At 38.1% G+C, this 144,179-nt stretch overlaps 2 protein-coding genes and 1 long non-coding RNA gene across 3 annotated transcripts; all 3 read right to left on the bottom strand.

The window, feature by feature from the left end:
* Positions 1–19,226: 19,226 nt before the first annotated feature.
* On the bottom strand, positions 19,227–20,600 carry LOC145999208 (uncharacterized). The gene has a single exon (XM_083136141.1). It carries the CDS (start codon positions 20,598–20,600, stop codon positions 19,227–19,229), a length of 1,374 nt encoding a protein of 457 aa, XP_082992267.1.
* Positions 20,601–26,902: 6,302 nt separating this feature from the next.
* LOC145999459 (uncharacterized) lies at positions 26,903–117,083 on the bottom strand. The gene is made up of 3 exons (XM_083136421.1): positions 116,842–117,083; positions 114,106–114,782; positions 26,903–30,727 (listed from the first exon to the last, which is right to left on the bottom strand). Exons 1-3 carry the CDS (start codon positions 116,920–116,922, stop codon positions 28,912–28,914), a joined length of 2,574 nt encoding a protein of 857 aa, XP_082992547.1. The 5' UTR covers positions 116,923–117,083; the 3' UTR covers positions 26,903–28,911.
* Positions 117,084–137,580: 20,497 nt separating this feature from the next.
* Positions 137,581–143,397, bottom strand: LOC145999528 (uncharacterized). Its single transcript, XR_014443415.1, has 3 exons — positions 143,288–143,397; positions 139,916–140,023; positions 137,581–137,641 (listed from the first exon to the last, which is right to left on the bottom strand). It is a non-coding gene; the product is annotated as an uncharacterized LOC145999528 (long non-coding RNA).
* Between the last annotated feature and the right edge of the window lie 782 nt (positions 143,398–144,179).

Here is a 144,179-nt window from a genome sequence, read left to right as displayed (position 1 = left end):
GACCATCTTTACCCCCCAGGGTTTCCCCCAGGTACCCATGTTATTCGACGCTGGGTGGGCGTGGGGGCCGCTTCCACCGTTAGAAAAGTTCCCGGATTTGAACCGGCCCGGGATCGAACCCGGGACCTTTAGCATGGTAGTCAGACGCATTACCGACTGAGCCACCGCGGCCACTTTATTATAAAAAGTGTAAAAGAGTATAAAATAACGTAAAAAATAGAAGAAAAAATTAAAGGTAATGTCTATTAGTGAAAATAAAAATAAAATAACAGAAACATAGAAGAAAAAATCAAAGGTCATGTCTATTAATGAAAAATATGATCTACGAGGTGTTCACCAAAAGTACGTGCCGTTTCGTTCTAATTTTCAAGAAAAATGAAATACAATGAAATAACCTGTGTTTATTTTTCAACAAACTCTCCCTCTTTATTGATACATAGTTGCCATCGCTCAGTCCATTTTGTGTAGGATGTGCCATAGTCATATTTGGAGGTATGTTTTAGATACTGGAAAACAGCACTTCCCAGGGATGATCTATTGGCAAAATGGCGTCCACGAAGAGAATTCTTGAGGTTTGGGAACAACCAGAAGTCACTCGGGGCTAAATCTAGTGAGTATGGTGGATGTGTCAGAAGTTCAATACCGTGGTCAGCCAAGAATGAGGTCACAACATTAGCACGATGTGGCGGTGCATTGTCCATGTGGAGAATGAAATTGCCATTAGCCATTTGTGGTCGTTTCATAGTCAATTTCGGCAAAAATTCTGTAGCCAAAAGTTTACGAAAATACTCGCCCGTAATTGTATGACCTTTGGGAACTGGATGAGACAATATCACTCCCTGGGAATCCCAGAAGATTACGTATAGCACTTTGTCCAGACCTCTGCTCGTCTTTCACACTCGTTCGTCCATCTTTGAACTCACTCACCCACTTCCTAACAGTGTTTTCTGCAAGAGCACTATCACCACACACGGCCTCCAGTTGGCGATGAATATCGGCTGCACAACGTCCAGCTGCGGTAAGGAATTTCACAATTACCCGTTGCTCTTCAAGTGGAAATTCCATTTCCCCAGGCAGTATCAGAAACACGTCTTACTCCTTCAGGCACTGTCACTCAACTACTGCCACCTAGCACACAAAACTGACACTGCTTGAAGACGAAGGATGGAAGTCTCCGATGCCATAGTTATTTCCCTGAAAAGACAAGAAATGTTGACTTCAGAACAAAACGGCACGTACTTTTGGTGTGTACCACGTAAGTACTCCTCTGTGCTATAAAACAAATACTTCATTAGCAAGCTCTTTACTGTCATTTTAAATTATTTAGTTGGATTATGATTCTTGAATTTCTCTGGTAGTTTGTTATTGAGTTTTATACCCTGAAATCCTAGACCACTATGTGTTTTGGATGTGCCGACAGTAGAAAGGTGGAGGGAGTTATGCATAGGAGTGCTATACTTGTGTATGTCCAGAATTTTTGAGAAGACTGTAAAATTTGTATGAATAAAGTACAATGTTTCTAATATGTACAAAAATGGAAGAGGTAATATTTGAAATTCATTGAAAATTTGTTTTGTTGGGTTTAAGAGGGATAAATTCTTCATAATTTTTAATATCCATTTTTGTCAAATAAAAATTTTCTGCATTTTGGGTGAACTGCCTCAGAAAGAGATACCATATGTGAGTACAGGTTGAATCTGTCCAAAATATACTGTCCTTAAATCATTCAAAGTTAAAACATTTCTCAAAATTCTCATCATGTAACACAGCCTGCTTAACTCTTGAGTTAAATTAGTAATTTGCATGTCCCAAGATAGGTTTGTGTGTATCCCTACTCCTAAGAATTTTATTGCATTGCATTCTTTGATGACTTCATTGTTAATAATTACGTCTAAGTTTTCATTTGTTTTACTAGATTAATATTTATTAGAACTGTTTTATTTACATTCAGGGAAAGCTTGTAATTGTTTAGCCAGGTGTTTAGTTGTGTCATTGTTGAAACGGAATTCTTTTAAAGTTGCTCATATTCCATGCTTTTTATTATGATATTTGTATCATCCACAAAAAGTACTGTTTGAGACTCTGATAAGGTTTCTGGAAGATCATTTATGTAGAGTAAAAATAGAACTGGTCTTAGAATTGAACCTTGTGGTACACCTGTTTTGAGGAGCAATTTGTCTGATTTTATTTTGTTAATATCTACATACTGACATCTGTCTTTTAAATAAGAAGTGAACCATTTTTTTGCTGAACCTCTGATTCCATAATGGTCCATTTTATCTAGTAAAATGTCATGCTGTACCAAATCAAATGCTTTGGTAAAATCTAAAAATAATCCATACACATGCATTTTTTTGTCTGTCGATTTTAGTAAGTTATTTGTAAATTCGAAAATAGCTTCTGATATTGATTTACTTTTTTGGTATCCAAATTGATGTTTGGAAAAAAAATGTATTTTTCTAAGAAAGTTACTAATCTATTTAGCATAATTTTCTCTATTACTTTAGAGAAGACAGACAAAAGAGAAATTTGCCTATAGTGTCAGCATTCTTCTTTGCTGCCTTTCTTGAATAATGGTCTCACCTTTGCTATTTTGTACTTGCTAGGAAAAATACCTGTTTCTAAAGATGTGTTGCAAACACTTACTAGTGGTTGCAAAATACTATTAGCACATTTTTTGAGTAGAGAACTTGAAAATTCATCTGACCCTGATGAATACTTATTTTTTAAATTTATAATTACTTTCTTGACTTCTCCCTCAGTTACTGGGGTGAGAAACAAAGTGTTTGTGTTTCGGGGACTGTTTAAATATGTTCTTAATGTAGGTGTAGAGATTACTGCATTTTATTTACAGTATTGGGAATGTTCACAAAGTATGTGTTAAAAAAATGTGCCACATCAAGCGGATTGCTTATTTTCTCTCCATCAGACATTATTTCTATTTTTTCATTCACATTCTTTTTTCTTACCAGTTTCATCATTAACAATTTCCCATTCACATTCTTTTTTTCTTACCAGTTTCATCATTAACAATTTCCCATAGTTTCTTTGATTTATTTGCACCTGTTGAATGCAAATTTTGTTCTTATAAAAAAAATCATTATTTTCATGTTTAATTTTGAGTTCACCAAGCTCACATATTTTAAGAAACATGTCTTAAATTTATAGTAAATTTGTGCATGTAGTCAATGTACAGTCACGGACACTTCTGGGTTGTATACGACCCTATTGAAGAAGCACTGAAGCAAGCCATCCATGTCTGACCACCAAGCGCCTTGTGACTAGACAACCCAACCAACAGTGCAATTCTGCGGCTTGTATACCAGTCACGGGTATACATCTCTGTAAATTGAGTAGTGATGCCAAAGAGATATACGAGATGAAGATTGTCAATCGTAATGTCTTGTGTTCTCGACATGGAATAATACTCGGTCCATGTTACGTTCCATTATTTAATGTTGTTTGGGAACGAACCTGACGAACTGGGTTTATATTTTCACTCCTTGCATTACAGTAAATTCCATATTTTACAATTATATTAATGCTTTGAACGAAAATAATACCCAGAAAAACATCGAACACACGTGCACACCACTCTTCTCACACACATGCACGTGAAAACAAACACACAAAGCTAAGTTTTAACTTCCAAGTGAATGTCCAAATAACAGTAAATGGAGAAGCACGATGTGCGAAACATGGGATTTTTCACAGAAAGAATGTGTCTATTTGTGACATACGTGGTTTCTATTAATAGACAATGAAACAATTATGAGAGAAATTAACACACATTTTCGTCTTCAGGTGTTGAGGAAGGAAACAGACTGACTGGAAAAAAGAAAACATGGTGCTATTGATAGAGTGTTGGTTAGCGTACAAAGCTTTCACCAGTGAGATCTAGGTTCGATCCCCACCAAGGACATTTTTTTAAAATTCTTTTCTATTAGTGAAGAAGTATGTACTATTGTTTTCTAGGCATTTTGACGAAAGGATACACATCAAATTTGTTCATTTAATCTGTATTTTCATTCTTCTAATAAGTTCTCTATGACAATGGGATATAGAGATTCTCTATCTAGGCAATGGATATCTTCTCAATGGTTACGTAGCTACGATTCTCCAGTCCCTTCCACCCACTTGTCTTATTCATTTACTTCATTTCATATCAACTCACGAAATACCATGAATCTTAACGAAAACACACAGATATAGTTAGAACAAGAAACACACCTCGCGTCAAAGGTTCCAGACTCGAGTTCTGGCTTTTTTGAGAGGGTGATTATTCCTGTGTGTGTGTTTATCATCTTTGTCTAAAAAATATTCCTCATTAATGCCGTGATTAACCTAGGGAGAGACCAAAGCGACTGAAATAACAAAAGTACAGAAAATGCAAGACACATCTGCCTAGGCATGTTATACCTTGGGAATTAGCAATCTGAAAATAAACTTGCGTTTCAGTCGGCTACTTGCGAAAGAGTATCGTGTTGTCTCGTTTGGAGTGTTAGTTATCGTGTCGGACTAGCATGCGCGCAACCCGAGTTCGAGCCCAGCGGAAGTTGTTTTTTTTTGTTTGTTTTTTTCAATCTTATTTATAAAACTGAGGTTTCTGCAAAACCTTTTGAATTGCATGCCACTTCGTATGTTGGTAATCTGAAAGCAGTAAAGATGAAAATTTGATGTTCCGAAGCGACGATGTATTTGTGTATGTGTTGAAAAAACGCAGTTATTAATTAGTGAAAAGCATGCAGCCACGTGATCATTGAGAATGCTTCCTAGTTGTCAGTGCTAATATGGCAGTAGCTACAGTCTGTCAACACACACCAACTTTCACGTTCGCCGTAAAATGATTACCTTTCCACGTTTAAAAATCATGAGTGTAGTCTAAAGCAATACTTTGATACTTGCGTTTGCATGTTCGAATCTAAAGTAATACCAAAATATTTTCCCAGCAAATGACATTGAAACCATTAATAACTGTTTGCAATGTCATATTGATATCATATATGGAAAGAATAAAAATGGAGAATATCGCTTAAAACAACTTATAAATATATTAAATTATGTGGATACCCGATCTGAAACGTACGATGCACGATCAGAGCGCCTGAATGTTGCATTGAAAACTGCAGAGAACAATGACTGACTTATGAACAGTGAAAGGTTTTTACATGCTCCAATGGGATTTTATTTATAACTATAAATAAACAAGGCAGAAGGACACAGGTTGGTATGATGAACTAAATTGTAAACTAAAAGTTTTAATTGAAGAAACAAAACATGTTCACGGTTAAAAATAGGGCATTCAATTTCAGACACATTACACTAACTGAAAGACTATTTTCAAAATTAATAGTATCACCCGTTTTTCACCTTTTTCTCAGTTGTCACACATGTCAATTTCCTCTATATTCTCTGTATTCTCATTGGGACAAACACACACATCCATGCTCGAACCGAATATTGGTAAGTTTGATACGCGGTTTAGGCACAAGTGATTGGAATCCCACTTTAAACTATAGATCCAGTTTTCTTACTGTGAATAAAATGGACTTAAAAAGAAAAAAATGGAGGAAAAGCGCTGGAACGTTTCGATGAGTTCCAAGTGCCTTGATGAGGCGAAGCTATAACATGATTTTCAAGTGGTCAAGTGGCCGGCCCCATGGTAGCGGAAAGTAGACTTTGGGTTCGAATCCAGTTTTATTGCCCTATTTTCTTTTTAAATAACTCGAGCAACTAATTATTGCATTTTATTTAATAAATTATTGGAGTAAAGGTTAAATACATTTTTACTTTATTTTTGGGTTGAAATCTTTACCGTTTTAAATTTTACTTGTGAAAATTATTTTTTACGATAGTTTTTTCACATGTCTCATCATTTTACAAACATACTCAATAAAATGTTATGCCTTTGGTAACAGTATATATTTCTTTCGAGAAAATAATCCAGAAATACATATAATACTATTCACAAGAAATTATCGTAATCGTTTGAAAAACAAAATTCAATTCAAAATTCAACAATTCGCACAGCTAATAAAATAAGAATGTTCGCAATAAATAAATTGAAATATATAGTCGCTCCAGCTAAGAAAAATATTTGAGGCAATCAAACGGGAATCGAACCCAATATCTCCTGCATGTCAAACTAACATGCTACCACCACACCACCTGGTCTTCTGTCAGTCGGAAAATATAATCGTCTTGTGAGTAACGCTTGCTAAGTTTCTAATCTTTGAAGCTCTTGTAATTTTTGTTGTGTGTCACGGAGTTATGTTTACTTCAACATTTGAGCACACAATCCAAACATACGTAAATTTTGTACACAGAAAACATGGGTTCTCTGCACATAATTACGGAGCATGCGCTCTGTCAAGGACAAGAAGGAACCTCGCAAAAGTTACCGAAGCTTCTCTGCGGTGCTGACAGTTGGCCCCGGAGTCACATGGTATCAGTGCTTATCAGTCGACATGACCTTGTGCCTGCAGAACCAGCACACTGAAATGAACGAAGGTATTTTACGTGATTTGTAAGCTGGAACAAAACACGCCACGCATTACAACAGACAGAGGTTTGCCTTCAGCTTTCGGACAGACAAACCACACTACTCATACAGACAGAGTATAATGTAAGATAAAAGGAAATTATTTCTCCGTCTCCTCAAACTGACAATTTTATTGCCTTTTTTTGAGTTATTTGACCACAGAAACGGATTATATTATAATAATAATCCTATAGTGCAACAGTCCAATATTGGGCCAAGGCTTACCTACCGACTGCTGGCCTCCCTCCCAAGCGGGCCACCAGGGAAGCGTGGAGATCTGCAGCCAGACTAGGGGGACGGGTGGTTGGCCCGACCAACCCCCAGCCATTTTGTAGGACTTCGCGACCGGAAGCAACAAAGGCTATCCTTTTTAAAAATTATACTGAATAATTGTTATTTGATTAGGAAACTAAAAATGACTTCAGTATTCCTATGCAGTACACAAGAGATTCTAAACACACTCTAAAACATACTACTGTTCGTTTCAACGTATTATTTCAACAACCAAGACACAAAATAAAGGGCATGCGTAAGAAAAAAATATGTTTCTGTGATTATCAAGTGCATTACGTGGTTAACATCAAGTTTGGATTTGCCCTATAATAATATAATAACCCATAGCGCGACAGCCCGTGAGAGCCTTGGCTTACCTACCGACTGATGGTCTCCCTCCCACACTCTTCCTCCATCACCTGTTATAGCGTGGAGATCTTAGACCAGTATTGGGGTGACGGGTGGTCAGCCTGTCGAACCCCCAGCCGCTCAATCATTAGAGCTCACCAATTTCCTCACGATGGTGGGTTGCCACCGGCCCTATACGTAGGCCGAATAAATTCCGACCAGAGCCGGATTCGAACCTACGCCGTCCCGCAGCGAACGATCTCAAGACGAGTGAACGCCTTAACCTGCTTTTTTTTATTTTTTATTTGAAACTATTACATATTATTGTGCATGTTATACATTTTAGGTCATTTTTAAAGTGAACATTACATTTAGGAAATTTGCATATAACATATATATTTTACAACGAGGGATCATTTGGTATTCCTGGTGCAGGTGATTGATAAATTGGGTGTGAAAATCTTGTTGCCTATATATGGATACAAAAAGGGCATATTGGCCTAAGAGCCATTGTACACTGTGGCGTTTTGTTCTTGGATAATATGCAAAGGAAGGATACAAAAGAATATCTACTGAAATGTTACGTTCTGATGTACGACAAATTGTACTCACAAGTTTTCTGATATATAACCATGATTTTTGGATTATTTGACATTCACTAAGCTTATGCACTAAATTATCTTGTACATTACATGTAGCACATATTGGAGTATTTCCTAATTTTATATCATAAAGTTTAACTCCAGTAATGAATATTTGGTGTACAATTATATACCACGCTGATCTGACTCTTAACGTAAGGTGGCGGGCCTGTATATTATTCCATACTTCCCGCCAATTGACTCTTGGATTCCGATCTACAATTTTACACTGTTTTTGTGATAGTGAACACATTCTTCTATATATTTTTGACGTCTCTTGCGTTGGAAGGATATGAGATTGTATTAAAGCGTAACTGATATCCACTATGGTATTCTTAAAATACCATAATCTGTCTGGAAGTCTTGTAACATCAATGGGAGCCTCCAATTGAATGTTGTCCAAGGCGTGTCTCAGAACTTTACTAGTGAGGCTGTTTGGTTGTTGAATCAGTGTCGTTACATCAGCTTGAATACGTAGAGCCTAACTTTTATATTCCATGTTTACAAGGTTCATTCCCCCTTCTTCATAGGGTAAACAAAGCGTTGCGTGATTTACACGCAAGATTTGACCGTTCCAGACAAACCAGTTCACAGCACTCTTGAGCTTAAAAATATCCAGTTGCCGCAACGGGAGGATTTTTGCTACATACCACACCTTGGAGAGAGCGTACACCTGTACAAACGTCACTCTTGACTGTATACTAAGTATTCGAAATTTATTCATTTGTAGAACTGCTTTAACACCATTTATCACTCTGTCATAGTTTAACTGGATCATTCGTTAAAGGGAGCGCGCGAAAATTATTCCAAGTATTTTTATCGATGGAACAACATGAAATTCTCCGCTCTGAGGGTAAGTTATATCCGGGTTTAAATGCATAAGAGTTGATTTTTTCTGATTTACTGTGAGCCCTGAAAGGGGACCAAATTCCTTTAATACTTTAGACGTTGCAGCAATATCAGACTGCGTATTTATTAATACATTTACATCATCAGCATAGGCCAACACCTTTGTGTTTACATATTGTATGGTGATGCCTTGTACTTGCTTTTCTAATGCAGAAAGGAGGGGTCTCAATGAGATACAGAAAGCTATCATCGATAATGGGTCACCTTGTCTTATTCCCTTGTGAATAGGAAGTTCTCTTGTCATAAATCCATTTATTTGTATTTTGGATGTTGCGTTACTATAAAGGCTTTTAAAAGCTGACAAAAAATGTCCACGTATACCGTACTTTTGAAACACATTAAATATGTAATCATGGTGTACCGAGTCAAATGCTCGTTCAAAATCTATTGCTAATATAGCATTATCATGGTTATTGCTATTGACTCTATAACAGGTAAGCACTTCACGAAGCGTTTGTAAGACATTTGTAATTATCTTGTTCATACCAAAAACATATTGTGTATCTCCAACTAGTTTTTCTACATAGGGCATAAGTCTGCCTAGCATACAGCGAGAGAATATTTTATAATCAGTACATAAGAGGGTAATGGGTCTATATTGACCAACTTCAGTGGGTTTCACACATTTTGGTATTAAAACTATAATCCCAGTATTTGAGGATTTTCCCATTTTATACCTTCGGAACACTGCATTTATCCATTCAGTTAGCGTTTTTCCCATCAACGTCCAAAATGTTTGGTAGAGTTTGTTTGGTATCCCATCCAGACCAGGTGCAGAAAACGGCTTCCCCGACTTAACCGCACGGAATACTTCTTCGCTTGTGTAGTCGTTATTTAATTGCTCATGTTCCTCATCGTCAACGACCTCGGACAAGGATTCCAAGTTATACGTCAAATCTACATTATGTGTTATTGGTTGGGAAAACTGATTCTCAAAATAGTTGTAAAATCTGTTACGTATTTCCGGGGCTGTTTTTATTTTAATTTCAGAATTATCGTTTATTTCGCTAATAAATTGTCTTTTCGCATTGTGTCTTTCTTGCAGCACATGGCTTATAGATGCAACCTCTTCTTTATCAAAGTGGAGAAGTCTGCTGCGAATTTTTACACCTTGTCGTCTTTCAGCTGTCATCCTCAGCAGTACAGCTTGTACACGTTTTACCTCTGTTTGCACTTGTTTCCCTTCAGTGGCTTCATGAATAAGTTCACGCAGCACACAGTAATAAAAATTATATTTATTATTCCAGTCATTAGAACATTCCTTACAATAACTAAGACAAAACCGTTTTATGCCCGGTTTAAGAATTTCATCCCACCAGCGAATTATATCACTTTGTCTGGTACGGTGTGCTTCCCATACATTCCATTGGTCCTGAAAGGCTCGTTGGAAATTTGCATCTGTACGGATAGAAGCATTTAATTTCCAGTAGCCATACCCTCTAGGTACTATTGGTATATCCACATTTATCGCCATGATTACGGCACTATGGTCTGAAAAACAAGTGGGTGTTATACTAACTAAGTGACTTGATTTGTTGGCGTAAATGTGGTGTTACATAAAATCGATCTAAACGGGAAGCACAATTATTACAAATGTACGTGTACCCTTTCTGTCCAAAATATTTTTCATTCCATACATCTGTAAAATTAAACCCATTTACTAATTTTTGCAAAGAATTGGAGGTATTAAAGCCAGGTCTTTGGTCCTGCGGATGCAGGACACAATTGAGATCGCCCGCGCAAATTATATGTTCTCTTGTACCCTGCATTTCAGTAGTGACATCCGTCGCAAAAAACGCATCCCTCTGTTTCCTAAATTGTGTCCCGGAAGGTGCATATAAATTATATACCCAAACATTAGCTATTTTTGCTGCGATAATTCTACCATTGGGATGGCACATCACATTTGTAATCGGTACGGTGTTACGTACTAACAGGGCTATTCCTGTCGCTTGAAAGGTCGCATTATTATAGACTAACATGTTTGGGGGAAGGTTAAATGCTGTTATTCCACATTCTTGAAGAAGTGCTATATCTAAGGATGATTGTAGGAAAAAACCTCCTAGCGCCTCCTGTTTAGTAAAAGATCGCATTTTGTTAATATTGATCGTAGCTAAACGGAGAGTAGTCATCATATATACAATTAACAGCAATTTAAGAACTAGGGTTACCCAACACTTTGAATTATACATTTTGCCCAGAGGACACTAATATTCGTACACTGTTTTTCCACTCACTTCCATGCACACGAAACGTAAACCTTGCATATGTGCACGGTACCTCGTGCAAACACGTGACCAAGCATCATCATATACTTTTACTCATTTTACACATGCTATTTCTGACTTTCATTTTTACTTGCACCCACACATTCACTAGACACACTAGGGGAAACACTGAATTTGGATCCGATCACAGGTTGTAAATAAACACTCGGGGCCAAATTTGTCACGCTTTGGGATCTGGTTATACGCACTAGGGAGGGGGCTATTGACTGCTGCTTCACGTTCTTCTTGTGGTGGGGGTTAGTTGCCACATTTTGTTGTACTTTTTTCTTCTTCAACTGCTTCTGTTCCTGGAGTCTCTTCACATTTGATTTTCTTTTGGCATTGTCCTTAGTTCCTGTTGTGGTTTCACCAAGCTGAACCTTGTTTTGTTGATCTTCCAGTGTATGGGATCCTCCTGCTTCGTACATGTCAGTCTCCATTTGAAGATTACTCGTAGTGTCAGACTCGCGCATCGCTTGATCAGTTGTTTCCAGACTGTCAGTCACCAACACGTTATCCCATACGTCACTGTGGAGGTTGTCTAAAGATGCCACATCTTCCGTCCACGATGTGCTGTGGATAGACGCAGATAAAGGTGTTTCCTTCGTAGGATCCATTTTGTGTTCTAAAACATCAGCTCTTTTCGGCTCTGTTTTCAGATTTTTATCGCGTTCATTGTTCACATTTTTTTTCTTGCAACTGCATTGGAATTGGCAACACTGTAAATTGTGTGTCAGCCTTTATATCCGTCTCGTACGCTGAACGTTGGTTAGGTGGTCCATATACCCTTGCTGCATATGACTGCTTAGGCTGGATTTCTACAGGAGTAGCACATGCTCCAGTATTATCTTGCATCACTCGCTCACCCATAGCACCACGTCGTTGTGGACAAAACCGTGCTGTGTGTTGAGTGTCTTCACATATTTTACAGGTAGGTTTCTGTCCATAATATGTTACCCAATATTGCTTGCCCTGTATTGATACATAGGACGGGAATGGCTTATTCAGAACCATTCTCACCAACTTAATGCCTGTACAAGTTTTATAAATATGCTCATCCGAATATCGTTCGTCCACCGGAGGGGTCTTAATTTCACCATACTGCGCAAGCACGGAGGAGGACATTTGTCCTATAATCTAAATATTATTTATTTTGAAAATAGTCTTTCAGTTAGTGTAATGTGTCTGAAATTAAATGCCCTATTTTTAACCGTGAACGTGTTTTGTTTCTTCAATTAAAACTTTTAGTTTACAATTTAGTTCATCATACCAACCTGTGTCCTTCTGCCTTGTTTATTTATAGTTATAAATAAAATCCCATTGGAGCATGTAAAAACCTTTCACTGTTCATAAGTCAGTCATTGTTCTCTGCAGTTTTCAATGCAACATTCAGGCTCTCTGATCGTGCATCGTACGTTTCAGATCAGGTATCCACATAATTTAATATATTTATAAGTTGTTTTAAGCGATATTCTCCATTTTTATTCTTTCCATATATGATATCAATATGACATTGCAAACAGTTATTAATGGTTTCAATGTCATTTGCTGGGAAAATATTTTGGTATTACTTTAGATTCGAACATGCAAAAACGAAAGTATCAAAGTATTGCTTTAGACTACACTCATGATTTTTAAACGTGGAAAGGTAATCATTTTACGGGGAACGTGAAAGTTGGTGTGTGTTGACAGACTGTAGCTACTGCCATATTAGCACTGACAACTAGGAAGCATTCTCAATGATCACGTGGCTGCATGCTTTTCACTAATTAATAACTGCGTTTTTTCAACACATACACAAATACATCGTCGCTTCGGAACATCAAATTTTCATCTTTGCTGCTTTCAGATTACCAACATACGAAGTGGCATGCAATTCAAAAGGTTTTGCAGAAACCTCAGTTTTATAAATAAGATTGGAAGAAAAAAAAATTAAAAAAAAAACCTTCCGCTGGGCTCGAACTCGGGTTGCGCGCATGCTAGTCCGACACGATAACCAAAACTCCAAACGAGACAGCACGAAACTCTTTCGCAAGTAGCCCACTGAAACGCAAGTTAATTTTCAGATTGCTAATTCCCAAGGTATAACATGACTAGGCAGATGTGTCTTGCATTTTCTGTACTTTTGTTATTTCAGTCGCTTTGGTCTCTCCCTAGGTTAATCACGGTAATAATGAGGAATATTTTTTAGACAAAGATGATAAACACACACACAGGAATAATCACCCTCTCAAAAAAGCCAGAACTCGAGTCTGGAACCTTTGACGCGAGGTGTGTTTCTTGTTCTAACTATATCTGTGTGTTTTCGTTAAGATTCATGGTATTTCGTGAGTTGATATGAAATGAAGTAAATGAATAAGACAAGTGGGTGGAAGGGACTGGAGAATCGTAGCTACGTAACCATTGAGAAGATATCCATTGCCTAGATAGAGAATCTCTATATCCCATTGTCATAGAGAACTTATTAGAAGAATGAAAATACAGATTAAATGAACAAATTTGATGTGTATCCTTTCGTCAAAATGCCTAGAAAACAATAGTACATACTTCTTCACTAATAGAAAATTTTTTTAAAAAAATGTCCTTGGTGGGGATCGAACCTAGATCTCACTGGTGAAAGCTCTGTACGCTAACCAACACTCTATCAATAGCACCATGTTTTCTTTTTTCCAGTCAGTCTGTTTCCTTCCTCAACACCTGAAGACGAAAATGCGTGTTAATTTCTCTCATAATTGTTTCATTGTCTATTAATAGAAACCACGTACGTCACAAATAGACGCATTCTTTCTGTGAAAAATCCCATGTTTCGCACATCGTGCTTCTCCATTTACTGTTATCTGGACATTAACTTGGAAGTTAAAACTTAGCTTTGTGTGTTTGTTTTCACGTGCATGTGTGTGAGAAGAGTGGTGTAAACGTGTGTTCGGTGTTTTTCTGGGTATTATTTTCGTTCAAAGCATTAATATAATTGTAAAATATGGAATTTACTGTAATGCAAGGAGTGAAAATATAAACCCAGTTCGTCAGGTTCGTTCCCAAACAACATTAAATAATGGAACGTAACGTGGACCGAGTATTATTCCATGTCGAGAACACGAGACATTACGATCGACAATCTTCATCTCGTATTTCTCTTTGGCATCACTACTCAATTTACAGAGATGTATACCTGTGACTGGTATACAAGCAGCAGAATTGCACTGTTGGTGGGGTTGTCTAGTCACAAGGCGCTTGGTGGTCAGACATGGATGGCTTGCTTCAGTGATTCTTCAATAGGGTCGTTACAACCCAGAAGTGTCTGTGACTGTACAGGCCTATGAATAACTTTTACCAGCGTTCAATTAGTATGTTTAGTATACTGTAAGTCGTATATGCTTTATCCACATCCTATTATTACTCGAAGACCAATAAATTGAAAATTCTCTCATCATTCTGTTCATGCTAGATTACATAATCCAGGTATTCACACAATATTTTATCCATATGTTGTAATTAATAATGGTATCACTTTATGTGCAAAAGTTCGACAATTTTTTTTTTAATTAATGTTTGTGTGTCAGATGTGGTTCATGGTAAAATCTTTTTTTATATATATATGACACCATCCAATATCTGTGTTATACCAGGTTCGTTTTTATGGAAATTTAATTTGCTAATTTCATATCAAGTTTATTTTATGCAACTATTGTTCTGTCTTACAGAGTGCAATACTACTTTGACATATACGAATCAATTGATTTCTTAAGATGTGCTAAATACACAGTGGCATGAGATAGCCCTGTTGGGTGCCAGTATAACGATACCGTCAAGTGTACGTTATATGTGGATAAGATTTTACAACATTTAATTTTTAAATCTACATTTTTGTGAAATGTGATCTATGTCATTGTTCGACCGGTTAGATTTCTTCATTTTATTTCAAATTTCATGAAAATCGATACATTAAATAAAAAATTATCAAACTCAGAAAATTAACAAATTAATCACCATACTTCCTTGCCGTTATGCATGCTTTGCACAGAACTAAATGTTGCATATTAATAAACTTCGTATTTACCTGGTTTTGCACAATGAATAGAGTTTGATCTCGCTTTCTTGATTATCTAACTAACTAACTAACTCCCTAGCCTTCTTAAACCCAAAGGTTCATGGCTGCAGCAACACAGGCCTTCCATCTTTCCCTATCTTGAGCAAGTTCTATATACTCTTTTCCATCCCTACCAATTTCCCTTAGGTCCATCTCAACATTGTCCTTCCATCTTCGTCTTGGCCTTCCTACAGGTCTCTTACCATCAGGTTTCCCAACAAGAATCCTGTAAACTCCTCTTTCCTCTCCCATTCGTGCCACATGGCCTGCCCACCTAAGTCTTCTTGATTTAATTATTCTAATAATATCTGGACATGAATACAAATTATTTAGTTCTAAATTATGTAACCTTCTCCACTCACCTGTCTCCTCATCCCTTTTAGGTCCAAAGATTTTCCTAAGGATCTCATTATTTTCAAATACTCTCAATTTATGTTCCTCTTTCAATGTAAGGGACCAAGTTTCACATCCATATAATACTACAGGCAAAATTACTGTTTTGTATATTTTAACTTTTAGTTTCTTAGATATTAAAATTGTGAAGAGAGAAGTAACATGCATTTTCTGAATTAAGCCTACTTTTTATTTCCTCTTTAATATAATTTTCATTTGTTAATATTACTCCTAAGTATTTGAATTTCGAAACTGGTTCAAACGAGTTGTTATCAATAATTACATTTTGATTATTACATAACACTTGGTTTCGGCCTGTAAGCATATATTTAGTTTTCTCTTTGTTAACTTCCAAACCTATCTCTTTAGCAGTTTTGAAAAATATTTTAGCATTATTCTTAATTGTATTCACATCATCCCCCAGTAAGTCTACATCATCTGCATATGCTAACAACTGAGTCACACCATTTAATTTTAGTCCTTCTTTAGTTTCTTTTACCTTCCTAACAGCATATTCTAAGGCAAAATTAAAGAGCAATGGAGATAATGCATCTCCTTGTTTTAACCCATCATGAATTGTAAATTTGTCAGACATATTAATACCCACACGAATTTTACTTTCTGTTTCACTGGTGCATATTTTTATCATACTAACAAGCTTCTTAGGTATTCCAAACTCGACTAATATATTATATAATTTCTCTCTTTTGACCGAATCATATGCTTTTTTGAAATCAATGAATAGCTGATGGACATTTTGATTATATTCCCACTTTTATTCAAGTGTCTGTCTGATGTGAAAAATTTGATCTGTACTTGATCTGTTACGTTTAAATCCACATTGATAATCACCTATAATTTCATTAGCATATGGGGTTAGTCTTGTTAAAATAATGTTAGATAATATTTTATATGTAGTTGAGAGTAGAGAAATTCCACAGTAATTATTGCAGTTCATTTTATCACCTTTTTTAAACACAGGAACAATTATGGATTCTTTCCACTGTTGAGGGATTTCTTCTTTATTCCATATTAAACAAATTAATTTATGAATTTGACATATTAATGAATTTCCACCATATTTAATTAACTCAGCTGGTATTAAATCAATGCCAGGTGCTTTGTTATTCTTTAGCCTTTTAATAGCATCTTTAACTTCAGTCAAGTTAGGTTCTGGAACTAACGGTTCTGCTGTGTGGACTTCATTTACTTCTGATTTATCTCCTACATGGACATTTAAAAGGTCATTAAAGTAGTTCTTCCATCTTTTTAGAATATCGCTTGGGTCAGCTAGAAAATCACTGTCTTTATCTTTTATCAAGTTTACTTTAGGTTGCCACCCCTTTCTAAACTCATTTACACCTTTATATAAATCTCTGATATTTTTATTTTTGCTGTTTGTTTCAATTTCGTTAATTTTGCTTTTCAAGTAATCTCTTTTTTTACTTCTAAATGTGCGGTTAACTTCTCGCTTCATTCTATTATAATTGCTTAGATTTGTATCATCCGAGTTATTTAACCACCTAAGTCTAGCCTGATTTCTTATTTCTATTACATTATGATATTCATTATCAAACCATGGCTTACTTTTTCTCGGTTTATGGTATCCTATACTTTCTTTAGCTGCTGATTCTATTGCACTACGTATGTGCTCCCAATTCTTATTTACGTCTGTTTCATTTATATTTTCATCATCATTTAAATCCTGCAAAACATCAAATCTATTTGACAGTTTAATTTGGTAATCTTTCTTAATTCTTTCATCAGTAAACTTTCCTGTATCAAATTTTAGAACTTTTAGATTTTGTTGCTTCTGATTTATCACTGAAAGTCTTTCTCTTAATTTAGCAATTACTAAATAATGGTCACTGGCACAGTCAGCAGCTCTATGTGTACGAACGTCAATTATACTAGTATGCCTTCTCTTATCAATGAGAATATGATCTATCTGATTATGAGTTTTACCATCTGGAGAAGACCAGGTATATTTATGGATATCTTTATGTTTAAAAGTGGTACTTTTCACAATTAAATTCTTTGAGGTTGCAAAAGTAATCTTATACCATTATCATTACTTAATTCATGAAGACTTTCTTTACCAATCGTGGGTTTAAATGTCTCTTCTTTGCCAATCTGTGCATTACAGTCACCTAACAGAATTTTCATGTCATACTGAGAAAATTTATCAAAGACCTGTTCTAACTCTGTATAAAAATCATCTTTAGTATTATCATCTTTATCTTCCGTTGGTGCATGTATGTTTATTAAAATAATTTTACACCACCCACCCTGTAAAACTGCATATGATATCCTATCATTAATAAATTCTACTGTTTAAAGAGTTGAGATAATTCTATTATTTATGAAAAAGCCTGTTCCAAAATTATGATTTTCAGTACCACCATAGAAAAAAGTATAATTTTTAGTTTTACAATTCCCTTCTCCTGGCCACCTAACTTCCTGGCCAGCTACTACATCTAATTTATACTTAACTATCTCATTAACTGTACACTGAAATGCCCCAGGCCGGTAAAGGCTCAGAACATTCCAGGTGCCTAATTTAATATCCTTATTCCAAATGTAGATCTTATCCTTAGTCCAGGGACCTCCCAAAGTAGTCCCCACCCGGAGATCCGAACGGGGGACTATTTTACCTTGGGAACATCCATGGCCTTATATTGCTGTTTCTTGACATTTTTTTACAGTGCAGAGTTGTCAGCTCTGCGCCTACCCCCCAATATGAATGGAGGAACTACTACACAAGACAAACACAAACATATTAGACAGCACAATTACTACACAAGACGAACACAAACACATTAGACAGCACAACTACTACACAAGATACACACAAACACATCACAACTATAACACAGTATAAACACAAACACACCACAACTACTACACAATATAAACATAAACAAACTACACACCACAACTACTACACAAGACAAACACAAACAAATTAGACAACACAACTAATACGCAAGCCAAAATAAACATACTAGACAGCACAACTACTACACAAACATACTAGACAGCACAATTACAACACAAGACACATACATACACACCACCGATACTACACAAGACAAACAGAAATACATTAGACAGCATAACTACTACACAAGATAAACACAAACACACTAGACAGCATAACTACTACACAAGACAATCCCAACCACACTAAACAGCACACCTACTACACAAGACAAACCCACATACAAGCACACCACAACTACTACACAAGATAAACACAAACACACTAGACAGCACAACTACTACACAAGACAATCCCAACCACACTAGACAGCACACCTACTACACAAGACAAACCCACATACAAGCACACCACAACTACTACACAAGATAAACACAAACACACTAGACAGCACAACTACTACACAAGACAATCCCAACCACACTAGACAGCACAACTACTACACAAGACAAACACAAACACACTAGACACCACAGCTAGACTAGAGAGCAACTGGGAAGGCGGTCGTCTGCTACCTTCGCGCAGAGCGTTGCCACATCCGCGGCCGAGTGGATATGCGATGTATTTCGCACGCACCGCAATGAAACGATGAACAAGATCTTTGAGCCAAAATTAAAAAAAAAAAAGAAATTTCGTTTGACATTAAGCGAACAAATCGAAGCATTTTTGTCTCCATAGATACTACAATTATAAACATACAAATGAAATCGCAAAACAGAAATGAATAGGATAAGAATGCGGCAACTGAACATACATACCGGCAATTTTACTCAGATTCAGAAGATTCATTTTCACCCTCAGTGTCTTCGGAGTCGGAGTCCTGGAGGTTGATAACGAAGGGCTCCATGATGCTGTCTCGAGAGATTTCACGGTGATAATCCTCTTCTTGCAGACGTTCTGCATGTTGCACACATTTATCCCAAGCAGAGACCGACACGTTCGCTACAGCCTCGTGCGTCAACTTTTCGACATCAGCCATTTTAAAAGTGCTGTTCTTTTCTGCAACGTAAGATTTCACTTGCGCCCAGATTAATTCGATGGGGTTGTATTGGCAATGGTACGGGGGCAGACGCACAACTTGGTGGCCGAATCCTCTTGCAAGTGTATCCACTTCGTATGATTTCGACGTCGGCTTGTGATTCCTGACCAAAAGTAACAGCTCTGCTCTGGTTTGCGAAGATGCGTGGGGAATATTGTGTTTTTCCAGCCACGATATTATTTCTGCTTTCCTGGTATTTGTTGTTGGGGCCTTATTTAACTCTACAGAGTGTACGCTGGCATTATCCATAACTATAGTGAAATTTGGAGGAAGGTTCGGAATTAATTTTTCTTCAAACCACTGCTTAAAAACAGCACCAGTCATTTCGTTGTGGTAATCGGTAGATGTGCTTTTCGATTTTGCTCTGAAAATCAATTTGCAATCGGGAAGGAAGCCGGTGTTTGCAGAGCCAACGTGGCAAACAATCAGGAACTTTCCTACAGGAACTTTTAGGCCACCCGTACCATCGTTCATTTGCCAACATGTTTTTCGTGTGTGGTTCTGGTTAACCCACGTTTCATCGAGGTAGAAAACAGGTGATTTTCCTTCTTGTTTGATGCAATGAATCTTTCGCAAGAATGCAGCTCTCGCAGCTACGATGTCCGTCCTTTCCATTAACATCTTCCATCCATCATTGCATTTTCTATATTTAAACCCCATGCTCTTTAGAATACGCAGCATAGACCATCGGCTGCCAACAAATTTACATTCCGCCTTCATTTTATTTGCAAGTTTCAATGATGTAGGAAATTCACCATTTCTGTACATGTTCAAAACTTCCCTGCGTAATATGCTCTTATCGAAATCATCAATATCGGTAACAGGCTTTTCGCGGCGAGGATTTTTGCCTGGTGATCGAAATACAGCACTCCCACTTGCACGAACAGATTTTTTCCCCTCGCTCACAATTCTCTGCACTGAACGCAAACTTACCCCGCACGCCGCGGCAGTCCTTTCTTGAGGTCTGGCAACATGGCACTCAGCTTCGCCCTCCACAATCGTTTTCTGCTCGGCCTCGATTTTAAAGTAATTGTACACGTTGTACACGATCTCACGTGCTTGCTTGTGTAAAACACAACGCTTCCTATTCTCAGCTTCCATTGTGCACACGGATATACCAAATATTGCTACTCCAATAGCCACAACCAAAACAGTAAATCACAGCGTTCAAAACTCCGCGCGCGGAAAAGACAGTTGCAGATTCGACCGTACTGGCTCCAAGTCAGCGTTGCCAGCCTCGCACGGGAAACAAACGCTGCTCACTGAATTTATTCTGTAGGCTACTGGAAAGGGTAGTAGAATTTCACGCTTATCTGACATTTTATTATTTGTGTTTGTAATAATAATAATAATAACAAAATAAGGAATAATAACACCAAACACTTATTTTGCTGTTATGGTTCTGTTTACCAGAAAATATTTAGGTCGAAATGAATTCTTGGACTGTTACACGTATATTATTTTCTAGTAAGTGCTGTAACTTTCCAGTTCTTCGTTGTACGGTTGTACTTTCCATTTTTAATTCAATACATTACAGAATTACTGGGAACGATTTCTTTGGTTAGCGTTCTTATTACGCGTATGGATGACTATGGCAATAGGTATGGCAATAACACTAATATAATACAGATACATTGTTATTGTTACCCGTATTGATATAGCAATTTTACATATATAATAATACGTACAACAATAACTCAAACATAACTGTATGACATGATGGTTGCCGTTATAAAACATTGCATAATAAGGGCCTCCCCCATGGCGCAGTGGTAGCGTCTTTGCCTTGTAATCAAGGGGTCCCGGGTTCGATACCCGGTGGAGGCACAAGTGGTTTGGATCCCACTTTAAACTGTAGGTCCAGTCCCGATTAGCCTTACTGTGCATAAAGTGGACTTAAAACAGCAACTCAAACTAAACCAAAAACATTGCATAAGATCGTGGTGGCTTTAACCCAATCTATTCAGTATCAACTTTAAATATTTTGTTTTTTGATTTTATGTTTTCAGTCCACTTTATGCACAGTAAGGCTAATCGGGACTGGACCTACAGTTTAAAGTGGGTTCCGAACCACTGTGTCATGAACCTCAACCGGGTATCGAACCCGGGACCACTTGATTGCAAGGCAACGACGCTACCACTCCGCCATGGGCGAGGCCCTTTAGATATCGTGTTTGCCTCACGGACCAGATAAAAGGCAAAACGTTCTCTGCAATTATCTCTGCAGGTTTTCACGCGTTTTACTTTCCGTTCCAATTACCCACACCTTTTCCTATTTCGATACAAACAGCTGTCCCTTGCCTCACCGACAATGAAGACTTTGAATTCGCACTATTTATTTGTTTGTAATGGGTTGCAAGGGAATAGGTACATAATGCTTGGAATGCTGTCCCTAGTTGTGGTGGTTACATTTTACGGATGGTTTCAGTACTTATAGCTAGGGTTGGCAACGCTGCCATTTCTTGCTACTGCGCACCCACTTTCCACCCGCCTTCCCAGATGCTCTCAAGTCTAATACACAAGACAAACCCAAACACACTACACAACACAACTACTGCACAAGACACTCAAACACATAACAACCACTACACAAGAAAAAAACATAAACGCACAACTACTACTACTACACAAAAATATCACAAGGGGAAAATTGTTTATCATTTCATTTATTCATTTTTCATTATCAACAGTGTATTTTAAACTTATTTTTTGTATTTTACATGGTAAAAATGCTCAAACATAATTGCAAACAATCTCTCGTTGAATACATTGATTTAAGTGTGGCAAATTACCTGTGTATGGAAAAAACTGTAGTAGTACAAAAATAACTTTTTCCCCTCTATAATTGCACAAACATGTATAGCATTTTTTCTCTTGTAAAAGGTAAGAAATAATGAAGTGTATTCAAATCTGTTGCAGAGTCACCTTTGATTAGGTTTAGAAGGAATTACAATTTAAATATCTCAACAATACTGTTACAAAATTGTTTTTCTATTCATGTAAATTCGATAGTGAGTAATTTGTGAATACAGAAAAGGAATGGGGGATTGGAAACACTGAAAATGGATGGCGTGATGGAGGAAAAGGGATAGAGTTAAGCGTACAAAACAAAGCATATGTTTCTCATCCAAGAAGACTTCATTTTTAATATTTTAAGTCTGAATGTAATGCACGATGATTATTTGATTTTGATTTATTTTATAAGTGAAGTGCATGTTCTTGGATGTATTCGGATGTGATACATATGGTTGACGTGGACATAATCAGGAAGTACAAAAGATATCAGCATAACTATCAATTTTCCGCGTCTCCTATTAGTGAAAGTCCATCATTCCTCCATGATTTATGAAAGTTAACTTAGATGATTGCAACCAAAGTAATTACTAACACCAAACATCTGCACAAGGCAACATAATATCGGGCGTAAGGATTGCCAATGTGGTGAAAATAAGGATTTCTTTATGTTGAGAATCTTGTAAAGAAATCGTTTGCTATGATTATTTTACCTAAAAAGGAAAGATTGTACATTATTATTTTGTTATTGACTCTTCACACAGGTTATTCAGACATTGTTAACCCATGTTAAGCTAAACCACCTTGTACTGTATTACGACATTTAGTACTTGGCCAAGATTTAAATACATAATTGTTTATTTCTACATTGAATAATACATCTATGTTAATTCTATGATTATGTTTTATTAAGAAAAATTTTAAAAAAGGGGGTTTCGGTGAAAATTCATTTAGAACCACTTCTCATATTTGATGGTTCACCTTGTTGTCTATGTTCCAATGGTGATGGAGTGAGTATATATGTATGTATACCAAATATGAGGTATACGTGTAAGATATTGTTGAGTTCATACCAGTGACTTAATTTAATGGATGCTTAACCACTTAGCTCACACTTCAGCAATGTTTCTCCTGCACGCTTTTTTTTTTATTAAGGTTCCAAACCTTAATCTATCATTTCATATCTGAGGCTGGTGCCCAAGATCAAACAGTTGGTTAATATTACTAATTGTTTGGAATCCTCATACTCTGTACTACTTCTTCCCTGTTTCTCCATATTACTAAGTCATCAGCAAACAACAGGTCCTTCATCTCTTACCCTCCTATCTTCTTCCCCACCTCTTCGTTAACTACATGCATTGTAATTATTAAGAGCAGTGGGGAAAGAGCACTTCCCTGTTTTAGTCCATTAGATATACTGAACCACTCTGTTCTTCCCACTGGTGTCTTCACACAGCTCTGCTTGGCCTTGCACGTGCTCTCCACTCTACACACTATCTCTTCCTCAACACCTTTTTCTCTCTTACAGCTTTCCAAATCTTTGTTCTGTCCCTGCAATCATATGCCTTTTCTATATCCAGGAATGTGATAATCAAATCATTTCTATACTCGTAGTGCCATTCCTGCATTTGCCTTATGGTAAATATCAGATATACTGTTGATCTGCCTCTTCTAAATCCATACTGATCCTCTCTCATGTTCAGCTCTGTTACTCCCCTTATTCTTTCATCTAATATTTTCTCATACACCTTTGCTGACTGGCACATAAGTGTTATTCCTCTGTAGTTTTTACATTCCTTTCTGTCACACATCTTGAATATGGGAACTACTAGTCCTTTTGACCAATTTCTTGGCACAGCTCTCTCTTGCCACACTGTTTTCAATGCCCTGTACAGCCACTGCACACCAATCACTCCTGCTCCTAGTATCATTTTCACGGTCACTTCATCTACTACAGGTGCTCTACCTCTCTTAATTCTATTCAGAGTTTCCTCCACTTCTTTCCATGTGAGATTCACTTTTTCCACCATTTGTCCTCTTCTGTTTACCTCCTCATCTATACAGTAAGAAAAAAATATGCATCTAATATGGGACTCCCCCTTCATATAGGCAGAATTAAACTCCTATTAATTATTACTAATCATACACTTCAAAGCTTATGTAGTACTAACAATATTTATCTCTGTACAATATCTGAGTAAAAGTAAATTCCGATAGGTACAGTGCAGCTTGGGATTGGTAGCAGATCTCGGTTCAAAAGTGATAAAAGAGGAACTATACTAGATCGACATACAGGTGGCCATTCTAGGATCATGATAAAATTCAAAATAATTCCTGACTTTCCAGGCAAACTTTCAAAAAATTCAAATGTACAAGCAGATGCTTTCTCTATTTCAACCTTAAATATTACCACTTTTAACCACCCACACACATATATTAACAAAATAAAGGACCTGCATAATTCCATTGAATCCAAAAATTCTAATTTAATTCAATGAAAGGGTATGTATGCTAATATATACTAATTATTTAATATATTCAATTTAAGGTGTGGAGTTTACATTTGCAATTTCACATATTCAGGCTTGAAATACATATACAAACAGAAATCATCAATGTTACAGAATATACTATTCTACGAAAAATCGTTAATTGTATAAGAATTTCAAACTCAAATTTACACAATCAACTTCATGATATCTTGCAATAATCTGTCTTCAGATAGATTGTTCTGCAAAGGACACTAATAAAGTAAACGGATCGAGAGAGAATTCTGTAATATTTTTGATGCAGGTTTCTTTTCTTTCCTTCCTCGATAAAACTAAAAGCTAAACTGTGAAAAACTTACCTCGTGGCAGATTTAAATATATGAATTCATTAGGATTTACAAAAGTTGTAATTTTTAATGTAGAATTCACACAATATTCCTGGATAATTTTTAGAATTTTTGCTCAGTAGTATAGTTGCTACAGAAAACATATATTTCAGTATGTATAAATGTTCTGAACGTGTACAGTCACGATCAAGAGCAGGGGAGGGGGGAGAATATATGATTATTGAAAGTAGTCTCAACTCTGTCCTAATTATCATATTCGATAAATATGAGGTTCAAGTAAAGTATTCATTCATTTCATTGAAACTTCTTTACAGAAACTACACATGAATGCTATAGGAAGATAAAATTGATAATTTTGGTATCATGCTGTCCCTTCTTCTTGTGTGCAGGTCATATTTTTACCATTTGCATTGTCTTTTGCTATGAATTCTATGTCTCTTCCTGGGTAAAATCTATGTTCAAAATTAAACAATTAAAAGGGTTCTCCTTGATGTGAAACCTAATATGCACATAATATGTGAAACTTTAATGTGCGGGATTCAAAAGGGTTCTCATTATGATGAATACTTAGAACTGTGTTTTGACACCAATCTTCTGAAGTATTCACAATAAAATAAATAATACAGTCATATATAGTGTTTTATTATAAAATAATTAGGATATTACATACAAAGTGCAAAATAAAAAAACAACAACATATTTTTAAGATTTTGCCAGTTCATATGAACCAGTGAAATTATATGCTGATTTCTCAACAATGGAAATTTTTTAAATATATTACATGTTATAACTTACAGATTTCTTAAATGTGCATAAAATAATATATTCATTCTGATTCACTCGGAGTAACTCTAAAACAAACCCAAACTAGATCACAAATTCAGAGTAATTCAAAAGTGTGGAACCACTTATATAATTTCTTCAGATACATGAATGAAACCATATAAAGTAACTGGAAGACCAATTGCTTCATCCCAGATGTACAAGGGTCACTATTTATATTTTGAGCCTTGGCAACACTGATTGAAGTTAGGTGCGATTTGACCTTTGCACGGAATCGTCTGGCATTATTGACCATAACGTACTTCAAATGTTTTGTCAATAGCTTCATTTGTGTTGTTTATGTTGCCTTGGAGATTGCACGACAACAATAAAATGGAATTAACTCGTGAACATTTTTGTGCGATGATTTTTTACGATTTTTGACGTGGATTATCAAGACAAGAGTGCATCGATCAACTTACTTCCACATTTGGCGATGAAGCCCCATCCTTTGCCACTGTGAAACGCTGGTATAACTAATTTAATCGTGGCCACCATTCGCTCGCCGACGAGATTCGCGAAGGTCATCCAAAATCAGTTGTTGTTCAAGAAAACATTGATGCTGTGCAAAACCTAATACTGGAAGATCGTCATGTGACATACTGTGAGATTGAGGCAACCATAGGCATTAGTTCCACCAGCATATATAAAATATTACATGATCATTTAGCTGTGAGAAAGGTATGTTCTCCTTGGATCCCACACAATTTGACAAAAACTCAAAAAGACGCTCGCGTCAATTGGTGCAAACAAATGCTCAACAAATACAATCGTGGTGCTTCAAAAGACGTATATAAGATTGTAACAGGTGACGAATCATGGATATATGCATATGAGCCAGAACGTAAACAGCAGTCGACTGTATGGGTGTTTCAAGATGAACCCAATCCAACAAAAGTTGTTCGCGCTCGAAGCACATCGAAACAAATGGTCGCCTGTTTTTTCAGGAAAACTGGTCATGTGGCAACTGTGCCTTTAGAGGAACGTAGAACGGTCAACTCTGAATGGTCCACAACAATTTGTTTGCCAGAGGTCTTCGGTCAAATACGGAAAACAAACAAACGCCGTCGGATCATTCTTCATCAAGACAATGCCAGCTGTCACACATCTCATCTAACAACCGACTTTATGAACAGTCAAAAAATCGAATTGATGGCTCATCCACCGTACAGTCCTGATTTGGCACCCAATGACTTCTTCTTGTTCCCGAATGTCAAGAATAAATTGTGTGGACAACGATTTTCGTCGGCGGAAGACGCTGTTGATGCGTTCAAAAACCATATTATGGAGGTGTCTCAAGAAGATTGGAAAAACTGCTTTGACAAATGGTTCGAACGACTGCAAAAGTGTATTGACCATAAAGGAGAATACTTCGAAAAGCAATAAAGCAGTTTTCAATGCCAAATTCTTGTTTTTTCATTGTTAGGCTCAAAATATAAATAGTGACCCTCGTATGTTACAACCTCAATTCAACATCTTGAATTCAACTTAAACTCTTCAAATCATGTTAGATTTTCTGCCAAATAGAATTGTCCAATCTATTTAACAATCTCTTTAATCATTTTCAATTTACTTAATGTTAAGGATAAAGACTGCCATTGTTACGTGCATGCTATTCATCAATGTTTGTTCCTTGTTATGGAGTGAACCAAGATCTCATTGATCAAATATCACATTGACACTAGCTTACATTGTGGTGGACAGAGTGCAACGAAAGTCGCAGATCTCTTCAACAGCAGACACACTGAGAGGTGGCCGGCAAATTGTTCGTAGCGCAGTGGTGAAACTCATCCAGAAATTGATGCAAAGGGAAAGTGTGTGTGGTCACTACGAAGCAGCAACCATGGTCTTTTTGATATGATTGTGAAAAAAATTGTGTAGTAATGCTGATATTGTTGATATTTAGAGGCACATCTGGGGAAAAGTCAAAAGACGAAAATTAAATTCATCAATTTTAAGTTCAAATTAAATGTTACAAGATTAATTTTTCTCAGTGCATCACCAGCTGGTGAGAGAAACACCATTACAAGCTACATCAGTGGTTTTTAAATATCATCTTAACATGTTGTATTATGAAATCTGCTGAAATATGACCATGGGTACATAGGAGACAATGTGCACAGCTCAGGCCCATAAAATCCCAATCCACAATGATCACAATGTACAGGTGAAAGTGCCTGTTATGACAGCATCCTTCTCTGTTTGGTATCTTGGATAAAGAATAGGCATAAGAAATGGTTTGCTCTGTTAAAAATCAAGTATCTGTATTATCTTTCAACTACTGGTGACATGTTTGAAAGCATACGAGATGTGCACAAAATCAAGAGATTTCTATTTAGAAACACTGATGGTATGTAGATTAGGTACACACAGGAGATGTACTACGTAGAAATTTTAAGCGAGCCTGTATTTTTCGCTGAATATTTCTACTGATGGTATGATTTCTAAAAATTACACACATCACTTATTGCCAAATCAATACTTCCAGCATGCATCAAGCCACAATGTCTTCTGTTTGGTGTGTAATCTCCTCACATGCATAATAACTTTATGTTTGCAAATAAAATATTTGATTCAAATTAAACAATTAAAAGATTTCTGTTTCATGTGTGTGTCCCCATATGTACTCCTGAAGTTGTCTTCACAGGAAAACCTTGTCACAAATTTAGTTTCTCGTTGAGATGAAACCTCATCATATATCTTATTAAAGTTATCTCTCAAGCCAAAACAATTGTTACAAATTGAACAATTGAAAGGGTTCTCTCCAGCATGAATGCACCATGTTTAATAAATTGAATATTTTCATTGATTATTTTTTTAGTGCTTCGCACATATGCAAATTAAGATGTCTCTTATTTTCAAAACCTTTGTTGCAAATTGAACATCTGAAGTATTACTCTTGACTCTCAAGCTTCATGTGAGTATTAAGTGTACACTTTCAGACAAAACATCTTAGCAAATTCAACAACGGAAAAGTTTCTCCGTTGTGTGTATGCTCACATGCGCATTAAGTTGGCCCTTACGGGCAAAACCTTTGTTACAATTTGAACAATGGAAAGGCTTCTCCTTAGTGTGAATGAACAAATGTGCATTAAGTTTAAACTTATGAATAAAACCTTTGTTGCAAATGGAACAATTAAAAGGCCTTTCTTTTGAGTGAACACTCACATGTACCGCAAGACTTGCTTTACGGGCAAAATATTTATTGCAAATTGAACAATTGAAAGGCTTCTCTTTAGTGTGAACCCTCATATGCTCATAAAGATGAAATTTACGAGCAAAATCTTTGTTGCAAATTGAACAATTGAAAGGCTTCTGTTTAGTGTGAACCCTCATATGCTCACTAATATGATCTTTACGGGCAAAATCTTTGTTGCAAATTGAACAATTGAAAGGCTTCTCTTTTAAGTGAACATTCATATGTACAGTAAGCTCTCCTTTACGGGCAAAATTTCTATTGCAAATTGAACAATTGAAAGGCTTCTCTTTACTGTGAACCCTCATATGCTTATTAAGATTAATTTTACGGGCAAAATCTTTGTTGCAAATTGAACAATTGAAAGGCTTCTCTCCAGTGTGAACCGTCATATGCTTATTAAGATTAATTTTACAGGCAAAATCTTTGTTGCAAATTGAACAATTGAAAGGCTTCTCTCCAGTGTGAACCGTCACATGTGCACTAAGACCTGCTTTACGGGCAAAATCTTTGTTGCAAATTGAACAATTGAAAGGCTTCTCTCCAGTGTGACCCCTCACATGTACAGTAAGATGTTTTTTATGGGCAAAACCTTTGTTGCATATTGAACAATGGAAAGGCTTCTCCTTAGTGTGAATGCTCAAATGTGCATTAAGTCGATACTTACGGACAAAACCTTTGTTGCAAATTGAACAATAAAAAGGTTTCTCTTTAGTGTGATTGTACACATGTTCTTTAAGACCTTCTTTACTGGCAAAATCTTTGTTGCAAATTGAACAATTGAAAGGCTTTTCTCCAGTGTGACCCCTCACATGTACAGTAAGATGTTTTTTATGGGTTAAACCTTTGTTGCATATTGAACAATGGAAAGGCTTCTCCTTAGTGTGAATTCTCAAATGTGCATTAAGTCGACCCTTACAGGCAAAACCTTTGTTGCAAATTGAACAATTAAATGGCTCTTCTCTTGAGTGAATACTCATATGTACACCAAGATCATCTTTACGAGCAAAACCTTTGTTATAAATTGAACAATGGAAAGACTTCTCCTTAGTGTGCATGCTCAAATGTTCATTAAGTTGATCCTTACGGACAAAACCTTTGTTGCAAATTGAACAATAAAAAGGTTTCTCTTTGGTGTGATTGTACACATGTGCTTTAAGACCTTCTTTACGGGCAAAATCTCTGTTGCAAATTGAACAATTAAAAGGTTTCTCTTTGATGCGAGCACTCATAACAATATTACGGTCAGCTTCATAGACAAAAACTTTCTTGGTAACTGAACAATTAAGAAGCATCTCTGGTGTATGGGCTACGTAATGTCCTTTGTCAGAGAAAATTTTATTACCGATGGAACCTACATATTGCTTGCACCTGTTATTAGCCTTGGCACTATCAATGTACACCTTGCTTGCAAGGATTTTTGGTGAAGGTTCAGCCTCAAATTTTTCTTCTCTACTGATACATTCTGTAACTTCTTTTGGCTGCTCTTGATCTGTTAACTTTCCTGCAGACATTGGTAAATCTTTAACTGGCCATGGGACATCTTGCACCTGCTCTTCCACATGGATCTTGATCCGGTAGCTGAAAAAAAAATGATACAAATGTAGTTTCACTTTCTGAGTAAATAATGAAAATGTCTGACATGTACAAATCAATGAAAAGAAAGGAGAGTAGAATAGACTGTTGATGGGGATGTACTCATGAAAAGGTAAATACATGTATATATACATATACATATATAAATATTAATATTTTTCTTCTTTACCATTTAGTCAAAAAATATTCATATTTTTGCTGTAATTTTCATTAGATTGGCCATAAAGCTTTGTGCATATCAATATTGTGATAATACAGGGTCAGGCAGAAACAATGTACCAGTTTATTATAGTTCCTACAGTAACGCTACATAGGGAATGTAATGGACGAGAGTGGTAATTGATAAATAACATAATGCCATTTTATGACAATAATTATTTTTTGAAAATCACATCTGGTAGATAACCACCGTCCTTTGTGATACACTGACGGAGTCGACAAACGAAACTGTCCATTACTTTCACAAACATTTCACGTGGAATTGCCTTGACCTCTTCACTGATGCGACGCTTCAGAATCTCTAAGTTGGGGACACGTGATGCAAACACTCGGCTCTTGAGGTACCCCCACGGAAAGCACTCAGATCTGGGGATTTCGCTGGTCATGGTATGTTCCCAAAACGTGAGATGATTCTGCCCGCGAACACCGTACGTAAGTTGTCATCGTGTCTCCAGCGGTATGCGCAGTTGCACCATCTTACTGGAAATAAACTGATGACAAATCAACGCTCTGTCTCTGTAATTCAGGAATCAGGAAAGTCGTCAGTAGGCCTCTGTAACGTTCCGAATTGACTGTGACTGCGTTTCCGTTATGATCCTCAAAAAAGTAGGGTCCAATAATCCTGGAAGCCGAAACACCGCACCAAACCATGACCTTTTCGCTATGGAGTGGTTTTTCGTGGAGTTCCTGTGGATTTACATTACTCCAGTATCGCATGTTTTGTTTCTTGACATGGCCTGTCAGTTCAAAGTGTGCCTCATCTGACAATCAGATTGGGAAGAATGTCCCTATTCTCATCCAATAGGTCAATAAGGTCTGTACTTAATTGTTTCCGGGAGGCATAGTCACGCTCGGATAACTTATGGGTCACCTGTATTTTGTACGGATGATAACTTAAATCGCTGTGGAGAATGCAGCGCACACTTGTGTCTGACAAGTGTAAAACTGCAGCATGTTTGTTTACTGAACGCCTAGGACTCCTGTCAATAGCATTCCGTACCCTCTCAATGTTTTCTGGTGTCCGCACTGTCCTCGGCTTTCCCGGTGGCTTCTTATTCGTGGCACTTGCGGTAGCACGAAACTGATCAACCCACCTCCGAATTGTGTGCCATTCTGGTACTCTTCCATGTTTCCCAATGTTGAATTGCTGTCAAAACTTCCGCTGCGTAGCTACCACACTGACACCACTTTTGAAATACGATTCAATCACAAAAGCGCGATGCATATTAGTCCAACGCTCCATTGTAACTAAAATGGCATCCTTCCTGCTACACTCTACCCTGCTCGGTTTTATGCTCACTGCGGGGCCTTACAAGCTACCAACCGTTGAAAGCGGTAGATTGTTTCTGCCAGACCCTTTATGTTGTCATTCCCTCTCACATTTACATCCATTCATCCTTCTTTTCCTTTCTTTCTGCTGCAGTGTAAAAAAGAGTTACTACAACCATATCTACTTGTGAGCAGAAATGTCCATTTGAATTAGGGTTGCCACTTGTAATGAAATGTATTGCTAAAATATACATTTCGTCACATACGTAAAACAAGTGAAGACTCTCTCCCGTAACTTGCGTGGTTATAGCTTTTACCACTAGAGTGCAGGTTATGATGTAAAAAAAAAAAAATAATAATAATAATGGGCATGAATGAAAGTATGGTTATGAAAAAAAGATAGAACATCCCCAGACATAATTTAGGCTAAATATAGAAACTATTAGCACCATAAGATATATATACAGTTACAATGACATACTCAGAACACTCAGCAAACATGCATCATATAGTATAATCGTAATATCAAAAATTTTGCTTTTGCGCATCAATACATAAAAAAACACCTTAAAACATGCATAAATTCTTATACTGCATAAGCAAGATGCGTATAATTAATTTGGAAAATCCAAATTTTAAATGCCAAAGCATGAAAGATTTTTGTTGATCAAAATTCCTACAAGATTGAGCTACACCATGGGAGTGATAGCTATTATACATCCTAGTATCAAATACCAGGAATAAAAAAAAAATCATAAACCAACACACTTTACAGTGCGAAATGTTACAATCCAGATAAATCAACCACAATCTCTATCATACAAATCGTTTGCCATGCCGGTCAAACATATAGAGAAGATATCGGTGAAACAGGTACATAAAAAAAATTGTCGCACTCAAAAAAAAAACAACCACCTAGCTGTAATCCACCGTAGATTCCATATGAAGATAAAAGGGGAGGGTGAAGGAAATATATATATATATATTGAAGTCGCTGGCGATAGAAGTATCCAGACTTGGTTACAATTCCATTCCAAATTGTAAGTAGAGTGTACATCCTCACGAAGAAAAATATGAAACAAAAAAAAAACTCGAAATCAATAATAGGTTACGTAAAGATGGAAAGAAGAAAAGAAATCAGAAAGAAGGGGGAGGACACTACTGAAGAAAGGAGGTAGCATCATTACAATATACATATGACAAATTAATACACCGCAAGATGTCAGCATACAGAATATACAGCCAGAAAAACAACTTTTATGAAATGCATTAACATGACAGATTATATTACATATATATAAGTCAATTAGACAACCAGATTGAACCTTAATGCAAAAATTATGACTTAACTTTAACTAAATTTGAAAATAAACTTTTACTCTAAATTTAGAGGTTCTATACTATCCAAAGGCAAGGGTAGAAACATGAAATGATCAATAAATGCGCTAATATCATGTAAGAAAAATATATATAATAAGGTTTATGATGGGTTTTGTAGGACATGACTCATCTGTGAATTTGCCAGATCTACCATCACAGGAGAAGGTATAGGATCACGAAGAGTATAAGGTTTAACATGCGAAACATGAGCCTTCTTAACTATCTGTTTTGTATCAGGATCAACCAAAAGGACCGTAACAGGACCAAGCATCTTATAAACCTCGGCAGGACCTGTCCAACGTTCCTAAAGTTTAGCTGAAATATTCTGCAAAGCATTACTTTGGGGAAAAGTGCGAAACACCAAATCACCCAGCTTATAAGAAACAGATGTACGAGTTGCATCATATTTACGCTGGCGAGAATGTCAGGATTTCAGCAGGTGTTTATAGGCCTCAACCCAATGGTGAGCACGATCAGGCGAAGGAGGAGCAGCCAGTTCCGCATCAGTTTGCAGTTCCCAAAAGAAATTCATTGGCCCGTCAATATCAAGACCAAATATGATTTTGGCCGGACTAGTGTAAGTACTGTCATGATGGGCAGTATTAAAAGCAAAGGCAATACTACTTACCTGTGTATCCCATTTTGAATGGTCCTGAGAATGATAACAAATCAAGGATGCCTTCAAGTTTCTAATAAACCTTTCCGCCAATGAAGGATTAGGGTAATAAGCACTGGTGTATATGTGTCTAATATTAGATTCAAACAAAAAGTTGTTAAAGAGATGGGAACGGAAATATGAAGCATTGTCTGAAACCAATTCGCACGGAGCACCAAAAAGGAGAAACAAGGACCTCAATTTGTCAATAATCAAACGAGACGCAGCTGAACGAATCGGATATAATGAGACCCATTTTGAAAAAGCATCTACAACTACCAGAATAAAAGTATTACCTTTCGAAGAACGAACCAAGGGACCCACCAAATCAATAAACAAACGTCGCCATGGATGACGAATGACTTCAGAAGACAGTAAAACCTGAGGTCTACGTATGACAAGCTTGGCCCGCTAACAAATATCACAAGAGCAAACATACTGTCGAATATCACTAAGATAGTTGGGCCACCAAAAAAGGGACGCAATCTTCTTAATGGTCTTATTAACACCCAGATATAAACTAAAGGTTAAAAGATTAAAAATCAGCAACTTACGTGTGTGAGTATGAGATTTTTCGTACTACGTTTCGGAGGTTACACTACCTCCTTCTTCAGGTTGAAACGATGTATTTCAGACACCTGACATGGTGCCTCGTCGTGAAAGTGATGGTTGAGGATTTAGGTTAAAATGTTGCAGGAAGGACACTTTCTAAAAAAGAATGTAAATTACACATCTAAAACCGCGCAATACTCATAAAAAACAAAAGAACGTCCAAGGCTGACGTCGGCGAACTGTCGACCAGTGCTCGGGATAGGCGAATGCACGGTGTCAGCTCATACCTGGAGAAAGAAAACTTCTCCTCCTCAATCTTTCCAAACTGGGGCTCGGGAGTCACCAATCCAAGGTGAAATCAACTTCCACCTCGGCGGCTTTCCTAACCTCAGGGGTAACATGGAAGCCCATCTCGTCCCTATCCCCTGCGGCTTTATCCCATTTTTTAAAAAAGTTAACCCAGCCGTCTTCCAAATTCCCATCGTCCCTATTAAGTTTGTTCCAATTTTTTGCGCATATATAGGCAGCTTCATATACATTTCTGTCCAATTTGTTGTTAACCTTCCTAATAACTTCCCTTTTAGCAATCTTATGTCGGTTAACTAATATGTGTTCAGACAATCCCGTTTTGGGTATACCCTCCTTTACATCCTTATCATGCTCCCCCCACCTAATTTGCATACTTCTCCCGGTCTGTCCCACATATTCCTTCCCGCATTCACATACTATCCTGTACACTCCCTTCTGCTCTTCAGGGTTATTGCGCCTATCCCCCCTCCCTTTCTTATAAGACGTGAAGTGTTTTTCAATGCTCCGGGGTGCTCTTACCCCACATTTTATCCCGTAACCCCTCACGGACTTTTCAATTTTCTCGGAAACACCCTTAAAATACGGAATCCCGACAAAATATGTGTTCTTTTCACCGTTTCCTACCTCAGTTTTTTTCTCCTCTTTGTCATTTTGCGATGTTTCTTGTCTAACAATCTTTTTTGCTTTCCTAGCTACTTTTTCCAGGTCGCGGATAGTATACCCATTCTTTATCCCCACCTTCCTTATCCATTCTTCTTCTTTCTCTTTCTCTTTTTCGTCATTGCACAGTCTTTCGGCGCGAATGAAAAAGTTAAGAAAAACATTTAATTTAGTCCTATTCGAATGTTGGGATCTCTTATGGAGGTACAGCTCGCCAGCCAACGGTTTATGAAAGACCCCGGTTACGATCCGTTGTCCGGTTTTAGTAAGGCACAAGTCAAGAAAGTGGATCTTTCCGTTGGCCAGATCTTCTCTAGTAAACCCAATTCTGGGATCCTGCTTCCCCAATTGGTCGAAAATGCCATCAAGTTTGATTTCATTCCCTATGATGAGGATGTCATCCACGTATCTCCCATAATATTTTACCCCCCCCCCCTACATGCTCCATGGCGGCTTTTTCGACGTAGTGCATGAAGATGTTGGCCACAAGGCCAGAGATGGGATTGCCCATGGCCAACCCTTCTTTTTGTCGGAAGATTTTATCGTTAACGTAGAAGTAATTGTACCCCGTAATGAGAAAAAACCACCGGACATACTCCCAGGCGACCAAGATTTCAACGTTTTGGTCAATCAACCATCTATACAAACAATCTCCAGCTTTGTCCCGGGGGACACTGGGGTACAGATTAATAACATCGAAACTACAGATTACGTCCCGTTCTTCTATGGTGAGTTTCTCAATGGTTTCTTTGACCATAAGAGAGTTTTTGATGCTATACGGAGTGTCCATATTCATTTTTCCCATCCTCTTAATCATTTCTTTAGCTAAACCATATCCCGGATGTGCATACATGGGGATGATGGGTCTGAGGGGTATCCCTTCCTTATGGGTCTTAGGTATCCCAAAGGCCGTGGGAATATTCCCTTCCTTAACACCCTTAAGTAATTTCTTTTTTTCCGCGCTTCCCAAGGTGAAACTGGTTTCAATGCCTTTTCTGAATTCTCGTTTGATTTTACTGATGGGGTTAACTTTGATTTCTTCGTAGTCATTACTTCTAAAGCTATCTTCCAACTTACTATGGTATTCCTCTTTCCCGATAATAACCATTTTGTTTTCTTTATCCGATCTAACCAAATACACGTCACTTTGTTTAACCCATTTTTTCACATTATGAAGACTCCCCCTAAGCTTACTTTCCATTTTCCCCTTTGGTGCCCTATGATTGGTTGCGGGTGGGCCATGTTCCCTTATGCTTAGGTGCATTTGTTCATCTATGATGTCACGAATTTTTACCCTGACATTGGATTTATCTTCTTTTTCGTCTAATTTTCCTACTATTTTCTCCGCCGCTATGACGAATTCCTCTTTTTCGAAGTTTTCATCCCTAATGGCAAACTTATGCCCCATTTTCATAATCTCCGCTAAGGCTTTAGGGGGTTGAAGTTTTGTTAAATTTAAAATATTGGCTTTATTTTCATCCCCTTTTCTGTGCCTATTCTCTCCCTCCTTAATTCTCTCGTTAATTCCCAATTTAATTAATTTCCTCCTAATTGTTCCAATATCTCTAACTTTCGCCTGTTCGACCGTCCTAGAATGACGTTCCTCAATGCGCCCCCATGTTACCTGGTCTAATCGTCCTCCTATTTCCAAATGTAACCTGTAACATTCAGAATTGAGCCTATCCACCTGTGCATAAGCCTCCCTTATGCATTTCCCCAGCATTTTAAACTGTATTTCTCTCTTTTGATCCAGCCCTTTAAAACTAAGGGGTTGGAACCCCCACTTTAAAAAACTCGGTAAAAAACCCTTCTTCCTACAATGCTTAAGGAAACCTATCCTAATTAGGGTCTTATTAAGCTTAATCCTCAACTTTTCAAATTTGCGCACTTTCCTCCCCGTATCGGAGACCGATAACATACTGATAATGTGCGAATTACTCACAATTAAATATAAACTAAAGGTTAAAAGATTAAAAATCAGCAACTTACGTGTGTGAGTATGAGATTTTTCGTACTACGTTTCGGAGGTTACACTACCTCCTTCTTCAGGTTGAAACGATGTATTTCAGACACCTGACATGGTGCCTCGTCGTGAAAGTGATGGTTGAGGATTTAGGTTAAAATGTTGCAGGAAGGACACTTTCTAAAAAAGAATGTAAATTACACATCTAAAACCGCGCAATACTCATAAAAAACAAAAGAACGTCCAAGGCTGACGTCGGCGAACTGTCGACCAGTGCTCGGGATAGGCGAATGCACGGTGTCAGCTCATACCTGGAGAAAGAAAACTTCTCCTCCTCAATCTTTCCAAACTGGGGCTCGGGAGTCACCAATCCAAGGTGAAATCAACTTCCACCTCGGCGGCTTTCCTAACCTCAGGGGTAACATGGAAGCCCATCTCGTCCCTATCCCCTGCGGCTTTATCCCATTTTTTAAAAAAGTTAACCCAGCCGTCTTCCAAATTCCCATCGTCCCTATTAAGTTTGTTCCAATTTTTTGCGCATATATAGGCAGCTTCATATACATTTCTGTCCAATTTGTTGTTAACCTTCCTAATAACTTCCCTTTTAGCAATCTTATGTCGGTTAACTAATATGTGTTCAGACAATCCCGTTTTGGGTATACCCTCCTTTACATCCTTATCATGCTCCCCCCACCTAATTTGCATACTTCTCCCGGTCTGTCCCACATATTCCTTCCCGCATTCACATACTATCCTGTACACTCCCTTCTGCTCTTCAGGGTTATTGCGCCTATAGATGGTTGATTGACCAAAACGTTGAAATCTTGGTCGCCTGGGAGTATGTCCGGTGGTTTTTTCTCATTACGGGGTACAATTACTTCTACGTTAACGATAAAATCTTCCGACAAAAAGAAGGGTTGGCCATGGGCAATCCCATCTCTGGCCTTGTGGCCAACATCTTCATGCACTACGTCGAAAAAGCCGCCATGGAGCATGTAAGGGGGGGGGGGGGGTAAAATATTATGGGAGATACGTGGATGACATCCTCATCATAGGGAATGAAATCAAACTTGATGGCATTTTCGACCAATTGGGGAAGCAGGATCCCAGAATTGGGTTTACTAGAGAAGATCTGGCCAACGGAAAGATCCACTTTCTTGACTTGTGCCTTACTAAAACCGGACAACGGATCGTAACCGGGGTCTTTCATAAACCGTTGGCTGGCGAGCTGTACCTCCATAAGAGATCCCAACATTCGAATAGGACTAAATTAAATGTTTTTCTTAACTTTTTCATTCGCGCCGAAAGACTGTGCAATGACGAAAAAGAGAAAGAGAAAGAAGAAGAATGGATAAGGAAGGTGGGGATAAAGAATGGGTATACTATCCGCGACCTGGAAAAAGTAGCTAGGAAAGCAAAAAAGATTGTTAGACAAGAAACATCGCAAAATGACAAAGAGGAGAAAAAAACTGAGGTAGGAAACGGTGAAAAGAACACATATTTTGTCGGGATTCCGTATTTTAAGGGTGTTTCCGAGAAAATTGAAAAGTCCGTGAGGGGTTACGGGATAAAATGTGGGGTAAGAGCACCCCGGAGCATTGAAAAACACTTCACGTCTTATAAGAAAGGGAGGGGGGATAGGCGCAATAACCCTGAAGAGCAGAAGGGAGTGTACAGGATAGTATGTGAATGCGGGAAGGAATATGTGGGACAGACCGGGAGAAGTATGCAAATTAGGTGGGGGGAGCATGATAAGGATGTAAAGGAGGGTATACCCAAAACGGGATTGTCTGAACACATATTAGTTAACCGACATAAGATTGCTAAAAGGGAAGTTATTAGGAAGGTTAACAACAAATTGGACAGAAATGTATATGAAGCTGCCTATATATGCGCAAAAAATTGGAACAAACTTAATAGGGACGATGGGAATTTGGAAGACGGCTGGGTTAACTTTTTTAAAAAATGGGATAAAGCCGCAGGGGATAGGGACGAGATGGGCTTCCATGTTACCCCTGAGGTTAGGAAAGCCGCCGAGGTGGAAGTTGATTTCACCTTGGATTGGTGACTCCCGAGCCCCAGTTTGGAAAGATTGAGGAGGAGAAGTTTTCTTTCTCCAGGTATGAGCTGACACCGTGCATTCGCCTATCCCGAGCACTGGTCGACAGTTCGCCGACGTCAGCCTTGGACGTTCTTTTGTTTTTTATGAGTATTGCGCGGTTTTAGATGTGTAATTTACATTCTTTTTTAGAAAGTGTCCTTCCTGCAACATTTTAACCTAAATCCTCAACCATCACTTTCACGACGAGGCACCATGTCAGGTGTCTGAAATACATCGTTTCAACCTGAAGAAGGAGGTAGTGTAACCTCCGAAACGTAGTACGAAAAATCTCATACTCACACACGTAAGTTGCTGATTTTTAATCTTTTAACCTTTAGTTTATATTTAATTGTGAGTAATTCGCACATTATCAGTATGTTAACACCCAGATGTGAACCACCTACAGGGGTATCATGGTAGTACCGACAAATTAAATGATGTAGTACTTGTGGTAAAACAATTTGAGAAGATACAGCACGAGGAAGCTGCCAAACTAAAAGATCTTGAAACGAGTGGTAATGCTTAACAGATTGACTCTCTTGTAATTGTTTCATAATGGGTTGCAAAGCAGTATCCTGTGCCTGAAGTGCAGCAATATCTGCCTTATTGAAAGAAATAATATTAAATTTAGGAGCTGCACATGCTATGCTCGTAAAAGATGGAGCTATAGAAAAATCCTCAGGAGAATGTATTCGAGAAAGACAATCTGCAACAGGATTTTTAGCTGAATAAATATGTTCAACGCTGTAAGAGAAACGTGAAAGATATAACAACCAACGTCCAAACTTGCCAAATTGCTCGGGATGTTTAAGCAACCATGACAAGGCCTGGTTGTCGGTTTGCAAGGTAAAATGTTTGGAAGTCAAGTAGGTTTCAAATTTCTTGAAACCGAAGACAATAGCGCAACATTCAGCCTCATATATAGATTGTTTGCGCTCCTGAATGGTACGCTTCCTTGATGCAAAAGCAATGGGGCGTAGGGAACCATCAGATTCACGCTGATTCAAGGTACCCCCAATAGCCAAACTGGAAGCATCAGTCTGTAAAACAAACTCCTTCGAAAAATCAGGTAATGCGAGTACCGTATGTTGAACAAAAGCAGTTTTCAATTTATCAAATTTTATTTGGTCATCCTTGGTCTACACAAAGGGATGATCCTTCTTACGTTTATCGGTAAGAAAACTAGTCTTTTCCGCAAAATGAGGCAAAAAGCGGGAATAGTAAGAAAGCAAACCCATGACCTGAGAAACACCTTTCTGACTTTTAGGAGGAGGGATATCCTGTATAGCAGAGATGCGATCAGGATCCATGACCATCTCTCCATGACGTAAGATTTAGCCGAGGTATTTGATTTCAGGAGCCATCCAAGTAGACTTTGAGGGATTAACCGTGAGACCATGTTCACGAAGTGCTTGAAGAACTTCAGCGAGGTGTTGTAAATGAGTGGCCATATCAGGAGAATATATCAACAAGTCATCTGCATAATTTAACAAGAATTTATATTTAAATTTTCCCAAGATCTCGTCAAGAGCCCTAGTCAAGATTTGCGTTTATAAATTTATGCCAAAAGGTACACGGGTGTACCGATATTGACCAAACGAAGTGACAAAAGCAGCCAGATCTTTACTCTTGTCATCCAATCTAATTTGATGGAAGGACTGGCATAAATCCAAGCATGAAAAAACTGAGGCAGTTTGAAGATGTTGAAATAATAAATTATACGGGGTTGTGGGAATTGATCATAGGCAATCAAACGATTAAGATTCTTATACGAGCATACTAAACGATGGGTACCATTCTTTTTGGGAACCAGAAACGCCGGGCTGGAATAAGGAGACCGACAGGGTTCTATAATGTTCTGAGCCTGTAATTCCTGTATTTGATGTCTTAAAATGTCTGTTTGCACCGGGTTTAGCTGAAAAGGTTTGCAACGAAATGTAATATCAGACACCAAAGGAATGGAAACAGGGGGTAAGATACAAGAGCCAACCTTTTCCGTAACCACATCACTGAAGGTTTCCAAAAGATATTGAAGATTGAGAGGAAAGGAAGAAGGCAATATAGGTTCTAAAAATTGATCATTTTGTAGAGAAACATGCGGAGAAGAAGGGGGTACCTGCGAAGTTGATGGTGAGGGATGTAAGTCAAACTCCAATGGAATACCCTCCAAAAAAAATTGAAAGGATATGACCTTGCTTTCCAAAGAGATAGTAGCACCCGTATGACAAAGAAAATCTGTTCCCAAAAGCAAAGGAAAAGGTAATGAGTCAGATATCCAAAATCGCCATTTCCAAGATAAGTGACCCACACGTAATGATATGGAACTATAAGATGACAAGGCAAAAGTATTATTAGTAACATCTTTCAAAGCTATAGACTGATCTTTAAAAATTGTACAAGGCAATTTAATGCATTGTAAAAGAGAAGAAGCAATAATAGAAATAGATGAAGCAGTATCTATTGAAGCTAAACAAGGATGGTCATTCACAAGAACCCGGATAGTTGGAGTTGGATAACCTTCCGACAAAAATGGGTACTCAGCATGTAACGAAGACACAAGTGGAACGGGAGTGGAAATGGCAGAATGGGAGGAAAATTCTCCAACATGAGGAGAAGAAAGGGAAGTCTGCATAGCTGTCATACATGAAGAAACTTGATCAGGTTCAGGTGACGTCTGAGATGAAACTGTTCACCTGTACAGGCTCTAATCCTTCCCCCAAATTTACAGATTGCAAATGCAAGGTCCACTTTAATTCAGGTTGTAAAATATCTTGTGCTAAAGCGAAAAAATCCTTCATACTCTGAGGACGAGCGTGCCCGAGGAGGAGTGAACGAGCAGGAAAACAAATACCCTCAATTATAACATCAATCAATTGTTTATCGGACAAATCCACTACAAGGACCTGGCTAGAGTCATAAATGTCTCTAAGATAAGAATATAAAGACTCTGTTGGATGTTGCACCCGTTGGAGGATGGAGCTTCGAAAAGGTTGTAACCTAGAAACAGGAATTAGTCTATTCCAGATCATTGATTTAAATAGATGCCAGGGTATCTACGAAGTGGAAGTAGGCAAAGCCTTCCTTTCGTGGCACGTTCACAATTATGTAGTGATTAGTCAAATGTGGAAAAATCAGACACGCGGACAACGGCTTAACTATAGTGCAGCCATTTGCAAATTGATCAGAGCATGCTTCTAGCAGTCAAAAACACGCATGTTCGTTCCAATTAGACATGGTTCAGAAGTTTCACTTCCCGTGTTATGGTTTGTTCAAAAAGGATGATTGAATTCGTGCTTCGTAATTTAGAGAGTGGCAAAAAGGTCCGAAAATAAGATGGGTACCGCGTGCTGCATAAAGTTCAAAAAATTTTAGGTTAAGTTCACTATAAGTCTTTTGCGTCGCAATTTACCAGATCTTCCGATTCTACGAACCTTAAAACTAGGTGTGTTTTACACAACCAGTCTTCAGTAACATGGCGAGTTATATCCACTGTCCGGAAACTTTAGGTGTTCAAATGCATGCTCTTGGTGCTCGTCATGCAACTCCCAGTTCTATCGCAAGGTACGAGAGGGTCGGCCTGATAAAGCGACTGCAGCTGTCTGGCGGTTGAACGTCTTTTCACGGTGCCATCGAAGCACGAAGTGAAAAGTATTGGAGGCACAGGTTGGAGGCTTTGGTTGGAGGACCAGCAATTTCAGCGTATTTGGAGGAGTACCACATAGCGCCACCAGGAGGCAGCACGTCTATATGCAGCTGACAGAGGAAGCTACCCTCTGGCGGCGGACATGAGAACTTCGTTTTTAAACGAAAGTTCCTTTTGTGGACTGTGACGCTGCGAGTTTTTATATTATAAAATCGCATCGTCACACATGAGATTTCAGCCAGTGCATGGGACCATGGCCACCCACCATAGTGAGAAAATTGGGGAGCTATGAATGAGTAGCATAACCCAGTCATGGAGACCTACAACCATGACTTGGGGTTTGTTGTGCTGACCACACAATTTGAATGATTGCCCACTTCTGCTGAGGCATGTGGGAGTGAGGCAGGCAGTCATTAGGTAGGCCCTGAACCTTACGGGATGTTGCACCACAGATGGAGAAAAAAATGCAACTCTATTCAAAGCAATTATTTTGTATAAAAAAGCCAAAAGTAAATCATTTTTGAAGATATTATCAATGCACATTAATATTTCTATTTGGTGTCTGTTGCCATTGAGAGCCTCATATTAATAATAACGGAACCTATTATCTAGAAAGTACAAGTGCTAAGCGATTATTTTGAATATCCATATGGTTGGTTTATTTCTTATTCAAAAGTAGTGAAGCGGCCAGTATCACATAGAACAAAGTGTATTTTTGGTAAATGTAGATGTAGCTGTAAGGAAGCTACATTTTTGGAAGATTAGCTGTAGCTGTAGAGAAGCTACTTTTAAAGTGTAGCCTTCTGATTACTGCTAATATATTTGCTCAATACTGGTGAAGTACCAAAGCAAAAATAGTGACATGATAAAATTAAATGCTGTCTACTGTAAGTTTTATATTAATTTCATACAAATAAATTATATAAAAATTCATAAAAATGAAAAGTGTGCTGTATTTGATGAAAGGATGAACCTAGATTTATAGCCCAGTGTAGGTGCCAGAAGATAAGAGCTCTAGATCTGACAGTCAAAATTGGACAGGCCAGACTCCAGACTTATTACTGAACGTGAATGCTGAAACGAAAAAGCCTAGGAATCTTGCCACTTTCTGGGTGGGGATACTCAACTTTGAAGTAAAGGAGTCGCTTGGTGGGGTTTATTGCCTCTGTGTTCTGTAAAAAATTATCTTAATATGCTGAACAGTGACATATGGTAAATTCACCAGTAAAAGCAGAGAAAGAAATGATGACAAATAAACTGGGAACTTTTTATCAAACGATAATTTTATAAGTCTTTATTGCTTAAGTCAAGAAACAAAAGATTCAGAAAACGACAAAATCTTTACGGATTACCATGAGGATATGCATCTGTAATCACAGAATGCCAGTGTTCTACACCGTCCAGAAGGAACTCCACTGGAAGAAGTGTTCATTCACTTTTGGTTCTTGGCCTCAACAAAAGAACTTAAGAGTGTCCATGGACTCATACTCCTTGGTTGACAGGCTGTCAGTCAGTGACTGTGAAAACATGCCGAACTCTTGAACACTATTGTACTGACTCAAACCTGACTCACTCCCCAACCCCATTCCATTAGCAATTTTCTTGTTTGAAAAGGAAACTCACTCATTTGTCTGCATTCAAGAACAGATCGTTTTGCCTTTGAAAACCCACGTTTGGGGTACAGAATTGAAGAACAGGAGTGATATTCAGAAATACTTTATGTAAAAGTATAGATCTAATATGGGACTCCTCCCTTCACAATATAGGCAGAATGAAATAATATTGATTAATACTAATGATACACTTCAAAGCTCATGTAGCATTAAGAATGTTTATCTCTGAACAATACCTGTGTAATAGAAAATTCCAATATGTACAGTGCAGCTGGGTATTGGCAAAAAATAAAATCTACTGGTGCAGATCTTGGTTCAAAAGTGATAAAGAGGAACTCTACTAGATCGAAATACAGGGTGGCCACTCTAGGATCATGATAAAATTCAAGTATAATTCCCACTTTTCAAGACAAACTTTCCAAAAATTCAAGGGCACAAGCAGATGCTTTCTCTATTTCAACCTTATGTATTACCGCTTTTCACCACCCACACACAAACACACTCTCACATATATTAACAAAATAATGAGTCTGTGTGATTCCATTGAATCCAAAAATTCTAATTTAATTCAATGAAATGGTATGGTGTATATATACTATTTAAGATATTCAATTTAAGGTGTGAAGTTTACATTTGCCATTTCATGTACTCAGGCTTGAAAAACTTCTACAAACAGAAGTTACAAATGTTACGAAATATACTATTCTACAAAAAATTGTTAATTGTATAAGAATTTCAAGCTCAAATTTACACAATCAACTTCATGATATCTTGATTGATTGATTTGGTGTTTTAAGTGCACTTTATGGACAGTAAGGATAATCAGGACTGGACCTACAGTTTAATGTGGTCACGATATCTTGCAATAATCTGCCTGTCAGATAGATTGTTCTGCAAAGGGCACTAACAAAATAAATGTATTGAGAGAGGATTCTGTTATATTTTCGATGCAGGTTTCTTTTCTTTCCTTCCACAATAAAAATAAAAGCTGAACTGTGAAAAAGTTACCTTGGGGCATTTGTAGATAAGTATATGAATTGATTTGGATTTGCAAAAGATGCAATTTTTTATGTAGAACTCACACATAATTCCTGGATAATTCTCAGAATTCCTGGTGAGTAGCCACACAGATTTAGTATAGTTGCTGCAGAAAACGTATATTTCACATTGTAGAAATTTTCAGAACGTGTATAATTGTTAGTGTTGTACCACCACGATCAAGGTGAAACTATAAGATTATTGGAAGTAGTCTCAACTTTGTCGTAATTATGATATCCAAGAAATCTGAGGTTCAAGTAAAGTATTCATTTGATTTGATTTGATTTCGTTTATTTTACTTCGCGTTTTGTGCCTCTTGGCTAATTTGCGAAGATGGGGATGAGTGATGAAATGATGAAATTGATGAAAGGACATTCACAAACAACCAAGCCCGACCGGGATTCAAACCCGGGACCCTTGGCGTCGCAGCGCGATGTGCTAACCACTCGGCCACAGGGTCGGACAAGTAAAGTATTCACTCATTTCGTTGAAACTTTTTTACAGATTACAGAAACTACACATGATTGCGATAGGAAGATAAAATTGATAATTTTGGTATCATGCTGTCCTTTCTTCTAGTGACGGGCACCATCGACTAATTTCCACCATCGACTAATTAGTCATTAGTCGAAACAAAATATCAACTAATTAGTCGAAAAAAATTGTCTACTACTTTTTTGACTAATATTAGTCAAATTTGTCGACAAGACTAATACGTGGTCTGTTAGGAAAGTAATGAGACTAGCAACACTGTGCACGAACCGGCAACGCTGCTGCCCCCACCTTCACACGGCAGGTAGGGGAACGTTGACTCAGTACAAGTTTCAACTTGCTACAGTAGCTACATGATTGTTGAGAGCTTCTGAAGTGAAGTTGTCTTTGTGAGGTGTGTTACGAAAATGGACTGGCAAAAGTTTGAACAACGTTGTGCCATCAAATTTGGTGTTATGGTTGGCGAATCCGCTATTGTGACTTATGAAAAGTTACAAAGGCTTATGGAGAACATGCACTATCTAGGGCACAAGTATTCAGATGGCACAAGTCCTTTTTAGAAGGCCGAGAACAAGTGGAAGACGAACCTCATGCGGGAAGATTTTCAACCTCAAAAACGGATGACAATGTGGAAAGAGTGAGGTCTCTTGTGAGGTCAGATTGTCGATTGACGGTGAGAATGATCAGTAGTGAGTTAAATTTGAACGTGTTTACCGTCCATTAAATTTTAACACAAATTTTAACCGCCTTGAGACAGGTGACGAATCATGGATGCTGCACCACGACAATGCAGCATGTCACACGGCAGTCTCCATCAATTAATTTTTGGCAAAAAAAAAGCATTCCTGTGATTCCTCAGCCCTCTTATTCGGCGGATCTCAGTCCCTGTGACTTTCTTTATTCCCCTTGCTCAAAAACCACTTGAAAGGACGCCATTTTGATACTTTGGGTAATATCCAGAAGAGCGTAACCGACGAGCTAAAAGGTATTCCAGCAGAAGCCTTCCAGCAGTGCTACGAACAATGGAATCAACGCCTCCATCGCTGTGTAGCTGCCCAAGGGAACTATTTTGAAGGGGATAACCTTGATTTGTAAAAATAATAAAATTCATCGTTTATAGAAAATCAGTCTCATTACTATCCTAACAGACCACGTATTAGCCGAAGTAGTCCTTTTATTAATATTAATCGAACATTTAATTGAATTCTTTTCCGACTAATTTAAGTCAAACTACGTATTTTTTCATCATTTTGAAATTTCTCAGCTCTAAGTTATGCTGAGACAGGCTAAATGGGAATGAGTCTACAGTTCTAAGATACAAACTACTGTAGAACATAATATACAGGGTGATACATAATTCCTATTTCACACTTCTAGGTGTTGTAGAGGGGACTTAGTGGATCAAGTTTTGATAAGAAACCCATGTCTGGAAATGTACCGTTTTGGTACTACACAGATGACACAATCACATAATTTCACATCTCCCACTTTACCTTCGTCACTACAAGAGCTGCTCGATGTGGCGACCTTAAGTTCATTTCAAACAGTGTACCTCTGAAGGATGTTTACATACACACACTTAAAAATACCTGGTGTGTGCGGAATCGTGTCTGCTGCAGCCAGAACTCATGCAACCAGGTCTTCCTCCCACACTACAGGAGTCTCATAAACAAGACTCTTCAAAGAGGAGTTAGATTCGGCGATCGTGGTGGCCAAGAAGTTGGTTCTCCACGACCTATCCACCTGCCCCCGTATGTTTGATTGAGATGTTGTTGGACGTCATGGGAAAAGTGTGCTGGTGCGTCATCATGTTGGAACCACATGTGCTGGCGAATTTGCAGCGGCACATCGTCCTAGAACTGCGCCAATACTTCTTGCAGGACCCGTTAGGTGGCCTGGAAGAAGGTACGGCCTAATCAGACGACATCGATGATACCAGCCCATACATTGATACCAAACCGTTGCTGAAATCGATGAGAATGTATGGCACAAGGATTTTCGTCATCCCAAATGTTGCTGTTCCGACTGTTGAAAACACCTTCACTGGTGAAATGCGCCTCATCCATAAAAAGAACAAGATGAAGACACTCGGGAACTTCCACACAATGGTGTAGAAACCATGCACTTTAATTGACACATGGTACAAAAGCTGCTGGACCCATTGCCTGTACCCTCTGGGGATGGTACGGGTGAAGCTGCTGATCATGAAGAATATGCCAGACCCTGCTCTGAGACACATTCATGTGAAGTGCAATGGTGCGAGTACTCGTCGATGGGTTTTCGTTAGTTCGATGAAGGACAAAGACTCTTCAACGTCGAGAGTGTGGTATGTTCGTGGAGCACCACAGTCGGCCCTGTTAACTGAAGTTAACAGTTTCTCGCAGCCGTTGTTCTAGTCGGGCAAAAATGGTATGTGATGGAGTGATATGATGTGGAAAATGCTCTGCATGCAGACGTTGCGCAGCTCTACCATTACGTTCAGCTTCGCCTTCTGCAACGACTGAATAGCAACTGACGTGAAGGTAGAAGCACACCGGATTGGAAACAGCAAACTATCTGCAGCCATGACTGAATAGCAACTGATGTGAAGGTCGAAGAACACCGGATTGGAAACAGAGGATGTTGGAAGCAGCACACATGGCATTAGGTGACTGAAGACATCGCCCTTTGTCAATGTGGGTTGCCTACTGTGAAGCAGGAGATGTGAAATTATGTGATCTTGTCATATGTGTAGTACCAAAAAGGTACGTTTCTGGACATGGATTCATTATCAAAACTTGATCTACTAAGTCCCCACTGCAACCCCTAGAAGTGTGTAATAGGAATTTTGAATCTCACTGTATATGTAGGCCACAGAGAATAAAACCCAGGAACTCTTGATTACAAGGTGATGCATGAGAGCCGTTTCAGTGGCCGACACTAAGTTTTGGACTCACTATGTCATGTCGCCACCAAAGGTTCAGGCTCCAAATTCCAGACTAGACATAGGCATTCCCGTACACTAGTTTGTGTGTGTGTGTGTGTGTGTGTGTGGTGTGTGTGGGTGAGTACGCAGATATATTCTTGTTGGGACTGGCGTATGTTTAAACACCTTTCTTAATGGGAACAAAAAAAATGTTGGGACTTTTTGCCGGTCCCAACAACGAAAAGACCATTGCAAGACTCCTGAGACCCCTTTCGACATGTACGTGAAGTATTTCGAAGGTACCAAAAAGTCCCTATTTGTTCGATTTGTGTGTTAACGTGTGTGTTACACTCTGTCAGCTCTGGAAGCTTCATGTCTGTGTAAAAGTGTGGTGTTTAATCGCATCTCTTGGGACCAGGAAGTGTGGGTGTGTAAAATCTTGGATCTATTTCGCATGTATTGGTACCGAACATCCCAGGGGGTTGAAGGGCAAGGAAAGGTATGTGCGGCGGCCGACGGGGTTCCCCTCTCACCTGGCCATCTTGTTGCTCCCGAGCTGTCAATGTTGCCAACTTAAAACTTTGGAACCAGATCTGTTTTTCTATTATCTTCTAACCCTCCAAGTGTAATTGTAATTGATTTGTTTTATTTTACTTCACTTTTTGTGCCACTTTAGGCTAATTTGCGAAGATGGGGATGAGTGATGATATCATGAAATTGATGAATCGACTCCCACAACATCCATGCCCAGACCGGGATTCGAACTCGGGAATCATGGTGTCGTAGTGCGATGCGATAACCACTCCACCACGGGGGGTCGGCTTTAATCCTGCCATCAAACAAAATGCTACAATAGAATTTATTCCTCCAAATGTGACCCTTCTTTATGTGCCTATAACAAATTATTAGTTGGGTTTTATTATAATACTGGTAAATACAGACAAATCCATTTGTAAAGCTCATTTTATTCCATTACCAGGGAACAAAGAGTAGAGTTATCAGATGTTATCAGTAAAAACTCGTTACTTGTGTCCTTTGGGCCATGATGAGGATAAGAATGGAGATTTCTGACCAAAGCGACAAGCGATCCGGCAAAAGGGAGGGGGTGTTCATATCGAAGTGACAAGTAACACGATACCTCTGGCTAAAGGCAAGCCTTTTTCTCAAATGCGCAAACAGACCAAGGCGACACGCTGCATGACATTCATGACTTTCAGAAGCGGAAGCCGACAAGCGACAAGTTTCGTTTAGAAACAATGATGGAACATTTCGAAACGAAGAAGCACGTCTCGCCTGTTGCTTCCGTTTGTCAATATCCTGAATTGGGTCGCCTAGGTCTGGTGTTCGGGCTTTAACAATGAATGCTTACTTGAAGACTGAAGTGGCTTGTCTTTCTTTTCGCTTGTCACTTCGGTATGAACTTCAGTGTCACTTGCAGCCGTCGTTTTCTACTTGTTGCCTGTCGTTTCGGCTTAAAATCTCTCTGCAAGAAAGCATTCAATGTGTAGACATGACCACCAGACCGAAGCAACACGATAATGTCCCCAGTGCGTGAAACATGCAAGTGGCACGTGTAGTTTGTCGTATCACATTTGTTTGAAAATTTTATTTACCTAGGTATTTAAGAATTTTTGTTTCCAAAGCCATTTATCGCTTCGGTACGAAAGTTCCATTGGGACGAAGCGAAGAGCAATGAGGGGTTTCTCACTGAAGTAACAAGCAACCCTTGCAGCATAAAAATATAAGCATATATTATTGAATGTTTGTTTCCAAGTGACACGTGTCGCTTCTCGCTTCGGTCTGGAAGCTTCCCAAGACTCGTGCGGTATTCGAACATACGATCAATATTCGTAGAACACGAAGACAAACGTTTATACTTCTCAAAGTTAACTGCTTGATTGCAATCCTTTACTACATTTAATTTCAATGCAGTTCTTTTTTTAACAGTCGTGTTCGGCAACACTGATAAGTTTGAATTTTGAATTTGAATTTAAAATTTTGGGTGCGTCAGCACTAAGGCTATTTTGCACCCGTCACATTCTATGGAGGCCAGCCCCTTATCATTACAATTAACAACTCTAGCGTTGCATAACTAAAATCATAAAATATTAAAATGTTCTGACTTCTGTTAAAAGCTGAGGCTGGAAATGGGCACTCAGCACACACAAGGACAAGAAACAGGACAACACACACAAAATTATACTGGCCATAGTGCCAGTCGCTAGAGCCTCGTTAGTCTTCAGACCAGGGTGTACTATGTGGAAGTGAGGTTGACTATTGGGTGCACTATGTGGGAGGAGCACCCCTTACACCCCGACACTGATAAGTGAAGCGAAGTTTTCACTCTCGCCTCTGCAGCCATGCCGAAACCGTGGACAGAGAGCTGTGGATGTCTTCTTGCGACGTTGCATGCTACACGTATTTGACGTCTTCTGTACTCGCTTGCTCTGTTTAACGTGCGACTAGAAGAGAGGGGAAAGTCACCACCCGACAACGTTGCAGGGGCAACACAATCGCATCCCTGCTTGCAGTAAGTTCACCGCACATTTCCCCCCTGTGTCTGTTGTCACGGTATCTTACGCTTGATCTCTCCATTGTGTTATTTTCGCAAAGTAGGAACTGTGTAATGCTCGTCACTTCGGTTTGCGTGTGTTTCTTCAAAGTTCAAATGTAAAAAAGATAGCATACAAAAACTTACGCAGAGATATTCGCATTATTATATGTGTATAATGCATTTTCTTATACATAATTGATTGATTGATTTGGTGTTTTAAGTCCACTTTATGCACAGTAAGGCTAATCGGGTCTGGACTTACAGTTTAAAGTGGGATCCGAACCACTATGAGCTTCCACCTGGTATCAAACCCGGGACCCCTTGATTACAAGGCAACAACGCTACCACTGCACCATAGGGGAGGCCCTTTCTTATACATAAAACAACAAGAGAACAATGACATGTACACTTTATAATGGTCCCCACCAGAAAAGGTTGAGGCACGGAAAAAACCTCGAGTTGAAGACATCGATTTAATTTTTTTACATATAAATAATGCCTGGAAACAACATATTTGCCTTCTATGATCTTAACGAAAATATTAATTCCACTGTAGTAAACATTACTTTCAAGATGGCAAAATAAAATGTAAACGACATAAATACTCTTCCTGTTTCTAAACCTGATAATTTATAGCCTTGTATTTGATTGCATTTTATAATTAATAATGCAATGAAGTAAATGGTCACAAAGTATTCAGGTTTAGTGAAAGATAGCGTATTCCATCCCTCAGTGTGGTCTTTATATAACAATATTTACAAAGTTACAGAAGCAAATGTACTTGAAGGGACAGCGAAGATTTTATGCCATCAAAATATATGTGGCGACTGCTACAAAAGGTAAAGTTCTCCCCTGTATATGGCAGTCTGCCGTGACATCATTCGAGCAAATGATATGGTTCCACACATTCTCGATCTCTGCCTTAGTGAAGGATACATGAATGATCAACACCACGCTCTGATGCAATCTAGGGGTAGCGGGTTCGACGCGCGGTGGAGGAACATGGCACAGGGTGTTCCCTTGACGGTGCCCTTCATCAATTTCATCATATTATTACTCATCCTCGTCATTTGGATTAGCCAAAAATGAAAAAAGCGACGATAAAAATCATCTAATCAAATGTATTCATTACTTACCTTCCAGCCTCCATGAAGAAGTGGCTACGAAGCCTGGGTGAGGAATGAATATATCATCGTGTTCATTCTGATTCCACCATTAATGCTCATTAACGATTAACCTACGACGTAGAAAAATGCTTAAAATTAACGTAAATATACGTCGCATTCTTCAGTCATTTCATTAATGTGGATCATTTCACTATCCTAGGGGGAAAATGTTAGTTTAGCAACGTAAAGAATATTCACTTTCGAGGCAATCCAAGGCATTGAGAGGCAGGGGTGTAGCAAGGTGTGGGAGAAGTGCGCGACGGCACGGGACTTCGCACTTAGATTAGCTTGATACAAAAAATGTTGTAAATAGAAGTGGGGGGGGGCAAGGAAAATGCTATTTTTTGTGGGCAGTAATATTAAAACATTCTGTATTTATCTGGTTTCAAATTCTAGTTAAACGTTATAATTTGAATGAATATGTCAAATCAGAGGCATAACATACAGGCAGGCAGGTCTTAACTAAGGGGCACGAAAGAAGTAAAAAATGATCGTCGTATTTCTCATGTGAAACAGTTAGGAAAAATTTACGATAACTTGCTTAGACATTTTTACCCATTTATTCTTTCATTGAATAAAAAGCCCGTTGTCTTGTATTCTCTTCTTTCTCTTGACCTTGCACTCCAGATTTTAATAAGTTAACAACAAACACCTCTAACTGGCACGAAGCAAGCGCGAGACATTTAAATGCTCACGTTGTTTCATTCCTTCCTAGAACAGGCCCGTACCCAGGATATTTTTGAAGAGGTTGGAGACAGATCCGAAAATGTGGAACAGAAGAGAAGATCCGAAATGCTGTTGGATTTGTTGAGTTAGGTTATTTTACGTCGATTTTCTGACACTTTTGTCTTATCGCGATGATGAGGATGAGTAACGATATGATGAAATTGATCAAGGAACACTCACAAAGAACGTCCATGCCCAACCCTGGATCCGAACCCGGAACCCACAGCATCGTAGCGTGTTGTGCTAACCAGTTCATCCAGGTGGTCGACCCTGGTCGGCGAAAAGCTGTTGGGAGTACTGTATGTGACCACCAATGTTTCGGTAGTATTATTGTACGAGCTAGTGCTAGCTCGTAGATATAGTGCTAAGTGTACACCCAATGGTAAAAGCAATATGTCCATCTCCACTGTATTTTCATTCAGTCTGTTTTCCACAGTGTCATGGTAATGGGTTGAAATAGAAACCCCCCGCAGTCAACATAAGCTTCGCATCAAAAGAATCAATGACCCCTTAGAAGAACACAAGATGTAGAGTAATGACAGAATTAAAATGGTGGTGAACAATTTGCCTACTATTATCTTTCCTAGTTGTAGAATTGAAGAGTTGCAATGTTAAGGTCCAAAATATCGGGAAGAAATCATTATTAATTAATTATTATTAATAATTAGAAATCATTATTAAAATGAAGAACATGTCTAAATGGGGGTTAATGCCCTCCAAAATAAAACCTCGAAACATTTAGTCAAATTACGACTCAAGTTTGAAAGAAATTGGGACAGGGATTTGAAAGAATAGACTGTCCTGACTAAATTGGAATGTCTTGTAAACACGCATCAATGATTATAAAACAAAAATTACAAGGACAGAATAGTTTCACTTGGCAGATAAGGTTTAGCACAGTTCTGGCGCAAAAGTGAAAAAAGAATGGAGCGACTGCTCACCGCCACTTCCCTTTAATTTCCGCCATTGAATGGGGGCCTCGCATTCTAATCTCATCCAGGGCTTCGATAAATTTGTTGCTACGCCACTGTTGAGAGAGGATTACTAAAGTCAAAAATCCATCTTTCGAAGCATCATGCATGTTTTGTGCAATTGTTTTATACTTATTGATAGTTTATTTAGTTTATTTGACGTTGCATTTCTACCACTTCTGGCTAATTGCGAGGATGCAAATGAATGTCGGAAATTAATGAAGGGTCTTAGCAATAGCAACGAATTTTCGCGACGTGTACCTTCTCCCCTCTCTCTTGCCACTACTGTGTGTCATGTTCTTTGACATTCTGACATTGTCCTCGGTTTTCTTATAGCTTTTCTTTCAATCAAAATATGTGCACAATGACAGCGTGACTACTGCTGCATTTGCAAACTGGAAGTAACAAAATGCAAGTCAATGTATACTGCTATAATCTAATTTTGTATTGGTATAATTGTTATTTTCGCTTGTCGATCGCTACTCCTCGCGGACTCCTGTCCAGACTTCGAGGTGCCATGCAATGGAAACAGCCCGCGGCGTTTTTCCCAGGCTTGTTTTTCAATGAAGTTCATATGCTATGGAAGAATAAAGCTTTGAATTCAAAGCGTTTTGAAGGAAAACTAAAGTAAATTTTGCATTTAATTCTAACGATTTTAATACAAAAGAATACCGTAAACGATGTAAATATGTGTAGAATTAGCAAATTAGAATTCAGATCGACAAGTTACTGTTCCTGGATATTAAGGTAAAGAGATAATGGGTTGTTGCAAGTCTGATTTGTGAACAGATAGACTAATCGGGACTGAATGGGATCCGAACCAATATGTGTCTCTACTGGACCCCTTGATTACAAAGCTTGATTGGAAATTGAAGCGTTCTTAGTCCAGCATTAATATATGTATAGAAAAATTTCAACACTAGTAAAAAATATAAAATTTTGCAGGATTTAAAAAAAGAAGTATAAAATCACTGTAAAATTTAAGAGCAAAAAGGAGTTACGAATAATATATATCCTATATTTTGTTAATGTTTTGGGCCTAAAAGCTTAGAAGAATCAGTTAAATTGATTTGAGGTTTTATTATAAATCCACTTTATGTACAAATAGGTTAGTCATGGTGGACCTAGAGTTTAATGTTGAATTATAACACTACGTGCCTTCATCGAACACAGGACCCCTTGCTTACAAGGCACCGAGATTGCCACCATCGGGGTGGCCCTACAGACATACTGTCTGGCTACCTTAGCTGAGACCATGGACGAAAGTGCGCATGCGTCAACTGGAAGTGTTCATTGGCAAAATAGGGGCACTTTGTTCAGGAAGCGGGTTTCGTGAAAATCGTCAGCTGTTGAAAAAACAATGAAGTTTCAAACGTAGTAACATCGCCGCCAAAATACGTATAGATGTTTACGAATTATGTAAGGGTACAGAATGAAAAAAATAACCATCCATACACTATATAAGCAAACGGAACATATCAGGAAAGTATTCATTACGTCACATTAGTAGATAAACTTGTTTGTAAACATGGAACTATATTTTCGGTCATTCAATTTAATTGGTATCCTTAGTAAATCGTATAATTAGCACAAATGTACACAGCAGTAATCAGAATAGTATTCAACAGTATTATTATGCAAACTATTATAAATACAGTAAAGAAAATGTAGTAACTGAATGGTTTGTGGCATTGTGTATTATATCAAGGGTGTTTTGTAGAATGTGCAACAGGGACCAATATGTCTTTATTTTCTTTGTTCCACTTCGAAACGGTTTGTTACGAATTGTAAGAGACATCACAAACACAACACAGAAAGCAGTAATAAACACAGCTAGCGAACCTTACAGAGCAGCCACAAGGAAAAAAACCATGGACGAAAAGTCCCAGCGCAGCTTTCCCTTCTTGCCTGGTCCACTCTCCCCCTCCCCTCCTCGCAGGAGTACGGTGCACAGGCTTTGCGGGTCTGCGCAGGTTTTTTTGCTTGTGGTTTTACTATAGCAAGCAAGAGCCACAGGGTGGTGTTCTACCTGCTTCCCCTCTCGCGTTTGGAATCGTACTTTCCAGCTAGTTTCGTTTCCCTTGGCCGGACTGTACCAGTCAAATTATAATTTAGAACTCCAAGTTACTTGGTGACAAAAAAAAACTACACTAACCCCCACAAAAAATACCTTACTTCACAGAATATAATACTTTAACACGGAATTATCATTACCCGCAAACTATATGAGTGTTTCCAAAGATCTGCTGCATATACCCTTTCCCTCATAACAAAGATCAACTAAAAATTAAAAAAAAAAAAGAGCATTTCTCTATTTGCAGTCCGTCTTTGTTTACGTGTAGTGCAAAAGGTTAAAGTTTTAGTGTTTGAAACCCAGAAAAGCATGTTTTTGCACTTGTCCTTTCTAGCATCATGATAAGATGCACAAATGCCTCAGCTCGATATAATTCAACTTCAGAGCTCTTCTGCTGCTTGCAGGAGTGGATGTTATCTGCAAGATGGCGGCAAGTTGCAGTAGTGGTGCTGATCGTCGTCCTGTGATTCGAGAATTTTCAGTGTTTTTTCTCGGCCTGTGTTTAATGATAGTGTACTCGTGGCTTCAGTGTAGCATTCCTTCCACTGTGTCAAAGGATTCTGATGAACTATTGCGGTGGAGATGTGCTCAGAGGAAATTTTCTTTTTCGACACTCGCGGCGACACGTGTGCGTGTCTCCGCCATGGCTTCGCCCAGCAGCAGGGAACAACGCTCGGCAGGTAAGGGGACCCCGGTCCGGTACTTTCACCTCCTGTGCATGGCCTTGATCTGCGGGGACATACATGTGAATCCGGGGCCTGTGAAAACGGTGGCAAATTTCTCTGTGTATTACCAAAATACACAGAGCATTAAGAATAAGCTTGGCGACTGTGCAACTTTTGCGTGTGAACTCATGGCATATGACTGCCTAATTTTTACTGAAACATAGTTGACAAAAAACGTTTGTCACAGTGAGCTGCCATTCGCAAGCCATTTCACCATATATCGGAACGATCGTGCAACTTGTGGTGGGGGCGTTATGATCTGTGTTAACTCAAAATGGCCAAGCAAAGAACGCCACGACTTAAAAAGGAACTGTGGAATACTGTGGGTGGAAGTTTCAGTGACCGGTGCCAAGAATCTTCTTCTTGGCTCTTACTATAGACCACATAAAAACAGTCCTTTGTTCCTCCTCGAAGAATGTCGAGATTCTTTACTTGCAGCAGTTGCCCTGGGAGACGTTGCACTTTTCGGTGACTTCAACCTCTCTATTGACTGGCAAGACCCTGTGAATGGAACAGCAAAATGTACGAACAACGCATGGTTTATTGAAACTTTCATTTGTGGTTTAAACCTGAAACAACATAATTTGTTCAACACCAGGAAGGACAGCAACCTGGATTATGTTCTGTCCACCATAAACGATATTGGTATCATGCCAGGTAAGAACCTCCTGTCCTCCGACCACCACAGTTTGGATGTTTCTATTCTCATCCCCCCCCCCCCCTAGAAGAGGTCATCGCCCCTCCATCCAGAACAAACGCTACCTGTGGAACCGAGCACCATGGGAGGAGATAAGACTTTCCCTCGACTCCTTCCCCTGGGGCTTTTTGGAAGACGGGACCGTCGACGAGGCAGCTGACCTATTTACAGGTGTCATTCAAGCAGCAGTGACGGACCACGTGCCTACAGGGAAAATATCTTCTCGTAGATTTCCGTGTTGGTTCGACTCCGAAGTGCGGGATGTACTGGCCAACAAGACACGAGCATGGCAACTTTGGAAGGGCTTCCCGAGTGAACACGCACAATACCTTTGCTGCTCTGCGACGACACTCAAAGTATCTCCTTCGAAAAAAATATAAGGAACATATAGACAATATCACTGCAACAATCCCGGAAAACCCAAAAAACTTTTTTAATCTAATAAACTCGAGGAAAAATAACAGTAGGATTCCAGCTGAAATTACACATGATAGTGAAAGTGTGATAGGCGACCAAAGGGCAGAACTCTTCAATGCTTATTTTCATGGTAACTTCTGCCCCCCCCCCCCCATCTTCCCTTGCAGCGTTGCCAAACGTAAGACCAGTCTGTTCCTCCTCTCTAACAACGCTTGTCACTACACCTGATGAGGTGAAGAATCTATTGACATCTCTTTGAGCTCACCGTGCCGTAGGACCGGACGATATCAACACCATATTCCTCAGGAAAACTGTGCAATCCCTGTGCTATACCCTTTCCATTCTCTTGAACAGATGTTTTTCGGAAGGCATCATTCCTCACGCTTGGAAACAAGCTAATATCACACCGATTCACAAAAGTGGTAACAAAAATTTTGTTTCATCTTACAGACCAATCTCCTTACTCTCTCCTCTGTCCATCATCTGTGAAAAAGTAATCAAAGACAGACTGTACAAATTTGTTTCTCCGTACTTAAGCCATGGTGGCTAAGTCGGTAACGCGTCTGACTACCATGCTCAAGGTCCCGGGTTCGATCCCTGGCCGGTTCAAATCCGGGAACTTTTCTAACGTTGGAAGCGGCCCCGCCGTCCACCCAGCGTCGAATAACATGGGTACCTGGGGGAAACCCTGGGGGGTAAAGGCGGTCAGGGGCATGATGCTGATCACATCACCTCCACTCATGACCGGATCAAGAAAGTGTGGGGCGTTACCCCCACACCCCCTATACGCCTTCATGCTAAGCACAGGGGAGCACTTTACCTTTTACCTTTGTACTTAAGCTCTAAGCAACATGGTTTTCTTCCTGGTAGCTCCTGTCTTACAAACCTGTCTTTTTTACTCTCACATGCTATGAAATGCATTTCAAATAATTCACAATTAGATGTAATATAATTTGATCTGGCCAAAGCCTTTGATACTGTTAGTCATCATCTTCTGATTCACAAATTATGCAATAGTTTCAACATTCATGGCAAATTTCTAACCCTTCTCACAGATTACCTTAGCGATCGCCAACAACGTGTCGTTCTTCCAGGAACTGTTTCTAACTTTCTTCCTGTCCTCTCTGGAGTTCCACAGGGTAGTGTTCTAGGACCTCTCTTGTTCATATTATTCATCGATGACCTTGCCGACCATCTCACAGCTCCCTCTAGCAATTACCTTCTTTTCGCAGATGACTGTAAAATTTTCAAAGAAATCTCAACTTCCGACGATACTCATCTTCTTCAGAATGACATAGCAACATTTACTTCCTGGTGCCTGACATGGGACCTTACATTACATCCTGACAAGTGTACTACTCTCACTATCTCACTCAAGAAGAATCTGTTAAAGTCATCTTACTCCATCTCTGACAATAACATCAAAGCAGTATCCTCTCACAAAGACCTAGGCATTGTTTTCGACCAAAAGCTCACATTTGAGGAACATATATTATTCACAACAAAAAAGGCCATGCGTCTCTTAGGTTTACTCTACCGTTTCACTGAAATTATTCTGTTTCCAGCTTTAAAACGAAGTAGGTGTGGCCAATAAGTTACCGAAATTTGTATTAATGCGCGCGGTGACCACTTTCTATTCGCCAGCACTTGCCCCTCCCTCCCAGCGCACGTGTTAGCTTCAGTGTCAGTATTTTCCACAACGTTTCGAAACTAGTGACTTTTAGAAATGTGCAAATATTATTTTTTAAAATGAACACTGTTGTAAATACGAGAGATGAAGAAAATATAATAAAATAGAGGTAAACACTTACCAACGATGTCAGTTCTCGTCAATGGTAATATACCATGTAAGAAGAATTCACACAGCTGGCCGTTGTAGCGGAGTGGTTATCACTGTGTGCTACGACGCCAGGAGTCCCGAGTTTGAATCTTGGCCTGGGCATGGATGTTCTTTGTGAGTGTTATTTCATCAATTTTACCATATCATCACTCATCCTCATCCTCGCGATAAGCCAAGTGTGGCAGAAATGCGAAGTAAAATAAACCAAATGAACCATGCAATAATTTAACCAGCGTAGACAAACTCATATCCGTGAAAAAAAGAAACATCCACTTTCCTGCTGACGGCAGCAAGTACTAAATCGGCTAAAATGTGCCATCCGCGTTTTTGTTCGGCTGATTTTCCTTGCGGACCGCATAAATGCTTGTTTTTAAGACACCTGTTCAGAAGTTAACGATTCAACACAATACTCTTTATTCACCGCAATTTTGGTATCGCCACTTGTTGAAGGTTTCAAATGTAGATGTTTTGTAACACTTGCTGTTGAAGCCACATCAACATTCCATGATACTTACAACCTATAACCACTACGCAAAATCTCGAGATAGAGAACCACCACACGGCAACGGAGAGGAGGGCAGGTTTTGCAGGGTCGAGGGGAGGAAAGCTATAAATAGCCGTGTGCTTGAGGGTTTCGGAAGATTCTTGACCACGAGAAGTAGTGTCTCCAACTATGTTATTTTTTCCCTTATGAATTAGATACAAGAAATGTAAAGGTCTTATTACGTACACGCGTATTGGAACATTAATAGAACTTTGTAGTTGCGAAGTTGGCTATATAGCAATTAGATACGATAACAGCCTTGGAATATTACCGAATTGTAACGATGTTTCTATAAAGGTCGGGTAGCAACACTGAATGGCACAGTTTGCCCATCTGTAACTTGTGTCCCCGCCCTCTACGAATTCCTTGTTGGAAGCACTTGCCAGTGTATGCATCTGGCATTTTTCTTTGACAAGCTGGGGGAATTCAGGTTCCTGAAATCTGAGCATGTTTTATGTGGGAAGTAAAGGAAAGGAAGCGTAGGTGGATCATTTAATAAATGCTAAAGTAACATTCCGTACGATTTTAAGCATCACTGGTTGTATTTGCACCAAGCACTTTGGCTTTTCTCAAAGGGTTCCCTACAATCTTTTGCAGTGTGTTGATTTTACCATTCTAGATAAAACGCATGAAGTTGAAAGTAGTGTGTGCGTGTTTGTGGTATATACATCAACACATGTGTAATCTAGAGATTCCCATGTCAGTCACTGTCAGTCTAAATCATGTTTTCTGATTCTGTCTAGTCCGGTGTTTCAAGATTATAGACTTTACTTAATATTGCGAATTTGCAACACTGCACAACACAGAGTGACGGACAAGTAGCGGGAATTTCGTTAATTTGAATAAGTGAATGTCACCGTAGGTGCTTTACTAAAGAATGGTTATGAATTCATAAGCAAGGATAAGGCTAGTAAATGCTTTGAACAGCATACAATGCTGTATTACTCTAGTTTCAAGACGGCATTGAATGGACTATCTATCAGGGTGCAAAAGGTCTGTGGAGGGACTACTGCCAGAATCCACCAATAGGGCTGCACTGGCTTTCTCTACAACACGTGCTTTTGTTTACATCCACTTCGTAGTGGAAAAAAATGGACTTTAGTGACATCTCAGCCCTCACCTTCTACTTCAAATCATTCATCTCCCCAATAATAGAATACTGCTCTCCCGTCTGGTCCATGGCATGTCCCACTCACCTCTCCAGAATCGATTCAGTCTTTCACTTCTTCCTAGCTATAGTCCGTCACAGGGTTCCCTCATTATGCAATTTTTCATCTCTGCATCTCCTGTCTTTTCTAAACTCACAAACTGCTTATCAGCGACGTTTGCAGAATGATTTCAGTTATTTATACAAAATTGTGAATGGCAAAATCCGCTGCAACACACTTCTTGAGGAATTCCACTTTCGAGTATCTATGCGCACAACACGCAACACAAGATTATTTTATACATAAAAACCTAGACTAGAAATTCAAAAAAGATCTCTCTTTTACAGACTTGCAGCACAATATAATGATCTCCCCTCAAATAGTGATATATTTTCCTCCGAGTTTGCCTTTCGGTCTTCCATCAGAAGAAATGCCTGTAATTAATATCACATGGTGCTATCTTTTACTTATTTTTTTGTTCATTTGCTATTCACTTTTATGTTGTTTTGTTACTCTTATTTTTTTATTTTTTTTATTTATTTTTTAATGCTTATTATAATTATTGCTTTCTCATTGTTGACAATTTCAGTTTAAAATGGCCACCTGTGCTGTATCTGAAATTTTCTCAATAAATAAATAAATAATCTACACTCCCTTGTTCCACCTGCCAGGCTGTGAGAGTAGTGCTTTCAATTATTTTGACTGGTATGTAATTTTCGCTGCTGGCTGCAAGCAATGTGTAACAAAATTATACCTCATGTGATATACCCAACCCAAAACTTGACAAATTAAAAGTAAAAGCGAGCAAATGTAGAAATATTATGCAACAGATATTGGTCTATCATTCCCAGCTGAATTGTATCCTTAAACATCTCTCACAAGTGACTTATCGAAAGTTTCATCTGCACATGATTTTACCAAACACTACCTCTCCAATTCTACCTCCCTCTACAGAGGTATACCATGTTAGATATCCGGTGGAGGCACATAGTGGTTCGGATGTCATTTTAAAACTATAGGTCCTGTCCCATTTAACCGATCTGTGCATAAAAGTGAACTTAAAACTATACATTAAAAAACTCGAGAGATATTCCGATCTCCACACGGACTGCTTAGCACAGAGTTTACGAAGCCAATGGTTACGGTTCGCATCTCCCCCTGGACGTGGGTGTGCTTTGTAAGTGTTTCTGCATCAATTTCCTAATTTCATCCTATCATCACTTATCCTCATCGTCGCGATTAGCCAAAGTGGTAGAAAAGCGATGCTAAATAACAAAATCAAATCTTTGCAGACACACGCAAACAACATACATAAATAGAAGAAACTGAACAGGAGGAAATGTTTTGTCATTTCCTTTCACAAGTGTGTTTGTTTTACATTCAAGGCAACTTAAATAATGCTTTGCAATGGGCCAAAAATATGTAGATTCGTCACTGACAGTCATTTGTTTTCTCCTCTCCACATCGCTTTTAGCCGAGTACTGCCTTGTTGCCAATTTCCTTCAGTGCTTCGTTGTCAAAAGCTTCAAAAAAGAAAAATATTACATCTCTACTTTCGATGTCTAAGGTTCATGATGATCCAAATGCTTAGCACTGAATAAAGGCGACGACCATCTGTTCAAGAATGCAGGGGTAGGATGACATTGTAAAGAGCTGCTGGTGTCACCCACGCTCCGACCGCTCCCTTACTGTTGGACTTATGCACGTTGTGGTTTGCATACCACTTTTAATTAAAGGCCAGCACCGATTAGCCCATCTTTGCATAAAGTAGACTTAGAACTCAATTTAGCGTGATCACAGGTTCCATTACCGAACATTTCGGTTTCTTGAACTCAATTTGGGAGCTACGTGAAATAGAGGATAAAGATAACAGTGGCAAAGGGATTCGATGTGCTGACCACGTGTCAACTTATAAGGAAACCACTTAACAGGCCTTTGTTATTCATGGCCGTTTCGCCACGGAGTTTTTTCATCGTAGCTGTTATGGAGATGATTAATTTTATATAAGATTGGCGAGAAAATATTAACAAAACATGCTATTATTGTGTTTCACGCTAATCGGAGGTGAATTCTGTTACTGGGTGATAGATGGGTGTTATGATATGTCAGCTGTAAAGTTAAGAACAGTGGCGTATTTAGAAGGAGTTTTAGAGCTAGGTAGTCTTATTTTTGCTCAACTTTCCTTAAAATAAAATAAAAATCAAATTTAGGAAAATATGGCATGATCTAGGAGTGGTAAGAAATATCTGATAACCCCCTTATGATTTGATTTGATTTGATTTGTTGTTTGAAGTCCACTTTATGAACAGTAAGGCTAATCGGGACTGACCTACAGTTTAAAGTGGAATCCGAACCACTTGTGCTTCCACCAGGATTCGAACCCGGGACTCCTTTATAACCCCCTTATGTTCACATCCCCTTACTGCATTTGTGAGTATGGCACTGAAAGCGTGGAGAATACTGCCCGCAAATAAAATGGAGAGGGTTCCTTAAATAACGATAACAGAAGCACGGTGTAATGCATGGCTTTCCTGCAAGAACCTAAAAGTCAACCTCTCTTCCACGTCCTGGACTCAGGGAGGAAGGGGGGTTGAGATTAGGCTATCCTAGGCTATAACCTAGGGCCAGACAAAAATGAGATGCTGAAGGGGCAGAAGTGAAAACCATGGCAAATTGAAACATGCCAAATCCTTTTACTTGCTTATTTCGTTAACGAAGGACTATCTAGCAATTAAATAAGTTATTTCACCATGTCCTATTTTCAAACGTCACCTAGATCATACAAACGGTATGTACAACTCTATTGTTCGAATATAAGTAATTGTTCCTCGAAAAAACTAACGTAAACATTTTAAATGCCAACAAATAAAAGTCAATTGGGGGGATATTGGTGACCAAAATCAACATCATTGTTTACCGGTTCGCGTGCAGTGTGGCTACCATAATGTAGTGTTGATTCGTTTTCCTTTAGTGCGTGTGCGGTATTAGTGTTGTCTGGCGAAATATATATTGAAAGTGACTGTTTCAAAGGAAAACTAAGTTTAATGAGTAATTTTTAATCAGATGTATCAATGTTTTGAACTTTACAAGTGTTATTAGTACAGAGCATGATGCAGTTAGTGAAAATGAAGTACCATGAGAACAAATTATTAATAAAAATGTCTACAATGCCCAAAATAAAGGATAGTCCAAATTCTATATATCCCGCTCTGGATAGGCTACATTTTGCAGACCATCGGTGATTTCGCGTCTAGACTCAGATTCAGTCTGTTTGTTGCGTACTGCCCATACATTTTTGTTATTGCCCTCACATCAATTCCATCCTAATCTTAGCGATTGACCAAAAGAGACAAAAGCGAGAAGTAATATTAGTCAAATTAATCTCTATATAACAGCAGCAAATGGCTGTCTCTTCCTCAAATTGAGGATTCCTCTCGCAGATATCCCATGTAACATGAATGTTAGGATGACTGATGAAACAGATTGTTGGAACAAAAAGAATTTCATGTCCAGGTTTTCCAGGTTGCGAACCTAGGACACCGAGTTTTGTTGCACGCTACGTGAACCATTCAGCCACAGAGCCGACCTGAAATACTTTGTGCTTGCGGGAGTGATTCTCGAGACGCACACGATATAAGTGGCAAGATGAATGAGACTTGCATTGGTGCCTTCAGGTCTGCGCCGAGCATTCAACCATATCGGTATCAATACTTCAACTTGATGTGGTTTCAAGGTGAATAGTATGTATGCCCCATACTTCAAGTTGTTGTATTTCTGCAGTCCAACTTACAGAAATGTATGTGTAACACAGTTTTAATGACCAGGGACATATGAAAAATGGGATAACCGTTAAAATAAAATAAATTATAATTGCATGATTGTGGATTAAAGGTGTTGCTTTGTTAACTGACCTTCGCAGTTATAACTATCGAAAATTAAATATTTGTGGTTAAACTCGCCTAAAATCAATTGGTAAATTGTTTTACATTTTCACACAAATGTCAAGTTAATGTACTTGAAGCTAATATATATTTTAAGTTGGAGACATCACAGATGGCGAAGGGGTGGTTGTTGAAAGACTGCTGAATTCGCCGCATTGTTCATTCAAGGGAAGGGGGGAAACTCGTTCAAAACGTTAAATACTCTCATCTAAAACTAGAAATGCTAGTAGCAACAAAAAGGGGGAGAATTGTTTTCAGCACTCTGTCCTCAATATTTCGCATGCATGTACTACATGAGAAGCAGCAACTTGAACTTGCCTAAAGGATAAATGAAAAATCAGCTGCTACCAGGGGCTCTAGTTTCTACACTAACTCCGTGCTATTAATTCGAGGAGACGGTTGTTTTCACATATTGACTCACATGCTAGTCATTCATGAAAATCTGCACTTTTGGTAGATCATTCCCACCAGTGACATGAATAGATATTGATACTTTTTAACATTAAAATTCAAGAAGCAATTTTTTTAATGAATAATTTCTTCTTTTGTTGCAAATAATTGCATAATTATCATCATTAATAAATAGGGAACGAATTATTTCACGAGTGTTACACACGTCATATTTTATCATTCTCTAAACCTCAAAATAATATGTTAATATTGAATCAATGCTTTTTCTTGTTCACATCACAGCACCTCCAAATTAGCCGCGATTGAGGGATGTGAGAGGCCCTACACATCGTTTTATCTAGTCAAATAGATAGTCTTGTCATTGTTAATAGACTAAACAAAATGCAGGACTACATTTAGAATATAATCGTTATATTTGCACCTTCAATCACTGCCACAATCACTGAAGGTGCAATGCCTATAAAGTGTTTACAACGCGCTCCGAAACGTTTGCCGTAATCATTGCAATGGGCGTGATTTCGTGCAAACAATTGTCGGGGAAGTTGTTGGCTGAATATCATCCAATGGAAACAGCCGCTGAGGTTCTAATGGTGATCAAATGCCGAACCGCACCATTAAATGTGATACAGTTACCACTACGCCATTGGGGACAATTGCGATAGCAGAAAACATTCACACTTTTTCGCCATCTTTATTTGCAGTTGAAGTTAATAATACAGCGAACTTGAATCATATTGGGAGTACTGTATTCCCAACTAATTGCCCCCATGCACACGCCACTGTTGCTTGTGTATATACATAAGTACGCTACTCGTGTTCACTCACTTACAAGCGAAACCGAAACTCGAGCTCTCAGCGAGACAACTCCAGGTGCCGTGAAACAGATAACGGTTAAGCCACTGATGTTTGATGGAATATGCATTTCTACAGTCGTGGCCTTTGAGCCACTGCTTTGGTTGTGATGAAGTATTTTGGCAGGTGTCCTATTTCGCTGCAGGATACATGCAAGGCTTAACAGAATAATGTTAATGATATGCATATGATATAAAATGGTGACTATTATTCGGAAATTAATACATGATTTCTCTTCTGTAGAGTGTAAGAATTTTTTCTTCCGATAAAATTATCAACAATGAAATAGTAAAAAAAATATTTAACCAGAAATCAACAAAGTGAATATCAGCCTTTGCTTTTATTTACCTTTTGATATATTACCAAAGCAATTACCGACCTTTTTTTTTATTACTTCCGATGCTGTGCGGAAATGCAGTCAGTACCCCTGCCCCCAAAATGATATGTTTACTGTCTCTTTATATATCTCTGGCTCTAATTAATTATTTATTTGCCACGTAAGACAGATGAAACTGACGTAGGAATTCGAACCCAGCATTTATTGTGCTAATATAATGAGTTGACCGACATTTAACAATCGTGACGTCCTTTAACTTTTCCAGGCAGTCATAGCCGAGATATATAAAACAACGTTTCGATTATAATTTTGTTGGTTAAAGTTGGATAATTTTTCTTAAGTAACGAAAACGCTTTGCTCATTTCCGAATAGCACCTTTCAGTAAACAAATTGATAGATTGATCGAGTTCGGGTTTTAAGTCCACTTTACATACAGTATGGTTAATCGGGACTAGACGTACAGTTTAAACTGGGATCCGAACCATTTTATGTCTCAACTGGTTATCGAACACGGGACTCCTTGATTACAAGACGACGACGTTTACTACTACGCCAACAGGGAGTCCCAGTAACCAATATCATATATATATATATATATATGCTTTTTTGTCTATAAAACACCCGATATTAACACACTTTCAAACAACATCTTGTACATATTAAGCAAATTAAAATTGATATGTGAGGGCATAGGAGTGCGCACGGTGGTTGCCAGTGGTGCATAAACACCTCCAAATGCATCCTCAAAAAATTAAGAATGTAGAAAGAACCATTATAATAATGAAAATAATGTCTCCCCTGCTGTCTCGAGATTTGAATTTTAATGGTCGGATCTTTCTAAAGTTAAAGACAGAAGAGTGAAACGACTTGCAGCCAAAGCTGGAATCCACCTAGAAAGATGACCCTTCGTTCGGGATTCACCAGTGATAAGAGGAAATCCTTGATTGCTTAACGAGTGTCAAGCAAACTATTTTGACAATACAATAATAATACAATGCTAACAATACCCACAATAATTTGCAAAATGATCTACGTAATCAGTGCGATGTGTGTAGTGGTGCAACAGTCTACGTTAGAGAAAACAGGGTTTGAAGTAGAGTCTGATTGATTTGATTTTTTTAACGTCGCATTTCTTCTACTTTTGGCTAATCACGAAGATGAAGGTGAATGATAATAGGATCGGATGGATGAAGCAGTATTCGAATGAAGGGGTGAACCGGGGAATTTCCCCCCTCTATTTTTCCCATGCCCTGCTCTACATTTATATTTTCATTCCCAACCATGGGAAGAAAATTTCCCTCTGAACGTGTACTTTGAATGGAATGACAGTCATTCACTGTTTGAGTCATAACTTCGAGCTTGCACTTCAAGATGTTTTTAAGAAAGATAGCCATTGCACCCTAAATATTTTATGGATGCAACAGAAAAAATTAAAAGGATCTGTTCTAGAGTGGTCAAGCAGTAGAAACAAGGAAGGAAGTTGAGATTTGTTGCACAATCCATGCAAGTCACTCAAATAAAGAATATCAACATGAGGCAATTGTTGAAGAAATTTGACATATTAATTTTGTAATGAAGGTAGGGATGAAAATGCCCACAATTATTTTTCCTCCCTCTTGTAGTAACTTGTATGCTCTTCCCCATGGCACTCAGAGTTGGCTGGGTCTTTTTAAGTACTTTGAGGATCAACGATTGTCAAAACTTAGAAAAATTCAAAGATAAATAAAGACTTAGAAGAGCTTGCAGCACTCCAAATAATTAATACAGTAAAAGTCAACAAATCAAAGGTTTTATAATTAACCAATTTTTCTCAAATCATACTAAAATTGGTTGTTGACAATAACAACAAAAAAGGTACACATTTCGAGAATAAGGTTGAACAAAGTTATAATTTTGAAATAATTTGTGTGGTAGCACCTAGTTACCAGTCACTTCCTCATGTGGGAACTTTGGCTGAACATCATAGTGGGCATGAGTGGATGGCTGAGAGGGGAAAAAGGAAAAAGTCATATAATAATTAACTACAATAACTACTAGGGCTGAGCTGATACAGATAACGAGGTATCCATATTGGCTGATACCCGTGGTATCAGTAAGTATTGGTTGAAATTTTCCAACCGATACCATTGTTCTTGAATCGCTAGAACCAAGGCCTAAAAGCAACATTTGTCCTTTCCAAAAGTTTGCTCACCCTTCCTTGAGACAGATTAGTTTTTGCATAGAATTATTGAACAACCCCCCCCCCCCCATCCCCCTTTCCTGGGAAGCAGATGATTGACAAGCTCAAAGGCATGGGTAAAGGGAAGCTGTGACCAAACTTATCGAAGGTATGTACGTACCGGGAAAAGGCTGTGTGGAAATAGAAGATATATTTCATTTTAAATTCCTGGTCGCATGTTTGTGGTGGACATTTTTAAAACCAGCATTACTACCATGCTGGGCTGTTTCCGGGCCACATGATTTCGGAGTTCTTGGGAAAGACGTGTGAAGGCCGCTGTGGAATTTGATTTGCATTATCTACATTCAAGTGGGGCAGGAGGGTTGTGGATTGTACAATTTCTTCTTGCACTCCTCCCTTCTGTGTCTTTTATGTGACTGTTGGTGTCAATCTATACCACAGTGACTTGTTTTTGTCGCAAATGTCACATTGTAGTCGGTTGAAATTTTGTCAACAGGATACAGAGAACATGTGCTTAAGTATTGGCCATACATTTAAATGAAAAATTATAAATTCTGTATTTTGCACCAAAATTGGACTACTGAGTGGATCGAACACAACCCTGGCTACACTGACTCCTCTTCACCCATTACCATCACTACTGTGCCTGACCACAGTACTAGACTGACACCATGCGACTTCATTTAACACACCATATTTCCAAAACTAATAATCATACTTCAAGTTCTGTTTTCTATTTCATTAATATAAAATTGATTTTATGACCTGCTTGAATAACGAAATAATAAATTTATTTTCAGCATTTTATGAAAATGATTTTTTTGCTCGAATAACAAAATAATAAATTTATTTTCAGTGTTTTATGAAAGACTGCCTCCCCGCCCCCCAAAGGAAAGAGCTGCAATGTTATTTAAGTCAGGCTCTGCCATTGGCCCTGTGGGTGTAAATACCTTGAAATTTGGAGGTAATCATGACAACAGACCACTTCTGAAACTTTTGAACATGTCACTGTCATATTTAGGAAGTGTCTGCCTGGAATGCCTGATCCTCAAAGAGGATTAAAGAGCATTCTTCAAGAGTATTCTCTGTACTACTTGCCCTTATACTCGTATGCAAGAGTTTGTTTGTTCGAGTTTTTGTTTAAGTCCATTTTATACATAATAGGAGGGGCGTGGTGCTGATCAAATCACCCCCACCTTTAGCCATGATCAAGAAAATGTGGGGCCCTAATTCCACACCCTCTATACCAGGGCATGAAATTTTAAGTTTGAAGTCAGTCACCGGTCTAAAATCTTTGGTCGCCACTATTTTATATTGATAAATAATAAAAATATGAGCAATTATTAAAAATAACATACCTTAGGAATTAATGTTTGTGTAGCACTGTCGTTCTGCACTGAAGTACCACTTATCAATCGCAGCTGCTGGGTCAAACTCTGACAAGGGGGCTCCATTTACAGAAACTCGGAGCAAATCATCTAGTGTCTCAGTGTTCAGAGAGTTCCTGTAAGTAGTCTTGAGTCTGTTGTGACAGCTGAAACCTCTCTCACATGAAGCTGTGCTCACTGGTAGAACAGCACAAAATGTCAAAATCTGGAGCCAATTGGGGAATCTTGCTGAACACTCCTCACTGTGAATCTTCTCCAGCGTCTGATTCAAAGTCAGAGAAGGAAACAAAAGTTTGTATTCTGCCCACTCTGCTAAGTTTGTATTCTGCCCACTCTGCTAACAGAACATCCATTTTCTCTGTGCTCACTGGTAGAACAGCACAAAATGTCAAAATCTGGAGCCAATTGGGGAATCTTGCTGAACACTCCTCACTGTGAATTTTCTCCAGCATCTGATTCAAAGTCAGAGAAGGAAACAAAAGTTTGTATTCTGCCCACTCTGCTAACAGAACATCCATTTTCTCATTATAAAGTACATGTAGAGCTTCTTTATTTCTTTTATTCCAAACTGAAGAATATTTTCTTTGGGAGGCCAACCCAAGGTGTCGAAAACATGCAGAGATGGAATCACATCTGTTGATATAGATTGCAATCTTTCTGTGATGTACATCTTCGCATTGTTAATTAAGTTTCCTCTAACAGTCTGAAACTCTTGCTCTCCATTTTGAATGTTTGTGAGCTGTACATCCCTGATCTGCCCTGAAATGGATACATGGTCCAAGAAATCTAGTTCGCTTGGTCCAACATTAGATTCCAGGTCAGCCAAAACTGAAATACAGTGTTCAATTCTTATTTTCAGAGATGAAATCAAAAGATTCTTATTTTGAGGTGCCAAGCTTAAAGGTTTCAATTTCCTGTAGAAATCCAAAAGGAAGTACAGAAGCTTAACAAATTTTAATTGCTTCAAACTTTTAAGCAAACCCTTAGCTTTAGCGCCATCATTGTCTTTTCATGGGCCACCTGTTCAAGATGGGTCACAACAGCTTTCCATTATTGCAACAGAGCTCTTACAGCACTTCAGGGTAGCTATGATTTTTTAATTATGGAATTCCCTGACTTTTCCAGGTTTTCCAGACCAGAAATAAAATTTTTCCAGACATGTTTGTCATCATGATTTTTGCTTTTGAACCTCATGTTTTTCAATTAAATATGCAAAAAAAAAGGTAAAGTGCTCCCCTGTGCATAGCACTACACGATGAAGGTGTATAGGGGTGTGGGGGTAACACCCCCACACTTTCTTGATCCGGTCGTGAGTGGGGGTGATGTGATCAGCATCACGCCCCTGACCGCCTTTACCCCCCAGGGTTTCCCCCAGGTACCCATGTTATTCGACGCTGGGTGGGCACCCAGGCACGTTAATTATTATGAATATGAATATACACAGTTATTAGCTGAAAATTTACCAAGTGATTAATACAATGCTATTCAATGAAAATATAAATTAATATTACAATTAAGGTGGTGTAAAAAAATCAATAAAAAAATGTGGCATATATCAAAGCTTTACAATGTAACCTGTATACAACCTCAATTAGCCTATATCAATACAAATGAGAAACAACAGAAAATTAGGTCATGTACCTTTAGAAAATATGCAATAAGTTTAATGATTATATTTTTTAATTTATTGAAAATAGTACATATTACGGAAATTCAGAACTTGAATGGGGCCGGTGACCAACCATACACCTAAAAAAAATATATACGCGGGCCATACTTTGGAATCAAATATCTCCATTATTTGAGTTTTCCACATGCTGGAACCAATTTTATATTACGGAAAACATCGAAATCTGTATTTTAAAAGGTAACAGTTCTGAATGTTTGATGATTTTTTTTTTCAAATTTTCCTAGCAGGAAGCCTAATTATCATAGAATTTTGGCAATCATTGTGACACGAAATTTGAACCTTCCTTAAAATAATGAGCACTTATTTGGATTCGAAAAAGTTATTTATGTTGAAAAAAAACTTCAAAATGACCTTACTCAATCATACACGCTTCCCACGGACAATGTATTCTCCGGTTGACAAGTGACAGTAAGTATAGTAAACTAGTGGGAATGAATGTAGAAATAAATCGGAACCTTAGTAGTGCATTCAGGGTCTTTATTTTAATTGTAAGACAACCAAACCTGACATTCCTAACATAACCACAAAAGCATATATTCACAAAATCTTAAGTAATCGCTAAAACTCTGCAGTATGTGTTAACAGACATAAATCAAAATTGAACCATGTAAAAGTTGCATTTGTAGCATGATGAAATCGTAATAAAACAAAAGGAACTTGGGCTCATTTTCACCACTTTTCAGCATAATTTCATTCTACATGCAAACAATACGTAAAATTACTATCGGCATGAAACCAACATTCCTAACCTAACAACGATGTGTGACCAGCTTACATTTAATTCCCCTATTTCGCACCAGTTTTTAAAAAATAAATTCGTTCTACATGCACAAAACACGTGCATATTCGAACAATGACGTCACTGATACTGCATAAAATCACTAATTTCTCGGGTGTAACACATCTCTGCAATGTAAAATCTACGACAACGAGCAAATGAACTAGTTGATCAGGTTGCATCTGAACCGGTCGCAAACGAAGGACTGAAATTCACAGAACGGGTTCACGGGGGGAACGAAGTAGTGAGTCCCTTTGTTTTTACTTGGCGTCCGCACCCATCCAGTGCGACGTCTACCACAGCCAGTTACGTGGAATTCTGCTCTTCAAGCTTTATTGCAGATCCAAAACCAATGAACTGTCCGAACACCAACCTGCTCCGCTTCACGTATCAAAAGAGAACGGGTTCCGAACGGGTGTGTTCTTGAAGAAGGAAAATTTCCTCACCACACACAAAGCTATAGCAACATTTTTTCCGCAAGAAATTCTGAGGATGGCTGGTGCGTAGGTTTCGTCTTGAGTAGCTTGTTCTCTAAGGAAAAATCTCACGCCTCTCCAAATTCTGGTCTTGAACAGGTTCACAAGAATGAGTCGCAAAATGAACGGATCAAAGAACCTAGATCCGAGAGTGAATAAATATAGAATTGAAATGTGAAGGAACCATAATTTTGTATGTAACAGACTAGTCATAATGACGAGAGGAACAAGTTTCTGAACTGAATCTTTTGGGGGGACTGGAATCACAAGAACCGAATTTGAAAGTGGAAATGAACAGTTCGTTAATTTTCTAACTGGTTCTCCTGCAACTCCAAAATGCACGTAAATTCCAGAAAGTATGCAAAATTCCCTGACTATTCCCTGACTTTTCCCTGACCAACCAAATTCCCTGACTTTTCCCTGTTTTCCAGGTTTTCCAGTCGCGTAGCAACCCTGCACTTTCTTTGCTGGCTAACCACCTAATAGTGTGGATATCAGGGGTGGCGCCAGAAATTTTCGACCGGGTGGGCAGAAGCTCCAAAGTGATAGATTAGGGTGGGCAGTATAAATGTAAGACCATGTATGTGTACGTAAGACGTATGTATCCCCCTCTCTCTTACACTCCCGATTTTCCTCTTACTTCTTTTCCATTTCCTTGTTTTCCTCTTTATTCTTTTCTAATCTATTCTCGCATCTTGTTCCATTTCCTTTCGTTTTGTCTCTGATGGACACAATTATTTCAAGGAAGTGTTTACACATGTTTACACAGCCATACACCAGCCATACATTCTAATCACATTCTTTCATGCATGTTAATACAGTGAAATAAATGTGAATTAGGTTTAAGCTTGTGTTGCAAATACAAGGCACATACTTGAGTTTATGTATTCGGCGGCAATGATAGAAAATGCGATGGTAGACAATCGTGAAGTTTCTCGTAATTTAAATGCATGTTCCTGAGCATAGTATTTTCATCGTATAAGTTTTTGACTGAAAGAGTTTTCTTACTCCTTGGGGGTTACTTTTCTTAGCTTACAAGGTTTGTACAACTGACAAATCTATCTGAATGTTTGTAGTAGCAGCGATTGGGTGCCAACATTTGAGGGGCAAGGACAATATACGCAGGGGTGCCCATCCCCCCCCCCCAAGGCCAATGGCGCATCCCCACAAAAATCATGTCCCCCCCAAATCATATCATTTGCGCCCTGAAACTATATCGTAATCCCTAAGCAGTATACCAACACTAAGCACTATATTTTAAGAAGTGATGTTACTCATGAATATGGATAATATCGCTCATGTCTTGTAATGCAGCTATAGCATAAAAATTCACATCCACCTCAGTAAAGCGCCAAACACTCATTGTTGTAACAAACACATTATTGCGAGCGAAGCAAGCAAGAACATTTTTACATCCATGTCTTTGCAGGCTTTCAAGAATATTAATTTAACAGGGTGTCAATACTTTCTTAGGATCCCGGGATATTTAGTCTTTTCCAACTTCTGTTTTTGCACGTTCGGGGTCGAAAACGTGTGGATACCATATCGCTAAATACAGTCTCCAAAATTTAATGTTCAAACTCTCTCTTCACTACAGAAATCCCTTGACAATCTAAGATTTAACACTTTATCAAGAGCTTCCTATCTCCCCCTTTAAATTTAATACTCAATCCTACCACAGAAATGTCCATGCCAATTTTAGACTTACTGTTGATATTGAAGACTGGATATTGCCTCCTCCAAAAAATTAATTCTCGGTCTCCACACCAGAATTTCTGCAACATTCTAAGACAATAGTAATACACAAGAATTGGATACCTTAATGCTCAATGCCCCTCTAACTAAAATACCCGCCATAATCTAAGACTTAGAGTTGAATACTGTCCCCGCCAACGTATAATTCAGAATTGCCCCCAGAACCCACGTGTCAATTAAGGCCTAACATATAAAAGTTGGATATTTATTACCCCTCGCACCTTCAATAATGACCTTAAACGCTTTCTTTTCTTCATCTAATGGATTAAATATGGTGAATTTAAAGTGTAAAATTTTTGCCTGTATTTTGGAAAAATATATAAATGTTCAATTTTACGTTATTTGAAGGGAAAAAATCCCCCAAAGAATCTCGATGGCGCAGCCTGCGAGATAATCCCCCCCGTGGGCACCCCTGAATATACGTTTTCTTGGTAGAAAAGGCTTAGCATAAAGAAACCATAGTGCGGGGGCAAAAAGTGGCAAAATGTGGCTGGGGAACTGCATCCCCCACTTCCCGCTCCTCCTAATCGCCGCCACTGAATGTTTGGATTAAAATGAACGTCTTATTAGGAATGATTTAAAACACACACGGAAAACAAATTATTTGTTCATTGTCCATTAAGTATCTCTAGGCTAATGAAAGGCTATTTTGACAAAATATCACTCGTCATAAGTAATAAACAAGTAAGATTGAGAAATCTGTTCAGAATTTAAGAGATTATTAGCTACGTTGCTCTTCGTTTTCTGAAGAACTGTCATATTACTAATGCGGGAGAAGCAATACACGTATGATTACATGAACATATTTTTTGAGGTAACAAAATGATTTAGGACACAAGGAATTCATCGAAGTTGATCATCGTACCAGTAATACTTCATCTATTTTTCATTGGGTTGTATGGCGTGACCATTTCGAACACACTAGAATGTCAACCTCTATCCTGTGTAGCATACCCTGGAAATTTTATTCTTTCAGGGTAACGAGTCCCTGGCGCCTGGAACCACTGTCAAAGTAATAATTTATGAGGATTTGTATTTTGAGTGTCAGCGTGCGTTTGTTTTCGTACCTTCCTTACTTTCATCTAATCACCATTGAACCTTATAACGTCGTCATTATTAAAATTAGCAGAAAAATGACTTGCAATAAAACAAATCAACCAGAACTTACTCGGGGTGTAAGGGGTGACCTTCCACGTAGTACATCCAAATGTCAACCTCACTTCCACGTTAGTACACCCTGGACTGAAGACTAACGAGGCTCTGGCGACTGGCCCCATGGCCAGTATAATTTTGTTTGTATTGTCCTGTTGTCCTTATGTGTGCTGAGTGCCCGTTTACAGCCTCAGCTTTTAACAGAAGTCAGAACATTTTAAGATTTTTAATTATGCAACGTTAGAGTTGTTCTTTGTAATGATAAGGGGCTGGCCCCTGTATAATGTGACGGGAGCAAAATAGCGTAAGTGCTGACGCTCCCACAATTTTAAAATCAAAATCAAATCAAATCAGAACTTACTCTTCCAAAAATGAAGTTTCGTTACTTTATACCTCTTAGAAAGTTGAGGTGGTAATTTCAATCGCACAGCGTTTCATTAGTGGATCAAGGCAGCTAATTCCGTGAACAATGACGTTGTTTTCCGAAAGTCTCAAATAGTTGTCTCGGGCAATCACCCTCTTAAAATAGACGCATCTTCTGCGGTGATAAAATGCAACGTTTGGGTCGAGTTCTTTCTGTATATTTATTCCCCAATGGCATAACGCTGTCGCATTATAATGAAGAGGTCCTGTTTCGACTCCGTGTCCTCTGGTGGAAGCACAATGCACACGGGTTCGGACTACACGTTAAACTGTAGGTTTAGTCCCGATTAGCCTATCTGAGCATAAAAGTGGGCTTAGAAACAAACGAACAAAATCGTCTTCTATATACTTCGTGACATAACTTTGTTTTCTTTACTTCAGCTGCATCTACAGATTCTGTTTACAATTTCGGCTGATTCATGTGACAAAACTTATGTGTGGAACGAGGATTTCTAAATAGGATAAGCCACTCATTAGCAATTGAATAATTCTGTAGCTTTTTCCATATATAACTGATTTATTAAAATTTATTCACTTCGGTATTGTAGTGATTGTTGTGATTCCTTCTTATTAGTAGAACGAATATAAAGTTGATATTTCGTATATCATATTGATATTTGAAGATGACAGGTATATAAAAATTGTAATGAAAAAGAAGGGACACTTCTGGTTCAATGCAGAGCTAATTAAAATTATATTATACTCTATAGCAGGCATATCCAACTTCAATCAAGCAGTTATCGACTTTTTATTGTCACAGCAAACGCCCCGCGATCGACCGGTCAATCGCGAACGACGCGTTGGACATGCCTGCTCTATAGCATACTTAAACCCGAAGGTTAATGGCTGCAGCAACACAAGCCTTCCATCTGTCCCTATCCTGGGCAAGATCAATCCAATCTTTCCCATCCTTATCGATTTATTTTAGGTCCATCTCAACGTTATCCCTCCATCCTCGTCTTAGCCTTCCTACTGTTCCCTTACCATCAGGTTTCCCAACAAGAATCCTGTAAACTATTCTTTCCTCTGCCATTCGTGTCACATGGCCTGCCCATCTAACTAAGTCTTCTTGATTAAATTATTCTAATATTAATTAAAAAGTTGAAATAATTTATTGTGTTGCAGGTGGAAGTAACGCTAAGATGATGTTTAGATTTGTTTATTTGGAGATTATTTTAACCATAGCCAGGCCGGAATATATATACGTAGTGGAGGCCCGGAGCTGCAGCCCTCAAGTTCACCCTCAATTCTGATTTAATCTTGATCATACCCTGCATAATTTTGAGCCTCCTAAGCCTACTAGCTGCTTTTAAACATGGAAGTATTAATTTGATCACAGTTCTTGTTTCAACAATGACAAAAGTGGCTTTTTATGGGTTGATAATATGTGAACATTTCCAGCGTAGATAATATTTACAAGTAAAATGTACATGTTATGAACACAAGGTTACACTTGAATATTTAATCATTCATATATCCCCGAGTATATGTACTTATTGAATTTGATTGGGTGGGCAATCGGGTGGGCACAGGAATTTTTGGGTGGGCGCTTGCCCACCCGTGCCCACCCCTGTCGCCGTCCCTGGTGGATATCACTCAGTTTTAGAATTTTGTCTCCAATAACTTCTGTCGTTTCTCTCAAGAGGTGAAGTCTTTTAGCAGAGCCATGATAATAGTGAAAAATATTCCTATAGCTCGACCACAAGGAAAAAAACCTTCCGTCCAAAGCGTTCGCGCAACTTCCGTGCCGTTGTCGGTGTTCGGGGCAGTGTTGCCAGGTCAGATTTGAAAAATTCGGGAGATCGTTCCTTGGGAAACCAGAAGATCTGCTGCAAAATCCGATCATCTAATAGTAGCGGATGAACGACGTTCTTGGGGGCGGAGGGTCGGCATAGTCGTGCTCCCGGGGGGGGGGGGGGGGGGGCAAGGGGGAGTGGCGCTCATTGTTTACGGTGTAAACGTCACAGATACTTTTATAACAATGGTGCTAAACCCAGCACCCTGTGTTTGGCGAAAATATTCCGAAGATCTCCATTTCAGGAGTGGACATGTTTCAAACAAAAGAAAGTAAACAGCCCGAGGGAACCGACCAACATCTTTAATCTATTCCGCATTTTCCGGTTAGAGGGTGCGTGGAAAACACCCTCAAATTTGCCCTTTCTCAGCACCGACACAAGGGGTTTGCGATGCCTCTATTATCGCGAGGATTTTTTATGACAGGAAATGGTAGAAAGTTGTGTTCACAGATGAACGTGCCGCCTTTCGTTGTCCGCGATTTTCCACAATCTTTCAAGTCGAATGCTAACAAAAACAAATCAATTTGCCTTCTGCTGGTGTTCGGTGTACAGCTATCGATAGGGGTGGGTACGCGTCCTGCACCATAATGAGAAAATGCATTTCGTATGTGAAATACATTTGGTGAATTAGACAGCATGTCTTCCTCAATAATTCAAGATAGCAACGCTTATGCTAGGGTGCCACCCATCCTCCCCATATGCTAGAAATACACACACACTCACAAACACATACATGTATAACATAATTTGCCCACGCTACGAAGTCAGTGTTTCTACCTCGTAAGGCAAGGACGTTTCACTGTGTTTGTGTCACATCATCCATTTCATCAGTTTTTCGTTCATCCATATTGTCGTACTTACCGGTAGAGGCACAAAAGCGACGTAAAATAACTAAAATAGAAATAGAGTTTAGGGTGGGATAAAATAAAGCCATCTAAAAATAGTAATGTAGTAAAAGTAACAAAATAATGTCCTAGCATAATTGAGTAACGTTTGACATAATTTCACAGTTCAAACAGCACTTTTCACGGCTTAGCGGAGTTCCACTCCACTAAGCCGTGAAAAGTAAGATGATCAGGAAACGTGTTTTTGAGCTGCCCGTTGGAGGTTCCATAGCAATAGTTTATTAAGGATTTCTCTCGAGAAATCAATAGCCCTGGCAACGCTGACGTGAGCCAGCTGAATGTTCCTTCTCCCCTGCCCTTTCCCGCACCCGCCGGCGCGATGTGCTTCTGCACAAGTTTTTTTGCTTGTGGTTCCACTATAATCATGGAATCAAATGCTCTAAGATATTCAACTTCACCACACGCATCCAACATAGCTAACTGCAAACGGGTGTGCAAGGCAGTGAATATTTATCATTTTATTACAAATAGCTTTCATTTGCACAGCCAATCCTGATTTATGCCCGACCATATTTGCTGCACAGATCACAGATTCAGACGATATATAATTTATGCACATTCGGCGTACATATGGAGGGGGAAAGGGGAAATCCCCTGAAAAATATATTTTATTAAAAAAAATGGGTTTCCCCCTTTGCCCCCCGAAAAAAAGGATATCAAAATGTCAAAATGCACAAAATGCAAAATTTATGCAAATTTGGCATATATATGGAGGGGGAAGGGAGGAAACCCCTCAAAAATAATTTTAAAAAATATAGGAAGAAGAGTACAAATAAGAAGGTTGCTTTGTATTTACCGACCATATTTGCTGCACCATCAGTACCCAAGCCTACAATGTAACACTTGTTTCTGTATTTATTTGAACCTATTGCCTTACCTAAATAATCAGTTATGGCTGTGAAGTAACCAGCAGAAATAGAGTTCGGGAGCTCTATTACTCCTAAAATGTCCTCTTTCATGTGACCATCATTTGCATCAATGTATCAAACATACACATTTGCATGCTCGACTGATGATCTTGTTACGTTCCTAGCAACTTTCCTCACCCTTTACTCCTATAGTCGGGAGCATGGAGTCTCTAAGGGTCTACACTGAAACCTATCTTCAGGGTAGGTGCAGAACAAATCCAACCAACGTCGTGAAGTTTTAATGAAAAGTTTATTTACTGCTTGAGTATTTACAGCCAGTGGTTAGGTAACTCGTAACTGGAACTTGGAGGTCAATTGTTAATAGATAATTTCGAACTTACTAGAAAGGTCAGACTAGAGTGGCCCAAACCTAGGTTTTACAGAAGAGCGGCATACACCTATTCACTTCTTCCTAGACTTGGAGTTATCACCCGAGATTGCCAATTTAGGTTTTTACAGAAGAGCGGCTTGCACCTATTCACTTCTTCCTAAATTGGAACTTATATCCCATTCGGCTAACCTAGGTTTTACAGAAGAGCGGCATACACCTATTCACTTCTTCCTAGATTAGACCGTTCCTATTTGGCCAGTCTAGGTCTTTAAAGAAGAGCGGCTTGCACCTATTCACTTCTACCTAGACTGACACCAGAACAGACCTCCTTACGGACCAAATTCCTTCGTATTTATACCCAAAGTTCCAGCCTCGAACACCTGTCTTTAGGTAATTTCTTATTACAATACTCTAAATTACAACAGAAAGATATTTGAAAAATACATAGTTTGGCAATTAATAATTTACAAAGAAAGTTTACATATTCATTTGAGTTAACAATTATTTCTTTAACGTTGATAAAATCTTACATTTTGGAAATATACAAATTTAAATGTTCCGCCATTATTTAATTACAATTAGGTTAGTTCATCAAACATTGATAATCTTTGATTGGCAAATCTATATTTACATCATAATGAATGCCCGTTGTCTTAAGCGAGCTTACTTCATTAGATAGTTACAGAAAGGTGAATACATTAGTTCAACAACGCCTTGATTGGCACGTTCATATTTGCGTCACAACATGTAGTATCACGGACATTAACAATGACTTGAGGTAACACTATATCAATTTTTCTTTTTAACACGGCATTGCAAAGTTACAAAATAAGTAAGGTCGTAACAGGTTCCCCCCTCTGTAGTTTAAAGGAAAATTTGAGAAACGAAAGTGAAACAAATTTTTCTTTCTCTAAACTCTTTGCCTTTCTTATACATTTTTTTATATATACACCAATTGCGTTTATTATTTCAAATTAAATGATTAGTTCAGTACAACTAATAATCATATTGTTTCCCAAATATTAATGCTTTATCAACATTTATAACACAACACTAGAAATTATATGGTTAGATTTCAATTAAGTACATGTCTTAAATACAATTTTATATTCAAATTTTAAACTGTTAAATCAACATATCATACAATTCTCAAACGATAATATTTGATCACAACTTCTTAAACGGCTTTCTTTTTTTTTTATTATATATTTTTTTTCAATTCAACACAACAGTTTTTAAAGAATTAACAAACAAATACAACATATCAAGGTTACACACATTTAGTTAAACAAGAATTTGTTGCTTGATTAATTATTTCCTGTTAAGGTGATGTTCACTTATAAGCTATTTCAGTAATCACCATTTTTTCTTTAATTAGGTTTTCTTTAAAATAAACCGCTTCCCGTTCCAACTAAACAATTTCTTCATCTCTCGCTTGGCATCATTTCGACTTAACTTTAGTTTCTTTGCCAAGAGTTGGAGGAAAATCTTCTTGTTCCTTTTCACTTCCGGGCTTAGCGCCAGGAACCATCCTTGCCAATCAGGGACATCCTTTTTAGGAACCTTGTCCTCCTTCAGGGGACTAGTAACTAGCGGGGCAGGTTGATCGTCATAAAAATGGTCATTAATTAGTTCAGGGACGTTTACTAACTCCTTGCGCACTAGGGTTATCAAAGCTTCAACAGGAAGGTCGTCCACTAGCTCATCACAGGTTAGTTTGTTAACGTTTTTGTCGTTCCCAACTTCCTCAGAGACTGCCTCAATACTAGAGGAAAATTTGTTTAGTATGTCTCTTAGTTCAGCCCTATGCTGCCTCTGCTCAGCTTCGATCTTTCTAAAGGTATCCTGTAGTCGTTCGTTTTCCTTTCGCCTAGTTTGGATCAATATTGAGGTAAAACTTTTGGTAAGATCCTCTAAATATCCCTCTAATCTTTCATTGTCAGAAGTCCAAGCGTTTGATTGTTGAAACCACTGTTTGTAGGACTTGTCGAACTCCTCCACAATTTGTTGTTCTGCTAAGCTTAACTCTTTGGGTATCTGAATAGCAGAGCTCTGTCGTTCAGCCATGTTAGTTCTCTAACAATCTTGATACGTAATGCTTGACCGTTTATCATAATCTCGCTTTTTTAAAGAATTTCGAGCCAGACCTAGACCTTTATGTAATAATTATTGATCTCTCTTTTTCTCAGTAGAACCTTTTTAATTCAAGAGTTTCTCACTCTTCCTTATTATTTGACCTCTCTTATAAACGTTTACAATTCAAGCCATCTTTGCTAACGCTATGAGGACTCAGCCTCTTAAAATAACAATTTCTTCCTTTAAATTGTTACAGCAATTTCTCTTCTATCCTCGAAGAGTAAGGGAATCAACCTTTTCCCCTGGTAGCCCTTCCTTGGCTTACCAAACAATAACGCTTACTCGGCTTTTGGAAACATCCTCGGTTCCCTGTGATCAGTTTATAAGGTCTTTCTTTTCAATCAGGTTCTGCACTATTATTAAATTTATGTTTTTCTAGGTTCCAGTCCTCCTCGGCTCGAGCTCCACTTCTCCAGCAATTCCTTTCTACGTTCGGCTGAACAATTAATTTTTTTAAGGTTGTGGAAATTCTCCTTTCCTAAAACTTCCTTCGTCCAGGGATCCCTTAGCAAAGCCACATTATTCCCTATTTCTATTATTTCATAGGGACCTAGGAAATATTCGAAAAATTTGGCGATTTCTTTGTTTGGTGCCGAACTCAGTTTACGATTTCTTTTTAACACTAAATCTCCGATGTTCAAAATATATCCGCTTTGCTCGCCTTTCTTTTTCTGAGTTCTTGGTTTATATGAGGCCAGGAACAATTTGGTTTCCCATTTGATCTTTCCTTCGTCTCCTTCGGGCCATTCTAAATGCTTCAATAAATTAGAAGGTACTGGCTTGTTATAAAATAGTTCAGCTGGGGCGTATCCTGTAGCTTCGGATACCGAATAATTAATCAGCCAGCATACTTTATTTACGTATTTGTGCCAAGAATCATGTTGTTTTGAGCAGAAAGTCCTCAGCAACCTTACGATTTCTTGGTTTACCCTTTCTACGGGATTACTTGCAGGATGATAGGGAGTGGTGAACCATGGAATTATCCCATGTTTTTTCAAGAAATTAGCCCACTTATGGGAAGTAAATTGAGTCCCTCTGTCTGATAAAACATATTTGGGTTTAGGATAATGAGCCATATATCCTTGTTCAAGTTTATTTTTTACTTCTTCAGTTTTAGCAGTCCTTGAAGGGTAAGCTATAGCGTATCGACTGCCTACATCCACCATGGTGAGGATAAAGTTAAAAGTTCCGGATCTAGGTAGCTTTCCCACTATGTCAATAGACAATACTTCATGGGGAAGTTTGTTCATAATGCTTAATTGTTGTCTACAGATTCCTTTCCTGTCTGGTTTGTTTCGGGAGCATACCAAACATTCCCGCACATATTGCGCAATCTTCTCTTTCATTTTCGGCCAGATGAAATGAAGTCTTAGTCTTTTATACGTTTTGGTGAACCCGAAATGTCCCGCTTCGTCATGCTCGGCGACCATTACCTTAGGAACTAAAATGTCTGGAACTAGTAATCGATAAGTTCCTCGTCCCTTCTGACCCTTGTAAAACAACAAGCCTTCATGTAGCAGGTAACCGGAATCAGGTTGCAATAGAACGTCTTCAGAGATGTTACGGCACCATTCATCTTGAAGTTGGGCGTTCCGCCACTCTTGCAGTTCTTCTCCTGCTAAACTGGGTGTTCTCGTCAATCCCACTGAGTAAGTGACTTCATTTTCAGGATCGTTATCCAGGAAATTTTCTGCTTGAGGATATCTACTTAGGACGTCGGCTATCCCATTTTGCTTTCCACTAATATGAAAAATGGAGAAGTTAAATTGCTGAAGTTTTAAGGCCCAACGGGTTAACCTAGCACTCCAGTCACGGCTATTCTCTAGCCATATCAAATTTTTATGGTCAGTATAAACGAAGAAATTGGTGCCATACAAGTAGACTTTGAAATGGTCTATTCCGAAAAGTACTGCTAAACATTCTAATTCTTGCACGGTATAGTTTCGTTCATATCCCTTTAGTTTCCGACTGGCATACTGTACAATGGCGATGTCTTCTAAGTCCGGAGTTTGTTCTACTTTCCCTTGGAACAACACCGCTCCTAATCCAGTCAGGGACGCATCACATAGCAGGCAGAAAGGCTTGGTGAAATCAGGCTGCGCTAGGGCAGGTAATTGGACTAACTCCTTCTTCAGAATTCGAAAACTAGCTTCATTTTCGTTAGTCCATTCCCATTTGACATTTTTTACTAATAATTTCTCCAAGTTTGCTGTCTTTCGAGACAGATCCTTTACGAACCTTCTTCTCCAGGTTAATAACCCTAAGAACTGTTGAAGATCCTTTTTACTTCGAGGTCTAGGAAATTTTAAGATAGCTTCATCTTTTTTAGGGTCGACTCGAACCCAACTTCCAGATATAATATGGCCAAGATACTTAATTTCTGATTTCACCGATTGGCATTTTTTCAGTTTTACTGTAAATCCTTCGGCCTTTAGCTTGGATAAAACCCACTTTATGTGCTGGAAATGATTTTCCAGAGTGTCATCAAAGATCAGCAGGTCATCTATGTAGATGGTTAGGAACTCTTCAGTGTGAGGTTCAAACAAAGATTGCATGGCATGCATAAATACAGCCACAGCGTTCGATAAACCAAAAGGCATTCTCGTAAAACACCAGGAACGTCCTTTATATGAGAAAGCTGTATATTCTTGATGTTTATCGTCTATAGGGATTTGCAGATATCCGGAAGCTAAGTCTAGGCCACTAAAATACTTTTTTCCTCTGAATTTTTGTAAGGCTTCCTGTAAAACTGGTACCGTGTTTTTTGGAGTTATTATCAACTTGTTCAACTTTCGGAAATCAATACACGGTCTCACCGAACCATCAGGTTTATTGACCACCAGCAAAGGGTTTAGATATGGAGACTGACATTGCCGAATTACACCCCACTCCTTCCATAGTTCCAATTCTTCTTCCAACTTCTCTCTTTTTGCCATCGGAATGGGATACGGACTAGAATATACTGGTTCCTGGGACGTCAGAGGTATTGTACATTTAGCATTTTTTGCTAGTCCCGGTTTGCAGGAAAAAATCTCCTGGTATTCCAATAATAACTGCATCAATTCTTCTCTCCTTTCAAAGCTGAGTATCTCAGGAGAATAGGCTTTCTGTCTTTTTTCTTCTTCATTGGCCATCCAGGCATCAATGATTACTTGACTAATACAGTTTTCAAAGTCCGATGTATCTTTTCCCGTCAAAGTATGTCTTCCTAATAATTCTTCTTCCACCAGCAGTCCTTCTTTCATTAAATATAGTCTTTGGTTTTTTGTATCTAAATTTGCTTGCTATTTCTCCAAAAATGGGTAGCCCATCAATAAGTCAGCATCTAAATTTCGACTTACATAGACCAAATCTTCAAATACACATCCCCCAATTTCAAAGTGAATTCTTCTACATCCTACTATTCTAGAACTTTCCTTTCCAGTAAAATCTCGTAGTTTCACTCCGGGACATTTCTGAAGTTTAAGTCCGGGTAACCTGTCCCGTAACTTAAGCCAAATTTTATATTTCATTATAGTGCATTCACTCCCTGTATCTATAGTGCACTTAATTTTTAATCCTAAAATTTGGGCGATAATTTCTGGTTTCTTGGACAACAATATTCCCCTATGTTCAGGTTCTTCTATTTTTTCCAATTCCTCATTTTCGATTTCTAATTCTAAATGCAATACTTCTAAAAAATCTTCGGTGAGGAAATTGTCGGTACTCTCATTTTTCTCCGATGCAGTTTTCCCTTCCGTTGTAAATGAGAGAGCTTCATTTACAACGAGGGTTGGTTTAAATTTTGATTTGGGAGCATTGAACCTTCCCAAGCTGGAGCGACAGGATTTAACTCAGTCGGGACTTCTTCAGTTTGGCAGGAGATTTCCTTTGTATTAGAATTTCTATTGAAGTGGTTGTTGGGGAAACGGGATTGGTTCCATGGTCGTCTATATGGTTGACTTCTATTGCCGTTGCTATAGAAATTCTGCCCTTGGTAACCCCTCTGGTTTCTATTATTGTTCCTATTAGGATTCTGAGGTGTTCTGGTCGCTCCTTCACTTTCGTTATTAAACCTAGACGAGACTATATTAGTCTGCCTAACTCTGGGTTGAAACTGCCTTCTGTCTTCCACCTTGGGGTTATCTCCCGTACTTATCTCCAGTTGTTCGGAAGCTTCATATCGACTAAGATAATTTGCTAGTTGTTCCATGGTTTTAGGATCTCGAGTCAATACTAGTTGTCGAACTTTCACCGGGAGTTGGCTGATTATCAAATGCAAGACTTCACCCTGATTTACTACTTCCACCAGATTGCAGTAGTTTTCATAGACTTCCCAGCAGTATTCTTCTAACGTTAATCCAAGGGACCTCTGAAATTGCTTATTCCTTAACAGCTGCATTTCTCGTTGTTTAGCCTCTAAAGAAGCATACTGCTTTCGAAATGCATAACAGAACTGATCAAAACTCTTCCACTTCCTTTCATTTGCTATAAACCAGGATTTGGCCTTTCCTGTCATTAAGGAAGGTAAAATTTTTAACCTGTAAAATTCTGAAACTTGCATTATATCTAGATAGGTCTTTAAACTTTCGATGTATCGTTCGGCCGAGACTGAATTTATTTCTCCAGAAAACTTCTCTAAGGCTTTTATATCTGCCAGTCTAAAATTCTGACACTTGGATTTCCTAACTCTGTTGTTAGTCTCTTCTTCCGAAAGGTGATTTAAGAATTCTTGTGACTGCTTCATTTTCTTTGAGCGTCGGCTTCTATTCAACTCCGAACCTTCGTCGGACGTAGCACTAGAGGATGAGAGGTTACTTCTTTCAGTATACCTCCTCTTAGATACACTAGCGATAGGAGTGGCCAAATTGGCAGAGTGAATCCTCTGATTTTGGTCTACTGAATTAACACTCAAAGGTAGGCGTTCTAATTTCATTGCTAAAGAATCTATTTCACTAGAAGTTTTGTGAAATTGCCATTGTACTTCCTTTATTTCGTCTTCCATTTCCTTTCTTCTTTGCTGTTTTTCTTCCATTAAGCTCTTGGTAGTTTCAAGCCTTAAACTTTCAAATAAGCTTGTTAATTCAGTTTCTTTTGATTTCCTCTGACTTTTTTCTTCATCTATTTCTTCCAATAAAGCTTTCTGGGTTGCTTCTATCTGATCTTTCACTTCTTGACTCGTCACTTGTTTAAATTCTTCCATTTCGGTCCTCAATCCCTTTTGGCATTCCTCTACAGTTTTTTGTAACTCATTCTTATTGATCTTACACTCTAATCTTACTTCCTCTATTAATTCTCTCATCTTTTTACTATCTTCTTCTCTTTCTTTCCGTCTCTTCTCTTCATCATCTTGTCTTTCTTTCCATCTCTTCTCTTCATCTTCTTGTCTTTCTTTCTGTCTTTTCTCTTCATCTTCTTGTCTTTCTTTCCGTCTCTTCTCTTCATCTTCTTGTCTTTCTTTCTGTCTCTTCTCTTCATCTTCTTGTCTTTCTTTCCGTCTCTTCTCTTCATCTTCTTGTCTTTCTTTCTGTCTCTTCTCTTCATCTTTCTGTCTCTCCTCTTCATCTTTCTGTCTTTTCTCTTCATCTTCTTGTCTCCACGTTTTCAATAAATCTATAATTTGGTTCGCAGATTCAGATTTGTTTTTACAACCTTGGCATTTAAAACTAGTTCTATCAACATCTTCATTTGTGGCATCCATATTCAAACAACTCAAGTGGAACAAACACTCGCATTCTTGACATTTGACTGTTCCTTCTTCGGACTTGGAGTCATCAGAGCAGCACTTGAAGGTCACCATGGTTAATTTTCTTTGTTCCCCCCTTAAATACCTTTTTGACATGACTAAATACTAATATTTGAGTTTTCACACTTTTAAAATGTAAGTCCTTTTTCTTGAAGAATCTTTTTCAAACTAATGAAGTCTTTCAGTTATTGCTTCTTATAGGAATCTTCTACTCGTCGTTGGTCATCTTCTTCAACTGCAGCGGTCAGGATTCTTCAGCTTCTACGGCGCTACTGCAACTTCGCTTCTAACGAGGACCTCTTCCGTAATAGTCGTCTGGCTGGATTCTTCAATTGTCGAGCCTCTACGTTGTATGCCAAACAGGATCTGTTAGGTATCCAACGTCGGTGGTTGAAGTTCTATACTGTCGTGGCCATCACGTTGGGCGCCAAAAAGGATCTGTTACGTTCCTAGCAACTTTCCTCACCCTTTACTCCTATAGTCGGGAGCATGGAGTCTCTAAGGGTCTACACTGAAACCTATCTTCAGGGTAGGTGCAGAACAAATCCAACCAACGTCGTGAAGTTTTAATGAAAAGTTTATTTACTGCTTGAGTATTTACAGCCAGTGGTTAGGTAACTCGTAACTGGAACTTGGAGGTCAATTGTTAATAGATAATTTCGAACTTACTAGAAAGGTCAGACTAGAGTGGCCCAAACCTAGGTTTTACAGAAGAGCGGCATACACCTATTCACTTCTTCCTAGACTTGGAGTTATCACCCGAGATTGCCAATTTAGGTTTTTACAGAAGAGCGGCTTGCACCTATTCACTTCTTCCTAAATTGGAACTTATATCCCATTCGGCTAACCTAGGTTTTACAGAAGAGCGGCATACACCTATTCACTTCTTCCTAGATTAGACCGTTCCTATTTGGCCAGTCTAGGTCTTTAAAGAAGAGCGGCTTGCACCTATTCACTTCTACCTAGACTGACACCAGAACAGACCTCCTTACGGACCAAATTCCTTCGTATTTATACCCAAAGTTCCAGCCTCGAACACCTGTCTTTAGGTAATTTCTTATTACAATACTCTAAATTACAACAGAAAGATATTTGAAAAATACATAGTTTGGCAATTAATAATTTACAAAGAAAGTTTACATATTCATTTGAGTTAACAATTATTTCTTTAACGTTGATAAAATCTTACATTTTGGAAATATACAAATTTAAATGTTCCGCCATTATTTAATTACAATTAGGTTAGTTCATCAAACATTGATAATCTTTGATTGGCAAATCTATATTTACATCATAATGAATGCCCGTTGTCTTAAGCGAGCTTACTTCATTAGATAGTTACAGAAAGGTGAATACATTAGTTCAACAACGCCTTGATTGGCACGTTCATATTTGCGTCACAACATGTAGTATCACGGACATTAACAATGACTTGAGGTAACACTATATCAATTTTTCTTTTTAACACGGCATTGCAAAGTTACAAAATAAGTAAGGTCGTAACAATCTATCTGTGGATCCATCAATCGGAAGGCTGATGTATGTACTTTTCTTTTTCTTTATTCAAAGTTTCAGCTATGAAATGAATAAATTCTCTGCATTGCTTTTCATTGCCATACTTAGGTAGAACACTCACACTTAATTTTCCTGCCAAACACAGCAGATCTACAAAGTCTTTAAATGGTTTCTCATGTTTAGCTACATAGTATGCTACATTAAATAAATTTGTAAGACGAGAAAACATCTGGTGATCCATTTTTTTAATGCATTTTGCCATCTGTGTTTCTGTCGGGCATTCTTTTGCCTTTGCATTGGCAACATTTTCACTATGGACTTTACTCTGACTATGCTTTAAAAAGGACTCCTTTTTAAAAGGTACAGAAAACCCATTGACCCATTTTTTATCAACGTTACTGGTAGGCACCTGTTTACAATATTTGCAAGATGCGAGATTTGTTGCCTCGTCATAGAACAACCACTCTTTATTAAATTTCCTTTTAACTGGAAATGACACTGAATCGCTATCACATTTCCTTTTACCACTTTTAGCACAGCTGGGAGATGAGGTAAGCTGAACACTGCTACTAGCTAATTTTGATACATCACCCGTAACGAAAGAGGATCGTATGTTTGTTTGCTTCTTCTCCATAGCAGTAATTGAACTAAATAAAACTAATTCTCTGGAACCACTTCACTCACAGGAAACTACCACCAAACGAAAAAGAACGAGGTAAGCAGAACAAATGTTACTACCACGTCAACTAACGCTCACGAGTGCATTTATCGCATTCTTTGGTCAACAAAGACTGGACACTGAAGCACGTGAGAGCAGTTCACAACGGTGAAAACGGACGGCCACGGTCTGCTCTACTCTACCCCTCAAGTGCACAAGGTGTACGATGCATATTCTGTTCGCCACATCTTCGCGACCTTACCTCACCCATCTTCTTGCCAAAATCTCAACGCGTATCTCCGTTGAGTCGAAACGTTGCCACACCTTTTTGCGCTTCTCAGGTGTCAGCAGCCAGCCCTCCTCTGGCTATGGTCACTGCATCACCCAGCAGCATGTTGGGGGAGGGATGAAGATAGGCCCGTAGCGAGCAGTAGGAGAGGAGGCTGGCAAAAGAATGTGGCAAAAAAGAAGGTGCCATAGAATGTTTTTTTTTTTTTTAATAGCAGCAAAAGCAAAGTCAGGTTATGCGAGGGAGATATTTACAATTAGGAGATGTATTTCTAGTTACACACTGTTAAAATGTTGTTTCCTAAATTAGTAGTAATGTAGGTATTGTTAATTCAATTTCAATTTTATGATTTGAAAAGAATTACGACTGAAGCTCCGCTGGCCCCTTGAGAAAAATCCTGAGAGCGCCCTTGGGCCCATGCTCGTCCCAGAGAAAATAAACATCACACACCACACACTCAATCTTATTCAAATCACAGAACTTTGTGTTTTAGAGCAGTGCAGGCTGGCACAGGAACAAGATAACTTTAAATTGGCACAGTCATTCTTTTAAGGGGATAGTATTGTTTTTGTTTTAAAAAATGTGCTCTGCCCTGCGGAATAATTTACTTAACATCCTTCTTGAAAAAATCGAAAAAAAAAAATGCACCTGCATAAGGCGGAAGTCCGTGATAATAAACACTTAAAGATTGTCACTTTGCTACATTCTCTTTCACTTAGCTTTATAATAAACACAAGTACGTTAAAATAATAATATATTTTAAAAATTATTCTTAAAATTGATGTAATTAAACATATTTGTGACAGACACATTTTAAAGAAGTAACATCTGTGAATTACTTTTTCACAGTGTATAATAATAATATATTTAATAATTTTATTTCTGTTTAGTAGACTTTTCATAGTCTTTGTTCTTGAGCGACATTAATAAACGTTTCTGTCATTTTTATTGAACCGCGATGATGTGGATGTGCGGTGATGATATGAATGTTAGGAAGGGGCACCCAGGCTGAGATCTGAACCCAGAAACCCTGGCATTGTAGCACACTGTACTAACGACTTCGCCAAGAAGGGCGGTGGAAGGTAGTATTTTGAGCAAAGCAGAAATTAAGTTATAAATATTATATATATTTTTTTCATATAAGACATGATGGTGGTACCGAGGCACATAGTGGTTCGGATCCCACTTTAAACTGTAGGTCGAGTCCCGATTAACCTACTGTGTACTTAAAACACCAAATCAATATCAATCAATTTAATATATGAACCAGCGTGTAGTGCATCTCCACTGCATATAGAATTAGGGATCAAGTTTACAATGGGATTATATTCTGTACTCTTCACAGTTAAAAGTGTTAACCCACTGAGAAACCAGCCAGCAATGTGGCGGAGTGATTGGCATATCGCGCTACAACACCACGGGTTCCAGGTTCGAATCCTGACATGGGCATCGATGTTCGTTAGTGTCCATTCATAGGGTGACCAGATGTCCTCTTTTATCCTGACATGTCCTCCTTTTTTTAGGTGTCTGTCTGGCATCCGGGCTGATTTTTTAGAAATTGGTAAATGTCCTCCTTTTTTAGAAAGAGTAGGCTATATCATCGACCATAGGAAATGTTCTGCATAGAGAATGCTTCCACACAATGATCACTTGGGGCACGTTAACTATGAGAGCAATGTTCACCTAGCATCTGGGAGCTGAACATGATCACTTTCCCGACTGAGGCATTAGTAAGGGTGTGCAAGATCCAGAAAAGTCAGTAAAAAAATATTTCTGTACCGATCCTGACTTTGGAAAATGATTTCCAGACATTTCGGGATCCAGAGCAGTTCGGAACTTCCAAATCGTCGTTTTAACAAGTGGTAAATTCTTGATGTTTTCTGCATTATAAGTGTCTTGACACTTTTCGGAAATTCTTAGCTTTTATTTCAGAAATGGAAAAAAAAAAAAGGGAAATGACGTCAAATTCGTGATTTCCACAGCGTCGGGAATTTATTTATCATTACCAGTTCCTGAAAATTTCCCAGCTTGGTCGGGAAATTGCAGATTTTACCCATCCCGAACGTAGGAATTTAAAAAATTCCCCATCTCGACCAAAAAAAGTTCTGTCCCGCACACCCCTAGCCATTAGTATGTATTATTGTAACTCTTTGCTGAGACTGAGACTTGTGAAACACATGTAATTTGAGCAGTTCCTTTTTGACTGACTGATATGGTTTATTTTAATTTCCTTTTCTGCCACTTTTGATAATCGCGAAGATGAGGATGAACGATGATATGATGATTTTGATGAAGGGACACTCACAAAGAACAATCATGCCCAGGCTGGAATTCGAACATGGGACTTCTGGCGTTGTGAGACGGTGTGCAAATCACTCTGCCACAGAGGTTGGCCAGTTCATTTTAGAGTCAAATATACGCAATACAGAAACGCATAGTGGGAATTTCGATTATTAAGTCATATTTACTTTTATGAAATAACGAAGCGAAAGTTTCAATTCCACAATGATCTTGCAAGAAAATATCTAGCTTTTAGAGGATGGAAGAAACGAATTTGAGGTAAAGTGTAAGGTGGCTGTCACTTTCCCCTCCTGTTGAAAGAGTGCAAAAATGTTCGTGGCATTAAAATCATATTTCCTGACAATATCTAAACTACCTACAATGTAAGTTCTTTTTTTGAAAATAAGTTAAAGCAAAGCTTACTTGTTACATTTGCATTCACTTATGATGATATTGCATTTTAATATCCAAGAATTGTAAAAAGATTAAAATTATGTGCTTCAAACTATAGATATTCTTAGTTATGATTGTCGTGTGTTAAATAATACGGAGATTACTTTCGTTGCTTAAAGGTAAGAGGAAATTATTTTAAAAGTCATCAGATTTATATTGATTAAATTATGAGTAGGGACGTGAAGTTTTCGTTTTACCGATAACACCAAAAAGTTGAAGAAAGCACAATAAAGTGTCTAAAATGGATTTGGGTAAATTAAGGAGGCAAGTTTTCGGTGCTTCGGAATCGCAAAATAACGCGAATTATGCCATTTTTCAGAATAACACCGAAATATTGCACTTTAACACGAAAAACGTCAGAAAATATGCAATATAAACTAGGGATAACACTTCTTTTGTTAAAAAAAGAACTACCTGAAGTTCTATTTGATCTGTCGTTTCTAGTCTAGCTGGTGAAAGTTCGATTCAATAGAAATTGTCAGGCTTCATTTATTGCAGTTTGGCGCAGATAGACTGACAGTAGGCTATTTAACCTCTTCCTGAAATAGAATTTGCTCGGGGGGATCTTCCCAGAAGTAAAAATTTATTAGGAACGGGAAAATTTTTAGGAAGAAGCAGCTGTTGTGTTTCGGGGGAAGGAGGAGAGGTTGTTTATATGAGTGTGCGTACACGAAATGCCTATTTTGAGGTCGCAGATGGATTTTCTTGGCATTGTTGGAGAAAGTGATATGTATGACAATTTTCAAAGATTTGGGTGATATCATTCAATAAACATTTCATATTTGCTGGCTGATGAGACAAAATAGTTTTCCAAATGGAAGAAATTTGGTCATTCCTAACAAAGGTAAGCCTTTTTTTTTTTGTCATTAAAATTAAAATTTGGCTCTATTTTCCAGAACTAAAGCAATGTGAAAATCTTAATCATAGAAGGAACAGTAAATATGCATGTAAAAATAACCGATTTTAAATTAATAACACAGAATTTTGCCCTACACCGCGGAAAATAACACCAAATTGCAGTAAAAAATAACATCGAAATTTAGGTGAAAATAAAACGAAAACTTCACGTCCCTAAGTAATGGCAAATGAGTTGCCATTTTTTGCGGTGTCCTCTTCTTTTTATGACTTTGTCCTCCTTTTTCACCATGCTCTGTTCTCTTTTTTACAGGTATGTGTCTGGTCACCCTATCCATTCATCAATTCCGTCATATCACCACTCATCCCCATCTTCACAAATTAGCCAAAAGTGGTACAAAAAGCAAAGTAAAATGAAGCAAATCAATTAATCAAACCAATGAGAAACCAAAGATTTATATTTTGGAATCTCTCTCATTGAACTGAGCCTCCTCCATCATGTAGTGATAACGTCACTATGAAATCAAAGGGAGCAGAATTCCTTACCCGGTGTGGGTACAAAGTCGTTCGAATCCTACTTTAAGCTGTAGGTTCAATCCCGATTAGCCTTTTTGGGCATAAAGTGAACTTTATAAAAACAATCTTTCGTTGAACTTCATATTGGTTTACATTTTTTGCATGTAAGTTTGAATATGTATAATAATAATGATTATATTTAATAGGCGTAATGAAAGCCGAAAACATCAAGATTTGATCAAATTGTACTTTGTTCATCGAGATGTTACTGACACTGGTATTGAAGGAAGGGACTGAACTGAACATTTTGCTACCCTTGGGGGAAAAAAACAGAAAGAAAAAAGCAGTCAAACGAATCAGTGAAGAACGCCCGGCTCACTCCTCCCTGCTCTGTTTAAGTGGGGGGAGAGTGGGTGGTCGGATGCTTGGCAACTCTTAACTAGCCCTTCTTTGTCGGTGCATTCTGCACCCCAAGATTTATAGTTGTGGTTTTGCTTCCGATGGGGGACACGGAGGTCCGATTAGATGGTGTCGGCATTGAGTGGACACAGGATTTTCAATCGGCTCGCTTTCCAAAACCACCATTTGCTGATACCGATACCAATTAAAATACCTTATTTATTTATTTATTTATTTTCAATAATGAACTCAACAGGCTGGCGCCCAGTTAGAGAGTTCAGAGATACAGGTTTTTATACATGCTTCAGTGACTGTTATTTGATATTGTTTTCATTACACAGTTTTTAAATTGTATATATGGCATAGAGAACAAATCAATATTTTTGTTACGCTTTTCCAAGGCATTGTAGAGAGTACTCATTCTCCAGATAGGGGATTTCTTGACAATGTTTGTTCGCGCTCTACTCACAAAAAAGGTTTGATGATTGGGTCGCGTCTTATTGTTAGGAACGCGTAATTTAAATTGTGAGATCCAAAGAGGAGAGCGAAGTTTTCCATTATATATTTTCCAGAGCAGCAGCAGGTCGCACACTGTCCTTCGATCGTCAAGCATGTGCATTCGGAGCTCCTCTATTAGATTACTGTACGAATCAAATTTGGGATAAGTACCTTCAAGTTTATACTTCATATAACGTAACATCTTTGATTGTACTCGCTCTATTTTTGTAGTCTGTACTATACTGTCAGTGTTCCATACAACAGACCCGAATTCAAGTGTTGAACGCACTAATGAGTAATATAATACCTTAAGTGTTTGGGTGTCTCGAAAGTCTCTGCCCATTCTAATAATGAACCCGATAAGTTTGTAAGCGGTGCCTATTACTTTGTTAATATGGTGAGTGAAAGTTAGCTTAGAGTCAAAATATATTCCTAGGTCCTTTGCTGTTTCAGATTTTTTTAGATTGGTATTATTAAGTTTATATTGAAAATTTAAGATCGTTTTTTGTTTAGAGTAAGTAACAGAATAGCATTTTGCTGCATTAAGAGAAAGACCATTGCACAAGCACCACGCACTCAACCTATTTATGTCTTGTTGTAGACAGACACAGTCTTCAATATTTTTTATTCTTTGAAAGAATTTCAGGTCGTCTGCAAATAACAGTTTTCTAGAATTAATCAAATGCTCTGGTAAATCGTTGATTAATAGAAGAAAGAGAAGAGGTCCTATGTTCGACCCTTGAGGTACTCCGGAACGTACTAGAAATTCGCTGGATGTGTGGCCTTTATACGAAATATATTGTTTTCTATTCATTAAATATGACGCCATAAGTTTCCTGAGGGGAAGGGAAAAGTTGAAAGTGCCCAATTTACTTAGTAGTACATCATGATTTACAGTGTCAAAGGCTTTGGAAAAATCAGTGTATATTACATCCACCTGCCCCCCATCATCTAGCACCGTGCTTATATAATGCAGTTTCTCGCCAAGGTTTGATTCTATTGAGCAGTTGGGCAGAAAGCCATGCTGGTATTCAGAAAAAGTTTCTCTGACATGGTTATATATGTGGCAATATAAGATTTGCTCAAATATTTTAGCAGGGGCAGATAAAAGAGCTATAGGACGATGGTTTTGTATGTTTCTGTTCTCCGAGGATTTCGGTACTGGACATACAGCAGTAACTTTCCACCGTTCAGGAAACTGCATAGAAGATACTTGTTTAATTCCAGTAAAATAACAAAGGCTAGTCACCGAATCACAAAACTCACCACATCACATTCTATTAATGATATCAAATACTCCTAAATTATTCTCATATAGCATTATATCACTTAAAATGTCCTGTGGCATTTTATATGAACTGCTTTCTACCCTCAAAGGATGCAAAAAAAGAGGAAGTTTTTGAAATGTTGCAAGCTTTGTTAATGTATCGCAGATACATAAAAAAAATCGGTGTATTATTATAAGTGTCTCTGCCAGAGAAAGTTATAGTGTGTAAAATAAAATGTATGTAGTGCGTATAGCGTACAGCTTGCACAAGGAATGCAAAATAAATACAAATGTAAACAATATTTTTATTGTTTGGATTAACCTAGGGAGGGTGGAAGACGAGGTAAAAATATACACAAATACAGATCTGTAAATTTAATGCTCATTTGGCAGCTCTGTACATGCCTGCTGTCCATTATTCTCTGTCATTTGCAATAAAAACAGCAGTCACACAGAAGGGTAAGAGCACAAGAAGAAAATTAACAAAACTCCCTCCTACAGCGACATTCATTCCTTTTCCCAAGAACTCCAGAATGAGCCTAGCATTATAATAATGCTGGTTTTGAAAACGTCACTGCATAGCTTCTATTATTTCCACGGAACATTGACCACCAGGCAGTTAGTTGCCTTCAAAGTCACATTTGGGTGCAGCACTTTCTCTTTAGCCCTGCCTTTGAAATTACAAGCTGCTTCCCATGGGGGTGCATCATTTTCTGAAATGTACATGGAATTCTTATGCTGGACCCCAACCTGTTACAAGAAAGGGTGAACAAACTTTTGAAAAGGACAAATCTTTGCAAATGAGTTGCTTCTCTTGACCATTCTAGACACTCAAAATCTTTGGTATCATAGCCGGCCCCCATGGCAGAATGGTTAGCGCACCATGCTACGATACCAGGGGTTTTGATTACAAGGTTACAAGAAAGTGTGGAGCACTAACTCAACACTCCCTGTACACCTTCATGGTGGGGTGCATAGTACAGGGGAGCACTTTACACTTTTACATTTTTTATACATAATAGGGTTAAATGGCACTGGACTTACAGTTCAGAGTGAAACGCACAATGCTGTGTGCTTCCACCAGGTATTGAACCAAGGAACCTTTAATTACAAGGTAACAAGAAAGTGTCGGGCCCTAACTCCACACTCCCTATACACCTACATTGTGTGGTGCATAAAACAGGGGAGCACTTTAAACTTTCACTTTTTTTATGCATAATAGGGCTAATTGGGACTGGACTTACAGTTTAAAGTGGAACGCAAAATGCTGTGTGCTTCCACCAGGTATTGAACCAAGGAATCATTCATTACAAGGTGACCAGAAAGTGTGGGGTCCTAACTCCACACTCCCTATACACCTTTATGGTATGGTGAATAGCACAGGGGACCACTTTACACTTTCACTTTCTTATACATAATAGGGCTAATTGGGACTGAACCTACAGTTTAGAGTGGAACGCAAAATGCTGTGTGCCTTCACCAGGTATTGAACCAAGGAACCCTTGATTACAAGGTGACAAGAAAGTGTGGCGCCCTAACTCCACACTCCCTATACACCTTTATGGTGTGGAGCATAGCACAGGGGAGCACTTTACACTTTTACCTTTTTATGCAAAATAGGGCTAATTGGGACTGGACCTACAGTTTAGAGTGGAACGCAAAATGCTGTGTGCCTCCACCGGGTATTGAACCAAGAAATCATACATTACAAGTTGACCAGAAAGTGTGGGGCCCTAACTCCACACTCCCTATACACCTTTATGGTATGGTGAATAGCACAGGGGACCACTTTCACTTTCTTATACATAATAGGGCTAATTGGGACTGAACCTACAGTTTAGAGTGGAACGCAAAATGCTGTGTGCCTTCACCAGGTATTGAACCAAGGAACCCTTGATTACAAGGTGACAAGAAAGTGTGGCGCCCTAACTCCACACTCCCTATACACCTTTATGGTGTGGTGCATAGCACAGGGGAGCGCTTTACACTTTTATCTTTTTTATGCATAATAGGGCTAATTGGGACTGGACCTACAGTTTAGAGTGGAACGCAAAATGCTGTGTGCCTCCACCGGGTATTGAACCAAGGAAATTTTGATTACAAGGTGACAAGGAAGTGTTAGGCCCTAACTCCAAACTCCCTGTACACCTTCATGGTGTAGTGCATAGTACAGGGGAGCACTTTACACTTTTACTTTTTTATGCATAATAGGGCTAATTGGGACTGGACTTACAGTTTAGAGTGGAACGCAAAATGCTATGTGCATCCACCAGGTACTGAACCAAGGAACCCTTGATTACAAGGTGACAATGTTCCCACTACATCACCATGGAGGCCCAGGTATGCAAGAAGTGTTCCAAGAAAAATACCCTGCTTTTGCTGTACTTCAAAGAGCAAGAAGTTTATGAATGGTGTGTCGATTTCTGGAAACCAGCAATGCATGAGGTGTATGTAGGACCATATAAATGTATTCACTCAATCACGCATGATTAATTTAATGACTAAAATGGGATGTTTAACCTTTTGGTGTCCCAAGGCCATTTTCACATGTAACCCCCTTGGTCTTGAGCCGATTTTGAGCAAAATGCAGAGTTTCAATTAAATGAGTTTAGATCGGAGACTAATTGCCCTAGAGAGATGAGTGATATACCGTTGTACGCGGAATGAACCAGAGATTTAGACTATATGAAATTTATGCAAATTCGGCGTATATGTGGCGGGAGGAGGGGGCTCTCTCAAAATTCCGAAATTTCGGGGAAAAATTGAGTCCCCCCTCCTCCCCCAAGAAAAAAGTATACGACAGTGTCGACATGCACATGGAAATGATCGCTTACATGTAAGGAACACATTATCATATGACCAATGTAACGTGAGTTGTACCCCCAAAAGAAATGGTCGGCATGCCACTGATTCAAGCTTCAAAATGCAGCGGTACATTGAAATGACTTTAGCTCAGAGACTATTTGCCCTGGAGATATGAGCAATATACCGTTGTATGCAGAATGAATCACAGATTCAGACAATATATAATTTATGCACATTCGGCGTATATATGGAGGGGGAAAGGTGGAAATCCCCAGAAAAACTTTTTTTTTAAAAAAATGGGGTTTCTCCTCCCACCCCGAAAAAAAGGATCTGAAAAGTTCAAAATGCACATAGAAATTATCGCTGACATGCAAGAAACAGAAAAATATTTGCATCATTGTCATATGACCAATGTAACGCGAGTTGTACCCCTGAAACGAAAGGCTTGTACGCCACAGTCTCAAGCTTCGGAATTGAGCGAAACACTGAGTTACATTGAAATGACTACAGCTCAGAAACTAAATGCCCTAGAGATATGAAAGATATACTGCTGTACGCAGAATGAATCACAGATTCAGACGATATACCGGGTGTCCGAGAAGTGTTTGTATGAAAACAAAAATTAACTGTATCCGCTATATGCAACATAGACATGAAAAAATAGTACCAAAATGTTCGGAAACTATTCAAGTTTTTTTTGTTTCAGATTTCTGTACCGTTGCAGTAGTGTAGCAGTGCCAGTGTCCAGCAAACCGGAAATGTACACAAATCAGAAAAAGCCTGAGTGTGTCCTCTGGTTTCACGAGAGCAGGTCACAAAAAACTGTGCAGAGACAGTTTCAAACATCGTGCGTATCTGGGGTAAAGAGCCCCCTCATGAGGTGACGAAGTCGACCATGGGCAACCCGAAGGTGAACGTTTGGTGCGCGCTGCTGCATGACAGAATAATCGAACCATTCTTTTTCTGTGAGGACACCGTAACATCTGGAGTGTATCTCGACATGTTGCAATTGTTTCCTGTTCCTCAATTGCTAGAATACCACCCAGATGTTATCTTTCAACAAGACGGTGCACCGCCACATTGGAGTCTGGAGGTTCGTTCCTACCTTGAACAGACATTTCCTGGAAAATGGATTGGTCGAGATGGACCGACGGCGTGGCCTGAACGATCTCCAGACATAACCCCTTTAGATTTTTTCTATGGAGTTATGTGAAAGACAATGTCTACAGAACTCCTGCATCCGATCTTGCAACTCTGCAACAACGGATAACCCAAGTCATCACATCAATCCCTCCTTTGATGTTGGCTAATGCATGGCGAAAAGTTGAATTTCGACTAGATGTACTCCGTGCTACCAAGAGTGCTCACTGGGAGATTTTTTGATTTCTTTCCTACTGCCAATAAAACTTGAATAGTTTCCGAACATTTTGGTACCATTTTTTCATGTCTATGTTGCATATAGCGAATACAGTTAATTTTTGTTTTCATACAAAGACTTCTCGGACACCCGGTATAATTTATGCACATTCGGTGTATATATGGAGAAGAAAGGGGGGAAATCCCCTGAAAAATACTTTTTTTTTTAAAAAAATGGTGTTTCTCCCCCCACCCCGAAAAAAAGGATATGAAAAGTTCAAAATGCACATAGAAATTATCGCTGGCATGTAAGGAACAGAAAAATATTTGCAACATTGTCATATGACCAATGTAACATGAGTGGTATCCCTGAAACGAAAGGCTTGTACGCCACTGTCTCAAGCTTCGGAATTGAGCGAAATGCAGAGTTACATTGAAATGACTATAGCTCAGTCCAGTCTGCCCAAGGAAAGGTTGGGGGTTGGGAGCAGTTCTACCAGTTTGGGAAGGGGGTTGCCAGTCGGATGTACCAGGAGGAGGGGAAGGGGAACATCTTTGTGACATATCATCAGAATCAGATTCTGATGATATAACAGAGGGAATGTTAAGCTCTCCTTCATCCCACTCGGAGTCCGTATCCATATTAGGGATGGCCAGATCCAGATCCTCACAGATCCGAAATCCGGATCCAGATCCTCCCGGATCCAAAATCTGAAATTAGTGGACACAATACGTTCAACTACGTAAGGAAGTACGATTTTCAACACAAACTTAGTTTTATTTTCTGCTCATTTGAAAGTACGGAAAATTAATTAAGAATGACGTTTATTACATTGAAATACATCAAGTAGTTCTCAAGTAATTGTAACGTGAAGTTGACGCTTGAAAGAAACATTCTCACAAGTTGATTCGTGTGTCGTAACATGCATATCCCCCTTTTGACGCCATTCAGGTATCTTAACAAACATATTACTCTTCAGCATACTATGCGTTGTGCTTAGGAAAGTTGTTACGTTCCACCAACTGCGGGTTACAAAAAAATGTGTAGTTTGTACATAAGTAAACTCTGACAAATTATTTGAGTTAACAAATAACTGTTAATTAAGAAGTATAAATTTTAAACATTCCGCCATCAGTACATTGGAACAATCAACTCTTCATGTTTGGTCATGACAAATCTTTAAGTTTTCAACTTTTAAACCTTGCAGCTGATACATTTTTTCCTTCAAATAGATTTATCAAATTTATCAAATAAAGCAAGGGCGTAACAAAGTGCACTAATTAACAAGATGTTTGTGATAGTGTACGTACGTCAGAACTGTTGCTGAGAAAATAGTATTTTCAGACTCTGAAAAAGCCGGTATGATACTTATGTGTGGCGAGAGTAGGAAAAATGCAGCACATGAGTGCAGGCTGTATGCGCAATGACATTTGGGCTTGGCTCTGCCGACAGGCATAGTGAAGAATGCACCTTCACGCTGAACTTCAGGTTACAATTATTGAGAACTACTTGACGTATTTCAATGTAACAAACTTCATTCTTAAAGACATTTCTCGTACTTTCAAATGAGCTGTAAAATAAAATGAGGTTTCCATTAAAAAACCAAGTTTCTGTTGAAAATCGTACTTTCTTACGTAGTTGAACATATTGTGTCCACTAATTTCATGAGCCCCTCTCATACCTCATACCTATATATCTTCGAAAGCAGTTTTTCAATATTTGTTGTTGTTCACGAAATATTTCAGGTTGCAATATTAGATGAGACACCCTGTATATATATAGTGTGTGCACAGGTGCGCGATTTGTAAGGGAGCTTATTTAAGTGTCTCCCTCCGATTTCCATGAAACTTGGCAGGTGTATAGAGGGGCCCAAAGGAAGAAATATGTGTTTTTGTGTTTCAGCTAAAAAAAAACTGTTTTAGGGGGCAAACACCCTCAAATGTCAAATGACAAAATTTCAACCCACAAGTGTTGCCAACAAGCTAAGTTTTGATTCCCCCACATGGTAAAAGTAATAACCCCCCAGCACTGACACCAAATGGGTGCCAAGGAAAATATTTTACTGTCAGTTACTCAATACAATTTGAGTCTGGAGTGTATGCTTCTTTACTGGAAGATTGAACATTAATATTCTTAATAAATATAAAAATAGAAATTAAAAAATTAAGTGCCGAAACAAAAATTCAAAAATTGTGGATCATATTGGTCAATGTATTTCAGTGTTCACTGTGCTCTGTCATTCATGCAGCACTTCCCTTCTCTTTCTCTCTCTCTCTCACACACACACACACAGATATATATATGTGTGTGTGTGTGTGTGTGTGTGTGTGTGTGTGTGTGTGTGTGTGTGTGTGTGTGTGTGTGTGTGTGTGTGTGTGTGTTTGTGTGTGTGTGTTTGTGTGTGTGTGTGTGTATGTAAGTGTCTGGATCCATGCTTGCTTCTATATCAGTAATTTTTGAATGGGAGAGGGAATTACTGGTAAAAACTGTAAACTCAGGGTATAAGCTTCAGTCTGGTTGCAAGAGTTATTACTAAAAACAAAAAAAATGATTTTTTAACTAAAATTATAAACCAAAGTGGCATTCATGTTTCATTTGCATAATAAATATATAAATTCTCTGTGTGTTTGAGAATAAAATAATTAAATCAAAATGAAGTGTGAAAATTGTTGGTTTCTATACTTAAAGTGGTTTTAATTCTCTGATGAGATTTTGGTTAGAAGCATCACATGAAGAAAGAAGGAAACAGGTTTCATCATGAGGTAAAATTAAATATACACATCAAATAAAATGACATAAATGTCCACAAAATTAAAACTTGCGAGAACGCATAAGACTTCACCAGCAACACGCTTTCTGTGTTCAAAACTATACATGTAATGTCACAATGTGATATCTCATCTCGAGTATGCACAGTTTTCCTTAAAAAGTGATATTAACAGTTCTGTTGTCTGGCATGGTGATAGGCATGCTGCATCAAACTTAATATTTTAACTATCAAATAGCATAAGGGGAAATGCCACATTATATCTCATGCAAGTCCACAGTCAGGCAACCAAAATATTTACACTGCTGTGTAACCTCAAGGGGGTCGGACAAGGTTGGCTCAGGTGGGACCAGCCCAGTTTTCCCCACGTGGGTTCTTTCAGAAAAACACACCTTGAAAAACCCACTCAAAATGTTTTTTTTATTTTTCAGAAAATGTTGTAAATTATTGATTTAAATAATTGTGAGGTTCTAGAATTGTCAACAGTTTGAGAAAACTTGTAAAATAAAGGCTTAGTCAAGCTTATAATACTCAAAACAATTAATGTGGTACAAGTCGCAGTGGGTTTTTTCAGGATATATTTCTCAAATTATGCTAGAGTTGAGTTGAGTTGGTGTTTTAGGTCCACCTTATGCACAGTAAAGCTAATCGGGACTAGACCTACAGTTTAAAGTGGAATCCGAACCACTATGTGCCTCCACCGGGTATCAAACCTGGAACCCCACTATTACAAGGCGATGATGCTACCACTGTGCCATCAGGGAGGCCCCTCAAATCATGCTAGAAATAGACTTTTAACAGAAATAATACGAACATATATCCAAGAAATATGAAATCAACAGGACCTGAAATATTTAGATAAAACATTGAACAAAGCTTATAATTTTGAAATGTGGTAGCATTTTAGATATCAGTCACTTCCGTATGTGGGCAAGCCTCAAAGCTTCCTCTGTGACGGTAAACTTTTACAATAAATTTTCCATGTATAAAATGTTACAAAGGAGAATTGAGTAAATTTTATTGAAATGTCGTAAAAGTAGAATAAAGTAAACTGTGGTATAATTAAACCAAAAACTTTTCAAATGATTTCTCAAAATTTAGTATGTGTGCAAATGTTCTGTTTTCTTTCCAATGCCTTGCACTGAGACAGTGACCACCCCCTCCCTCCAGTTCAGTGCATTGATTGAATATAATTGGTTCCTTGACCATGTAGGATAAATCTTATTTGTGGTTATGAGCTCTATATACAAAATACAATGCATATGTATACTTTTTTCTTATTTTGACCATTTGTGACATTTTCAAACCTTTTTAGAGACTACAATTTTGAGGTGTGTGCATAAAACTTTCAGGAGCATTCTGACATTACTTGCACTGTAAATTCACAATAAAAGTATCGAAACATAATGCACAATTTAGGAGGAGCATGGGTGGGGTGGATGGGCAAAGAAAGACAAGTCATCTATTTAGTGACTATGATAACATGTTTCTGCAGCTAGCAAACTTAATAGACTGCAATGGTATTACAGTGAGTGAAATTGAATAATGTGTTTCAAGATGGTGAATCAAAAACTGATTTTCCTCATGTTACACGCACGCTCTATACCATGCTCTTTCCCCAAAGTATAAGGAATTAAATTCAGTCATTGTAGATTTCGTAGGTCCGCAATTATCAGTAAAACTTTTAAAATTATATTTCATAGTTTAGGAGAGGAGTGGTGGTAAAATGGCAAACATACATTTTGCCATAAATGTAAAGGTTTTGGGTTGAAATTTTTAGAGATACAATATAACTTAAAGGATTGGTGTCATATTGTATTTGAGAAAAATTTGTCACCATGTTTAAAGATGGTGGACAAGAGACTGATTTAACATGCCTTGCGAGAGCTTTAAGTTATGCTAATATTTGAGATTAGATTTTCGTAGATTAAGAAAACCAAGTCTTAGCTATGTTAGGACATTACTTGAGTTTGAAGTTTCTAATAAAAACTAAAAAATATAGTGTGTGGTTTAGGAAGGGTGGGGGGAAAAGACACCAATTTTGAGACCACATATCTGTAGCAAATTTAGTTTTTAAGCTTAAATTCATGTCGCAAATAGATACACCCAGGAAATGATTTTATTTTGCATTTGCATTTGTTGAAAGCATTTTAAGGTGGTGGATGAAAAATAGATATTTCATATTCTGAGGTAGCTTCTGATGCCACTTTCAAATATCTGCCTAAACTACATTTTTGGACATTAAGAAAAGAGATAAATATTTTATATTAACTATGGCTTGACAAATAATTTTTTTAACAATATAGTGCATATGTATGTAGGGATCCAAATGGGGGCCACTAATGTTTTGTCCATGGGAACTGTTAGTTTCATAGCAACCACATATTTTAGAGAAAAGATTCGGTATTTCATTTGGATGAAATCAGTCAAAACAATTAAATATCTGAGCCTTATAATTTTGACATGTTTAATACACAGAGGAGATATTTAATAAAACTTGAAACATCCACAAAAATAATGGGAAAACACAACTATGAACAAACTGTATTGAAGCAGATTTAAAAGTGTGTGTGCAGCTACCGTATGTTGTATAGTATGTAAAGGTAAAGTTCCCTGTGCATATAGCACCATGCTATGAAAGCACATTCAGGGGATATGGGGGTAGGGCCCAACTTATTCTTGATCTCAGCCAATTTGGAGATGATGTGATCACAAACAAACTTCGGCTGCCTTTACACCCCCAGGACCCATTCACTTATCCCTTAAATGCATGGCATGACGCACTCAGTGCAACAACAATCACATAGCAACAGAGGAGGGAGCTGCCCCACCCTCTACCCTCCTACTAACGTCTTCTGAGTGAGACTCGACCATTGACCTTCATCGGAAGTCAGTCGTGTGCAATAATTCATAGTGTTGAGTGCGCTTGTCTTTATTGTAGCACTCTATGCGCCACCCCTGTAATTATGTCACGCCGCCATGATGTAGTGCCTCCTGATCAATATGGGCAAGTTTTGCTATAATTATCGGATGAAAAAGATTATGTGGATGACTGTGATTTTGATTGTGACGATAAAGAAATTACAAACCATAGTGACCATGATTCTGATTCAGATTGTAATTATGAGCCTGATGTGGGGACGAAGAAGAAGTTACTTTGGAAGGAGCTTGTGCTACAGAGCAAGGTGAGAGTGAATTTTTCATACAAATCATCTATAAAACAAAAACTGTTCGTGGGGAAAAGGTGAAAGGTCAAAAAAACCAATAAGAAGTAAATTTGCTCGACTTCAAACAAAAATCTAATTCAAAAACTGTTGCCTTTTCCCAAAAATTGTGATGATGTAAGTGATGAAATATCCTCTTGGAACAAAATTATAAACACGGACATGACTGACTTGGTTGTTCATTATACGAATTTGCATATCAAGAAAAGGGACGAAAATGGGGAACTTTCAACAAATTGGCAAGAGAGATGTGAAAGAAACAAACCGAGCGGAAATGTTGGCAGTCATTGGTATTCTTTACCTGTTAGGTGGCAAAAAGATATCTAAAATCAATCTAGCAGAAGCTTGGACTCGTGATGGCACTGGAATTGAAATTTTACAAGGTGTGATGGGCGTAAACAGGTTTCGATTCTTGCTAGCTTGCATCAGATTTGATGATAAAATCACTAGAGAAGCGGGGAAAAAATGGAAAAACTGGCACCAATCCGTGATTTTTTTTAAGAAAACATAAAAGTATATTTCAGTTTATTTGGTTTTGAAATAACTTTTTTAAGAATGCATGTTTTTTTTGTATTTATTCCAGAATCCCCACCATAACATTTAGAAGGAAAAAGTTTGAGAAATATAATTTTATTTAATGTTGATTGTTAAAAAACGAGATGGGCTCCGCACCACCCGTGTAAAATTGTTCTATCATATATGCCGTGTAAGTCAGGGTTAAGGGTGGGTGAGTTCCAAAGCTGCTTTATGCAGGGACAAGACTGGAAAAATTCTGACCTTAGATCATCGAACCCAGGTCTTCTGCACAGGCAGTCAGACAGCCTGTCTACTTTTTTCTTTACATTTGTAATAAAAGTAATACCCCTAAGCAGTAGTATCCCAATCTTTCACTCTATTTTCTCTGTATTCTCATTGGGACAAACACAAACATCCATGTCCGAACCAGGGACCCTTGGCATTGCAGCATGCTCTGCCAACCACTCCACAACAGAGGTCAACTAAACCGTCACAGCTATCAACAGCATAGTATTGCAATGCGCAACCCTGGGAACTGATCATAGATATATTAAGTGTTACGCTATCCAGCAAGAGTAGAATCAAACTGTTGGCCAATTTTTTTTTCAGAACATAGTATTTTAGATAATTTGTCCCGCACTGTGGCTGTGCGGTCATGCTTTGGGCTCCAGCTATGGGACATGTGCAGGTTTGAGTCTCCTTAGGAAAATGTAACAGTTTCTCTCCTGAGATTTCAGACTGGTGAACACTAACCATCATGATTAAATTGGGCAGATACGAATGAGTAGCGTAACCTGGTCATGAAAACCTACAATGACAACTGGGGATTCGTTGTGCTGACCACACGTCACCCAGTAACTGGTTGGATGATCTCCCACCTCAGAGTAGGATCAGGTAGGAGTGCGGCCGGCAGTCGGTAGGTAGGCTTGGGCCCTCAATGGTCTGTTGTGACATGGCTTATGTATGTTTTTAGTTTAATCATTTCAAGGTGTGAGACCTTCATTGTCAATTCTTAACTATGTTAACAGAAAACATTAAATAGTTTTTGACTCAGTGAACTAAAACAATAAAAATTGAATATTTCAATATATTACTATCAGGGAAAAATGTATTTCATTTTCAAAATATATATATTTATAAACTTAATGAAAAAAAAAATTCAGATTTGCCTGGGTTTAATCTGAAAAAAAAAAAAAAAAATCACCCGGGTTCCAGGCAAAATGCCAACCCTGGGATCGCGGACAACCAAAAAAGTATATGTACTCCCCCTCCCCTTTCGAAAATCCTGTACATGCCACTGTATACATGGCTTGATCTCACAAAAAAAAGGGGGGGGTCAAATGGCAGGAAATTTCAAAAGACTATAAATTCCAAACTAGAGTGGATATTCCAAAAATAAAAAAATATGGATTCTTATATATGTTTAACAATATCATGTAACAAATTTCATTCTAATCTGACATGGTGGGGTGGACCCTCATGGACAATCTTATATGTAACCCTGCAGCACTGGTGGCTTCTTCTTCTTCTTCTTTTCTGGCACTACAGCCCATCACAGGCCTTGGCCTCCTTCAGAATCTTCCGCCATCCATCTCTATCCAGCGCCTTCCTTCTCCAACTCCTAACTCCCAGCATACTTAGGTCCTCTTCTACCGAATCAACCCACCTTAAAGGTGGTCTTCCTACTTTTCTCCTGCCCTCCATATGCATAAACGTTATCTTTTTGCACATCGAGTTATCTGGCATTCGGTATATATGTCCTAGCCACCTTAACCGTATTAGTTTAATTTCCTTCACAATATCTATATCTTGGTAGAGTTGATATAGTTCATTATTGTATCTTCTTCTCCAAAATCCATTTTCACATATAGGGCCATAGATCCTGCGCAGGATCTTCCTTTCAAAACTTCCAATCATTGTCTCAGCATTCTTAGTTATAATCCATGATTCACATCCATACATTAAAATAGGTCTTATTAACGTTTTATATAACTTAACTTTTGTTTTCCTTCTGATATACCGGGACTTCATATGTTTTCCAAGTCCAAAGTAACTTCTATTTGCCATACTTATTCTGTGTTGAATCTCTGTCAGGGAATCTCCTTTTTCTGTTATATACACTCCAAGATATTTAAATTCCTGTACTCTCTCAAAGGAGTGCCCGTTAACTTCAAAATGTGTAGTACTAGTATGCACCTTGGTTATTTCCATATATTTTGTTTTAGCAGCATTTACTGCAAGCCCCATTTTTTGTGCTGCTGTAAGGAGATTAGCTACAGCTTCACGCAGTGCTCTTGTTGTTCTAGCTATTATAACCACATCATCTGCATATGCCATCATTTGCACTGACTTGTTTATTATAGTTCCTCTAGTGTCTATGCCTGATTCTCTGACAGCCTTTTCTAGTGCAATATTGAATAGCATACATGACAGGGCATCTCCTTGACGCAATCCTTGCTTTGTTTCGAATTCTTGAGATAGCTGATTTCTTATTTGTACTCTACATCGCACTTTTTTTAGAGTCTCTTCTACTAGATTTACTAATTTCTGTGGGATGTTAAATTCCCTCATGGCTTCAATCAGCTCGTTCCTTCGTATGGTATCATACGCAGATTTAAAATCTATATAAAGGTGATATGTATTTATTCCAAATTCTTTTGTCTTTGCGCATATCTGTCGAATTGTATGTATGTGGTCTGAGGTCGATTTTCCCTCTCTAAAGCCACATTGGTAGTCACCTATTATTTTATTTACATACGGGGAGAGCCTTCGGAAAAGTATATTAGAGAGAATTTTGTATCCGGTGTTAAGTTTGCTGATGCCTCTATAGTTTTCTGTTTGTAGGCGATCCCCCTTCTTATATATGGGGTATATTATACCTTCTTCCCATTGTAATGGGATTTCTTCATCCTTCCATATTTTGTCTAGTAGATTTTGAATGCTTCTCAAGAAGTCCCTTCCGTGAAGTTTCATCATCTCTGCTGTTATTTTGTCAGATCCTGGCGCTCTATTGTTTTTCAGCTTCTCAATGGCACTCTTAACTTCTTCAAGGCTAGGTCCCTGCTTTTCCTGTTCATTAAGCTGGGGATTTGTTACATTCTGATCTTCTTCCGTATGCTGATTCTGTTCTTGCTCCATTCCGCTTCCATTCTGGTTTTGTTCATTCAAAAGTTCATTAAAATGTTCCTGCCATCTAATTAAAATATCCTGGTCATTACTTAACAGTCGTCCGTCTTTATCCTTACATATATATGCTCCAGTTTGGAATCCTCTCATTTCATTGACAGTTCTATAGAATCTTCTACTCTCTCGTTTTCCATTAAATGATTCCACTTGTCTCATTTTACTTTCCACACTCTCTTTTTTCTTTCTCTTGTGTATTTTCTTTTCCTTCCTTCTCAGTTCTCTATATACTTCTAGCTTTGCTCTTGTAAAATAACTTTGTATCATATTTCTGTATGCTTCATCTTTCTGCTTGGTTATCTCCTTGCACTCCTCGTCAAACCATTCATTACGGTTTTGTTTCTTCATTTCCCCTATTTCCTCATCTGCTACTTTTATTATTACATCTCGTATTTTGCACCACTCTTCATTGGGATTAGTGTTGTTCACGCCATCTTCCAGGTTTTTCAGTCTGTCAGTAATCATTTGCTGATATGTTTTCTTTCTGTCTTTTTCCTTCAATTTATATATATCATATTTTGTGATTTTACTTTCTTGCCTTTTGTGTATACATGATATTCTGTTCTTGATCTTAGTAATCACCAGGTAGTGATCTGTGTCTACATTTGCTCCCCTAAAACTACGTACATCTAAAATACTTGATTTGTGTTTACTATCTAAAATTACATGGTCTATCTGGTTACTTGATCTCCCATCTGGAGTTCTCCATGTTGCTTTATGTATATCTTTGTGAGGATAAAAGGTGCCTGTTATGATCATTTGATGCCTATTTGCAAAATCAATCAGTTTTATTCCATTATTGTTACTCTCATGGTGCAGGCTATGAGATCCTATCACAGGTTTAGCCCAGATTTCCCTGCCTACCTTTGCATTAAAATCTCCAAGAATTATTTTGATATCATATTGGGGGCATGAATCGTAAACCCTCTCCAATTTATCATAGAAAGCATCCTTTTCTTCCTCAGATTTATCCTCTGTTGGTGCGTGGGTTGTTATCAAACTGTAGTTATGGAACTTTCCCCTAACTCTTAAAATGCAGGTTCTATCATCTATTGCCTTAAAATCCATTACTAGATTTTTCATCTTCTTCTTTATTAAAAAACCTGTTCCAAACTCATGTTTTTCTCCACAGCTATAATATATTACTGTGTCCTTCTGCTCCAACACATCCTTCCCAGTCCACCTAATTTCCTGTAATGCAAGAATATCAAGCTTGTATTTATTAAACTCTTCGGTAAGGTTTCTTAGGGCTCCAGTTCTGTATAGAGATAATACGTTCCATGATCCTACTCTCATAACCTTATTCTTGCCAGTTCGTCTTACATATTCCAGTCCGGCTCTCTGATTTGAAGGCTTCTCAACAATAGGTGCTTTTACTGGGTAGAATGGTCAGTCCCACGCCAAACCCCCAAGCTTGGGGGACCAGGATTTTTATTCGGGGTTTACTCCCCTAGGGAGGCTGGCTTCACCATGCCTAAAGAGTCCTCCCTACCCTTGGTTTTCTGTTAGGGTTACCTTCCCTTAGCTTTTGGGGATCCCTCCCCTCCCTGCAAGGCAGCAGGGGCAGTGCTTATTTAATGGCGGCACTTTCTCGCCATGACACAGTGCTATCAAAAGGGCTTTTCTGGGTTTTTATTGAGGATGGTCCTGCCAAAAACCAACCTCTCCCAGACCCTGATAGCACTGCCGCCTCGGTCCGGGACTGCTTATTCGGCACTGCCTTATTCGCAGCTAACCATCATATCTGATGGCCGTTCGCTATCCGCCACCTGCGACCCGCCCAGTTGCTGAGGCTCGCCTCGGAAAAAAAACTCATCTGAGCTCCTACCGTTGGGGCAGCACTGGTGGCACAATACAGAAATTACATGAATCCAATGTTGAACCTTAACACTCTCATGCTCATTTTCAATCCATGTACTAAAATTTCCTTCACCTACCTTTCTCCAGGATCTGCCACTTCGTCTTCCACCTCATCAGGATTCTCTACAGTATACTTCATGTCTTTATCTTCACTTAAAGTTAATTCACCATTGTCACTGTCTTCAGCTGGCATTTTTTCATCAAATTGTCCATGATCACATGGATAAAATCCTTCACTTTTGGGAACATCTTGCCCACTAGGAACTTCCGGAGTTTTGCCTTCACAGTACATCCAACTATCACTACTCACACTTTCCACTTTAGAAACTGACATTTCTTTCATATACTCACTAGATAGTTTGCTGTCAAAAGAAGCATCCTGCATCCACTGATTAGATGGTTTGATGTCAACAGAAGCAGCCTGTATGCACTGATTAGATGGTTTGATGTCAACAGAAGCATCCTCTATGCACTGATTAGATGGTTTGCTGTCAACAGAAGCATCCTGTATGCACTCATTAGATGGTTTGATGTCAACAGAGATATCAATATCAGGAGGCTCCTCAAATGATGGAGTTTCAGTCCTGACACATGACTCATCTGGAAGCCACGCATTCTCCACAGATGTTTGTTCACAAAATAATGGATCAGCACTTTCTCTTTCAGACTTTATGAGCACTTCCACAGAAGAGAAACCCGTATCAGACATTGGAGGAGCCAAATTTTCTTGACTATCATGAGACCAGGACCACTTCTGAAATAGAATCACAAGGAGGGTGGATTAAAATCACAATTTTTATTTAAAAAATACTATCATTTCTTAACCTATGCGGTGTGGTTTGGATGTCGTCATTTTCAAAACCTAAGCCTTTGTTGTAAAAAAAAATTTCTACTGGCTGTTAAATGGCACATGTACCCCAATGTGTTGAATACATAACCATGTTCAAATGTTGTGTAATACGTTCGTTACTTTTACTTACAAACCATCAGATCTATTTGCCGCACCCTGTACAAAGTTCCTGATGAACACTCATGTAAGAAAACTGAAAAGTTGAATGTGGTGTTTCTATTACCCACTCTAGGTGTGGCCTTAATTATTATAATTTTATTATGATGAGTGCATTAACACAGACATTTATCAACAATGTATGGTAAAATGTCATGAATTTTAAATTTTTTTTTAAGCATGGCAATATTTTGTTCTAGTTACATATATTCCATTCCTCATGTATTTTCAATAAGTTTTACAATGCGGTCCACGTCACACAAATGAAAATACAAGAGAATAGAGTAGAAAGAAATACAATTTTATTCACAAGAACTTTCTTCAAGAAACTATACATGATTTCATTATTAGTAACAGCAGGCGCAAAAATAATACTTTCTATTCCTTAGAAATGCATCTATTACCACACCAAGAGCAAATAAGATTTGATTATTTTTTAGTACAGCGTGTTTCAAAAAGAATATACGTATTTCGCATGCATATATTTATTAAACTTTAAGACATACGAAGATGAAACTTGACACACATACTTACGAACCTCTCAAGTTCAGATTACAGATGTTCAATATGTCCTCCAGCAGTGACACGAACAATATCACATCGATACTCAAATTCCTCCCATATTTGGGCAAGCATGTCCTTCGTCACTGATGTTACGGCAGTACGGATCCGGTTCTTCAACTCTTCCAGGTTCTGTGGGAGTGGTGGTACATAAACATTGTCTTTAATGAAACCCCACAGGAAGAAGTCACAGGGTGTCAAATCCGGTGACCATGGAGCCCAGCTGATACATGCTAAGTCGCCAGCTCCTTGACGACCAATCCAACGGTTCGGTAGAGTTTCATTCTGATAATCACGCACTTGGCGACTCCAGTGAGGGGGTGCCCCGTCTTGTTGAAAAATGAAGTCGTCTTCGTGCAGCCTCGGAAACAACCAGTTTTGTAACATAGAGAGATACTGCTGACCGTTAACAGTGTTTCCATCAAAGAAGAATGGGCCGTAAACAGATGATCGGGATATCGCGCAAAACACATTCACTTTGGGCGAATCTCGTACATGTTCAATGAATGCATGTGGGTTCTCTAGGCCCCAAATGCGAACATTATGTTTGTTTACCTGACCACTGACATGAAACGCAGCTTCATCACTAAACACGATGCGTTGTGAGAAAGTGTTGTCATTGTCAATAGCATCAAGAATCTCGTTACAAAATGCCACACGTTTGCGTTTGTCATCAGGACGCAGAGCTTGTAACAGCTGTACCTTGTACGGCTTAATAACCAGCCGATGTCTCAAAACACGCCAAATTGTTGTTGTAGGAAGTTGTAACTCCCGACTGGCACGACGAGTTGATTTTGAAGGGCTACGTTGGGAAGCAGTTTGAATTCGTGCAACATTTTCTTCAGGAACATGAGGGCGGCCAGGACTCTTTCCTTTACATACACATCCTGTATCTACAAACTGTCGATACCATCTGCGAATGTTCCACCCATTCGGAGGATCAATTTGGTACCTCAACCTGAAACGTTTTTGCACTGTAATCACGGAATTGCACTTCGCAAACTCGAGAACACAAAATGATTTCTGCTGCGGAGTAGCCATTTCAAACAACTGACGGTTACCAAGCAAAACAGAACACAACTGACATCTAGCGGCTATTATATAAACTAGACTATGTATTTGTTTCTCTAATAGCCGAGCCGGGGTGCAGCGATCGATAGTTTGGACAAAATAATACTTTGTAATACGTATATTCTTTTTGAAACACGCTGTATTACAACATATTCAAGTAAAAAATTAACTTTACCTCAAAGCCCGTCTCCCAAATCTGTTTCTCTTCTGCAGATGAGGGGTATTGATTGAGAAGGTTTTTTGAGTCAGAAGACATGTTATGGAAGTCCTGCAAGATTCTCTGGCATGTCTATGCACGGATAGCATACGAACTTTGGCAAACTGTCATCCTCTGAAACCTAGAATAAAGAAAACTGAAGTCATAAGTAGGGTAGGGTTGGGACATGACACTGGGTAGCTATATAAAATTTGGGTAAATATTGGGTATTTATTAAAATTGTAGTCATCTACCAAGAGCCACCGTAACTCAGTTCATAGAGCATCTGGCTATAACCCGGAAGACCTAGGATCATCTCACAGCAGGTGATCTGCACAAGGAAGTTTCCCAGTCATTTTGCTGTTTCTGCATGGCTCTGAGGTTCACCCACCCTTGTATAAATGGTTACCTGGGGGCAACCCTGGAGGATAAAGGTAGCCAGGCAAGATGATGATCGCCATTACAACTATGGCCACAATCAAGAATATGTGGAGCTGTATACCTCCACATCATCCCATGTGCCTTCACAGCATGTGTGCACAACACACAGGGATATCTTTTCCTTTCTTTTTTAGTTATCTACCCCAAAAGTAGATATTTATTACAACTTAAATGTTCCCCTCTATATTTTGTCTTATTTTGTAGGTTAGTTGCGTGTTACTCACAAATGTAAAATATAAAAAAAGGAAAGTTAAAAATTGTACTTACGTATGTGAGTATATGTTCCTACCGTAGAACGACGTTTCAGAGATAGACTATCTCCTTCCTCAGGTTCAGGTTCATATAAAAAACTAGGTACTTGGCATAGTACTGCGTCAAAAATGTAATATGAGGATAGTGGTTAAGGGTTGGTTAAGATAAATTTAAAAATATTATGTTTTTGCTATTAAAACTATGTAAAAAGCGTGTCGTTCCCTAAAAAGACTTGTACTATAGACCTATTCACAGGTATAAAAGTTAAAAAAGTTAAAAATCTAAAAAACCTGCATAAATCACTATGCTACTTGCAGGTTTAGCCATTCCTACACAACTGTGCATCCCAATCCGCATGAAGGTCAATTCTCCACGAATGTCTCCCCTCCCCTTAATTTTCTCGTTTCCCCTTATTACGTCACAAGTCCAACGTAAATTCATGTTCCTCCCGTGCAGCTTGCATAACTTCCGGAGTGACGTGGAAACCGATATTGGGTTCAATCTTCCATGCTTTGTCCCATTTTTTGAGGAAATTGATCCACCCTTCTTCCAAATTTCCTTCATCCCTATTAAGATTATTCCCCCCCCCCCCACTATTAATATTCACTGTTTCATACACGTTTCGTCCTAACTTCCTCCTTTCTTTTCTAATTATCTCTTTTTTTGCGATTCCATGCCCACTTTCCAAAATGTGTTCTGAGAGACCCGTTTTGGGAACTTTTTCTCTTATATCCTTTTCATGCTCGCTCCATCTTTTACCCATATTTCGACCCGTCTGTCCTATGTACTCCTTCCCGCATTGACATTCTATTTGATAAACCCCCTTCTGTTTTTCCGGTATTTCCCTAGTTACCTTTCCTTTCTTATAATCAGTAAAGTATTTCTCTACATTCTTTGGTGCTTTCATCCCGCAAACAATTCCAAAATCTCTCGTTATTTTTCCGATACGAATTGATGGTAAGGGATACCAACGTACTTTACATTCCTATTTTCGATTTTTTCCCCCTCATCTTATCCATTTCTCTATTCGTATACCCGTTTTTTAATCCTGTTTTTCTTATCCATCGGATTTTGTTGTCTTTTTCTTTTCCATTATTGCATAGTCTATCGGCCCTAATAAAAAAGTTTAGGAATACGTTTTTCTTTGTTTTTTCGGGGTGCGCCAATTCCTTGTTAATATATAAGTTCCCCGATAGGGGTTTATGATGTACTCCTGTTCTAATCCTATTCCCTTGTTTCAAAATACTAAGATCCAGAAAATTGATTTTTCCATCGCTTAAGTTTTCCCTAGTGAAGTTTATTCTTTCGTCTTGTTTTTCTAATTCTTCAAATACCTTATTCAGTGCTACCCCCTTTCCTATAATCAAAATATCATCAACATATCTCCCATAATATTTGATACCCATTCTCGTTTTTTCCAAAGCTGCCTTCTCAATGAAGTGCATAAAAATGCTCGCTACCATACTCTAAACCCCCCTTCCCTCACACACACACATATATTAACAATATAAAGGGTGTGTGCGATTACAACATATCCACAAAATACTAATTCAATTAAATGACATATGTACACACACACACACATACACCTATTTCTACATATATAATATTTAATTTCAGGTGCGGAGTAGTTTACATTTGCCATTTCACTTGTTTATACTCAAAATACATACATCTGCAAACACAAGTTACAAATGTTGGAATATATTCATCAACAAAAAAAATGTTAATTGTATAACGATTTCAAATTCAAATTTTAATTTTTTGAAATTAATTTCCTGTACTTTCAGTGGTACTCTAGAGTTGGTAGAGTGTGCTGCATGCCAATATTTTAAATATTGTTAAAATGACACTTTTTTAAATTGTAAGTGAGTGTGGTAGGCACCCATGACCAATTGCAGGTTAATATACAATATTATACTATTGAAATACAAAAGATGAAGCATTTTCAAAAAGTTAAAAGTTTCAAGCACTGAGGGAGCATTTTTCTTATGTGATCAAATCTATCAGTGACACAGTTGAGGTGTTTAAACGGATCAACGGAATGAAGACTGTATAATAGAACAGCAAACTTTTTCATTTCATGGGGCCCTTATGTTTCAAGATTTTTCTGCGACGTCCTAGTTAGGTTGCTTGCCTTATGTTAAAAAAAAAAACTTCAGAAACATTTTACATGTAAAAAAGTACTAAATAAGCACATATTTGGAAGTGTAATTTCAGTGAAAATATTGGAACATTTCGCGGCACCCCTATAAGCTAGCCATGGTGCCCCACCCCACTGCGGCGCACACTTGGGAAACCACTGTGATAGATTATTTTTGAAAGATTGCACAAATTTATTCTTATGTGTAAAGACAGTGTTTCATATGCTATCCAATTTTTGTACATAATAAGTCAATTTGCAAACATGTGAGTAGTGAAACTTTTAGTTTGGTTTTATTTACATGGTTAATACGGGTCCCATCTCTGCATCAGAGGTATGAAATGTACAATATATAATTACAAGTAAAATTACACTATATGTAGACAGGAATGGGATACTTGGAAGTCATCCTAACTAGACCCCTGTTTTGGATGTAATACAGAATTTGTGAAATAGTAAGATGGAAAGTAGTTTATCTTTCTCCCTGCTGAACTTTCATCAATTATTTGCAGATTATCTTGCAAGGAAGTTTTGTGCTCGAGGCCAGATCAAGACATGATCAGGTGTTTAAAGCATTTTAGGGGCATCATTCTACTGCTAGGAGACCTAAAGGTGACCCACCTAATCTAACAATGAAAGGATTTCAGAATATTTTATTAATAACAAGAGCCCTAAAACTGAGCTGACTAACATAACAACAAAAACATTTAGGAGTGAAATAATACTCCTTCACATCCCATGCATGTGAAATAAGATGGTAGCAGCAGTCTGTATCTAAGACAACAGTAAATGAATGGCTGCTTGCAAATAGATAGAAGTGCATGGAAGGGAGAAATTGTTCACCAGAAAACGTGCAGTAAGTAGTCACTAAACCTCTGATGTATGTGGTCGGAAAAAAATGGCTTTTTTGGGGAAAAAAACTGAGCTTTTTCTGCGGCTTTTTTGGTTGGGGTTATTCCGGCTTTCTTCACAAAAGTGTCTCAAATCAATGAAAATACAGGACTCTTTCCTGATGTGCACTGAGGAGTAGCTAGTCTAGCAGAGATAGATCAATCAATCTCACTTCGCTAATTATTTTAAAATCACAATATTTATTCTCTTCTTGAAGCCATAGTCCATATGCAACACTGTTTTTCACGTGCTTCTCGCGATCTGTGGGCAAGGGTGGAAGGAGCTATTCTAGCTGGCTTTTCCTCTGCCTCACCAGTTCCAGGTAGAAACAGCTGACAGAAGGGAAAGGGAATATTTCTGTAATGGTTGAAAGGTCGTGGTTTCAAGTGCTTCCATCTGTCTCCTATAGGAACAAATAAGGGATTAGTTTCCACTTGATTCCATTGTAAATCCACTAAATAATTCTGGCAGTGGAGGGGAAGGGCTGGAATTTGTGCAGTACTTATGTTCTCTGTATTTACACCACAACTTTTTACACATTGCACAATGTGTATGTATAATATGGGATGTAGTTTTATCATTTATGAAATGGGAACTTATTATGTGCAGAAAAAAATGTTATGTTTTCTTTCTTTTTCAAATATGAAATATATAATGATTAAATAACAAATATTTGCTCATGCTCTCTCTCTCTCGTCTTAGTAGTGTTTTATTTAAATATACTAATGTCTTGGCCTCCAATGAAATCAATTGGGTAAGCTAAACAGTCATAAAAATTGATGTATTTATTTGGGCAGAGAACGAGCATTCTTATTGTTTTTAGGTTTATTTTACTTCGCTTTTCTGAAACATTTGGTTATCAGGAAAATGAGGATGAACGTGATATATGATGGAATTGATGAAGGCCGAGATTCGAACATGTGATGAGCACACATTCTTGTTCCTGTGTGTTGTACTCTGCAGTGAATAATGAAATCATTTGGAATGAAAAATTTATTCCAGAACTCGAAAAGCCAAATGAATATTATTGAACAAACTACAAAAAGGTGTGTATTGTTACCTGTTTGTCCCCTTAATATATTGAATTTTTGCCATCTCCCATCACTTTTTCTAGCTGTATAGATTTTACCGCAATAAGTACCTAATGAATTTATGGAAGTCATGAGGGCAATCATAAACAGAGAACTCTCGACTCCTGATTTCACAGTGCCCTTCAGATGCACTTGGAGGAAATTATTTCTATTTTCTTCTTTTTCTTGTTAGCATTGCTCTTCCATCACTTTACCTAACTTCTGCCATGACGATGAATGTTGATTAAATTAAATGGGTAAAATTATTTTCTTGTAGTTTACGGTTATTACAACCGTGGTGGCTCAGTCAGTAACGCGTCTGACTACCATGCTCAAGGTCCTGAGTTCGATCCCCGGCCGGTTCAAATCAGGAAATCACGGAACTTTTCTAATGTTGGAAGCGGACCCCGTGCCACCCAGAGTCGAATGACATAGGTACCTGGGAGAAACCCTGGGGGGGGGGGGATAAAGGCAGTCAGGGGCGTGATGCTTATCACATCATAGCCAGTCATGACCAGATCAAGAAAGTGTGGGGCATTACCCCCACACCCCCTATACGCCTTCATGGCGTGGTGCTAAGCACAGGCGAGCAATTTACCTTTTTTACAGTTATTACAAGCATAGGAAAACAGTTTTTCGTTTTGTCGTTTCAGGAGAACACAGGCTCCCTTCATCAGACATTTATTTTTATCTTGACTAAAGATACATTCTACAATGCAAGCAGTGCGTACATACAAGAAAAACTATAAATGGGTAAATAGAAAGAAACACTCATGCGCAGACCAGGGTTTGAACTCAGATCCTTCAGTAACAAGACTGTGAGATGGAGAAATTAGGGGAATCAAGCAATGCAAAATTTTTGAAAAAACCTTGATCATACACAAATATGTGTTCCAAAATTCCAATTGAAAATTAACACCGAGGGACAATGCAGTTTCCATTACTGATACCCACGTATCTGAATTGGCTAATCGCGAAGATGAGACGATAAAATTGATGGAAGAGGGACACACACACACACACAAAGAACACCCATTGCAAGCTGGGATCTCTGGCTTAAGCGGGCAATCCATTTAAAAGGAAGTTTACCTGCTTTTCTCCCCCTCAAGGTCGCTCACCCTCGCACCAGGCATGAGAATGGTTTATTGCTGCCCCAACCAGATGTGAAAGTGAATGGGGGGTTGCAGGTGGGATGAAGTTCCAAGATTCCTTCAGTTTTCCACAAATTTCAGGCATTAAAAACATTTGGAAGTTTTTGTACCAGTCTGGTCAATTCACAGGTGCGCAAAGCTTGCTTCACCGTTTTTCTGGTGTTGGGTGGAGGTGGTTTGCGGGTTTGGTAAGGATTTCCTGTATTGGCATTTATGCATACTTTGTTATGAAAGGTAAAACCAGATTAATACAGTGACAGGCATGCGTAGTCAGTGCTATGAACAACGTATTAACATGTGGCGTGTAGTGGAACTGAGTGCAATGAGAAAATTTGCAATCAAGAAAATTAATTCCTTCCGAACAACTTTCAGAAGAAATATAAATGAGTTTCTGTTGCATTTTGAAAGTTCGTGGAGGCATTTTCTCACCGTAGAATGCTGCACAACAAGAAATAAGTACTTTTGATATAATAAACTTGCATTTTGTGCAAAGCGACAACATTATGCTGTTGTTTCCATTATGTACCTGAAGATGGTGCGAACATCAAAAATCACGTCACGTGGTCTCGCCAGTGTTTCCAAACGTGCCTTTTTTTATGAGATTTTTTTTTTACCTAACCTAACCCAATGCAACCTTGCCAGAAATGGTATGTGGGGATATCGTGAATGGTTTTTGGGGCTATCCGTTAATGGTTTGTGATGACATAATGAACACGAAAGTACGTATTTTTCGGTTAAGAAGGTTGAAACACTGCATACCCACTCCAAACTGACAAAACACAAGCACGACGCGCAATGATCCACAGCTGTGCGCGCCATATTGTATGTTCTGCAACGGAAGAAAGATCCCAAAATAGTTACTCATAATGTGAAAAATCGAAGTTATTTTCGTGTAAAAAGCATAATGGCACCTTCAACTATGTTCCGCAATACACAATTGGTAAGTAAGAACCATTTGAAACTGAAAATATCCGATAGAAATTTGTCTCCGATATAACACACAATTACCAAATTGTTAATTGACGTGTACACGTTGTAAAATAACCTCATTAATTATCGTGATTATTCTCGATACACTAACATGGGAACCATCTTTTCTGATCCATGCCTCCTGATGTCAGACGAGGAATGACTACGAAGTAAATGGATGCATCGGTCACACATTTATATCGAAAAATAGATGATTTACCATCCAAATTCAATGAATGATGCGAGAAAACACTTTCCCGAAATTCCACAATTATAAAGAAACTGAATTCGGTAAGAAATTTCTCCTGTAAATTTGAAGAAATCCGTTTGTCCGATAAGAGAAATTTACTAATTTTCTTTCACGGGAACAAAGTAACCAGCCAAACAAAACTCCATGTGTTCAATGTAAACAAGAAACAAAACACTAACCAAAGCACCAAAATGGTTGCAGTCTTGCCAGATCAAAATTAGAAAAGTCCTTCCCTCTGGATATGACATCACACGATTGAAGCCGTGTCTGTGGCGTGTCTGGTCGAAAGTACGGTTGGCGAAATCCTCATCTTTTAGGGCCGAGTCTGCTGCCACGCACGTGTCAGCAGTAAGAATAAGATTCAAATTTGCTCCTGCCACGTAATTCGTCTGCTAAGAGGATGTTACAAATTTTAAGAACAGATTGAGACAAGAGACATGCAAGTTTATCATTAGTGGGAATTAATGTACAGGTAATTTAGAACCTTTTTCTTTAGAAAGCATTTAGCGATATTATTTTAATGCCAACAGAACCTAACCTAACTACGAAAGCATTTAGGTTTATTATTAGAAGAATGCTAAGGGACATAATCTTAAAATATTTTTGTGAAAGTAATCGCTACAACTTCATAGCTATGTTCAAAGTATGCATTACAGACGTAATAGTATACATAGCATGATGAAATCACGATAAGACAAAGACCGAGTCTGCTGTTACGCGCATCTTTTTTGAGGTTCCAGCACAAAAAGAATTTGGTAGCAGACACTACCTAAGTTTTTACTTGGAAAGATAAATTGATCTGGAGAATCTATTATGACACTGCAGGTTATTTTCTGCTTTATAAACTGTTCAGGCAGCAGGAAATATTTCACCCTGATTTTTCCAGGACGAGGATAGTAATTCTATAATATTTAATTTCTTGAAATTTAGATGAATATGAATCCTAACCTACTTCAGCAGTGGGTGAAAAAGGGGGCTATTACCCCCAACGTTTGTCCCTACAGTAGAGGTGTGCGGGAGCCCAAAAAGTCGGAACCGGGATCGGGGGGTTGCGGGGGATTCCCGTCCCGATCCCGACTTCGGAAAATGACTTCCCGACTTTTCGGGATCCCAAGCAATTGGGAAATACAGAATGGTCATTTTAAAAGTCATCAATTCTCGACGTTTTCTGCATTGTAAATGTCTGGCACTTATCGGAAATTGTTAGTTTTTTGTACCAGAAGTACAAAAACAAGCACTTAAGATGGAAATTACGTGTAGAATTTGAGATTTGAAGAGCTTTAGAAATTTCGAACATATCCCGTCCCGAAAATTTCTCGACTGTTTCGGGAAATTGAGAATTTTCCCCGTCCCGAATGTCGGGATTTAAAGAATTTCCCGTCCCGACCCAAAAAATTCTGTCCCGCCAACCGCTACCCTGCAGTATGGTAAACCTTATCTCCAAAGGTAAATAAGGTCGGAATTAGTACCACAACACTTTTTCCTTGTCTTCTTCTAATACGTAGCGTAAAAGGTAGGCATGCGCATGTGCTAGTGCAACGTCAAACCAATGACGTCAGACTTGAACTTAAATGTGGATCTTAAATCTTCAGGGCCAAACAACACGATTCAGGAGCTCTTGTTTTAAATGGCGGCGTAGCAACATCATTACTTAAAAACTTGAACGAAGAAAGAAGTCATTTATTGCGAAAGACTTCCCTCAAAAATAGGCACAATAAAATTGGAAATAATTAATTTAAAACGAAAGATTGCCTCACATTCGGTACATTTTAAAATTGTATCAGAATTCTTAGGTGACAGATTAATCAACACACTTGAGCAACAAACTGTTGTGGCAGCAATACATTCAAACCTCTCCTGCAACGAAGTGTTGTGGAAGAAATACATATCCGTTTCGTATCATTCCCACTAAATGCTTGCCACATGTGGAGAAATATTTCATTTTAAACTTTATTTCTACATATTTTCAAGGAGTTCTGCAATTATTTTGTGAAATAATGGTTAATTTTTAAAGAGCGTCTCCCATCAACCCAGAGTATCTTTTCCACAACATACATGCCATATGTTTTGAAATATCTGGTTTAAATTTCATATCTACACTCTTCAATGATTTCCGTCATTTCTTTTATTTTTTTTTTGTCGGATAAAATTTAATTTTTAAAACGTCTTCCTTCAACCCGCTCCTACAATTAAGTGTTGTGGCAGCAATACCCTATCCGTTTCGTATCTTTCAAAACTAAATGCATGCCACATGAAGAAAATATTTTATTTAAACATAATTTCTGCTTTTAAATTGATTTTCTCAAGGAATTATGCCATCAATTTGTGGAATAACGAATATTTACAAAGAGCGGCTTTCTTCAGACCACTTCAGCAACAAAGTGTTGTGGCAGCAATACATTCAAACCTCTCCTGCAACAAAGTGTTGTGGCAGCAATACATTCAAACCTCTCCTGCAACGAAGTGTTGTGGCAGCAATACATATCCGTTTCGTATCATTCCCACTAAATGCTTGCCACATGTGGAGAAATATTTCATTTTAAACTTTATTTCTACATATTTTCAAGGAGTTCTGCCATTATTTTGTGAAATATTGGTTAATTTTTAAAGAGCGTCTCCCATCAACCCAGAGTGTTGTGGCAGCAATGCATACTCGTTTCTTATCTTTTCCACAACATACATGCCATATGTTTTGAAATATCCGGTTTAAATTTTATATCTACACTTTTCAATGATTTCCGTCATTTCTATTATTTTTTTTGTCGGATAAAATTTAATTTTTAAAACGTCTTCCTTCAACCCGCTCCTACAATGAAGTGTTGTGGCAGCAATACCCTATCCGTTTCGTATCTTTCAAAACTAAATGCATGCCTCATGAAGAAAATATTTTATTTAAACATAATTTCTGCTTTTAAATTGATTTTCTCAAGGAATTATGCCATCAATTTGTGGAATAACGAATATTTACAAAGAGCGGCTTTCTTCAGACCACTTCAGCAACAAACTGTTGTGGCAGCAATACATTCAAACCTCTCCTGCAACAAAGTGTTGTGGCAGCAATACATTCAAACCTCTCCTGCAACAAAGTGTTGTGGCAGCAATACATTCAAACCTCTCCTGCAACGAAGTGTTGTGGCAGCAATACATATCCGTTTCGTATCATTCCCACTAAATGCTTGCCACATGTGGAGAAATATTTCATTTTAAACTTTATTTCTACATATTTTCAAGGAGTTCTGCCATTATTTTGTGAAATATTGGTTAATTTTTAAAGAGCGTCTCCCATCAACCCAGAGTGTTGTGGCAGCAATGCATACTCGTTTCTTATCTTTTCCACAACATACATGCCATATGTTTTGAAATATCCGGTTTAAATTTTATATCTACACTTTTCAATGATTTCCGTCATTTCTATTATTTTTTTTGTCGGATAAAATTTAATTTTTAAAACGTCTTCCTTCAACCCGCTCTTACAATGAAGTGTTGTGGCAGCAATACCCTATCCGTTTCGTATCTTTCAAAACTAAATGCATGCCTCATGAAGAAAATATTTTATTTAAACATAATTTCTGCTTTTAAATTGATTTTCTCAAGGAATTATGCCATCAATTTGTGGAATAACGAATATTTACAAAGAGCGGCTTTCTTCAGACCACTTCAGCAACAAACTGTTGTGGCAGCAATACATTCAAACCTCTCCTGCAACAAAGTGTTGTGGCAGCAATACATTCAAACCTCTCCTGCAACAAAGTGTTGTGGCAGCAATACATTCAAACCTCTCCTGCAACGAAGTGTTGTGGCAGCAATACATATCCGTTTCGTATCATTCCCACTAAATGCTTGCCACATGTGGAGAAATATTTCATTTTAAACTTTATTTCTACATATTTTCAAGGAGTTCTGCCATTATTTTGTGAAATATTGGTTAATTTTTAAAGAGCGTCTCCCATCAACCCAGAGTGTTGTGGCAGCAATGCATACTCGTTTCTTATCTTTTCCACAACATACATGCCATATGTTTTGAAATATCCGGTTTAAATTTTATATCTACACTTTTCAATGATTTCCGTCATTTCTATTATTTTTTTTGTCGGATAAAATTTAATTTTTAAAACGTCTTCCTTCAACCCGCTCTTACAATGAAGTGTTGTGGCAGCAATACCCTATCCGTTTCGTATCTTTCAAAACTAAATGCATGCCTCATGAAGAAAATATTTTATTTAAACATAATTTCTGCTTTTAAATTGATTTTCTCAAGGAATTATGCCATCAATTTGTGGAATAACGAATATTTACAAAGAGCGGCTTTCTTCAGACCACTTCAGCAACAAACTGTTGTGGCAGCAATACATTCAAACCTCTCCTGCAACAAAGTGTTGTGGCAGCAATACATTCAAACCTCTCCTGCAACGAAGTGTTGTGGCAGCAATACATATCCGTTTCTTATCATTCCCACTAAATGCTTACCACATGTGGAGAAATATTTCATTTTAAACTTTATTTCTACATATTTTCAAGGAGTTCTGCCATTATTTTGTGAAATAATGGTTAATTTTTAAAGAGCGTCTCCCATCAACCCAGAGTGTTGTGGCAGCAATGCATACTCGTTTCTTATCTTTTCCACAACATACATGCCATATGTTTTGAAATATCCGGTTTAAATTTTATATCTACACTTTTCAATGATTTCCGTCATTTCTATTATTTTTTTTGTCGGATAAAATTTAATTTTTAAAACGTCTTCCTTCAACCCGCTCTTACAATGAAGTGTTGTGGCAGCAATACCCTATCCGTTTCGTATCTTTCAAAACTAAATGCATGCCTCATGAAGAAAATATTTTATTTAAACATAATTTCTGCTTTTAAATTGATTTTCTCAAGGAATTATGCCATCAATTTGTGGAATAACGAATATTTACAAAGAGCGGCTTTCTTCAGACCACTTCAGCAACAAACTGTTGTGGCAGCAATACATTCAAACCTCTCCTGCAACAAAGTGTTGTGGCAGCAATACATTCAAACCTCTCCTGCAACGAAGTGTTGTGGCAGCAATACATATCCGTTTCGTATCATTCCCATTAAATGCTTACCACATGTGGAGAAATATTTCATTTTAAACTTTATTTCTACATATTTTCAAGGAGTTCTGCCATTATTTTGTGAAATAATGGTTAATTTTTAAAGAGCGTCTCCCATCAACCCAGAGTGTTGTGGCAGCAATGCATACTCGTTTCTTATCTTTTCCACAACATACATGCCATATGTTTTGAAATATCCGGTTTAAATTTTATATCTACACTTTTCAATGATTTCCGTCATTTCTATTATTTTTTTTGTCGGATAAAATTTAATTTTTAAAACGTCTTCCTTCAACCCGCTCCTACAATGAAGTGTTGTGGCAGCAATACCCTATCCGTTTCGTATCTTTCAAAACTAAATGCATGCCTCATGAAGAAAATATTTTATTTAAACATAATTTCTGCTTTTAAATTGATTTTCTCAAGGAATTATGCCATCAATTTGTGGAATAACGAATATTTACAAAGAGCGGCTTTCTTCAGACCACTTCAGCAACAAACTGTTGTGGCAGCAATACATTCAAACCTCTCCTGCAACAAAGTGTTGTGGCAGCAATACATTCAAACCTCTCCTGCAACAAAGTGTTGTGGCAGCAATACATTCAAACCTCTCCTGCAACAAAGTGTTGTGGCAGCAATACATTCAAACCTCTCCTGCAACGAAGTGTTGTGGCAGCAATACATATCCGTTTCGTATCATTCCCACTAAATGCTTGCCACATGTGGAGAAATATTTCATTTTAAACTTTATTTCTACATATTTTCAAGGAGTTCTGCCATTATTTTGTGAAATATTGGTTAATTTTTAAAGAGCGTCTCCCATCAACCCAGAGTGTTGTGGCAGCAATGCATACTCGTTTCTTATCTTTTCCACAACATACATGCCATATGTTTTGAAATATCCGGTTTAAATTTTATATCTACACTTTTCAATGATTTCCGTCATTTCTATTATTTTTTTTGTCGGATAAAATTTAATTTTTAAAACGTCTTCCTTCAACCCGCTCTTACAATGAAGTGTTGTGGCAGCAATACCCTATCCGTTTCGTATCTTTCAAAACTAAATGCATGCCTCATGAAGAAAATATTTTATTTAAACATAATTTCTGCTTTTAAATTGATTTTCTCAAGGAATTATGCCATCAATTTGTGGAATAACGAATATTTACAAAGAGCGGCTTTCTTCAAACCACTTCAGCAACAAAGTGTTGTGGCAGCAATACATTCAAACCTCTCCTGCAACAAAGTGTTGTGGCAGCAATACATTCAAACCTCTCCTGCAACGAAGTGTTGTGGCAGCAATACATATCCGTTTCGTATCATTCCCACTAAATGCTTGCCACATGTGGAGAAATATTTCATTTTAAACTTTATTTCTACATATTTTCAAGGAGTTCTGCCATTATTTTGTGAAATATTGGTTAATTTTTAAAGAGCGTCTCCCATCAACCCAGAGTGTTGTGGCAGCAATGCATACTCGTTTCTTATCTTTTCCACAACATACATGCCATATGTTTTGAAATATCCGGTTTAAATTTTATATCTACACTTTTCAATGATTTCCGTCATTTCTATTATTTTTTTTGTCGGATAAAATTTAATTTTTAAAACGTCTTCCTTCAACCCGCTCTTACAATGAAGTGTTGTGGCAGCAATACCCTATCCGTTTCGTATCTTTCAAAACTAAATGCATGCCTCATGAAGAAAATATTTTATTTAAACATAATTTCTGCTTTTAAATTGATTTTCTCAAGGAATTATGCCATCAATTTGTGGAATAACGAATATTTACAAAGAGCGGCTTTCTTCAGACCACTTCAGCAACAAACTGTTGTGGCAGCAATACATTCAAACCTCTCCTGCAACAAAGTGTTGTGGCAGCAATACATTCAAACCTCTCCTGCAACGAAGTGTTGTGGCAGCAATACATATCCGTTTCGTATCATTCCCATTAAATGCTTACCACATGTGGAGAAATATTTCATTTTAAACTTTATTTCTACATATTTTCAAGGAGTTCTGCCATTATTTTGTGAAATAATGGTTAATTTTTAAAGAGCGTCTCCCATCAACCCAGAGTGTTGTGGCAGCAATGCATACTCGTTTCTTATCTTTTCCACAACATACATGCCATATGTTTTGAAATATCCGGTTTAAATTTTATATCTACACTTTTCAATGATTTCCGTCATTTCTATTATTTTTTTTGTCGGATAAAATTTAATTTTTAAAACGTCTTCCTTCAACCCGCTCCTACAATGAAGTGTTGTGGCAGCAATACCCTATCCGTTTCGTATCTTTCAAAACTAAATGCATGCCTCATGAAGAAAATATTTTATTTAAACATAATTTCTGCTTTTAAATTGATTTTCTCAAGGAATTATGCCATCAATTTGTGGAATAACGAATATTTACAAAGAGCGGCTTTCTTCAGACCACTTCAGCAACAAACTGTTGTGGCAGCAATACATTCAAACCTCTCCTGCAACAAAGTGTTGTGGCAGCAATACATTCAAACCTCTCCTGCAACAAAGTGTTGTGGCAGCAATACATTCAAACCTCTCCTGCAACAAAGTGTTGTGGCAGCAATACATTCAAACCTCTCCTGCAACGAAGTGTTGTGGCAGCAATACATATCCGTTTCGTATCATTCCCACTAAATGCTTGCCACATGTGGAGAAATATTTCATTTTAAACTTTATTTCTACATATTTTCAAGGAGTTCTGCCATTATTTTGTGAAATAATGGTTAATTTTTAAAGAGCGTCTCCCATCAACCCAGAGTGTTGTGGCAGCAATGCATACTCGTTTCTTATCTTTTCCACAACATACATGCCATATGTTTTGAAATATCCGGTTTAAATTTTATATCTACACTTTTCAATGATTTCCGTCATTTCTATTATTTTTTTTGTCGGATAAAATTTAATTTTTAAAACGTCTTCCTTCAACCCGCTCCTACAATGAAGTGTTGTGGCAGCAATACCCTATCCGTTTCGTATCTTTCAAAACTAAATGCATGCCTCATGAAGAAAATATTTTATTTAAACATAATTTCTGCTTTTAAATTGATTTTCTCAAGGAATTATGCCATCAATTTGTGGAATAACGAATATTTACAAAGAGCGGCTTTCTTCAGACCACTTCAGCAACAAAGTGTTGTGGCAGCAATACATTCAAACCTCTCCTGCAACAAAGTGTTGTGGCAGCAATACATTCAAACCTCTCCTGCAACGAAGTGTTGTGGCAGCAATACATATCCGTTTCGTATCATTCCCACTAAATGCTTGCCACATGTGGAGAAATATTTCATTTTAAACTTTATTTCTACATATTTTCAAGGAGTTCTGCCATTATTTTGTGAAATATTGGTTAATTTTTAAAGAGCGTCTCCCATCAACCCAGAGTGTTGTGGCAGCAATGCATACTCGTTTCTTATCTTTTCCACAACATACATGCCATATGTTTTGAAATATCCGGTTTAAATTTTATATCTACACTTTTCAATGATTTCCGTCATTTCTATTATTTTTTTTGTCGGATAAAATTTAATTTTTAAAACGTCTTCCTTCAACCCGCTCTTACAATGAAGTGTTGTGGCAGCAATACCCTATCCGTTTCGTATCTTTCAAAACTAAATGCATGCCTCATGAAGAAAATATTTTATTTAAACATAATTTCTGCTTTTAAATTGATTTTCTCAAGGAATTATGCCATCAATTTGTGGAATAACGAATATTTACAAAGAGCGGCTTTCTTCAGACCACTTCAGCAACAAACTGTTGCGGCAGCAATACATTCAAACCTCTCCTGCAACAAAGTGTTGTGGCAGCAATACATTCAAACCTCTCCTGCAACAAAGTGTTGTGGCAGCAATACATTCAAACCTCTCCTGCAACGAAGTGTTGTGGCAGCAATACATATCCGTTTCGTATCATTCCCACTAAATGCTTGCCACATGTGGAGAAATATTTCATTTTAAACTTTATTTCTACATATTTTCAAGGAGTTCTGCCATTATTTTGTGAAATATTGGTTAATTTTTAAAGAGCGTCTCCCATCAACCCAGAGTGTTGTGGCAGCAATGCATACTCGTTTCTTATCTTTTCCACAACATACATGCCATATGTTTTGAAATATCCGGTTTAAATTTTATATCTACACTTTTCAATGATTTCCGTCATTTCTATTATTTTTTTTGTCGGATAAAATTTAATTTTTAAAACGTCTTCCTTCAACCCGCTCTTACAATGAAGTGTTGTGGCAGCAATACCCTATCCGTTTCGTATCTTTCAAAACTAAATGCATGCCTCATGAAGAAAATATTTTATTTAAACATAATTTCTGCTTTTAAATTGATTTTCTCAAGGAATTATGCCATCAATTTGTGGAATAACGAATATTTACAAAGAGCGGCTTTCTTCAGACCACTTCAGCAACAAACTGTTGTGGCAGCAATACATTCAAACCTCTCCTGCAACAAAGTGTTGTGGCAGCAATACATTCAAACCTCTCCTGCAACAAAGTGTTCTGGCAGCAATACATATTTGCTGCTTATATTTCGCACTGCATGGTTGTTGTATGGGAAAATAATACATAATTTCAGTTCATAACCCTTTCCTACCATTCCTGTTGCTGGTATGGCACAATTAAATAGATTTCAAATTAAAATGTCATTTCCATCTTTACAAAAAATTCCGTCATTATTTTATTGAGTAATGAATATTTTTAAAGATAGTTTTCCTTCAAACATTTGTAACAACCATTATAATATTTATTAAAATGAGCAGCTTCCAAATAATAAAAAAAACAACTTAAATGTAGCTTATTTTGTATTGCTTTTCAACACTGTTGGCTAATCATGTAAATAACCTTGGCCAAGATTCGAAGCAAGAATCTGTTACAACCGCCATATGAGCCAATCTGACTCATTAAAGTAAAGGCAGTGCACATATTGTCATGAAATGTTTTACTTATCACTGCCAGGAGCGAGCAAGACCCAACAATATGATTTTCATTTCGTGCAAATTCGTATGTAATGTGTGTGAACCAATATTAAATTTTTGGACATTTTAAATTAATTTAATTGGTGTACAATTACTGTCGGACTAAAAATTATAGATACTCCAGTTTGGACTCCATTTAAAAATGATCCAGTAGACCTACATACAATACAACAATCATTTGCAAAAAAAAAAAACACAAAAAAAAACCTGTTAGCATAGAATAACGCAGAATCGAATAAGCTAAATTTTGCTGCAACATAAATGTCTACTGGTTAATTTCTAATTGGAGTCCAAACACTAGTATCTATAATTTCTATTCTGCAGTAGGTGTCTGCCTCCGTATTTTACTTCTAGAGGATTGAGATTCGTCTTAACGCAATCCCTGGGTGAGAACTCGTGCTTCCAACCCTCTAGCTGGTGGAAGTAGCAGTGTGTTACTAATTCATGGCTTCAATTCTCTGGAGTTACGTTTGTGGTGCCATGTTGCAAACGTTTGGTGACAAGATGATCAGTCGACAACCCAATCTATTAGGGCACCAAGGCAGCCAAACACAAACATAGATCTGATGGAGGATATAGCACATGAAATGTAAATTACTTTAAACTATACAGTGAAACCCCCTCTCACCAAGGATTCTTGGAAATTATATTCTTATATGTGAGAAAATTTAACGTTGTTGTTTATAATTGAAATTTTGTAAAAAAAAGTGCACATCATTCTTTTCCCTTTTGCATAAATTATAACCTACTGTGATGTCATTCATTCTTAATAATGTGTAGCGAACTTGTGAATGAAACAGTATGTAATTGTGAAGTTAGTTTAAACTATGTGCATTTGTCATTATTAAAAAAAATATTAAGTTCTTACATGTAGGACTTGAGTGTACCTCGTATCAAGCTGCTCCTGTGACTAAGTACTCATTAGACATTGCCCTAAGACATTTATTCGATACAGCAGTTGGTGACTAATTTGAAATTTATTTCATATGTTTCATAGACATAATCAAACTATTATTATTTTTTGTTATGCATAATTAATAATACATAAAGTTAAAAAAAGTTAGGACATTTTGCAACTCTTTAAAAGATATGTCAGTTTCAGTGGTGTGCCCAAGGGGGGGCTTGGTTGGGGTTTTAACCCCCCCCCCCTTTGGCCCAGTATTCCTAAAAGAAGAACGTCAAAGTTAGGAAAATATGACAAAATGAGGGCTAACTACCAAGAAAAAGTATACATAACCCCTCCCTTTTGAGACAGGGAGTTTAGGCTCTCAACGGCCACTCCAGTTTACCGTAGCAGTGGTTTTTACATGTTTTATTGTGAGTTTTAAGGGGTTTTTAGCAAAGTGGTTTTAATTCTGTATAGGTCAAGCACTATGAAGTGTTTTTAACCCAAACCTTTCACCCAGTATCCTTACATGACACTTCTCTGACATGGCTTGATATTCCGAGCTGAAAACGACAACCTGAGGAAGGAAGCAGTAAAGCTTCCGAAACGTCGTCCACATAAGAATACATACTCACTTGCGTAAGTAGACCAATTTGAATACTCTAACGTATTTTTGTTTACACATGAGAAATTGCTCCAATTCATTCTGGAATAGTCGTGAATTTTGTAATATGTAGCCCTTGCATGTAACAATGTATTCAGAAATTTGAATATTCCAGAAACAGGTACATTGCAACACACTGTAACCAATAATTTTTTATCCATAAAATGTTTCATTGGTCTCTGATAGCCAGTCACCTGTAGATGAAATAGTAATATTAACACCAGGACCCATTGGCGGCTGGCAGCTAGTATGATGGGTAGTGCCAACGTGATTAAGAAATCAAAAAATTTTCGCTAGCATATATCATAGAAATCTAATGAAAGAGGTAATTTTAATGGAACTTTGTTTACTAAAATTGCAGACAAAAATTCAGAGTTCCCAAGATTGGTTTATTTTACTTCACATTTGTACTACTTTTGGCTAATCGCGAAGGTAAGGATGAGTGAACACTCACAAAGAACACCGATGCCCAGGCCGAGATTCGAACGCGCAATCCCTGGCGTCGAAGCATGCTGTGCGGAGGTCGGCCAGTTTCTAAGCAATAAATGCGACTATTAAAATTTCGACGCCTGTCACCTTTACCATTTTTTTGATATTTTTAAATAGAATTGATGTTTAAATCTGGCGTGGGACAGCCAAGTTGTTTAACTTTTAATATAATATCGTATAGTTCCTTGGAAAATGGTGTATGTAATAGTGCTCTAATCTGACTCATCTTTACTAACTACCCTTCCTTTCACACACCATCGGACACTTTCACTTCACTAAAAAGAAAAACACTGGACAATTAGAGACACAGAGTTGATCGGTATTCTCGCCTTGCTTTATTTATAATTTGCAACCCCAGCACGGCAGACGGTACATCAACGATCGGTGTTACTAACAACTGAAATATGATTATCTGCTAAATGAACTGTAGATCTACAATTTTTTAGAATTGAATGCAAGAAATTGAATTATATCTCCAAGTGAAATTCTTATACTGATAGATTTTACATGTGATTTTTTACGAATATTAAAGTAAAAAATCCCCTGGTGATGCGAATTCCCTTTGATATTTAGGCAATTCTTTTGTACTTACAGTAAATGTCTTCAATTTTGTCAACGTCAGTTGCAACACATGAGTGTCTGTGTGCTTGAGAGCAAGGGATATATCTTTTCTTAAGGAAGAAATCGATAACAAAAAAGTCTGGATGGCTCTTTAGACGCATCTATCTAAATGGTTATATAAATTTGGGGAAGATATTACATTCGTTCTTGCCAAGTATGCAGGAAAGTAGGCTATCTTTCTCGCGAATTACTTCTCCAACGAGTATTACAAATCGGTCAGTCACTTCTCTGTGAAGTTTGCAACTATGTCAACACAATGCGAAAGCTCTCGCGTCGTGCCACGACGCGACCTGGCTCGGTTGATTGTCTCATGGCTACCACTGGGCTACCACCCCACCTCCTCGCTCGTTGACTACGGAGACTTTTCTATGCCTCCGCGCATGCCTCTGCGTGCAGGGCAGACTATGCCAGAGAGAACGGCGAAGGAATTGAGGCGGCTGTAAGCTGGAACGCTTTCGAGATTCAAATCTCCTTGTTCGTAAATGTATTAATTTAACTATATTTTGGCAAAGCAAGTGCTATTTCTTTTTCTGAGGGTAGAACAATGGCACGGCGGCTCTCCCCTTAGAGCCGCCGCTGCCACGACCACTTTATATGGAACACAAAAGGTCTCTCTTAACTCATGCATATATTTCCTTAGGGATTCCAGGTCTGCACTCATACATGTCATTCTCCTCTGAAGAATAATGAAATGCATCCCATCATTCAAAAAACATTAACATTTATTACAATTCAAAAAAATTCCTACAACCAATCATAAAACATGATAAAAAAATTATCTTCCAAAGACTTCTTTGTAGAGTTGTAGCCCAACTAGATGTACCTGGAGTATGGTGTGGTGCAAATGCAATTCATTCTGAATCCAATACTGAAATAAAAAGTTAAAAAACCTTAAAATCCAAACCACAAAAATACATTGCACGTAGCTTTTCAAGAAAAGATCAACTTATGGCACGTACAAACAGATATTTGAAGATTATCTATTACATGAATCAGTGTGTACAAATAATTTTGTTAACCTTGGATTCAGAATTTGAGGTACTTAGCTTGAGAATGAAATATACCGCAGACTGAAATTAAAAATACAGAAGTTACGCTGTAATCAAAAATGCAAGAAAAGCTGAGGTTGGATATGCAATAAAATAAAAGTAATACTTTTGGTAATATATACATATGTATAATAATAATAATAATAATAATAATAAAAAATCATATGGGGTGTAAGGTATCTTCCATGTAGGTGCCCAAAAGTCAACCTCATTTCCACACAGTACACTCTGGATGACATTTTGCAGACGAACGAGGCTCTGGCGACTTTGTGTGTGTTGTCCTGTTTTTTTGCCCTTATGTACTGAGTGCCCATTTACAGCCTCAGCTTTCAACCGGTCAGAAAATTTTCAAGATTTTAGTTACAACATGGGATTACAGTTATGGTAAAGGGCTGGACCTTGTATTGTGTTACGGGTGCAAAATAGCTTTAGTGCTGACGCACCCAATAATTTTAAATTTAAAAAAAATATGATATCTGGTACAGCGGGTGTGTTTAGACCTCGAGGGTCACTAACAACAGACCCTTATCTGGGTTTGCCATTATTATCTATGTTGCAGGGAGTAAGAAAGCATTAATTTATCCACCCATAGAATATCTCGTGAAAACTCAATTTTCTTCTTTTACAAATGTCCCATTTTTAGTTGTTTGGCATTAAATTTGAGTTCAAACCCCTGAAGATAAGAATAACGTTGCAAGTTTCATACAAACTGTTTCTTCTTACTACATTTTATGCACAAATAGCCCTGCTCAAAATTCTGTTACTTTTTCCAGTACGTTGATGGGTGGTTTGAAACATCTACTGTGTTTAGATTTTTCAAGTAGATATGAAAACAAATCGTTTATCAGGGGGAATGTCAATTTATATTTACAGCCAATATGTTAAAGAAATGGTAGATGAGTTATCCATCACAGTTTTCATTTGGTCTGTACAAAACACAATGTGAAATTTAAATGAAAATGTTAGAATATGTGCTTCACTTCAACAAAATTCCATTCTTTAAAGCAACATATGATGTGGAATATAAAAAATGAAGGTAAAAGTTCAGTATATCAGAGACACATTTCTTCAATTTTACAGAAGAAACTATTTACGGAAATGAGTTTCTACAAGGTTTCCAACATTCGTTGAGGTGTTTTCTTTCATCGTGGAATATATTTGACCGGGAAATCATGTATTTTTCAAGAGAAATATCTCACCGATGCACAATTGCGATTGCTTTCACTGTCCACTGTCAGTGTATCCAAACCCCCTTTTTTCACTATACTTGCCTAACCAAACCAAACCTAACCGTATCGGAAATGGTTCCTGGGGCTAACCGTCAGCTACGTGTGCATAATGTACAATTTGCACACGTGACAAACACCACAGTACGTATTTTTTGGTGAAGAAGGTTGGAAACACTGCATTCCCACAACACGAGTCAAAATGTGCCCGCCATATTGTGCCTCACGGAAGCTAAGAAAGGAATAAAAAAAAAAATCACTGTAAATGTGAAAAATTTTGGTTGTTTTCGTGTAAAAAGCATAATGGCACCTTGAACTATGTTCCGCAATACATAGGTAAGTACGAACCATGCAAAACACAAAATATCCGATTTTAATGTGTCTCCGGTATACCAAACTTTTACCAAAATGAAAATAGCAATGATCATATTTGCCTACTATTATTTATGCTCTTGGCTGTACATTAGGTCTACTGTAGGTGTTTGGTAGGAAACCACTCAGTTTCAGTAGATTTCCAAGAAAACAATAGAGTACAGTTGATAGCAGTTCTAAATAGAAATTTTCAGCTAATCCTCTAGTTTAGTAGGATCTGAACCACTATGTACCTTCACTGGTTATTGAACCCAGCAAAGTAGAATGTGAAGCATTGGAATCACTAACGAAAATTAAAGGTTCACGGATTACAAATGTCAATAATTATTAGAATACTTTTGAATGATTTTGTGTTAAAAAATTGTTCATGCCTTGAACTTGGCCCAACTTCTAATTGATAAATAAAATATTTTCATTTTACATGCTACATTTGTACATATGAATTTCATTTCTGACTGAATGCACATACTATGGAAACATAAAAGACAGGCCTACTTGCGACTTCTTTCAAAACGATTTTCATGTCCCATGTTATGTATGGATTTCTCAGCAGACAGTCATTCATTGTCTGTTGCCAAGAAGATGGACTAGTACTGCCACCACCTGGCAAAATAAAAAAAAATGCATTACCTATGAGCAGCTAGCGACAGCAACTTGAAGTATGCTAAAAGCATAAACCCTGACGTACCTAACCTACTCACACTTGCATCTGAGAGGAAAAATAAATCAAACTTAACCAGTCTAACATTTTCAGATGCATATGCAAGTAGGTTTGATGCTTTTAGCATGTAACACCAAGCTGCTCAGGTATTATCTGTGTATAAAACAACCACTTGCGTCACATTTGCTTACCCCTCCAATTAACAGAAATTTCATCCAATGATAATGTCAAGAAATGATTAGAAGTTGCACACATCAGAATATACCATGCATTCCTGTAGATAAAAAAAAGAAATATTGACATTTTTAACCCATTTGGATTAGAAATCACACAATAATGAAAGAACCATATGGAATTATAGATTTAAAATAAAAATGCTCCGTTCACATATTCTTTACCTATTTATTGATTGATTGATTACATTGCTCTTCTGACACTTTTGGCTAATCATGAAGATTGGGATGAGGAATGAGATGTTTAAATTGACGAAAGGACACTCACAATAACATCCATGTCCTGGCAAGGATTTGAACCCTTAACTCCTGGCATCATAGCATGCTTTGCTAACCTCTTTACACTTTGGTGCAACAAATTAATTTTAAAGAAGTCATGTTCTAATGCAATTTCCTCTCATGTATTAACTAATTTGAAAGTTACGTTGTTTTACAATAATTGCTACCACACATTTTTAACCATTAAAAATAAGTAGTGTTACATAAGTAAACATGAATAGGTTGAGGGGTTGCCAATAGAGGAAATATAGTTCTTCTTGTTCATAATAATGATATGCTGATATCCCTAATATTTTACGAGCATCGAAAGATGTTTTGTGCTGGCTGATACAGAATTTGAACTGAGAAGTTTTATGTACAACACACTTCCCAAGCACAAATCCCATACCATGCCTTGCATGCATTAATGCTCCTGATCCTGGATCCTAGGGAAGCCTGAATGAACTTGGAACCTGAGAAAAATAAAAAAATATACCTTGCACATGGTAATGAACACAATCATAACAAACTAAATGTTTACATGTGTTCGTGTCAGTACAGTGTACTGTTTTGTAATAGCAGACAATACGTGCTCTATCTACACTATGCCATAAGTATACAATGTGTCAATAAAACCTGCTGTAAGATACAATTTTTATCCACATCTAAATTTTACATGACATATGTTTAAACAATTTGAATTAATGCATGATCAAGATCAAAATTATTTCATAATAAATGCATAATTATTGTGCTGTGAATTTACTTTATAAATTAAGCAAAAGCTGGTAAAATTTTCGAAGCCGGGAAATGAATTTCTTCAAATTTACATGAGAAAGTACTTACGTGATTGAGTTTCTGTAGAATTGTGATAGGTCTTACAAGTGTTCTCTCTCATCGGTCAAGTTATTTCACTGTTAATTCATGTTTGCATGTGAGTGCTAATGGAACCTAACCTAACACCTCGTAGGCATACCTCGTCCCCGTGATGGTTCGTGGGGCTATCGTGAATTTTTTGGGCTAACGTCAGTGCTAATGGAACCTAACCTCGTAGGCATACCTCATCCTCGTGATGGTTTGTGGCGCTAACATCAACCATCCACGGGTAGCCCCAAAAATTCACGACAGCCCGTGGGTATGCCTACGAGGTTAGGTTAGGCCTGTTAGGTTAGGTTGCATTAGCACTCATTTTGGTAAATATGCGATAACGCCCGGACACCTTTCACTCATTTATTTCCTTAATTTTACCACTGGTACTTACCTATTTTGCCTTGCGGAACATTCTTTAAGGTGAAGTTATGCCTTACCTCCACAAACCATGCACGTTAGCCCCAAAAACCATCCACGGGTAGCCCCACAAACCATTGACGTTAGCCCCAAAATCCATCCATGGGTAGCCCCACAAACCATTGACGTTAGCCCCAAAAATCATCCACGGATAGCCCCACAAACCATTCACACAAGGTTAGGTTAGGTTCCATTAGCACTCATTTCACCCCTAAATTCATCGAAAAAATAAAGCGCGGCGCCATCTGCACGCACACAATGTAAACAACGGCATAATGTGGCAGGCAATGCCAATTTCTTACGTAAAAAGTGATTAATTCTTGTTCGGCAGCATTAAACTACGAAGTTTTTACTTTTCGTAAAAGAAAATACCTCCAAGAACGTCCAGAATGCTAAAGAAACTCATTTCAGTAAGTACTTTCTCCTGTAAATTTGAAGAAATCCGTCCGGGCGATATCGCATATTTACCCTCATTTTAACCAAAAAATACCTATGGAAGGGGAAAAACAAGGAAGATTAATTACTCGATATTTTGAAAATGGAAATTATTTTCATTAAAAAAAGCTAAATCCCTTGTTAAACAATGTTTCGCAATGCAGAATAGGTAAGTACGAATGTCAACAATTACAGAAATTTATGGTTTGTAGAAGATGAAATTGGTGTTTGCAAATCGCAGCAAGTCCTAGGTAACAGTTCCGAATGTTTCATGATTTTTTGCATTGCAAGTTTTATAGGAGCATTACAAAGTGTTCACAAAACTGGAAATGATTGTGGGAATAGGTTCCAAGCTAGGAGAAACTAATTAGCACAGTTAAGAGTTGCACAACATATTAATTAAAAGATAAATTATGTTTTGAGAAATGTATTGTGCACAAGCAGGAATGCCTTGCAAAGAGGTGCTAACAAACTATGCCTACCAAACAATCTGCTCGTGGAAGTGTATTTTGATATAAATCAGTGCAACATATTGGAAATTATTAATATTACTAACTTGGATCCCAAGACCTAAATCGAAATCGAACCATGTAAAAACAAAAGGAACTTGGGCGGACTAGAGATAAACGAAAGCTGTGGAACAATAAAAATGTTGCCAATGTATTTTCAAGATTTAAAAATCTTGCGGAATAAAGCCCATCATAAATTGGCACGTAAAAATAGTTTTCCCTCAAATAAATCCCCCACCCCAGAAACACTCTTCCAGCTGCCTGTAACAGCAAACTACATATTCACTTCCTACAAATTATGAACAATAATTAACCATCATTTCAAAACTTGCACACATGCTTATCCTTACAATGCGCCCCATGATTACACATCACGTCTAATAACATTAATCAAATATTCCCACACATAAAAAGTGAAAATGAACTGCAGCCCGTAGAAAGCAGCCAGTGGTCTTTACACACAAAAAATAATAGTATTACTCACTTATATTGTAATTCCAGCACGTATTTTATGCTATTTGTTCCTGAAGGATCGTGAATTCTTGGTGTAAAATGATATTCTCTACACCACACAACGTGGAGAAAGATATTTACTTGTTGTTTCTTAAGTGAAGATTAAAGATTCATTTACTCTTCCACAAAGATTCATTTCAAGGTAGGACGTCATTCATGCGTCCACCAATGAACAACGAGCTAGCGTTAACCAATCAGATAGCTTAAAACTGATGTGGCAGCAATCACTACCGGTAAATAAACCGTCCTTGCCGTCACTGTACTCGTAAAAATCAGTATTTTTCCAATAACGACTTTAACTATAATTTACTGGGAAAAGGTTGACTTTCTTTTGAATATAACATATTTAAAACATGTTTTTTAACTCATGTTTAAAACAAAAAAAAGTTTGTTATGTTACTTTTTTAAAAAAGACAAATTTTGCGAACCCTGCTTCTCTGTGAAGTTTGCAACTATGTCAACACAATGCGAAAGATCTTGCGTCGTGCCAGCCGAAAAGGGGAACGGCTATTTGTCTTATGGCTACCACTGGCCTACCACCTCCTCGCTCGTTAACGGCAGGCACTTTTTCATGCGTCCGCGCATGCCTCTGCGCACAGTCCAGACAATGCTGGCCCAGAGCAAGTAAGAGAACAGCTGGGGATGCGGCGCAGGAATTCAGGCGGCCGTAAGCTCGAAAGCTTACGAGATTCGAATCTGCTCGTTCGTAAATGTATTAATATAACTATATTTTGGCAAAGCAAGTGCTTTTTTTTCTGAGGGTAGAGCCATGGCACGGCGGCTCTCCCCTTAGAGCCGCTTGTCTGAATTACACAATATGATGACAATGAATTGAAATAAAGACGTCAATTAGCAGAGAACTA

Source organism: Lepisma saccharinum, chromosome 15 (genome assembly GCF_977018435.1).
Source record: "Lepisma saccharinum chromosome 15, izLepSacc3.1, whole genome shotgun sequence".
NCBI classification, from domain to species: domain Eukaryota; kingdom Metazoa; phylum Arthropoda; class Insecta; order Zygentoma; family Lepismatidae; genus Lepisma; species Lepisma saccharinum.
This window is presented reverse-complemented; position numbering and strand designations above follow the sequence as displayed.

Coding starts and splice junctions, on each gene's coding strand:
- LOC145999208 (XM_083136141.1), bottom strand. CDS start 20,600: ATGGAAGCTGAGAATAGGAAGCGTTGTGTTTTACACAAGCAAGCACGT.
- LOC145999459 (XM_083136421.1), bottom strand. CDS start 116,922: ATGTCTTCTGACTCAAAAAACCTTCTCAATCAATACCCCTCATCTGCA. Junction 114,783..116,841: donor TTTGGGAGACGGGCTTTGAG/GTAAAGTTAATT, acceptor ATTCTATTTCAG/AAGTGGTCCTGGTCTCATGA. Junction 30,728..114,105: donor GTGGCAGATCCTGGAGAAAG/GTAGGTGAAGGA, acceptor TTTTTTTTTCAG/CTACCGGATCAAGATCCATG.